The following is a 144179-nucleotide window of genomic DNA, read 5'->3' as shown; positions in this document are numbered from 1 at the left end:
TTACCCATTGATGAAACTTACAAATAAGGTAAAAGCAGACCATTTAATTCAAGGGACAAATCCTTAGGTTGTAATTGGATATGTGAAACCATTTCTGGGGATTTTTTGTACTTGCCTAAGCCACATACCTTATATGTAGATACCAGAGAACAATTTAAAATATTGTATCAATGCATGCTATGGCACCTTTAAACAGACGAGCAGGTCACTCCCCATATCTTCCACTTATAGTCTACAACTGTATTAAACAAACATACATTTTAGTGCGAAGATGATAATAGAAATGTACTTGCACCCTACAAATGACAGAAATAAAAAATAAATTAGTAAATAAAAAAAGTGAACTAAATAACTGATAAACATTAGTATATAAGCCTTGATTAAAAACATAAGCAAGTTGTTAAAAAGATGAAGAGATGTTGTTGATCTAAGAGAAAGAGAGAGATTGTTTCAGTCAGATGAAGCTTTGTATTGAAATGACCTGCGGCCAATTTCAGTAAAGATTCTAGGCACAAAGAAAAAAGGATGCTGCATATGTCACAGGAGATAGGAGGATGGAAACAGAACCAAAAATTGTTTTAAATAGGAGGCACAATTAAAATTTATGGATTTAAAAAGAAACTGTAACCAGTGATATTGCCTTCGGCATTTTGGTTGACATCTCAAACAAACATACATACATTTTATTTTCTATGACGTTTTCAATGAAAACATTTTCAGAATGATAAATACCGTTGTGGTAATTATTAATGAATCTGAGTTTTACTCTTTTCTTTCATTTATATCAGCACCTCTCCTCTGATGGCATCCTTCTTACAACAGCTAAGACTTCTTCTCTGGAAAAATGGCCTGAGTGTCATCCGGCAGCCAGTGAGTAAACCAGTAAACTTGTACCTGTACCTGTACACTTGAATAACAACAATAAAAACCCAATGCCCAGATTCTGTGGAGCTCTGTAGGTTCAGGATTCCTGCCTAAATGTAACCATACAGACTCCACATAACATATTTTCATACTGAATTTTAAAATGTAAAAACAACTACTGCATGTGCATATCTTACGATACATTTAGATTGTTTTACATAAATACATACAGTAATATCAAAAAATGTGAGCTATATATGTAACCATAATTTTATTAGTAACCCTTCCTATTTATACTAGGATTCATAACCATGTACAATATAACCAACAGGAAAACCTGACAGCAAATATTTGTTGATTTTTTTCAGGCATGGTCGCTGGCTCTCCTTGTCTGGCCACTTGTGATCTTTATTATCTTGGCGATCACCCGTTCCCAGTTTCCTCCAAAACTCACAGACACATGTATGTACCACTGTTACACATCATCCTATATTTAGACTGCATAAGGAAGTCATCTAAGTATCTAAGTTTGTTGTGATCCAAGTGGCGTGACACTGACTGAAGGCATTCTGCACTGGCTAGAGATGGTGTAAACATAAAGGTTGTGGCTTCAATCCTGAGAAGGTTTTAGTCAGAAGCTGTGGAGTTCACAATCCTGCACTATTACTGTTATGCTCATAAGCAAAACACTTATTTTCATGTACAACCTTTAGACTGTCATTACACTTAGACTGCTGTACAGTGAAATGTGTTTGCAAGGAACAGTAACATTGTTGATGGTCTGATTCATGTTTTGATGGAGATTCTTATGCAGCTGAACATATCTTACTTAATTTTCCTGGATTTCTTTAAAAGTATTTAAATGTGTGCAACAAGGTGCAGAGCTTAAGCAGGCTGATTATATATATATGTGTGTGTGTGTGTATATATATATATATATATATATATATATATACAGAGAGAGACGGGAATGTTGGGAATGTTCTAGACTAGTGTTTGCTATAGTACATAATGAAAGGCCAGTCACTAATCTCCTTTCTCGTTATTCTTGTTCAATGTTTTACATTATCTGTATGCCTCCAGTTTTCTTTAAATATGATATGGGATTAACTGGTAAAAAGACCTATTCTGTGATTTTTAAGCAATCTTTCTTCTTAAACTGACTGTCGTTTGGGAGTTTTCTGTTATTTCACATCTCTCTCTTGAGGATTGGTTTCTTAGGCCTGGTCTTTCCCATAAGTAGCTCCCTTATGCCTTGCACCATTCTGTGCAGGTAGACTGTTTGTCTAATTGTATATTTATTCATAAAATCTCAAAACTCATTTGATAATGTTAGAAAACAAATGCTAAAGCTTCCCAACTAACAAGGGACGTCCTTATAGCTTAATAATTACTAGTTTCAGATGGTTCAGAGAACATTTAAAAGTAACTTTCCCACAATGTTTGCAAAATGATAAAATTGAATGTACCTTTAATGTTTCCTCTTCACATATCCAAGAAAAAAAAATGCTTTTAAACGTTCCAAACATCAAGTTCAGTGAACATACAGAAACTTTTATAATTTAACAGGAATATTATCAAAATGTTTTTTTGATAATGTTGTTAGTGTGTTTTTCTTTGATATGAGAGAGATGCATATGAGTAATATTACACGAGTAGCAGTGTGATTTGGCTGTATTTCAGCACAACTGTGATTCAGCCATCAGTGTCATCAATGTCCCTTACTAATTTAAAAACTTCACTTTAGAACTAGTAATGAAGGAACATTGAGTTGCTTCATTGAAAGCTAATTGTATTACTGTATTTAAAGCTCACTGTATTATATTGAGTAGATTATTATGAGACAGAGATGGACTGAGTGAGTGTGATTACCTGCATTAGATACAAAATTCATTCTTCAGCTCAATCTCATATTCACAATAAAACATGAGTTTAAATGTCTGTTGAGGAAAGCAATATCTTTGTTGTACTATCCGTTCATCTGTTAAGGGATTTCCGATGACAGCGCTGCTCAGTGGATTTGTTGGCTTCTTCTTACAAGATGTTGTTGAAAGTAAAAATAACTTCCTTACAACCGTTTTTAGTCTCTTTCCATATGAAGTCTTTAATGGGGACACACGCATAAAAAACATCTCTTGTCGCCATCAATGGCAGAATAATGCATCTAAAATCACCATCACAAAACACAGTTTTACTAAATACTATTATTAAATACTACTTTTATTTATTAACTATTATTTACTCTTGGTGGGTTCATGAGTGATGAATCCCTGTTGACTCCAAGGAGCTCACATATCAGAAAACATGGAAGCAAATTTTCAAATAGACGTTATCCTTATTAACAAACCACATTTGTGAAGTCTAAACAATACATTCTCACCTAAAAAACTGTTAAAACTACATTCAGTGACACAAAAACATTATTATTTATAAAATATCTATCTATCTACCTACCTACCTACCTACCTACCTACCTACCTATCTATCTATCTATCTATCTATCTATCTATCTATCTATCTATCTATCTATCTATCTATCTATCTATCTATCTATCTATCTATCTATCTATCTATCTATCTATCTATCTATCTATCTATCTATCTATCTATCTATCTATCTATCTATCTATAGGTTTTCCCAAGGCTCCAGTGGTAGAGCATTGCGTTAGCAGCGCAAGGTTGTTGGTTCAATTCCCAGGGGACACATGTTAAGTTAAAAACTGTTAGCCTGAATGCACTGTAAGTCGCTTTGGATAAAAGCGTCTGATAAATGCATGAAAAAAAAAAAAAAAAAAAAAAAATATATATATATATAGGGGGTTTTGTTAAAAATAGGCAACGGAAGCAGTGCCTCCTCAAAAGTACAAAAAAACTAAACCAAAACCAATATTATAAATTATAACATTATCACTCTCTTTTCTAAATAAACATTGTCCAATAGCGACACCAGCAGGTAAAGTTACAGAGTAGATATCTTCAAAAATTGCCCACAAGATCCACTTTCCTGGAGAGTTTAGCTCTAACTCTAATGAATCCAGGGCAAAATTTGAGGAACCCTGCCCTAAAGTGTGTGGTGAGTTTGGTGGGGGGTAATTGTGGGGAAGTCATGTGAGAGCAGTCAATACCTCCTATATGATAGAATATGATGGATTATGTTCAGCTGTGATTGGCTCATGTGATCATTTCCACCTCTTGTGTTTGTGCGCATTCGCAAATCAGTGTGAATTAACAATATAATGGCATTAATGGGAAGACTATTTTAAAGGGGACCTATTATGCTCCTTTTCACAAGATGTAAAATAATTTTCTGATGTCCCCATAGTGTGTATGTGAAGTTTTAACTCAAAATACCTTACAGATTATTTTGCATAGCTTGTTAAAATTGCCACTTTTAGGCTATGAGCCAAAATGCGCCATTTTCATGTCTTTCTACTCAAATGCAAATGAGCTGGTGCTCCGGGGGAAGAAGGTGGAGCTTCAAGAGCTCAAGCTCCGACAATACTAGCGTTTGCAAATAAACACTAAACACACAACATGCAGTAAACTCGCTCAGGACGGTTCTATGTTAAAATGTCAGCGTCTGTCAACTTTCGTAGGTGGGGCCTGTGCTGAAAACAGTTTGTTGGGAGAAACTGCTTATTGTTTATAGGGATTAAAAAAAGGAGCGGGTGGATTTTTTTCATTATAAGGGTGGTTGTGTACACACACTGCCAACACGCATTTATGTCCAAACAACATGTGAAAGGGATATTTGCAATAGGTTCTCCTTAAAAAAGTAAGTAAACTCAAGTAAGTCAAATACTTAGATAACCACTTTGTTGTAAATTAGTCCCCACAGACTTTGTCCATGCAAGTATGTTCACGTAGAGGTTTTCAAGGGCCACTGTGAATAAATCCAGATTATTAGGGAGCGCTAAACATTCTCATGCAGTCAATGATTCATACATACTCAAAGCCGGAGAGAAATTTCAAAACCACCTCATAGAAGTAATAACTTATGGCGTGCCAGGATAGCCCTAATATGGACAAAAAAGGCACCTGGCTATTGCTGTAGCTAAGCTGAATAGAAAGCAGAAATGTTTTGTTGAAAATGTGAATAAACACGATTGCGACAATATATGGTTTATATGTGTTTTTTCAAGTCATCTTCAGGTAATAAATAAATACAATTTATGAATATTTTAGGAATTTAACCAGCTTGGTGAAATTGAAAGTAAATCTCTTTTTCTGTGACCAGTATTTAAAGAGCTTTGATGAATGGTGATCCGGAAAATTACAACTATTAAAAAGAATAGCTGAACATAAGTTCACAAATAAAATATATTGTTTCAATTGTTACTGCTTTGAGTAATTATTTTGGAATAAACGCAAAACGCTATATATATAGGTTAGAAGAAAAGCAACTTTAAAGGAATTAGTTTGCTTAAAAGTAATTTTTTTTTATCAATATGAGGAGAATATTTTTGGTTATGATGTAATCCCATCTGTTAATAAACTTAAACGTATTAATGGTTTGATATTTGCTTATGTTATTAATACTTTCTCTGTATATTTTAGGAAGTTGCTGATCAAATCATTTGATACTTGTCCATATGGTTTTGGTTCATTCAAACATTGTTTGCTGGACAAACATTGCATAAAATCAATAATCCTACAGTATGAAACCTTTTAGGTGGTCACGCTTAGTCTGAAGTAATGTACCTTTTAACTCAAAGCATTGTGCTTGTTTCAATGAAAGTCCTATAGCTTAAAACCAGACAGGAAAATCAAATATTCTCCCTCTCCGGGGAAAAAAAACCAACCCAGGTTGAGAAAACATGATTGAGATCTCAATTGTTTTTCCCCAGACAGCAAATAGAATAAGAACGAACAGAGGTATTTTCTGGTCTGATTCTCTGATTTTTCTCCGGAGAAAACGTATCTGCAGTATTAATGTGTCTCTTTTTAGAGTTTCAGAGGACAAAAAGTGCCACCAAGTCTGCTCAGTTTTGCCAAGAGACTATAGTCTGCAATCAGATATGAAAAAATTCATTATGTGGGATTTTCTGAACGAGCCTACTGCATTTTAAATGTGAGCCATTTCAGCAGATCCTTTTCAGTATTTAATGGAATGTTTCTGAAGCAGTGAAAAACAATATTTGTTATCGGTCAAAATGACAGAAATGACTATGAAATATCATACAATGTTCTAGTTAATGATGAAACATTTTCCTCTTGGAATCAGGCGCATCATGCATTTAAAGCAAGGGTTTATTTTTGAGCCTAAGGGAAGGGAAGATTTTTGAGCCTAATGGATTTAAATGCTGCTTCCAAAAGACAAAAAAGTAATAATATTTTAAAATTTTATAATTAACCCTTTGAAGTGTACAATCACAAGTGTGATTACAACGTTCAGTGTGTCACGTTATCAACAAGATAAAACTTTTAAAATAAATAAAATATATGTTTTGCTTTATTCTGTGATGATGATAATAATAATAATAATAATAATAATAATAATAATAATAATTCTGTCCCCCTTACATCTGAAATCCCCTCTGTGGGAGTTTTTAGTGAAATTTAAAGTAAATCTCTGTTTCTGTGACCAGTATTTAAAGATCTATTATTTTGGAATAAATGCAAAACATTAACTTAATGAGATTCATACTTGGCTTTAATAAATATATTGTGTATGTATATTTATTGGTTAGAAGAAAATAAACTTTAAAGGAATAGTTTGCCTAAAAGTTAATTTTCTTTATGAATATGAGTAGAATGTTTTTGGTTATGATGATAATCCCATCTGTTATTAAACTTAAATGTATTAATGACTAACTTAATGGAACAGTCCTAGTCAATATTTTATCATGTTAATAATACTTTCTCTGTATATTTTAGAAAGTTGCTGATCAGATCATGTGAATGCTTGTCACACCCTAAGTAGATTATGCCATGTTTACTTTTTATCGTTCTCCATAGTTTCTCTAGGGTTTTAGTTCATTCAAACACTGTTTGCTAGACAAACATTACATAATATCAATAATCCTACAGTATGAAACCTTTTAGGTGGTCACGCTTAGTCTGTAGTAATGTACAGTACCACTTAACTCAAAAGATTGTGTTTGTTCCTGTGAAAGTCCTATAATATACAACCAGACATTTTTAGCCTGTGAAAGTTACTTTTATTGATTGACCAAACCCATCGTGGTCTATGCTAGACTTAAAGGACATAAAAAAACAACCTCTGATTCACAAACTGCACTTTCAAACACTGAGATAAAGTGCAGTTTGCCTTACAGTGTCAGTGCTTATATACTTTAAATGTGTTTGCTTCTGTAAACTACAGAGTACAAGACTGAATTGATGCAGGATCTATAGGACTAATAATTTAATATTCTGGAATACCGACACTGTAGTAGTTATTACAGTGAAAGCTTTTATTTATTAATTATTTTTCATTTTTTACTTTCCTTTTGATGTTTGATGGTTAGGGAGTGAGTGAATAATGTACCTCACTGTACATCGTTCTTGCAGATGTTTATTTATATACCAAACCTTGCAAGGATGCTGCTTTTAGTCCATGACTATTGGATTTGTGGTCATCTGTATACTAGTGTACCTATACCAGTTGATTAATAAACTTTTACCACATATGTATGCATTTAAAATGTAGACTAGAGTCTTTCTCTTCCTAGAAAGCAGAACAAAATATTGATCTTTTTCTCATCTTACTCACATGGGCATATATACACATGTTTGTCCAACCAACTGTCTCTTTTTAGAACGAGAACATGAACTTATACCATCTGCCATTGACTAGCAAAGGCAAATCATGAATCGGATATATCCTGTTTAATGTCAAGAATGGTGTTCAACAATCCATCCCATGGGGTGTAAATGAAAATTTACTCACCAGATTTGGAAATTTAGCATTACATCACTTGCTCACCAATGGACCCACTGCAGTGAACTGGTGCCATCAGAATGAGATTTCAAACAGCTGATAAAAACATCACAATTTTCTCTAAGTAATCCACACGACTGTTTAAAGTCAAAATGCCTGGATGGATATGTTCTTACAAAAATAGAGCTTTTCACCTCACAGGACATTAATGGACTGGATGGACTGGATTTGTTTGGATTACTTGTGGATGATTGTGATGTTTTTATCAGTTGTTCAGACTCTCCTTCTAACACGTGGTGTAATGCTAAATTTCCCCAAATCTATTTAGATGAAGAAACAAACTCATGTACATCTTACATTCTACATCTGCAAATTTTAACTGAACTGTTCTTTTAACCCTAACAATTAAAACAACAACAACTTTGTACTGTTTCTTTCAGGCTATGTGGCACCTAGAAATCTTCCGAGTGCCGGGTTCTTCCCTTTCCTGCAGACACTCATGTGTAACACCGACAGTACATGCACCAACAAATCCTACCTAACAGAAGGACAGTCCAAATCGCACTGGTACACGCGTCATCGCCAACGAAGGGATGCTGAATCTCACAGGTAATGCACTGTGAACATTTTTTCAAAAATTTGTCATGTTGCACCATATTCTCAGAAAGTCTGAGGTCTTTTTATAAATTATTTCTCAATATTGGGTGTATTATGATGATCAGATGTGTACATTAATGGTGATATTTATGAGCTAGCACCCTGCTGTATGCTGTGCGATGTCTAATAATGATGTCTAAGTACAAAATGACAATGGCCACACCTGTAAGTTGATGCGTCACTGATGAGATGATAATGGACCTCATGGCAAAATACTGCACCTCTTGTGACATTGCTGAAACCTTTGGCTTAGTCATTATTCATCAAGCTAAGAATTCTCTTATTTGATCAGCTGATCAGCGTCTGGCTGTTGTATAGAGAAATGTTGACTAAACCTGTTTGTTCAAAAGTTCTTTTACTGCTGTGTGTATCATGTCTAGGTTGAGTCAACAATGGAACTTTCTGTATTCAAAACCTTTGCTGGGTCATTGCTGCTGAAGAATATTTGGTGAAGAAGCATGGATTTGTTTACATGCTGTTTTCCTTTACCACACAAAAAACACTGTATATGACTACTTATAAAGTGCTACTTAAAAATATTTTTGAAAATAAAGTGCATGATTATTGGTAAAAAAATGTTTTGTCTAAAGCACTGTGGTAGAAAATATTTAATAGTCTGATGTTCGATAAATAAGATAATTTGCTTTATATTGATCTTTGTCATGATCTACCCATAGTTTCTTCCTTGTAAACACAAAAGGGGACATTTTTTAAATATTTTCCCTTACATTTAGGTTAGCATTTTGTCCCCTTGCTTCCAAGTAAACTTTTAATAATAGACTAACATATAAATAAACTAAAAGTTTAAAAAAGTATTAATCACGTTTAAGAATAAAAAAAAAATGTGGTGGAATTGTCTTTATAAAGAAAAATAAAATAAAATAGATAACAGTGAAAGAGTAAATATTACATAAAATGTTGTTAATTTAGTTGGTTCATAGTTTAATGAAGTTTAAAGAAATGTAGAAAAGGCTTTAAGACACTATTTTGCTTTAACATACATCCAAGAAGATTTCACTGAGTGTTTGAAAAATTACATTCAGTTAAATAAGGGGGTGGCAGAAACTCCCAATGGCAGCATTGCTTCTTTTCTACTTCCTTTTATTAATTACATTTCTTTGTGTACTGTGAAGAAACTACCAGCTCATACTGTGTGGGAGGGTTTGAATTCACAGGAATTGTTTGTATAATCCTTCACCTAGTTATCATTAAATAATGCTCCATCCTTGACGTATGGTTAGGCTTGTGCAAAAATATCAGCATTTACATAATCATAAATTATATGTCTATGTTTGAACTGTTATATAATGTATTTTTAGACTATATAAACATATATTTTAGTAACAAAACTTTAGCTTGTCCTTTGACAAAAGTTTCATTATAGTTATAGTTATTATACTTCTTGCATTCCCATGGCCCTCTTTATATTTCAGTTTACCAACACTGCTTCATGGATTCCCTCCACTGGCCCATCTACAGAGGGGAGGACTGGTTCACTCAATCCTGAAAAGGGATGCATCAAATCCAGAGCTCCTAGAGCTATGGGATAGGATGCTCAGTATGTACATTTTCATCAGTCTTTTAAAACAAAGCTATTATCAGGGTTAAATAATTGATAAATGAATCAGTTTCTGTTCTTACATGTTATTTATCTTTTTTTTTAGACTCCAGCTTTCAAAACATGCCCAATGTGACTTCAGTCATGCACACTTTTAACAACACTGCACTTGTTGATCAGGTTAGTGATGAGTGTTTTCCATATTATTGACATATCCATGTTTTTGTGTATGTGTATGTATACACCAGATTGATTTTATTTTATTTTTAGGAGATAATATACAAAAGGTTATTATTATTTTTTTCAAAATATCTTCATGTAATTTTTTTGTTTTTGTTTTTTTGGTAATAGTCACTAGTCATTGTTTGTTGTGTATTTTTTGTAATGGTCCATTAAAAAATAATTATTATCATTTGAATGTATATTTTAAGCGATATGGCTACATAAAGGGATAGTTCATTCAAAACGATGTCGTCATTTACTCACCCGTATGTTGTTTGCAAACCTGTCACCAAACAGTTGCTAATAGTCATTGACTCTCACGGTATTTGTTTCCATACTATGTAAATCAGTGGCTACCAGTGACTGGTTCAATACCAAGATTCTTCAAAATATCAAAATTCTTCAATGTCCAGTTACTTACGTAATTATTTTTTTTCTTTATTGTAGACAATGGAGTCAGTTTGGGAATCTGTGAATGTCTTGAAAAAATCCATATGCAGCTTCTCCATGACTGCCATCAACACATCAGCCAGTTCACAGGATCTCTTTACAAAAGGCTCAATAAACTTCTGCAGCTCCAATGACACTGTTCTGGAAGCATCCTTACTCACCCTGAACCAGGTAGGATCAGACCACCCACACTGTTCATAATCTTTCAGTCTAGTTACATTATGCCCACAAATGTCGAGGACATCAAATAAATTATTAGACATCCCTATGATGTTCATCTGTTTACTTGTGTGGGTCGCCAGGTGCTGACAGAAATGCTGCTCAGTAACCCAACAGAAGTATTGGGATCGATTGGAGGCACTATGGTGGTCCTAGACATGCTTCAACAGGAGACTTCAGTGTGGGACTTCCTGCTTGGCCTGCCTGATCTCTTCTTGAAGCCCAAAGATGAAGATATATTAAATGTTGGAGCAGGGGAATTGGAAAATCTTAACAAGTGAGTGTTAAGAACTTGTTTAAAAAAAAATTGCTCACATACGCCGCCTTTGAAATATTTAGGGTCAGTTGATAATTTTGTTCAGCTAAGATGCATTAAATTGTTATAATAATTACATTTTAAAAAGTTAAAATAATAAGTAACACTTCTTAAGCACCAAATCAGCATATTAGAAGGATTTCTGAAGGATCATGTGAATGAAGTCTTCACTTTGTGTATCTACTTATTGTGCACTGGAAGGTTCAGCCAATTAATTGCCTATTTACTTCTTGTGCATGTTTTTTGGTTCTGGGAATTACATAACAACATTAATATGTGGATGCCTAGCTTGGTTTTCCAAATTCAGTCTGATGTGTATGTTCACAACAGTACACCTTCCCATTATGTGTGACTTACATATTTATATTGTATTATATTAGAATCTCAGCCTCTCTTATTTGCTTTTAGTACCTTGACCTTTCTTCAGAGGACTTTCCCTCAGGCCAACATCTCTACTGATGTCACAAACCCAGTCATCACTAAAGGCATTGGCTTTCTCAACTACATGAGTGGTTGGAAAGGGAGAGGTGTGTTGAAAATAAATGGTTTGACATGTTTTGTGAACTGCATGGTATTTCTGGCAACCTGACATTTTTTAAATTAGAAGACAATGCCTATTAATTAAAACTGAAAGTAGTTTCACATATTTATTTTTTGTATGGGCACTACTACTGAAATGTTCAGTATTTAGAGATCAGTAAATGTACATAAGGAAATTATGCGTCTGGACAGTTTCAGCCAGGGCAACGTGCTGTGATGACCCTTATGATGTTCCAAACCTTTATTTTTTCCCAGTATTAATTAATTTATTAATTTGCTTAAACTGTTTTGAAGACTATCTGCACCCATTTAAACAAAAGCATGCAGGGACTAGTTACTGCCAAGTTTCAACAAACTTACAGAAAAGTCACCCTTAAAGAAGTATAAAAGTGAGTCACACTATTTACAGTATGTATATATACAGTATATATATATATATATATATATATATATATATATACATATATATATATATATATAGAGAGAGAGAGAGAGAGAGAGAGAGAGAGAGAGAGTATATATATATATATGTCGCCGTGATTTTGCCAAGTAATACACGTTCCTAAATCAACATCATTTGATGATCCTGGATCAACATTATTTTCCAAAAATATAGATTTAGCCCAATCCCAGTCCCTACCCCTAAACCTAACCCTACCCATAATCCTAAAACCAGTGGGAAATGATAACGGATTAACAAGGGTGTAGAAGCACCTACCCGATTGTAAACCTAAAACAGATATTTCCTGAAAAGTTATATATCAATTCTGATTGGTTGATTGAAATGTTGTTCCAGGATCAACAACGATGTTGGTCCAGGAACATGTTGTACTTAGTGAAATCATGCTCGTCATATATGTATCGTATATATATATATATATATAATTTGGTTCATAAAAGTGAGTCACGCACATTTTTCATCTAACTGTGTAAAGTGACCTTGGGCTTTGGAAAGCCTAAATAAATATTTGTACCACATAGCACAATTTTGATGAAATGTCACTATAGTGCCTCTGGACATGCTGATTTTGTCAGATGAGATTTTTTTTTCCATTAGGTAAGGATAAATGTTTTATGGTTACTACCATTGCACTTGAGTAAGGTTTATAACCCCAGGTTGCTGGCTGCCAGGTTGCTTACTATCTTAGGAGAGATGTTGATTGTTATGGGTTTTAGAGTCTATTGTTAAAACCAGTCCAGACTACGTGTTCGATGTGCACCACACCCTGTCTTATAAAAGGTGAGGATCCTACTTGGTAAGGTGAAAAATTATGATCACATGTCATTTGCAGCCTATTCTTAGACAAAAGTGTATTTTATTATTTGATTAACTAAAACCGTAGGGTATAATTTTTTTCATTGTTAAAGTTCTTTTTTTGATCCCTGTTTAATATGTACCGATATGCATATGCAAGCCATTCATAGATTGCTTTCGTCTAGTTGTATGAGTTTAAGTCAGGGCTATCTGTTTTTTTTACAATTGGGAGGAAGGGGGAGTGTTCATGTAACCAGTTTGAAAAACAGTCATTTTTAAAAAACCTATTTGTGATGGTACTGACACAGAAATGATACACTTCAGATTTAACTAACACTGTGGTGTTTTGACCAGCATACTCCCCAAAATGTGCATGGATATTAAACTTTCAAGTGCTTTAGAATGCCGTCTGCCAGCCAACATAGTCACAGAAGAGGTCTGGTGATGGTCAAAAGTGCATTCATATTTTTCTCTTGTTTTAAATAGATGTGTATTTCAAACTGAGTGATGTCATGACCCCAAGTAGCATTGTTCTGTACAGCTCAGAAGTGAAGGACCTTATCAACCAAATAAAGATTCCTCTCGATCAGGTAGGCCTCTCATTGCTGCTCAGTGCAGGTTCCTTGTTCAAAATATGAGTATTTGTTAAACTATGTGTACAAAGCCAAAAGCTCCATAGACTTTGAGGAAACAAATTCCTTTGAAACACTTTTTCAACTTCTAATTGATATGTAATTCGTCTACAAACTAGATCAAATTGGGCATATGCATGCATCAAAAGAGACATATTATTATTCCTATTAGAATTTTTTTTCTGAATGTCATGAATCACCATGGAAATCACCAGTGCCACATTCACCACATCTTAAGTTATGTGTTGTTTAATATTATTCTGTGGTTGAAATTGCATCGTTTGAATGAACTAACAAATTTAGAAATACAATATGATTTGAAATGATCAAAAGTTGTATTTAGTAATTATTTATTAATTTTGTGTTAAAGCTGATTTCAGTAGAATTTTGTATTAGCGTGTTGCTAATTTAATGACACGATACTCTAATATGAAACTCTTGATTGATATGCTTAGTTAATGAATGACTTCAATTGCATAAATTGACAAAGTGACAGCTTAATTAGCAATGGCGAACAATAAAAATACTTTTCACCAAAGATATTTTGGAACATTTTTCACATGGGGATTGCCATATAATGCCTTAATGTTGCTTACGCAGGCTAGGTTTTCGGAGAACTAGCTCATTTGTTTTATATTGTTAGAAGATTAGGAGTTTATATAAACAAACACAATTCATGCACACACAATCTTTCAAACTCATGCATATTTTGACCTTCTCAGATTCAAGTGCTGTTCAGCGAGGCAAACTTTCGTACCTTTTTATGTGACCACAACATCAACGCCTCCTATTGTTGGAGTTGGGAAGCGAGCCAGATATTTGAAGGTGTAAATACATGGAAAGTTGTTGAACAGGTAAATTTTTCATATATTGGAATGTACAAATATCTGCTTCTCTATGTTTAGAAGTAAGCCATATTAAATAACACTTCCAAACTTTACTAACCTATTTTGTGGTTGAGAGGGTGAGAAACTCTCATTTACGGTTCCTCCTCTTTACTTGCTGCACGTTACCTTGGAAACAGCTCAGTCTAAACACAAGACAGCATGCTAGCTGCACTGACACTGATTGAAAAAAAAAGCATGTATATTCAGCAGCCCTCAGGGAACGTCAATTAGATATTCCCCTGACACAGAGGGAACTCCACAACAATATCCAATCACCATGATTTTGCATTTAGAAGCCATGCATCATGTGACAAATACAATTCAGAGTAATTGGTAGGACTGTCACAGTGACTACTACATACAAATATTACATGCTATATTTGGAACAAACCCACATGCATACGTCTTTTACTCCTCATTACATTTAAATAATGAATGCTGTTTTAATATTGTAAATGCACATTCCAGTAACATCTTCATGTTTCATCCTTACAGGTACTGTTGGCTTGGAGTCAGACTTCTGCCTCAGCTGACCTGGCCTTCACTAAAGAGGTGTTCGGCAGCTTCCTGGGCCTAGTGTCTCCATCGAGCCTGGATGCTGTTCTCAAACATAGCAGGTCCCAGCGCAGCAGTGATGCTCAGCCACAGAGCCTGGGGGAACAATTGTATGTCAACCCAGGCTACTTTGCATCTGTTTAGATGGAATTTGATGCAGTAATTAAATGTTAAATTGATCTGTATTTCTGTAACAATTACAGTTTTCGTTCAGGATCTGTATTTCACATCAAGTGATGACCCAACACAGTATCTAACCCCAATTTATTGTATTGTATGGGTTGGATTTTCACTTACCTTACATAGATTTGCTTGAGGTTTTTGAGGATGAGTGCATGTCATGCAATCTGGCTTTGATAGCATCAGCCAAATCTGGTTTGATTATTCCATGTGAAAGGTGACTCTGTGCCATAGATACCATAGAGTTTACTTCCAGGATGGAGTTTTTTTTTTTAACTTTGATAGGAGGATTTTTAAATTAATCAAACCAATGTTTATCAAATGAATTTGTCTAAGTTTAGTCCACTACCTTTTGAATGAAAATGGATTAATATATAAATATAAACCAGGTTGGTTCATTAGACATCTGCATGAACCAAAGAAACCTGTTATTAAATTTGTTAAACCTGAAATCCAACCTGTTTATCATTTCCCCCCTGTCAGAATCTTTGGATTAAGCAATTCAGCATTTGATTATCTACAAGGCATGCCTGGCTGGGAATACATTCAGACTTTTATGATGGCTGGCCATTCATCAATGCAGGTGGCAAGAGTTGCAATTGAAGTCCAGCTACGTATGTATCATCAGCATGTGCAGAGAATTACACTATGCACTATACTATGCTTCCAATGCTTGACACACTGATTACCTGAATCATCATTATCTGTTTCACAGCATTCATTGATGTGGTCCTGAAGGATGCCAAGTATGTCCAGGAGGCATTCCTTTCTCTAATGCAGAATGAGACCTTTGCTAATGCCTTGGCTGACCATGCCATGGACTCTATTGTGCAAACCGTGGCCAAGGTGGTTAAAAAAAATGTGTGCTTTTGTAGTTTTCATTAAAGTCTTCATCTGTCACACTGGATGTCCTATAATGTTTCATACAGGTTCTAGAGGGTCACACTAGCTGCAAAGACCTTTTTGCTCCCTGGGCTTGGATGTCAACCTACAGCTCTATAAACCCTCAGTTGTGGGGCACTCTAGTTTGCACTGGGAATGACACACGTCTTGAGGAAATGCTGTTAACATCACTTTTGCCAGTAAACGAGAAGGTAAGGGGGTATATTTAGAAGAGATGGCAAGAATATTTCAAACTTTGACAAAAAAAAAAGAAAAAAGAAGTTAATTAAATAAGTTAAATAAGTTAAAAATAAAGTTATATTACTACTGTCCCTAAACTAAATGTGTTTTCACAGGTTCAACAGTTGGTTGGTGTAGTGAATGGAACTGTAATGTACAATGTCACACCCTCAATACTAATGGCAGAGTGGCACAGTCTATACACAATCTCCCTTCAGTATGTCACTGCCCTCCAGAAATTGCAAACTGAGTTTAATGAGGACTATTTTGCAGCTTGGATCCCAGGGAACATTTCAGTTGGATTATCCCAGATTCTGTTGACCAGGTCAGAAACCTACTATTTGTCAATAACTACTATGTGACAAGGATGTCTCTTGTTGAGAATTATAACAGTCCCTGTAGAAACAGAGATTTACTTAGCTAAGTACCTTTATCAACTTTTAAACTCATTGTATATGTTTATTTGAATTTAAAATTCTTGTGAAAAAAGGGTTACTGGCATATTTGAGAACATGGGTTCTCCGCTAGAGAACAGCTCTCTGTGGCCCTCCATAGAACCATATTTCCATATGGCTTATTGGATTTTGTCCTACCAACCTAATGCCACTGCATCACCAAACTGTGAGTATAAAAAAAATAAATAAATTGTAAATCTTTCATAAATCATAAGGCTTTGGTTCTTAACATCTTATTATTGTTGTTAAGTTTGTAACAATGAGAAATCATTTTACATGGTTTTAAATCTAGAATGTTTTTATTGTTTATATATATTTATTATATATATATATATATATATATATATATATATATATATATATATATATATTAGGGCTGTCAAAATGGCTGAAAAAATTAATTCGAATTTGCAATTAAATATCAAAATTCGAATTATATTCGAATTTAAAATGCATAATTTCAGTTAGGGTGAAGAAAAGCTTTTGGCTCCTCTTCTGAGGCCACAACAGGGCGCATTGGGCAAAATATTACTAATGCACGTTTATTCAAAGCATAAGAAAATATTACTGTGCAAAAAAGTGCATAATATTTAAAATAATTTTTATAAACCAATTATAATTAAGTAGCTTAAAGAACTATAAACAAAACAGAATCACGTGTACATGCATAGTTTAATACAAAGGGGTGAAAGCCAATCACACAGAGTACATTTTTCATTTAAACATGAGATGCAGTGGGATGGGGAAAACCCACCATAAAGTCTCGAGATATGTTTTTGAAAAAAATTGAACTCACCTTAATTTTACATGGCTTTCTAAACATGCGGCTCTATTGTGTGAGACGCGAGTGCAATGGTGATAGAAGATGTCCCTCTCTAGAAAATGCGCGAAATATGCGATATGAAATATTATAAATTGAACATAGATTAATAAATGCTGAAAAATCAAAAAATGTTGAAAGAAATTATATAATTGTTCATGATACCTTATGCATTACCTAAAGTTATTGAATGATCAATATTTTATTTCAACCATACTATAAATAATATGCAGTAAATTGTGCACGTTTTTGCAGGCACTCTTACCCCCAATGCCTTCACCTGTCAGACAGGCTTTAGCTGGGAAACAGCTGTTCCTTTGATTCATTCTTTGATCTCTAAAGTGTCAAGAGAACCTGCCAGCCTGTTAAGGTAGTGATTTTTTACTGCAAAACATTTATTGATACCAAAGTAATTTTATTTTCAACTTCTGTACTACTCTGTGCATATTTTATTTTCAAAATGTATCAAATTACATAAAAGTCAAATTGTTGATACAATATAAATTATTTTATTATAGATAATGACTTTACATTCATTTGATTTTAGACCTCTCCAGGGGACAGTGGCTCTCCTCCAAAACAGTTACTTGGCACTTTTGCAGCAAGTCATTGCCAATGGCCTACCTGGTCAGCTACTTGGTAGTGAAATTTCACTAAAAGATTTGTCGCTGGACCTCATTAATACAGTCGATAAAGAAATTCAGCTCCTCTCAAACATTGATTCCACACAGCAGTTTGACACTCAGCTCTTAAACGACATTATGGCAGCTCTTGGACTGGGGCAGATAGAGAACCTGTTGTCAGGAGGTTCCCAGACAATCAGCATGCACCCAGTCATCATGGGAATCCTTCAAGTCTTGAACAATGGGTCCATCCAGATTCTAAACAAAGAAGAGGGTTTTGCAGTTCTTCAAGCAATTTTGAGCCAACTTGGAGCCATCTTACCTCCAGAGCAGCAGTATCAGTTAGAAGCAGGGCTAAATAAGACTCATGATCTCATTCGAGATCTAGAGATCTGTTCAGCTCTTGGCCAGGACTGTGTAGCTGATGTCCATAATGTCTTTAATAATCTTGGTGCAATGCTTGCATTTGGAAATAATGCCAACAACACCATGCCAACAACACATCTTTGGGGTAACATGACTCTCCCTGTTGCGCTTGATGTGCTCGCTCTGCTCCTGCCATGGAACATGTCCCGGCCAGTAGAAGCCTCAATGGAAATTTCCAGGAAGATTCAATATCTTCTTGAGCAGACTCATGCATCTCCTATTTTCAACATCAGTCAAAGTCTACAAGCCTCCAATCTCACTATTTCTGAATTAGAACAAGTCAATTCTGTATTTCATTCTAATTGGTCAGTATCCATTCTGGAAACTCTGAATATGGCCATTCAAATCCCACAGTGTGTGAACACTCAAACCACACAGTCTCCCCAGAAGCCTCCTGTTACTGGACAGGCCGAATGTGTCCTTCAGCTCATCCAGACTGCTTCTGGTTTACTTGGAGTAATACCTGTGGCAAAGAATGCTCAAATGACTCTTAAAAACTGGCTTAATATCACTGCGGTAGAATATCAGAAACTAAATAACATGTCCACCTCTGGATCTCGCCCACTTGCATTGACAGAAGAGGTGCTGATTACAACACTGACAGCCATCAGACAAAACCTGCAGGGTCTTGATGTGGAGAATATCACTGATATTACAAATGAGCTCAACATCCTGGAAGACCTCTTGAAAAATGTGTTCAGAGAACAATACACATACCACACCATTAATTCGACATTGATGGAGCACGGGCAGTATGCAAAGAAGGTGTATGGAGAAATCACACTGTGGTATTTAAACAAGCTTGGAAATGACACCAGTGGCAGTATGTTTGCAGAGATTCTCCATCAACTGAAACACATGACTGAAATGCAGGTGGCACTTATCATTGCAAAAGCAGATATGGTGATGCTAACAATGAATCAAATCCAGAACTTGACCCATGTGAGACTTCCTCTGAAAGGTGAAGATCTTGTACAAGTTTGCAGTACAATCATGACCATGCTGCAGGGTGAGATGGCATTGATTAAAGGAAATCTTGAGATCCAGCAGACGTACTACAATTTTCTAGGCTCCCTAATGAACATTAGTATTCCTGCTGAAATTGAAGGTCAGATCATGACCTACCTCAGCTTGACAAGGGAGTGGATCACAAACCCACAACTGATGACGGCACTTGCTAGAATTTTCCAGTGGGAAATTAGCTCTGTAGATATCACAACACCAGGAAATGATCTTGAGCAGCTCCTACAAGCCATGGCTCCCCTGCTCACCCCTGAGGACAGAGCCTTCATTGCTGTTGCTGAACAGTTTTCTCAAGCAGTAAACTATACTCTACAGTTGGCTAGCACTGATGGTGGTCTCCAAAGTGATAATTTTACAGAAGCTCTCATTAGCACAGTCAGAGTGGTTCTGAAGAGTATTTCTAATGAAACCGGAGCTCTACCTCAGGATGTGGTTAACAATATTCTTGGTGCTTTTAAAAGTTCCCTTCAGCTGATCCTAAACTCCAATATGAGCTATGCCCAAGCTAGTACCCTAACACAGGAGACTATCCAGATGGTAGAGACAGTGATTCATACTCTTTTACCAGCGGAGGCAGTTGTGGTGCTGATTTCCATTAAAAACAGCATTTTATCCTATCTGAATAACGTCTCCCAGCCTGCTGGATTTGATCAATGGAATGAACTGTGAGTGTAAAGTCCATGCTTTTATTGAGTAATGTTCTTTCTCTCTCTTTCATTCTCACTTTCTAATTATATTTTTATATATATACTGTATGTATTTTGTAGGAGAGATGACAGTTGTACTTGTGCTCTTTTTTCAGTATTATGAATGTGTTAACAGAGCTTCAGAATTCCCTGCCATCAAACAACACAGCTCAGCCCATCGTATCAACGATAATCAAGGTCACAGAAAATCTTCTAAACTCAAATGAAGGCAACTTGACCAGGGACTGGATCATTAACCAACAACTGACAATTGCACTTGACAGAATCTTCCATGGGAATGTTAGCTCCGTAGATCTTGCAGGGGCTGGGGTGAATCTTGACCAACTTTTGCAAGCCATGGCTCCTCTACTCTCCCCTGAGGACAGAGCCTTCCTGGATGTTGCTGAGCAGGTGTCTCGGGCACTTACCTATGCCTTGCATGTGGCTAGCACTGATGGTGGTCTCCAAAGTGAAAACTTTACAGAAGCTGTCATTAGCACAGTCAGAGTGGTTCTGGAGAGTATTTCTAATGAAACCGGAGCTTTACCTCAGGATGTGGTCAACAATGTTCTTGGTGCTTTCAATGGTTCCCTTCAGCTGATCCTAAACTCCAATATGAGCTATGACCAAGCTAGGACCCTAACACAGGAGACTATCCAGATGGTAGAGACAGTGATTCATACTCTTTTACCAGCGGAGGCAGTTGTGGTGCTGAATCCCATTAAAAACAGCATTTTATCCTATCTGAATAACGTCTCCCAGCCTGCTGGTTTTGATCAATGGAATGAACTGTGAGTGTAAAGTCTATGCTTTTATTGAGTATTGTTCTTTCTCTCTCTTTCATTCTCACTTTCTAATTATATTTTTATAATTATACTGTATGTATTTTGTAGGAGAGATGACAGTTGTATCTTTGCTCTTTTTTTCAGTATTATGAATGTGTTAACAGAGCTTCAGAAGTCCCTGCCATCAAACAACACAGCTCAGCCCATCATATCAATGATAATCAAGGTCACAGAAAATCTTCTGAGCTCAAATGAAGGCAACTTGACCAGGGACTGGATCATTAACCAACAACTGACAATTGCACTTGACAGAATCTTCCATGGGAATGTTAGCTCCGTAGATCTTGCAGGAGCTGGGGTGAATCTTGACCAACTTTTGCAAGCCATGGCTCCCCTACTCTCCCCTGAGAACAGAGCCTTCCTGGATGTTGCTGAGCAAGTGTCTCAGGCACTTACCTATGCCTTGCATGTGGCTAGCACTGATGGTGGTCTCCAAAGTGAAAACTTTACAGAAGCTGTCATTAGCACAGTCAGAGTGGTTCTGGAGAGTATTTCTAATGAAACCGGAGCTTTACCTCAGGATGTGGTCAACAATATTCTTGGTGCTTTCAACGGTTCCCTTCAGCTGATCCTAAACTCCAATATGAGCTATGACCAAGCTAGGACCCTAACACAGGAGACTATCCAGATGGTAGAGACAGTGATTCATACTCTTTTACCAGCGGAGGCAGTTGTGGTGCTGATTCCCATTAAAAACAGCATTTTATCCTATCTGAATAACGTCTCCCAGCCTGCTGGATTTGATCAATGGAATGAACTGTGAGTGTAAAGTCTATGCTTTTATTGAATATTGTTCTTTCTCTCTCTTTCATTCTCACTTTCTAATTATATTTTTATATATATACTGTATGCATTTTGTAGGAGAGATGACAGTTGTACCTGTACTCTTTTTTTCAGTATTATGAATGTGTTAACAGAGCTTCAGAATTCCCTGCCATCAAACAACACAGCTCAGCCCATCATATCAACGATAATCAAGGTCACAGAAAATCTTCTGAGCTCAAATGAAGGCAACTTGACCAGGGACTGGATCATTAACCAACAACTGACAATTGCACTTGACAGAATCTTCCATGGGAATGTTAGCTCCGTAGATCTTGCAGGAGCTGGGGTGAATCTTGACCAACTTTTGCAAGCCATGGCTCCTCTACTCTCCCCTGAGGACAGAGCCTTCCTGGATGTTGCTGAGCAGGTGTCTCAGGCACTTACCTATGCCTTGCATGTGGCTAGCACTGATGGTGGTCTCCAAAGTGAAAACTTTACAGAAGCTGTCATTAGCACAGTCAGAGTGGTTCTGGAGAGTATTTCTAATCAAACCAGAGCTCTACATCTGAATGCGGTTAACAATATTCTTGGTGCTTTCAATGGTTCCCTTCAGCTGATCCTAAACTCCAATATGAACTATGCCCAAGCTAGCAACCTCACACAGGGGACTATCCAGATGGTAGAGACAGTGATTCATTCTCTTTTACCAGCAGAGGCTGATGTTTTGCTGGTTCCCATTAAAAACAGCATTTTATCCTATCTGAATAACATCTCCCAGCCTGCTGGATTTGATCAATGGAATGAACTGTAAGTATAGATACTATGTATTTGTTGAATATTGTTCTTTCTCTCTGTTTCACTCTCACTTTCTAATTATATTTTTATATATATACTGGATGTATTTTGTAGGAGAGATGACAGCTGTACCTGTGCTCTTTTTGTTTTTCAGTGTTATGAATGTGTTAATAGAGCTTCAGAATTCTTTGCCATCAAACAACAAAGCTCAGCCCATCATATCATCGATAATCAAGGTCACAGAAAACCTTCTGAGCTCAAATGAAGGCAACTTGACCGGGGACTGGATCGTTAACCAACAACTGACAATTGCACTTGACAGAATATTCCAGGGGAATGTTAGCTCCGTAAATCTTGTAGGAGCTGGGGTGAATCTTGACCAACTTTTGCAAGCCATGGCTCCCCTACTCTCCCCTGAGAACAGAGCCTTCCTGGATGTTGCTGAGCAGGTGTCTCAGGCACTTACCTATGCCTTGCATGTGGCTAGCACTGATGGTGGTCTCCAAAGTGAAAACTTTACAGAAGCTGTCATTAGCACAGTCAGAGTGGTTCTGGAGAGTATTTCTAATGAAACCGGAGTTCTACCTCAGGATGTGGTCCAAAATATTCTTGGTGCTTTCAATGGTTCCCTTCAGCTGATCCTAAACTCCAATATGAGCTATGACCAAGCTAGGACCCTCACACAGGGGACTATCCAGATGGTAGATGCAATGATTCATTTTCTTTTACCAGCAGAGGTAGCTGAGGTGCTGACTCCCATTAAAAACAGTATTTTATCCTATCTGAATAACATCTCCCAGCCTGCTGGATTTGATCAATGGAATGAACTGTGAGTATACATACTATGTACTTGTTGAATATTGTTCTTTCTCTCTGTTTCACTCTCACTTTCTAAAGAAATGTATATATATATATATATATATATATACTGTATGTATTTTGTAAGAGAGATGACAGTTGTACTTGCACTCTTTTTGTTTTTCAGTATTATGTATGTCTTACCAGAGCTTCAGAATTTTCTACCATCAAACAACACAGCTCAGCCCATCATATCAATGATAATCAAGGTCACAGAAAACCTTCTGAGCTCAAATGAAGGCAACTTGACCAGGAACTGGATCATTAACCAACAACTGACAATTGCACTTGACAGAATTTTCCAGGGGAATGTTAGCGCCGTAGATCTTGCAGGAGCTGGGGTGAATCTTGACCAACTTTTGCAAGCCATGGTTCCTCTACTCTCCCCTGAGGACAGAGCCTTCCTGGATGTTGCTGAGCAGGTGTCTCAGGCACTTACCTATGCATTGCATGTGGCTAGCACTGATGGTGGTCTCCAAAGTGAAAACTTTACAGAAGCTGTCATTAGCACAGTCAGAGTGGTACTGGAGAGTATTTCTAATCAAACCAGAGCTCTACATCTGGATGCGGTTAACAATATTCTTGGTGCTTTCAATGGTTCCCTTCAGCTGATCCTAAACTCCAATATGAACTATGCCCAAGCTAGCAACCTCACACAGGGGACTATCCAGATGGTAGAGACAGTGATTCATACTCTTTTACCAGCGGAGGCTGATGTTTTGCTGGTTCCCATTAAAAACAGCATTTTATCCTATCTGAATAACATCTCCCAGCCTGCTGGATTTGATCAATGGAATGAACTGTAAGTATAGATACTATGTATTTGTTGAATATTGTTCTTTCTCTCTGTTTCACTCTCACTTTCTAATTATATTTTTATATATATACTGGATGTATTTTGTAGGAGAGATGACAGCTATACTTGTGCTCTTTTTGTTTTTCAGTATTATGGATGTGTTAATAGAGCTTCAGAATTCTCTGCCATCAAACAACACAGCTCAGCCCATCATATCATCGATAATCAAGGTCACAGAAAACCTTCTGAGCTCAAATGAAGGCAACTTGACCAGGAACTGGATCGTTAACCAACAACTGACAATTGCACTTGACAGAATATTCCAGGGGAATGTTAGCTCCGTAGATCTTGCAGGAGCTGGGGTAAATCTTGACCAACTTTTGCAAGCCATGGCTCCCCTACTCTCCCCTGAGGACAGAGTCTTTCTGGCTGTTGCTGAGCAGGTGTCTCAGGCACTAAACTATGCATCTCATGTGGCTAGCACTGATGGTGGTCTCCAAAGTGAAAACTTTACAGAAGCTGTCATTAGCACAGTCAGAGTGGTTCTAGAGAGTATTTCTAATGAAATTAGAGTTCTACCTCAGGATGTGGTCAACAATATTCTTGGTGCTTTCAACGGTTCCCTTCAGCTGATCCTAAACTCCAATATGAGCTATGCCCAAGCTAGCACTCTCACACAGGGGACTATCCAGATGGTAGAGACAGTGATTAATACTCTTTTACCAGCGGAGGCAGTTGTGGTGCTGATTCCCATTAAAAACAGCATTTTATCCTTTCTGAATAACGTCTCCCAGCCTGCTGGATTTGATCAATGGAATGAACTGTGAGTGTAAAGAATATGTATTTGTTGAATATCTCTCTGTTTCACTCTCACTCTCTAATTATATTGTAATATATATTCTGTATGTAACTTCTAGGAGAGATGACAATTGTACTTGTGTTCTTTTTGTTTTTCAGCATTATGAATGTGTTAACAGAGCTTCAGAATTCCCTGCCATCAAACAACACAGCTCAGCCCATCATATCAATGATAATCAAGGTCACAGAAAACCTTCTGAGCTCAAATGAAGGCAACTTGACCAGGAACTGGATCGTTAACCAACAACTGGCAATTGCACTTGACAGAATGTTCCATGGGAATGTTAGCTCTGTAGATCTTGCAGGAGCTGGGGTGAATCTTGACCAACTTTTGCAAGCCATGGCTCCTCTACTCTCCCCTGAGGACAGAGCCTTCCTGGATGTTGCTGAGCAGGTGTCTCAGGCACTTACCTATGCATTGCATGTGGCTAGCACTGATGGTGGTCTCCAAAGTGAAAACTTTACAGAAGCTGTCATTAGCACAGTCAGAGTGGTTCTGGAGAGTATTTCTAATGAAACTGGAGCCCTACCACAGGGTGAGGTTAACAATATTCTTGGTGCTTTCAATGGTTCCCTTCAGCTGATCCTAAACTCCAATATGAGCTATGCCCAAGCTAGCAACCTCACACAGGGGACTATCCAGATGGTAGAGACAGTGATTCATACTCTTTTACCAGCGGAGGCAGTTGTGGTGCTGATTCCCATTAAAAACAGCATTTTATCCTATCTGAATAACATCTCCCAGCCTGCTGGATTTTATCACTGGAATGAACTGTGAGTGTAGATACTATGTATTTGTTGAATATTGTTATTTCTCTCTGTTTCACTCTCACTTTCTAACTATATTTTTATAAACAGTATATATTGTATGTAACTTGTAGGAGAGATGACAATTGTACTTGTACTCTTTTTGTTTTTCAGCATTATGAATGTGTTAACAGAGCTTCAGAATTCTCTGCCATCAAACAACACAGCTCAGCCCATCATATCAATGATAATCAAGGTCACAGAAAACCTTCTGAGCTCAAATGAAGGCAACTTGACCAGGGACTGGATCATTAACCAACAACTGACAATTGCACTTGACAGAATCTTCCATGGGAATGTTAGCTCTGTAGATCTTATAGGAGCTGGAGTGAGTCTTGACCAACTTTTGCAAGCCATGGCTCCTCTACTCTCCCCTGAGGACAGAGCCTTCCTGGATGTTGCTGAGCAGGTGTCTCAGGCACTAACCTATGCATCGCATGTGGCTAGCACTGATGGTGGTCTCCAAAGTGAAAACTTTACAGAAGCTGTCATTAGCACAGTCAGAGTGGTTCTGGAGAGTATTTCTAATGAAACCGGAGCTCTACCTCAGGATGTGATTAACAAAATCCTTGGTGCTTTTAATAGCTCACTTCAGCTGATACGGAACCCCAATATATATTACATGCAAGCTAACCACCTCACACAGGAGACTGTCCAGATGCTAGGGGGAGCTATTCATGGCCATTTGCCAGCAGAGGTGGCTGAGGTGTTGGTTCTCATGAAAAACAGCATTTTAGCATATTTGCAGATCATCTCCCAGTCTTCTGGACCTAACAAATGGAATGAAGTGTAAGTATAGACTATGTATTGTTTCCAAAGTATTATGTCTATGTTTCTCTTTCACTCCTGCTTGCTATGGTGTGTGTGTGTGTGTGTGTGTATATATATATATATATATATATATATATATATATATATATATATATATATATATATATATATATATATATATATAGACAAGGATATCTGTAAATATGCAGTAGATAACAAAAACAAAGAGATCTGTTCTTTTATCTATTTATTCATCTATCCATCCCTCTACACTACCATTACAAAGTTTAGGCTCAGTAAGATTTTTAAAAAATTACTTTTATTCAGCAAGGATTCATTAAAATGATAAAAAAGAATGACAATAAAGTCATTTATTATGTTTCAAAAGATTTCTGTTTGAAAAAAATGCTATTGTTTTAAACTTTTTATTCATGAAAAATGCTGACAAAAATGTATGTATCACTGTTTACACAAAAAATATTAAGCAGCACTTCCAAATCTACATATGATTTATGAAGGATCATTTGACACCGATGACTGGAGCAACAGCTGCTGTACTCAGCTTTGCTATCACATAAATATATAATATTTCACAATTACAAAATATTAAAAAAGAGCAGCTATTATAAATTGTAAAACATTTTCACAGTATTACGGTTTTACTATTTTTTATCAAATAAATGCAGCATTGATAAGGCTTTCAAAAACTGACTGCAGTCTTTTGAATTTTAGTGTATATGCAGTACATGTATTTGTGTATGCACAGGTCATGACAGTTGGTGTTTCTTTTTCATTTTCAGCATTGTGAATATGATGAGAGAGCTTCAGAATTCACTGCCATCAAACAACACAGCTCAGCCCATCATATCTGTGATTCTTAAGGTCACGAAATATATTCTAAACTCAAATGAAGGCAAGTTTTCTGTATGGTGTTTGCTGGGGTTCATTGTCAAAACAGTTTGTTAGTGTGGCCATATATTATTAAAACATTTTTTTTTTATTCAGTCAAGTTGTCATAGATATATGTACTCTATATTTTTCGCAGGATATACAAACATGTGGCACAACCTAGGAAACCTCAGTCTTGGCAGCCTAAATGAAATAACAGAACAGGTAAATTGCTTTTATTTCTCAAAGGCCTGTTATTGACGCCCTTCATAACCAACAGATCTTTTGACAGTAAAATGTCACCATATTATGATATATGTTGATTTATTGCACAAATAAAAACATTATAACACACACACAAACATAAATGTGTTATTGTTAACTTCTTTTGTGATGTCAAAGCTTGCAGTCTTTCTGGGCTCTATGTCACCTTTCATGAATGAGTCTGCCCAGACTGTCACAGAATCTGTAGGCGTTCTGGTCCAGATCCTTTCAGGGAGTGCTGACCAGCTGACCTTTGACAAGTAAGGCTACCATCCCACTATTTGATTATTTTTTTTGCAAGCTTCATTTATATAGGCAAGAGAATCAGAGAGATGGCCATAAATCTCAGATTCTCTGACAACTTTGACCATGTTTGAATGTTTGAAATTAATTCTGATAGAGTAGTTGTTGGGCCGTTCTTGGCAGTCACTAAGAGTTTTTCTCACGATGAAGATCTGACAAGATTTTGATTTTTATTTATGATAATTCTATAGCTAAACATTTGGGAGTTTTCCACACTTAAATCACTTTTAAATTATGAAAGTAATTTAAAGGCATTCGATTAGTCTGTCACCTCACGATTTCTGCACATACAATTAGTAGGTGTGACAGTCCTTACTAAAATTAATTAGCATACCATCAAACCAATCAAACCAATGAGCATACATGTTAAAAATAGATTTATTCCTTGTTGACTCTTGGATTTAAATGTCAATTTTACTGTTTGTTAAACAACAGGTTGGAAGACATTTTGGCTGCTCTGTTTTCAACCTTCAAAGGTACTCCTATGTGGGATTCATTGCCGTCTGTCGTTTCCACAATTCAACAAGCCATTGTCAACAGTTCTCACAACATGCAGGCACAAACAGGTGAGAAAAGCAAAGCCTTACTGTTGAATACACCTCAAAAGAATAGCAAAGTAGGTGTTCATGCTTACAGACAATTTCTTTCATATCTGAACTGTATGCGTCTAATGCAAGTGCTTTATTTTCCTCAGAGCTCCTCTATGTCCTCCAGGAGCCATTGTCCAACCTTTTGTCTGACATTTTTCATATTATGAACACAAGCAATTTCACTTCTCAGTCCTTTGTTGGTGGATTGCCACAGGCCCTTGTGTCAACTGCAGAAGCTGCTCTGCAGGTTAGAACAACATTTCTATCTATTGATGTGGTGGACTTATACAGACCAGTGTTGCCAACTCTCAAAAGATAAATAAGCAACCGCAGCTTCAGAAACAAGCCCAAAAATAAGCCCACTATAATTGTATTATTTATTATTATCAATATTATTTATTAGTGATGGTTTATTATCAATAAATGAGCCTGCAACATAGTAAAAAACTCAAACCACTCTGAGATTGAAGAGCAAAAACAGAAGTTATTTAACAAACTGTAACAAAGCGGGAAGGCACACACTGTCCACTGATCACTTGTGAGCAGAATAGTTTTGAAGACAGATAAGGAGAGTAAGACAAGAGCACTAGGTGGAAGCTTTAATATAGTCACACATTTATTATGAAATAAACTCGAAGCATACCTGTATGTATCTACTGTTAGTATTAATACTTGTTTATCGATTTAATGATTAATGCATTATGAAAAATATTTTATGAATGGTCCTTTTCCTCCCCTGCATCATTCACATTATGTTTCCTCTCCATTTCTGTACATCTATGTTGGTGGCGTTGTTAGTCTATTTATTTGGTTAAGAAAATCTATTTTTCTTAGTAAAGACAAGATATCATAGTAACATACTATGTTTTTGATCAGGCATTGAAGAGACTGGATCTTGCATAGCCCTGGTGTTAGTTGTTAATTCGCTTTTTGTGTGTTTCTAAACAGGCACAGGCATCAACTAAATGTATTTGGCAAATGTTCTGACTTTTTTTTTTCTGAAACAATTTCAAAATCCTTGGCCCAAAAGGACCACTGCCAAGAAGTGTATTAATTACAGATAAACAGCTAACCTACATTAGCTAGCATGCATTGGGTGCTGCTTTTCATCCCTAGAGAGAATTGGTTTCCTTTTGCAACAGATGCTCAAATCCTGGCAGGAGTTATATATCGCTACATGTTCAGTGAATGCTTTATCTATGATAATATCAATTATCGCATCACTTGAATTCTCAAGGCATTAAACTAGATCACGAATGGGTGCCCCTCCCCTTCCCTTTTTGCCACCCTGACAAACTTAGGATATCTATTTGTGGTTTTTCTTGTGTCTCTATGAATGGGACAACATCTTATCTCTAGTCTTAAATAGTACAAAAAAAAAAGTTTCATTGCCATCCTGTTGCTCTTGCAATATCTCTGTTAGGCAGTAGTATGTTGGACTTCTGTGATAATTATAATTCTTTTCTGGTTCTCACCCCTCAGGCTGGTTTGGGGGGTCAGAGCCTGAACTGCAGCTACATGCAGCAAATATGGCAGGATGTCAGAGCTGGTGCTGGAAGTGAAGACACTGTTGCTTTGTGGTGTAACATCAGCCTACTGCCAGTCATAGCAGCCTTTGATAAACCAGCTCCAGCCTTTAATATGACGGTGAGAGGATAAGTTCCAGTTTTACAATAGCAGCCTTTTTAATGGCTCTCAAATGCAACTATCATATCTCACCACGAGGTGGTAGTGTGCACTAAAGACTGATTTAGACTGTCCCTCTGTGTTTCTGAACAGGAAATGGCAATGAACACTCTATGGATAAATGCCACTGCAGGAATGATGGCAGAGTCACTGGAGACTTTCTATGAAGTGATCCTGAACAGTACCTTTGCAAGCAATCACCTTACAGAAGTCCTGTTGCATTACACATCAATGCTATCCAACCTCTCAGTGCTAGAAATAACAAACCAGACTGACTGGAATGTCCAGCTCTTCCAGATGCAGCTCTACCAAAGGTATTAATGCTCTGGAGTCATTTTTACAGTAACATTTATTCTAACTATGTTACATGCCCCAAGTCATACTACATGACAGCAAACAATTGGCAGTCTTGTAACAGAGAACGCTCTTTTATAAAGATAAACGCTTTTCACCGTTATTTTATTAACTGTTTGACTAAATTGCCAACAAAGGTTTGCAACAATTTCACCCGTACTCACAATCCCATTATTCCTCGACATTATCACGAGCCTGATTATATTACTGAAATACTTTCTCAAATTTACTAAGAGATTCGCAGTTATTACCCATAAGGACCAGGGGTTGGAAAAATGCAAACAAACTAAGTAAGGGTAATTAAATTTGCATTAAGGTTGATTTATTCAGTTTGACTCCTTTGCTTCCAAACAGGATTGAGCAGATAAAGTAGTTTCTATTATTCTGATATCTCCTTGCTCTTAAATTGATTCTGCTTTATGTGCTCATCCCTGTAATGAACCGACTACTGATAGGAATCAAATTGTGCATTTGTGCATATCTGTGCAAATCAATCACGTAAGATTGCAGCATCATTTATGCACCCACTGTAGATCATTGATGATGAAACATAATGGAAATTGTCTATTATAAATAAAGTCTATTATAACTATTCAGTTATATTAATATAATATGAGTGCCCGCTGAAATTGAGAGCAAAATCAAGATGAAATATGGACTATTGTTCTGCAGTTTTTAAATATAAGTAATCTAATTCAAGAAATTGTCCCATCAACTCTACATTTAAGTATCTTGCACTGTAATGGTTCATAGTCTTTCACATAAATGAGTAACAGTACATTATTTAATTCAGCTATTAAGGGATCCTTAAAGAGTCATTTTTATTATTTTTTATCTTTTTTGTGCACATGCAATACTAATTTCTCTCTCATTCATCAGCCTCTCCTCAGTACAAATGGCTCTGGATCAAATTAAGAGAGAAGCTCCCTTGATGACGCCATACATCGAGGCAGCTGGAAAAACTATAGAGGTCATCCTCCAGAATGGCAATCTCCTCCAGAACTCAACTGCAAGCCCTCAGATCATCATGCAGGCTCTGGAGATCACGCTCACTGGAATGAATTTTACAAAGGAAACCATTAATTATATCCTGAGTGGAGACATATTTATGAATCCAAATGGAAGCACAGTTGACAGATTAATAAAAGAGGTTATCCAGCAAATCATTGGTACAGGAATACTGGGAGACTGGCCTACCCTTTATGGAGTAATGCAGCAAATTCTGTTTTTGGAAGATACAAGTGGCACCTTATGGAAAACTGTTGAATTTTTCAATTGGCTGTACACTACTCAAGACACTGGGCTAAATTTTGTCTTGGAGATCCTGCGCAAGTTATATGAGATAGTAAGAGATGCCCTAACCAAGATGCCACTGCCGTGCTTCTCAGAAACCTTTATTGACCTTTTTGGGAATGTTTTGTACATGCTGAAACAGATCAAACTAACCAGTGACCTCTTCGACCCTGTGGAACAATATCTAAGCCCACTTAAAATGGAAATTGTTCAGGGACATAACCTGCAAGGTCTTGTGTCCCACACAAGAAATGCCAGAAGAATTGCTAGAGAAGTACAGAGAGAGCCAGTGGATGACTTCCTTGATCTTCTTGACATTGACTACCAAGCCTTGCTTGAAGTTCTTTCCATACCACCCACCTCGACTGACATTATGGAGACTATCCATGTTTTCTTTGCAAATCCAGATTTGGGTGTCATCCTGAAGGGTTATCTGAAAGAAATGACTGGAGGCACAAGTCAGGAGGAAACCATTGACACAGCTCTGAATGTGCTGTCATACTTGACACTCCCTAGCAATGGGCAGCAGTTTTTGGAGATGTTCATGGACATCGGTAGTGAAGGATGGAGAGTGCAGGACCTTGATAAAGTAGAGAAACTTGCAGAGAGCCTAGGAAGAACAATTGACATGGCCATGGTGCTATCCGACCAGCCGCCTCTGAACATTCCTCAAAGAATCGAGCACATGGCCCAACAACTTCAAGCTTCGGTGTCAAATATCATCTTACAGGATGGAAATAGCACCAACACTGCGATCCAATTCCTTACGGTGCTCAACAGCATCCTTACCGAGAACTTTGACGAAAGCAAGGACATTAGCCCTCAGGTCACTGGCATTCTTCAAAACATAATTGGCTCGTTTTCCAGTCCAGGGTCGCAGATGAGCATAGAATCCTATTTGGCAGCCGTTGATCAAACTGCAGAAGCCTTCACCCCACTTCTCTCTGGAGAGGTAGCTGTTTATTTCAACATATCTGGACAAATGATGCAAGCCTTTACATTGCTCGAAGCATATCCCGGAGACATAGAAAAAGTCATGATGTCCACCAGCAAGATTTCTAACTCCCTAAACCATGTTCTTGCCCTCTTAAATATTACAACTCTTCCAAATGGACAATATGTTCAAGAGGTCACCCATCCCCTCATCCTTAGCAGTGCTATGGCCACACACATCCTATTCAACCTCTCCATGTCAAACTATAACCTGAGCAGCAATGCTGAGAGGGAGATGCTTTTGACCCAAACGTTCAATCAGATGGTTGTCGTTTTCCCCACGGAAACACACATGTACCTCTTTTCTATCAAATCGGCTCTATTCATTGCCCTCTCGAAAGTATCCAGCACTGCAGAAATCACATCCCAATTCCCTGAAATCTCCCAGCTGGTTACACAGTCTCTTCTTAACTCGCTAAACATTACTCATGATCCGACATCCACTCATATGACTCCAGATGGCCTTGTTTACATTTTGAAGACCATGTCCAATCAAGTGTCTATGAGTCTCTACAAGGGCCTTATGTTATCCGGTTCCCCTATCCAAATCTTACAAGCAGTGAACACTTTAAGTGAGGTTGCATCTTCCATATACTCGATAATGCCTGTTGATGGACAGCCATACATCAATAGCACACTCAACCTAATGGAGACAATATCTTTTGTTCTTAATGACACAAGCACCTTTGGGGATGTCAGTGGGGCTGTATCACAAGTAGTAAGTTCTGTCAACAGCCTTCTGGCCATGGTGCACCACATGAACACAAACTCCTCCAGCAGCATTATAAGTGACCTAGAGCAGACCCTTAAAACAATCCTAATGATCATCCAAACAGACCAAAGCCCTCTCACCCAAACAGCTGATATTACCCAGCAGCTACTGCACACCATCCAAAATTTCATCTCACTGGGCAATAGCAGCAGTGTTGAGTCTGAACTCCCCAAAATGGTGCTGGGGGCTTCTAGCATGAATATCGGCCATCTGCTGAGGATAAATGACACTAACTGGACTGACAAGTGAGTTTCTTTTAGGTTTTGCTCCCAAGGCTGGTTCCTGGTTATAAACTCATAACAAGGCCCAGTTTTCCTACTCTTTTGCTTGTTCATTACTTGGCATTTACCCTTTATATATGCTTACTACTTCTAATTTATGACTCTGAAAAGAACACATTCTTAGGTTCATGAAAATAAATGGATCCATAGTAGTACATTTTGATAAAGCAATCTCAGCAGAAAGAATTACGTGTTGTTAGTTAATAAAACTTTTCTGTTTACATAGGCTGCCTGTGCTGTTGACAAACCTCGCTAATAGCCTTCCAGAAGACCTGCAGTATTCTTCTCTTATTAAGTCCATCATGAGAAGTCTGGCCAACGAATCCCAAGGTACCTTGAGTCATCTCACAAGATCTACTGACCTATAACACCATTCATTCAGGGGTTTTATTTCCACAGTCTCCCACAGTTGCATATAGTGCTTATAAGTATTTAGCATTAAGCCGTGTGAATAGATAATAATTTTAATTTTAAAATAAATAAAATAATTTATTTGAATAATTTACATTTGTTTAGCACAAGACTAAGATGCATGATGTCCACAGAAAATGTTACAGACTTCAGGTTCTCCCTCTGAGTAAATTACTCTTAGTAAACCCCACAGACATTAAACAATGTATGTTGCGTTATGTTTATGACATTGCAAAGATTTGGTGGTTTTCATAGCAGTGCAGTAAATGGCAGGTTTGAAGTAAGCTTTCTGTGATATTCAGCCAGGAGGCATGTGACTAGACAGAGTTTGACAGAAAGAGCTCAACGCACTGCAAATAGAAACAAACACCTGGAAATTAAGAAAACAACTTCATCAATATGACAACACACTCGCTACAAATGCTCACAACACAACTAAATAAAGAAATGCGATGCAAATAGAAAAAAACACCTGCAAATTAAGAAAACAACTTCATCAATTTGACAACAAATGTGCTGCAAATGTTCACAACATAACCAAACAAAGAAACACGCTGCAAATAAACTTCTTTATTTGGTTGTTGTGAGCATTTGCAGCACCTGCTGTCAAACTGATGAAGATGTTTTCTTGATTTGCTAGTGCTTTTTCTATTTGCATGTGTTTTCTGAAGTTGCAGCACGTTGAGCTCTCTCGGCCACCGTAGTTTTTGTTTTAGGCATAGATTTAACTAAACTTGGTGATGTTTGTGTTTTACGCAAGAAAATAATTTAACATTAGGGTAAAAGAATAAACCTAATTAAGATACACTGTATGTTTTGAAAACAAGTGCCAAGTATTACATTTTGCTTCTGAAATGAATTTATCTTGTTTTACAGATATTATTATTATTATTATTTATTTATATTTTTTATCATATAACAAGACAAAAATACTGATTAAGTTCAAATGAATAATTTTCATTTTTACATGAACTATCCTATTCAAGAGTGCACGATTCCCCCCGGCCATCCACTTTCTGACTGCAGTACTCCCTCACTTTCATTGATAAGCTTCTTTTCAAGCCTCTCGGTTTGCTTTATATTTTTTTCTTTAATTAAACTGATGTCTTGTTGAGCATTTAATTTCCCTCATAAGTGTCTGGTATTTTATATTGCTTAAGGTGTTGCACATGTAAGTGCTGTCAGATATAAATCAGCACACGACACCTTTCAGCTTTCAATGTCTCTTTTCTAAGGGGAGATTCTTTGCTAGATCATTTGCTGCTTACTGCACTGTGAGGTTGGCCTGAAAGTGGAGTTAGGTGCAAGTAATGATGTCTGTAGGGAATTTAAGTTACTTTAGCTCTGCAAAAGCTTGATCTTTGTTTTTTTTTTCTCTTCCGTTTCTCTCGCCTCTCTGCAGAAAATCTGCATCTTCTACAGCAAGTGCTAAACACCACCTTTGAATTAGGCTCAGCCAACTGGGTGAATGAAAGTTCGGACAAAATACTAGACCACTTGTTAACTAAGGTGAGATTTTTGATGGTTCAGATGTAAAACTTTTTCAAAAGAATATGCCAGCAAAAATGACCATCTTGTCAGTATTTACTGATGCCATACCAATTTGCAAAAAGAATACAGAAAGAGAAATTGTTAGTCCATATGTCCTATATTTCAAGCATTCTGAAGCCAATGTCTTTCCTGATAATGTAGGTTTGTGCTCTGGAAAACATGGCCACTGTGCAGCTGATCACCAGTTTTCTTCCTCTGGGCCCCAGACTGCTATGCGACACTGTTGTTCCCACATTCCAGGCTTTCCATGTGCTCACAACCAACCTGGTGAACCAAAGCACCGACATCTATGATCTGATTTTCCAGACTTTTGTTGGAGACCTTAGCACCTACAACACTGAAGTGGACTGGTACTGTTTTCTATAATGACTTTCAACCTTGTTGTTGCAGCATACATTATGTATGTTGGGGAGTTACGTTTAGAAGGGTGAAAATATTTTAGTAGAGTGACCTGCAGCCTTTCCAGTTACAAGATACTTTTTCAATATGTGCTGCTAGTGTAACATTCTCTAGCATGCACAACTTCAAGCTGAGCAAACTGTGGTAGTGATTAAATTCACTCCACTTTTTTCCCACTTCTTCATATGAAACATTGGCAAGTCTGATTAATTGTAGTGAATCAGTTCAGACCCTAAATTCAAATGAATATGTTAAAAATATATTCACAGATTCATCAGATGTTTACCTGTCTTTAAAAAAAAATGAAAATACATTTACAAAATATAATGAAATAAGATGTTACTGTTCCTGTTATCACGTTTTTCATTTAATTTATTATTGCTATTCTATTTATGATTATTATATTGTTATAATGTGATTTTTTTCATATAACTATTTATATGAAAACATTTTATATAAACAATATATATGTAAAAATGTTGTATAATTATGTTACACATTTTGATCAGTTTGTGTCCAGGAATTCTACTCATAGTTTTTATCGCTTGCGCTCTCTCTCTCTCTCTCTCTCTCTCTTATAAAGGACATCCATTCTCTCTGAAATTGTGGGCTTCAACGTCTCAACTCTGAAAACTCTGAATATCAATATAACATCTCCGGGTACGTCACTTCAAGCAAAAGAACTGCGGAAACACAAGTGTTCCTTAGCTATCAGTTGGTGGTCCGATCAGTCTGTTTCAACCTTGCCATGAGTGCATTTCTGCTTTCTCATTTGTCTTTTGTCTTGTATTCTGACAGCTGAAGTAAAAGTTTTTGAGCTGCTGAAAAATGTCACACTGTTTGTTGAGGATGTCGAGCGGTATACCAGCTTTCCCCCTCGCATTCTTCAGGCCCTATTAGATAACCCTCTACCCAGAAGCAACATACAGGTACAACACAACTTATGCATACATCAGAGGGGATCAAGGGGATAAAGATGTGTCCGAAAGGATTTTTTCCCCATCCTACTGATCTTACCTAAACATTGAGTACTTTTACTGGCATGGTTGCCTTTTGCTTGCTCACAGAGGGTTGTATCGTGCTTTATTTGTGATGAAGCTGCTTAGGCACAATACATATACAGTTAGTAACATTTATCTCAGTCTCTCACCAGTGTGAAGTCTTGTAGAGTGCATGTTTATTATAATGTGTTGTGTTTGTCATCTCTCCCCTCTTCACAGATCTTGGCATGGTTAGCAAACCTGCACCAGTGCTCAAACCCCTCGTCTTTGCAACTGGACCCTACAGGGCAGGAGATCTTCAGCACCTTCTGTAATCTGTCACATGAATGGTACAGCATCACGGTTATCTTTCTTCGTCATGTGGACACGAAGGCGGCTTTATTCAGGGTAAAGAGCTGGGCAGAGAATGTATTGTATATATTGTACAGCCAATGAAACTGAAATACTGCATCTCTCTGTTGTAGTTAATTAAATGCAAGAAATGTTTTGCAAATAGTTGTTATGAAACGAAATAATAATGCTTGCTGTTTTATGCATTTATAATTATGGATTCTTCTCATGTATGGTTAGATTGGGAATTTGCTGAATTTGCTGTACCGGTTGTTTATTAAGAAAAGCCATGAATTATAAATAATCTTTATAAAGAGAGAAAATAATCAAATTATATATATTTTACTAGTTCATTCATAAGTTTTTAAGTGTTTAATTATTGAGACATAGACATTGCCACTTATTTTATGTTTAATATACGTATATAAACCTCTTTTTTTTCAGAAAAAATAACTATATCATGCAATATACCAATAATTTTACTAAAAACCCTATGATATTTTGTTGCAGCTGGTATTGTCCAAAGAAATTCAGGATTTGGTGGGAATCATGCTAGAGCTGGTGAAGTTTTTGATGGACATAATGCACAAACTGGTACCTGCCATTAATAAACTGCAGGAATACCTGACAAACATAGGAGAACTAAACCTGGTGGCCAACCAAGAGTTCCACAGTGTAAGATTTTTATTTTATTTTATTTTATATTTTATTTTATTTTATTTTATTTTATTTTATTTTATTTTATTTTATTTTATTTTATTTTATTTTATTTTATTTTATTTTATTTTATTTTATTTTATTTTATTTTATTTTATTTTATTTTATTTTATTTTATTTTATTTTATTTTATTTTATTTTGTGTCTTTGGATTCTCTCTCCCACAGCTGGTGAGGGGAAAGCGGTCCACCATGTCTAGCAGGGCCACCTTTAGTACCATCGCTCGTGCCTTGTGCAAAAACGGCATCCTGACACTGTTTGCCATCGCAAAAGTTCCTATAGTTACCGAGACTGATCCTTCCGTCCAGACGGACCACAAGAGAGAAGAGCTGATTAAGAAGTTCAAAATCCCTCAAGATGCTAGTATGAACGCATATTCTCAGCACACAGCTAAATTTGCAATAAAGCATTATGATAATGACCTGTCAAGAATCTGCTTACAGCATATTGAGTTTCAGTTTGATGAAGTGCTGTGGTCAGGCTTAATTAATATACTGCTTATGTCCAGGTCCCTTCTGTATGAACCTCTACTTGGATATGGTGAACACTACAGGCGGTGCGGTGGCCTGGGCATTCCTCAAACCCATGCTGTTAGGACAGGTCCTGTACTCACCAGACACACCAGTGACGAGAGAGATCATGAGAAAGGTGCTGATTTTACATCTCACAAATAAAAATTTGGCATCTAGGCCACATTTATGCTTTTCAGTGATTTAAGACACAGAGATAATTAAAATATTTTGAATGCATATAACAAGCAAAAATGTGAGATTTTAGATATGTGTTTTGTTCATATTTCAAAAGATTTCTGCCTGGAAAAAACCTTTGATTTCCAATTATAAAGTGCAACAAAAATGTAATTCATTGTGAAAGTATGACATCAAAAATGACAGCACCAAGGGAAAAGTGTAGTTTACTTGAAACAAACGAATTTTCCTATATTACATGATGCAGAGGCAGGTGTGAAAAACATGGTAAATGACCTTTTCTGTTGGTAATTGTACGGTTAGCATTGTACAATGTCATTTATTCTCCACAGTTGCTAGGAGACATATTTGCTGAGAATCAGATACCTGCAAAGATAAAATATATAGGAATATTCTATTTCTGACTTAGGATGGACAGCAGCATAAATCTATTCATATCGGATTGTTCTTTTAAGATATAGACGTGTAGTGTGGTCATGAAGAAAAATATAGTATTTTCTTGTAAAATGTGTTGTTTTTGTCTTCTGTCCTGCAGTCAAATTCTACACTGCACCAGTTTGGTGATCTAAAGCTTTATGCGTCCGAGTGGGTAGAGTCATCCTCATATGTGATGCAGTCTGCTGACATCCTGACAAAAACCTTGCCGATACTTCAGGTAGACTACGAGTTCAGAGAAAATCAAATAGACACTTTTTATTTGATTTATAATTTTTTTCCCCCTGTACTGCATTAACTAGTTCCTTATCAAACTACTCTTCACAGAATTCTCTGCGCAATCCCTTTGTCCAAAACTTCATTCAGACTCAGACCGGCATTGATGTTGCACAAATGAGCTCAACTCTCAGCCAGTTCTGTAAGTACTCAACAGTGCATGCAATGCTTGCATCATGGTGATGGAGTATTATTATTAGAAGAACGTTTATCATTATTATGAGATGTTATTATAAGGGGAAAGTTTCTAATATTTATGAGAAACAAAGTCATTATTATGAGAAAATTCTCATTATTACGAATTGCTGTGTCATTATCATGAGAAAGCTTTGCACTATAGTGAAATGTTATGTCATACTAACAAGGTGTTATTTCCCCCCCTAAATAACTGTAATGATAAAACCTTCATATTCATCCGGAAGAAGGAGGCGGGAACCGGCGGACAATCAACAACATTTTAATAAAGCAAAATAAACACAAAACAGCGCACCAGCCCCTCACGGACGACTGGTGCGCGCAAATAAAACCCAAAACACAACTAAAAGCCCAGGCCTGGTCCTCTCTCGTCCTTCACTGTCGTCGCTCCAGTTTTATATCCTTCCATCTCCTCCATGGGCCTCGAGACCGGTGGGTCGAACAGGTGTAGTTCATCTCCAATCACTCCCCCGGCCTCGCTCCCATGTCCCTCGGCCCCGCCCCACTCGTCACAATAACGTTAACCCATAATTATAATAAAGTTTGCCATTATTTTAAACTTTAAGAACTTAAAGAATTTTAACTTGAATCATAATTTTTTGCTTAATTGTGGCAGGAACCATAATACAAATGTTACATAATTGGATTACAAAAAAAAATGTAACTGTACAGTTACTGAGAACAAATGTGAAATGACATTAGTTACTTATGAAATTATATTATATATATATACATAGTTTTTACTATCAATTCTTTCTTGTAAATTCAGATTTACTAATTAAATAACCACAAGACCCTGGAGTTAGTCTATAAACTGTTACCAACGGGAAGAAAATCAGGCATTATCGGTTCACTTGGCAATTAATGTCTCCCTGATAAATAATTACACTTAGAATAGTCTGTGAGACACAAATTTACCTAATCTTCTCTGGGAAAACTATCCCTGTCTGAATAGAGTTTTACACTTGACCAATCATGACAATTGCCAAATATGCATTTGTAACACCTGTGTTGATTGACTGGCACTGACAATATATTAATATCAATAGGCCAATAGTTTATTATTTTAACACTCTTTAATTTATTCCTTATTTTATAATAATTTTAAATTATACAGGGTTACACATTGCTCCTATACACCCAAGTGTGTATTATTCTAAATCTGCAGTGGCTTGAACAGTTTTTCTAACTCTCTTTGCAGCAAACATGACAGTCCTTTTAGAGAAAAACAAATTTATCATGGAGCAGATCACCACCCTCTCCATGCTGATGTTGAACCTTTCCTCATGTGTCAACTTCGACCGCTACCGAGCTTTCAACTCCACAGATGAACTCGACAGGCAGGCAGAGAGACTGGCTCAAAACCGTGAGCTCTACGCCAGTGAGTTCACACACACATGCACACACACTCTTTCATCAGGAGATACCCCTTCAACTAACTACTTCACTCATGCGTTTGGTTATACTCTCGGTTGAGGACACCACAGGCGCTGAAGAGCCATCGGGCTGTAAAGTCTATAATTCAATGCAGCTTGAATTCAGTTCTATTGAGATATAGATTTCCACTGTTATCGAGGAGCAGCAGGTGTCTGAGGTTACTCTGACAACAGATCACTTCCCTTTTATACACATGAGCTCTGCTCATCTTCACAGGCATTATTTTCAAACTTCCTGAGGACACCTCCAGCAGCCTGCCCCCGAACATCGACTACACCATTCGAATGAACATTGAGAATGTGATGCGCACCGACCGGGCAAGGAATCCCTTCTGGGTGAAAGATTCCTTCATTTCGTCAACGAAGAACCAGCGGTACAACCGAGGCTTTGTGTACCTGCAGGAGAGCATCGAGAGAGCCATCATCGAAATGCAGACGGGTAAAGCTATGGATGGGCCCGCGGTCCAGATGCAGGCGTTCCCTTATCCCTGCTTCTACAAGGATGAGTGAGTGTCTGAAAAGCACAAACTGAGATGACTGAGATGTGGTATCTGAACAGATAATCAACAGTTTACACCGACACTGAACATCTGCTCCGTTTTGTACATCAGAAATTTCTCTAGTAGGGTGAACGTCTAGTATTTCATAACAAAATAATATATTTGCATTTGTTTAATGAAACAGCACTGCTTGCAAGGCAGCAAAACAATTTTAAGCTTAGGTTTAGCTTTGTTTCGGTGTAGATGAAGTGCTGGATCAGAGCTGTTGTCATGGCACTGAATTTTGTGTTGGCTGTGTATGAGAATCATCATTACTTAATAATAACATTACTTTAATTTTCTTGCTATGTAACAGTGGCTTTAGATGGTGGCTTTTAGATAGATTCCAGTGTTGTTATAAAAAAAGAAGAAAATTATTACAAGTAATAATCATTAGGTGAAGAAATATATAATTATTAGGAGAAGTCTTGTCTTGGCTTATAAAACTATAGTAAAAATAAATTAAAGCTAAACATAAATAATGAAAAACACAAAAATATAAATGGCAACATCACATAAAATGAAATTAACAATTAAAATGAAAACTGAAAATATAAATCCTATAACAGTACATTCATAATACTAAATTAACACTTAATGCTAGAATTAAAAGATGGATGCAATAAAGTGACAAGCTTATAGATTGCAAACCAAATAAATGTCTGAATTTGTTGCACAAAATCATTGCTGTGGGTCATCAATTTAGTATTTAAATTACAACATTAATCAAAGAGAAACTTGACTTAAGCTAGTAAGTTCATCAGTTCCTCTTTCTTCAACATTTGAAGTTATATAGATTGATGTGTATAACAAATATGCCCTTCACCTGCTAATCTCAAATCTTTCTACTCCCAAGGTATCTCAACAGCCTCTCTTTTGCCTTCCCAATGGCACTCATGACCTGCTGGGTGCTGTTTGTTGCCCACTTTGTGAAGAAACTCGTCCACGAGAGAGAACTGCGACTACATGAGGTATGTAACCAAAACATATTTTTTCTTTAATCTCTTCCCACAAACTTTAATTAGGTTTCTAATCTCTTTTCACTCTTCCCATAGTACATGAAAATGATGGGGGTCAATCCCATCAGCCACTTCTTTGCCTGGTTAATTGAAAGTGCTGTGTTCTTGCTGGTGACCGTCATCATCCTCACCATCATTTTGAAAGCTGGCGGCATTCTTCCTCACAGCGATGGCTTCGTTCTCTTCCTCTACCTTAGTGACTATGGCTTCAGCGTCCTTGCAATCAGCTTCCTGGTCAGCTCCTTCTTCGATAAGACCAACATTGCCGGGCTGAGTGGCAGCCTTATCTATGTCATCTGTTTCTTCCCCTTCATCGTGCTGATCCACTTGGAGGACAATCTTTCCTTCAGTCTGAAGAGCGCTCTGGTCTGTACTGCATTAAATCAGTTTGCATTTTAAAATCATTGCACAGTCACATTGTGAAATATTTAAAAAGGCCTATTAAAGTTCACATACCATATTAACAAATGAGAATAATTATATATGATTAATACAGTCAAAAAATGACATTCAGTTTGACATTATAACTTCTGTTTGACATTATAATTTCTAAAACTTCTGTTGTAGTGGGGACCTTTTTGCATTTTCTATTTTTATATTTAGAGATTATTTAGTATGTTTATTATTTCACTTCCCTCAATATAGGTTTCAGGTTGTACTGTTACTGCAGGGACAAAATATCCTCTCTCACACACAAAAAAACTCAAAAGTCCCAAGAACAGCACGTTTTCTCAGTAAATGCAGGAAGACATTCTTTATGGATAATTCATTTATAAATCAAAGCCAGGCGGGACATTTAACAAAAGTCATTTGTATTCTTTGTATGGTAAAATTTAATTGTCATGGCTGCTCCTCAAGTGAAATATCACCCACAAATGTGAAACCGCGTCATTCATAGAAATGTTAATGCGAACACCTGCAGAGAACTATGGCAAAAGTATCTTTACATGTAATATTACGTCCATGAAGAGTGGGGTCATAAAGTTGTTTTGTTGAATTATTGCAAACTTGCATTTCCATGTTGCAATTTTCTTTATTTTGTTCTGTTATCGTGCAAATAAGGTCAGCTAAAAGCACCATTGAAGGAATTTACCTGGTCAGAATTATTATATTGATATGGACATATATTCCACAGTAGTTTCATCCACACAAATTACAAAACCCAATAATACACAATATTTTGTAAATAATGAAACAAATTCATTAGCATATTAACTACATTATATGCACTAATAAAGGAAGCATTCACCCAAGAAAAAAATATTTATTTACTCACCTGTCATTCCAAACCTGTCTGACTTTATACATACATACACCTGTATATACATGTATGTATGTATGTATGTATATATATATATATATATATATATATATATATATATATATATATATATATATATATATATATATATATATATATATATATATATATATATATATATAACAACTCATCTTTTGTAAGAATGTAAGGTTTTGTAAGAAAGTAAGCTAAGTGACATGATGGTGAGTAAATTATGACAGAATTCGATTTTTTAAATCATCGTCTTTAAAATGATTTAATCGATTGACAGCTGTAAAATAAATCTCACTGCATTTATTTTTGGTCCACAGAGTCTCTTTTCTCCGACATGCTTCAGTTATGCCAGCCAGTATATCTCCCGCTATGAAAAACAGGAAGAAGGTAGGTTGACACAAACCTCTCATCTGTATTTAGTGTTTGTTTGGGATAATTACATTAACTGAATGTATTGTGTACTTACACCTCAGGCATCCAGTGGAGCAACATGTATATATCTCCTCTGGCTGGTGACACTTCCTCCTTCGGTTGGCTCTGCTGGCTGCTCCTCATTGACTCAGTAGTATATTTTATCATTGGGATTTACATCCGCATGGTCTTCCCAGGTATGTGTGAGCTGCTCATTTGTTTGCGTTGTTAGGTTAAAAGAATCATTATACATTTTTATAAGTTGAGTTTTAATATTATTGTTTAATCCATTTTTCTCTTAATCAGGAAAGTATGGCATTGGTCTTCCGTGGTACTTCCCAGTGACTCGGTCCTTCTGGACAGATATGTTCAGCTGCTGTAGCAGAACACCAAAGAAAATAGGCAGAGGCTTGCTCTTTACCAACATGATGCAGGAGCAAAACAGCACTAACAAGGGCAAAGGTACGTTACTACACAGTGCTTTGGAATACTTGATTCTGATTGGTCTTTTATCTGTATATTTGATAACTGTCTGTAGCAGTCTGTGGTGCTATGGAGATTTATTTGCCAAAATGCTTGCCAACAGATTTTAACTGTACGCTAAATTTGAATCCCTTGAATTTCAGTGTGATATTTTAACATCTTTGCTTCTCTTTATCTATTTTTTTTTTCCTGTAGGTAAAAGTAGCTTGGCGGAGAATGGAGAAGATGATTTCTCAGGATTGCCTGTTGGAGTCTCACTGTATGGCCTGACAAAGACCTATGACAACCGGCATGCTGTAGACAACCTGAACCTCTCTTTCTATGAGGGACATGTCACCTCTCTGCTGGGTCACAATGGAGCTGGAAAAACCACCACTATGTAAGAGCAGTAAAGCATACTTTAAAACATGGCATTGGTTTTTAATAGGCATAATATATATATTTATTTTGAATTGTTTTTTTATATATATATATATTTGTATATTCTTGTTTCAGGTCACTTCTGACTGGGTTGTTTGCACCAACCAGTGGCACCATCGAGGTGTATGGGATGGATATGCAGACATCCATAGATGATGTGCGTAAGGAGATGGGCGTGTGCATGCAGTATGATGTCCTGTTCGATCACCTTACCACAAAGGAACATCTGCTGCTATATGCTCAGATCAAAGCTCCCCACTTGACCAAACAGGAAGTGAATGAACAAGTGCGAAGGTAAGTTTCAGCACTCCTATTACAGTATGTTTTTATGTTCTTCTGTAACACTCCCTTAGATAAATTAACTTTTTACAGAAGCTATGTTATCTTAACTCGAATTGCATGCAGGTTTCCAATGTGCCCTTAATGGTGTTGGGGAAGCTACTTTAAACTACTTTAAAACTGAAGCTTCCCACACTACAACCTACTCATAATTTAAAGTAGTTCAACTGCAAAGTCAAGCTACACTGATGCTTATTATATAAAAAAACAGTGATTCTTCAGCAGCATTAAACAGAAAATTTAGATACAAAAAAGTCACAAAAAGAGAGCAACTTGCATGTACTTTTTACATGTATTACTTACAGTACCTATAAGGGCTGGTAAAAGTGTGTTGTTTCAAATCCCTCAATGGATGGTCCCTGAACACACTGTGGCCTTGTGCAAGGCATTTTACTTTAAATCACTATGGATACTGTTAGAGTAACAGCTAAATGAGAAATATGCATTAACATGGTTTCCTGTCTTAGAATCCTAATGGAGACAGACATGCATTCCCACCGGCACAAGCGTGTCGGCACCCTGTCAGGAGGTATGAAGAGGAAGCTATCCATCTCCATTGCCTTCATTGGAGGTTCGCGGCTGGTGGTGCTAGATGAGCCGACCACCGGGGTGGATCCCTGTTCCCGACGCAGCATCTGGGACATTGTCCTTCAGCACAAGCAAGGTGAAATCCCCTTGCAATTCAGACCAGAGTGAAAATAATCTCCTGACTTGTACCTGTAGCACACTTCCCGAAGGACTTTGTTGTTATCGGGTATCTGACACTTGGTTTCGAATTTAATTAGGCTTGAATGGATTTTCTCAAGGTGCGTGCAGTCAAATCCAGACAGGGAAAAATCCAGACGCAGATGTAGTAACGACTGATTGTTATCCGTCATGCTCCCTCTGATGTTTAATTAGCTTCCTCGGAGACAGTTAACGAATTTATCTCGAGCAAGGATTTAAGATTGTAAAAGAGGGTCATGTCAGATTCTCCTGTGTTATCTTTCTACATCAGCTCTTTGTTCAGAGCCTGTCTCTCTCTGTCTGCCTGTATAAGTGGATCTTTGATTTGACATGCCTCTGTGCTGGTTTTGTTTAATTGTCCAGAGCGTACCATCATTCTTTCCACCCATCACCTGGATGAGGCTGAAGTTCTCAGTGACCGCATCGCCTTCCTGGAGCGCGGAGGCCTCAAGTGCTGTGGTTCGCCCTTCTACCTCAAAGACAAGCTGGCTAAGGGCTACAACCTCACCCTCACAAAGAAGGTATATTCCATGGAGAATGTCATTCACTCCAGCTTGAGTTCAACCCTCATAAAAAGTACCATGGTAGTGCTGGAGTACAGTACAATGGTGTAACATCAATACTAAGATAAGCTAATATTCCAATACACAAATGTTCAAAAGTTTGGGGTTGGTTAGATTTTTACAACGTTTCCCTTTTTTTCCCATTTAAATATATTTTACTTTATGTCTTTTATTCATTACTTCAGTCTCCAGTGCACATTACTCCTCAGAAATCATTTTAAAGATGATTTGCTGCTCAAGTAACATTTATTATCAAAGTTGAAAACAGTTGTGCTGCTTTATTTATATCTATATTTAATTTTTATTTGCTATATTTTATCTGTATTTTGTGGAAACTTTGATCCAGTTTTTTCAGGATTCTTTGCTGAATATAACTTTCAAAAGAAAAGCATTTATTTGAAAGAGAAATCTTTTGTAGCATTATTAATGTCTTAACTGTCACTTTTGATCAGTTTACTATATTTGCTTGAGTATTAATTTCTTTCAAAAATAAAAAATAAAAATAAAAATCTTACTGATCCCAAACTTTTATACATTAGTGAATATATGCAATGGTATAAAATGAATATTGTTTTAGTATACTGTAATGATAAAAGACTTCCTAGTCATCGGGAAGAAGGAGGCGGGAACCGGCGGACAATCAAAATGAAACTTTAATTACAAAACAAACACAAAACAGCGCACCAGCCCCTCACGGACGACTGGTGCGCGCAAATAAAAACCAAAACACAACTAAAAGCCCAGGCCTGGTCCTCTCTCGTCCTTCACTGTCGTCGCTCCAGTTTTATATCCTTCCATCTCCTCCGTGGGCCTCGAGACCGGTGGGTCGAACAGGTGTAGCTCATCTCCAATCACTCCACCGGCCTCGCTCCCATGTCCCTCGGCCCCGTCCCACTCGTCACATACCCCCATCGCCCCTCGCAGGCCGGGGGGTCCTCCCGAGACTGCGCTCTACTCCCCCCCCCCTCCCTCCGGGGGGGACCGCTCACGGGGACCTGCGGGAACCTGGGGGTAGGACAGGCGAGGCGAGAGAAAAGGAGATGGAAGGAGGAGCGACAGAGACGAGAGAGGGGAGAGAAAAAAAAAAAAAAAAAAATCCGGTTCCCAGACGCACCGCTGCTCGGCCCTCCACCAGCTGGGCGATCTCCTCCGCGGTGCCTGGCGGTGGCACTGGACGGCCCTCGGCGGACGGCACGACACTCCTCCGCCGCCCGGTGGACGGCGACGGCTCCTCCGGTTTTGGGCAGCCGGCAGGAGTCCCCCGTTCCCTGCTCCTCCCCGTTCCGGCGGATGGCAGCAGGCTCCGGCCACCTGGCGAACGGCGCCGACTCCTCCGCTCCCTCACGGAGGCAGCCGCCCCTCCCTATCGTGGGCGGTCGGCAGCGAGCTCGCCCGTCCCCGGCAACTCGCTCCAGTCCGCCGCCTCGAGCGTCCATGGCGGCACACTCCTCGCCAGCTCGATGGCACCGCGGATTCACCACAGCGGCGAGGGATCTTCAGCAGCGCGTCCCTCCTTCTCCCGGGTTTCGGCACCACTGTAATGATAAAAGACTTCCTAGTCATCGGGAAGAAGGAGGCGGGAACCGGCGGACAATCAAAATGAAACTTTAATTACAAAACAAACACAAAACAGCGCACCAGCCCCTCACGGACGACTGGTGCGCGCAAATAAAAACAAAAACACAACTAAAAGCCCAGGCCTGGTCCTCTCTCGTCCTTCACTGTCGTCGCTCAAGTTTTATATCCTTCCATCTCCTCCGTGGGCCTCGAGACCGGTGGGTCGAACAGGTGTAGCTCATCTCCAATCACTCCACCGGCCTCGCTCCCATGTCCCTCGGCCCCGCCCCACTCGTCACATATACCATGAAATTATGGTGGTAATATGTGTCACCTTCGATATTACAGAATTTATATTTTATAACTTGTCGTATTATCAACATGCATTTCTGTGTTTTTGATTTAGGTTCAGACTCCTGATTCAAACGAAAAGTTGAACATTGAAGAACTCAGGGCTTTCATTCAATCCTACCTGCCTGATGCTCAGCAGAAGGAGGGAGAGGTAGGCGATTTGGTCTTCGCCCTCCCACCGTACACCCCCCAGAACGCAGCTGCGTACCACTCTCTGCTCACCGGTCTGGATCAGAACCTGGACAAGCTTCAGCTGGGCTGCTATGGCATTTCTGACACCACTCTAGAAGAGGTAATTATCAGATGAAGACCCAGCTGCAGGACTGCTGGGCTTCAGACTGTCGCCCAGCGACCTTTAAAGCCTCAAGCAGTGCAGCCCAAGACTGCCAAAGGAAGTTTAACCATACTACGTTCCCTGGGACTCTTGACTCATACAGTGTAATTTCACTCCAAAGATTCTAAGTAGAGCTGGGAGATATTTAATTATTGAAATGCTATTGAAAGTATTGAAGAAAAAAACTGTTTATAAAAAAAATATGTGTTGGCTATTTATTTTAATAATATAATGCAAGGTTTCCCAACCTGACAGTCATGGCTACCAGCTGGAGTTTCTGAGGCTTTTAGAGTTCTGTTTTCTCTATGAAAAAAAAATAATGTTTGCTTTTGTTCATCTTCGAAATGGAGATGTTTTGTAAATATTCTTTGATCATTTTTGTACAACGTGTGTATGTGCCTATTCACACCAAGAACAATAACTATAAAGATTATCTACATTGTTATAGTTATCATCTTTGATGTAAACAGGCTTTAAATTATGACCAAATTCCCATTTTTCATTGAACTTTGCCGTTAAGAAACTAATTGCATGCTGTTTGCAATATTCCCAATTCACAGATTGCCACTGGTTCCTACACATTCTACATGGTGTAGATTTTACAGTCTCCATTCAGAAATTGCTAGTAAATTGGGAACCTAATGCTTACCTAACAAAGCCATAGGAAAACATGATCCAACCCTGTCCAAGTGCATTTAAAAAGATATTGTGTTTTCCCTCAGGTGTTCTTGCAGTTGACTCGAGACAACATGGAGCCTACAGAAAGTGAAACCTGGTCTGTATCAGAGTCTGTGATTGCGAATGACATCTTTGCGTCAAGAGACAGCATTCCTGATGATCTCAACAACACGTATCTCGGAGACAAAGCCAGTAAGTGGACTTTTATGACTAGTTTCTTTCAGCAGTTTGCGGAATATTAGTTCCATGACCTGTACTTTCCCAATTACCCCTTGAAAGCTTTGAACTTTGAAAGCTCATCTTCAGATTTTCCATGGATTGAAGCAGTTGATATGATTGCCTCTGTCTCATGTGGCACACTCTCTTCTTCTCTCTTATAGGCCTCACTGGGACCTCAAACGTGCGTGGGCTTGCTTTGACTGCACAGCGGGTTAAGGCTATGTTGCTGAAACGCGTGCATCACTCCAGGAGGGACTGGAAGGGACTGTTCTCCCAGGTGCTGTTGCCTGTACTCTTTGTAATTGCTGCCATGGGCCTGGGCTCTATCAAGAGCGATCTTCAGCACTTTCCTAAGATTGTGCTCTCTCCTGCACTGTACCACATTGATGATCAGTATGCCTTCTTCAGGTTAGACTCACTTTGTTCTGTAACTTGCCTATGATTCCAAAAAAGTTAGGAGATATGGGTACTGCTGAAATACCCATATTTATTATTTGTTTTATTGTGTAATAATCTGTTAATGTACATTTATGCAGTTTGTAGACTCTTTTATCCAAAGTGACTGACAGTCCATTCACAGTATACATTTCATCAGTCAATGCATTCTCTGGGAATCAAACCCAAGAGCCTGCCATTGCTTACTGTTAATGAGCTTTATGACAGATGCTTTTAAAATACCTATCTTTATTATGGGTCACTGGCACACCAGTAGCTAATTTCCATATTTGCTGATGCAACTAATGGCCAAAGAAAAGCACATAGAAGCATTGCACTGTTTCTTATTGTTATTCTTTTTTCTCACCATCAAAGTAATATCAAAAATAGTGTAAATATTCAATATTTCACCCAGCCTTAAACATTGCCATTGCACGTTCTCTCCACAGCAATCAGAATCCCGCCGCCAGTGGTCTTGTAGATTCCATGATGTCCTATCCAGGCGTTGACCACGTCTGCATGAGATACCCCACAGATTCGTAAGTAATCATCCATATGTCTCAGTGACCAAGCACTCTGAACTCAGTAATCAGACTGCAGGCCACTCTAAGCCGTAAGTGATTACATATCATAGCATCAGCACACCTAGGCACTGCAAATGGCTTTCATTTTTGCCGGCTATGATTTCAGTCTCTCTGATCTTCGCAGGTCTGTTCCTAAGCTCTGGCCGCCATCTCTTTTGGCGAGCCCTGGGACTCCGATACTCTGTCTGCTTGTATCAGTGGGTCTTCTATCAGTTCCTGGTCAATTTCATCACACTAATGTGCCACTTTTAGATTTCCATCACTGTTTTTTGCCACCCTAATTTCCCATCTCTTTTTCCCCACAAACACTCTCTTGCTTTCTTGTTCTCTTCTTTTCTATTTCTCTCTTTCACCCACACATCTGAAAGCTCTGTCTTTTGTAATTCCACTGTAAGATCTTATAATAATGCTCCTGTATATGGGTGTAAATCTCACAGAAGAACCTCCCTGCACATATTTTTGTGAGATTTAGCTTGGGATCATTTGCATTTCTCATGCATTTCCTGTTTATAGGATCACATTGTTCCTCATAGAATTTTGTATTCTTCTACTTTTTGCTACAAGAAAATATAAATTTTTCTACAGGGTTTGCAAAGAGAGACCTACTATAGGAAGTGAGACCTGGATCTCCAGAGGCAACAGCTCTGCAACATTTACCACCTGCAAGTGTAGCAACCAAGTGCAGGTGGGTCAAACAGAGCATAACCATCATAACACAAACAACATTATTACATATCCTCAATAATGTGCTTCTCAGCACATTTAAATATTGATAAAGATCATTAGTGTTTTGATAGCGTGAAGGAGACACAGCAGGGTTGCACGCCCTTCAGAATTGATTTCAGAATGCCTTTTAAATTAAATTCCTGACTTTGAAACAATGCAGAATGAAAATTCTAATTTAAGAAGAAAAAAAACACAGAATGTTTAATAATTAATAATAAAAATAATATATATATATATATATATATATATATATATATATAAATTTCATATAATAATAAAATAATGAAATTAGAAAATAATGATTTAATTTTTCAGTTTAAATCACACATAAACAATATCATGAGAAAAACTTAACTTAATTTACTTAAAAATATATATTTTATTAATAATTCATGTTGACACATATAAAACTTGTATTTAATTTGACTTAATTATGTGCTTTCATTTTATGGAATGTGGTAGATAAGAGGTGTTGTGTTTCTCCATAAAATTTAAATCAGTTGTTGGCTGTTTTTTCACAGTATTCAACTTCAACTCCATATAATGGAGTAATTAGCCCTAATTAGTCAAGTTAATGATGTATGTAATTAAAAAAATGATTTTTCACCAAAATTGTGTTGGTGTGCCTGTTCTTCTTCCTGTCATTTCAATTTAACTTCCTGTCAACTCCCCTTCGAATCTGAGAGCAAATTGTTAAATTTTTCCCAGTACTGTATCATGGTGTCTATTCAGAATTTCACTCACTTTTCTTTCACTTTCAGTCATGTCCTGCATTAGTTTACGACCCACCTCACAAAAGAAATCCATCATCCCAGATTGTCTACAACCTGACAGGCATCAACACAGAGGACTACCTGCTGGCCACTGCCAATGACTTCATCAGAAACAGGTGAATTTTATCGCTCGTAGCACTTCACAGCATTAAACAAAGTTTGAGAGATAATTCCCTTGTTAGAAGTTCAAAATATGGCGAGGTGGAATATTAGGGAATTTATGAACCGCTGGTAGGCTGATTAATAATTAAACAGGAAGCACGGTTTAACCCGTCTTTACTGTGGCATTTCCGACCAGCTGACATTTTCCATCCTAGTCAAATACCACACAGCACTGGGGTGTGCTGCTGGCATGAAAATACTTTATTACACCTAAAATAGTAAGGCTAGCATTTATTATTCATACATTGCCCCCCCCCCCCCCCCCATAATAGCCAGCCCTGCCTCTGTGTGGTGGTGATAATAATAAAAAAGGCAAATCACAGCTCTTGTAATAAATCGAGTGAGAATTCAACAAAAGCATAAAACTATTAGTCAGGAAAAGGTCTTTAGTGTCTGAAAACACTAAATCTAATAGGAAAATTTGCATCCAGTAAATGTGTATGACATGTGAACAAAATGTTACACCAGCCTAGTGTTATGAGTTCTAATGTAAGTTGTTTTGTGCTTTGTTTCAGATATGGAGGCTGGGACTTTGGAAAGTCTCTTCCCATTGATCTTAAGATGGACATGTTAGATGTGCCAGAGAACAGAACCCTTAGTAAGGTAATGTGGATGAGTGATATTACATACCCACAATGGCAAAGTGGCTCATTGTCCCAACGTAGCAGTTTATGTAGACAATAAATGTTCCAAAACCAAGTTATCACATAGGCAGCATTTTAATGCATCTTAATCACCCTCCTGATGTGAAAGCTGTTCCAAAAGGTAGGCAGCATAATTATGTTGCCCTCTAAGATAAACTTTTAAGGCAATACCGCATGCATTGTTTGCGCAGAAAAAAAAATATTTTCAAGATGGTGAATGAAACAGAAGTAAAGTTCATTCAGTACCAAAAAACTGTTAAGTCTAAGTACGAATGTACAATTTATATTATATATTTTATATTTATATAATATTATTATTCAGCTATGTTTTAAAAAAAAAATGTATTCTTGTTAGAATATTGGGTTTCATGTCAAAGCAATGCAGCTAAGGACATTTTGGAACAGAGTCTTTAGAGTCTATTATGCATTGTATTAATATTTTTGTTCACACAGGTTTGGTATAATCCAGAAGGTCACCACACCATGCCTGCCTACCTCAACAGCCTTAACAACTTTATCCTGAGATCCAGTTTGCCACCAGAGAAACGACAAAAATATAGTTAGTTAAATCTCTCTCTAATACTGTAAGGTTTTGTTATAGATTCTAGTTTTCTCTTAGAATCTAAAAAAATGTATTCCGTTCAAAAGTTTGGGTTCAGTAATGCATATATATATATTTTTAAAGAAATTAAAATACTTTGATAAAAAAATGCATTAAATTAAGAATTAAATTGGTATTTATAATGTTACAAAAATATTTCCAATAAATGCTGTTCTTTTGAATTCTATAGTCATCAAAAAGAATCCTGGAAAAAAAAGAAAGAAAAAGGAAAATATATTGTAGTTTCCACAAAAATATCATGCAGGACAACTGTTTTCAGCATGGATAGTAAGGGTAAATGCTTCTTGAGCAACAAATCAAATACAAAAACATTTTTAAAAGTCTTACCAACCCCAAACTTTTGAATGGTACGGTATTGTATAAATAGTAATTTTCAAGTTGTGTAACAGTTTAAATGTGTTATGTCCTGAGCTAATGTGCACTTAGACTTGCATATCTAAAGTTTTGACTTGCCATGTAAGGTCTAATCCACTTATTCAGTTTATTCTGAGCGAGAGCCACCCACTTTCTGAGAGACTGAAGTTATTTTTGCTTTCACATATCAATAACTACTGGGTTAATCTGAAATATGCTTTTAGCAATTTCCTGAAATATAATCCTTTCCCTCTGAGGCTGAATAATGTAATTCCACTACCCTTAGATAGAGGGCAGTGTGTCTTTTCTGTCTCTCACCATGAGGCAGAGCGATCTGAATGCTAATTAGAGGTGCTGAGAACTGAAATGAAGGGATAGGGCTGGTCTTATTTCAACACTGCCAGACTGGCCCAGTGGCTGAGATTCACTGTCCGCCTTCAGGCAAGATTAATGCAATCCCACCAGTCAATAATGAAAAGGGGGAATGCATTCATTCAAATGTAGCTGGTGAAGTAATTCAGGGCAAAACAGAGCATAAATTCAGAAAAGGTTCATGGGAGGAGCAGATGGCTGGTCACGTGTTTGCCGGTCAAGTGTATATTTTCTCATGTGCTAAAATCTCTCTTTACAGCCATCTCCATATCCAGCCACCCTTACCCTGGCCAAGTGCAAGACGAGGATGTCATGTAAGAGCACACACATATGCACGCACGTCCTACTGTCTGGCAGCTAGATCAGATAAAGTACTCTGTGGGGCCAAATACAGACTGAGCGTATTAGTAGGGCCGGTACAAAATCACAGACCCAGTGGTGGAGAAAAGAAAGTAATCAGCCAAATGATGGGCTTTAGATAAAATATGCAAACATTGCTCTGACATTTTCATTCTAGTGGAGCACTTGAACTAATGCAATTTGACTTCTGTATTTACTCCTCTTTGATTTTTTGACTTGACTCTTTGACTTGGCTTATTGATTACTAACCCAATAAAATGTGTGTTTACTCTGAAGGTGGTTCGGAGGTTAATTGATTCAACGTTGCCACCCAAACATGCCTGTATTTTGAACACTGTGGGCAATTTCAACCATGCCTAAATCTGAAAGACACGCATTGTAAAATGAGCGCAGTTGTTTAATTCTCTCAGCTGGGATGAGTCTGGCTTGACGCCTGCTTCTTTGGCCTGAGAAAGGGATTTCTTGAGAGTGGAGAAAACATGCAGGGAAGGCAAGAAAATTAAGAAGAATAGGTTGGCTACTCAAGAAGGCCTCTGTGAGTGGCTGAAAAGAGCAGAAATACCAGACACTTATATCAAAAGCAAAGTCCCTTTAAGGCAAGTCAAGAACTTGGTGGCCATATTGGTAACAGCCTCAGGCAGCTGTTTCAAGTACAGATAGAGTGCTGCAGGAATGACTCCTATAACCCAGAATTGAGTTTGCATTCTTGAACTTCCAGTTAAATTTTTCAAGTTCAGTTAAATTTTTTGGGGTTAAATGGCTGAAATAAGTTTTAAGGTTAACACAAGCTCAGAATATTTTCATGTTCACAAAATGTATACATCAGTAAAACTATTCTAATGCAAACCTTTTCCCAACTTGTAGATTTTAAATAAAGATTTATTGTAAATGTAGTGGTAGTGACAGTGAAGTCATGCGACTGTGGTATACTGTGGTTTGTTTATAGCCTTCCTTTAACTTTTAACTTCTCTCAATTGTGTTTAGGCTTCAAAATTCCTTGTGTGCTCTTTTGTGAAGATGATATTAAAATGAGAACAATTACGTCATCCCTGCAGCACTTTATTGAATCTACTTCAAAATCTCAAAAACTGTCAAGATTATGTTTCAGTAAAATATTTTAATAAGTGATTGCTAACCCTGTCTCATAGCTGATGAAATCTGATTGTCTGATGGTAGCCATATTTTTTAATTATACATTTGTCATCTTAGTTGGGACCAAATTGATCTCAAGTGTTTCAAGCATTTTATCATGAGGTTTGTCATTTTTATAGTGCCACCAATTGCCTGGAAAAGTGAGAATGAATGTAATCAAAATGGCTTATTGTATTCAGGAATTATAGCTAAAATAGGCCATGTCCAACAGTCTTCATTGGCCTCAGATGGCCACGTTGGATTCAAAGAACAATCTAGTTCAATCTAGTAGTTTCTTATCCTTTGACTTCATAGATCAACCAACTGAGCCCTTCTTATCTGAATATAAAGTTATCCTCGCTTCTGCATTCAGGCTCAACTCTTTGTGTTACGGGTCTTCTGTCTTTCCTTGAGATGAGTTCATTCTTATTTGTCCTCCATTTTAGTTATTTTTTTGAAAGTGCAGTTGTTGAAGGCAAAGATGGGATGCAGAGGGGCAACATTAAAGGCAAAAGCTCAGCTGGTGTCTGGTAGAAGAAGTGTCCTGCCGAGACTGAACACTCGATCGTCTTTGACTCTGTCTTACCCAATTCTCACAGATAGAGAGGTCTTAATTCTTATGGGCTTTCATCTTTTCTCCTCACTGTGTCTGGTGCCGTTGTAAATGCATCAAGCTTGACTGAAGAGCAGTCATGTGAGAGACTGTAGGAAATATGAAGTGCAGTTTGTATTTTAAGGGTAAGACAAAATGACATGCATTTAAAAAGTCTCTCACTGCACTTGACCACTGTTGTAGAATATCTGGTGCTCTGATGGTGTGGGTATAAAGTGTCCAGATATATTGTAGGTCTTAGTGTGAACAATTCATTGTATTTTTGATAAAATAAATGCAAACTTGGTGAGCATAAAATACTACTTTCAACAATATATATATACAATTCACCAATGCATAATTTATTAAAAAAATTATAGTTCATATATATGGATACTTGAGGTCAGATACTCTCAACTCACATGTCTTCAAGTCCATGTCTTTAAGACTGAGATCTTTTTGTCTCCTCAAGGGTGGGTGGTTTGGTCAGCATCCTGGTTGCGCTCTGTGTCCTCACTGGATACTCTATCATGACTGCCAGCTTTGTCATCTATGAGGTTCACGAACATCACACAGGCTCCAAGAGACTCCAGCAGATCTCTGGCATCAGCGAACCTTTCTACTGGATCATCAACTTCTTCTATGATATGGTACTTTAGGATTAGTTGATAGATTTCAGCCTTTGAGATTTATTGCATTGATCTGAGAAAAAAAAAAAAAAAAAAAAAAAACATGAACAAGGAATTACAAACCAGACTACATGAAGTAGAGGTACAATAACCATTTCTGCCTGCACCATTTTTGAGTTACAATATTAATATTATATAATCAATTCTATAATTCATTTAATATTAATAATATACTAAATCCTTTATTTATTTCTCAGTAATAATATACTAGCCTTTATGTTGCTCAAACAGTATAGGATGGTGCTATCAATGCCAAGTTTTTGATTACCATGACCAAATGCATAAATATAAGTTAAAGAAAGTGTTTAATATGCATATTACATAAGACTGTTTGTATTTACAAAGTCTTTCCTATGTCTTTGCAGACTCTTTACATGATTCCCGTGGTCCTCTCGGTGGCGATGATGGCAGCGTTCCAGCTCCCAGCGTTCACAGAAAGGCAGAACCTCGGCGCGGTCACACTTCTGCTGGTGCTATTTGGGTCAGCATACATTAGAGTCCCTTTACCGCCAGAGATTACCCTGTCACAAGACAGATATCTCATTAGAACGTCTCAGAGCTGACAGGTCCTCAAGGCACTAGAGCTTCATGAATGTGTCATTCAGCAAATGCTACACGTCGCAGCACTGGCAGAAGGGGAGGTTTTAGTTAATGTGTTGTCTAACACTGGTCTCTCAGCTAGAAAGAGGAGAGCTGCTCGAAGCTTTCCTGCAAGGCCTGGGCTCTGAAGAAGTGATTTCACACACTCCGTCACCCAGTTAATTGCATTGTGGAGAGCAGTGAGGCCACTCACATTCAGTCTTTAGGCTTCAGAGCTCCAGGCTGCTTGGGATGCCCTTCATTGTGTGAAGTCTGCAGTCTGGCTCACATTCATCTGCCTGTGAGCTCACCGGCTCTCGGCCCATAAATAACCGCACATCACAGCAATCTGACCACTTTCCTTTCAACCTGCTTAATTGCTTTTGTTTAGCTGAGTGGTGTGGACTTTCCACCATACATGCAAACGGGCCAGGAAACGTGCACATATACACACACACGTGGTACCCCCTGATTTTAAACACATCCTCTTCCTTGACCCCACCACCCCAATCACCAAGAATAATGAATAAAAAAGTAGTTGAAGAGAAAAGAGAATTCTTCACAAAGAGGAAATAGATTAACCCATTTATCTTTACTCTTAGCTCAATGGTGGAATATATTATCTCTTTCTTTGCTAAACTCAAAACAGAAGACTTACTATTGCTCTTTTGTTTTCCTGCATGTTGTAATTCTTCTCTTTAGATCTGTCTTTGAAGCTTGCCACTTACCACATTGATTTCATGGTTTCTTTTCAGCTTCTCCACCTTCCCTTGGATGTACCTTCTGTCTGCGGTATTTAAGGATACAGAGATGGCCTTCATCGGTTATGTCTGCATCAATCTCTTCATCAGTGTCAACACCATCATCTCCACTTCCATTCTTTACTTCCTGGGTCAGCTCAACCAGAATGACCAGGTGAAAGAAGAGTCAGAGGGACTTTAATATAACTATGTCACAATTCAACCCCCCCCCCCCCCCCCAAAAAAAAATCAATTTAGAGCATCTTTGCTCACTAAAAGCTAAAATTTCATTAAAAAAATATTGCTAACCCCAAAACTTTGAACTGTATATAATATAATATAATATAATATAATATAATATAATATAATATAATATAATATAATATAATATAATATAATATAATATAATATAATATAATATAATATAATATAATATAATATAATATAATATAATTTTTCACCAAGGAAATATGATTAAATAGACCTGATTAACTTTGCACATGGTTTTTCCTTTTCTAACTTGCTTTCACTGTCCATTTCAGAGCATCCAGGATGTGTACCGTACCATGAGCAACATATTCCTAGTTTTCCCTCAGTTCAGCTTTGGCAATGGTTTGATGGAGTTGGCACGGGTTGACATGCAGGTGCAGATCTTGAGCGCTTTTGGAGTGGACGCCTACAAGAACCCCTTCAGCTTGGACGTTCTGGGCTGGATGTTCATCTCCATGTTTCTGCAGGGTTTCATCTTCTTCACGCTTCGCCTGCTACTTAACAAGACGCTCCTGCGCAAAGTCAGGTATACCTGAGGCTCTGGCACTGCGGATTCAAAATGACTGGCACAGTGTTACAGTTTTTACATTTGTTGTGCATTTGTGTATTTCTTCATAGATGCTGGAAGAAGAATGTTTTTCAGAGCTATAGCCCCAATGAGGATGAAGATGTGCTGGCTGAACGTTTGCGTGTGGACCGGGGGGATGCTAGTGCCGATATTCTGCAGGTCAATCGTCTGACTAAGGTGTACCAAAGCCTGAACAAGAGGGTACAGGCGGTGAAGAGACTGTCTGTGGGCATCCCAGCTGGCGAGGTCTGTGCTGTTTGTATTTTAATATTTATTATGCACAGGAATATTACAGTATTAAAAGCTAACATAAATTGGCATTTGCAACCAATTTTATTTGCTTAATGCAATATACACACTACCAGTCACAAGTTTGGAAAAGTTACGATTTCTTAATACTGAGTGAACACAAGTCTCATAAGTTTAATATTAAAAGCTTAAACATATTTAGGTGGAGACTGTGATATACTACCTTGCAAAAGTTTAGGGTATGCAAGATGTTTTATATATAAAAAAAAAACTTTTATTCAGCAAGGTTGCATTAAATTGATCAAATGTGACAGTTAGGGCATTTATAATATTACAAAAGATTTATATATAAAAAAAATGCTGTTCCTTTGAACTTTGTATTCATCAAAGAATCCTGAAAAAATTATTATGTTTGTCATATCAAAAAAAGTCTTCTTTGCTGCCTTTTTCCCTGTCACACTTTAGAAATCATCAGAAATTATAAATCACTTGAAAACTTAAAATCTCAAAATTCATCCTTTGAAAGCCATTTTAAATTCAAACATTGCATCACCATGAAAATGGTACTTCAAAATCATGTTTTCAGTCATGAATTATAAAAATTTAGGTTTGGATCATGCACTTTCAAGTCTATGTTCAAAAATGTGAGTGACAGTTAACAGGTTAAACAAAATTATAAAATCAATGATATTTTCTATAACAGAATATGTTATTTATCTGAGAATGTGCATGTAGATGTGGTCACAGACGGAAAATGCAACTATATATTCTCAGAGAATCTTTTTAAGGCACTTGGCATATGCTGTCCTTCATTACATTTTAGTTCTGAATGGTTTTTCATAGAAGATTTATTGAGCTGTTAAGAATAATCGATGACAGCAAAACATTCAATGTGAATGAATGGAAGGTCAATATCTTCCTTAGTGCTTTGGATTGCTGGGAGTCAATGGTGCAGGAAAGACGACTACCTTCAAGATGCTGACAGGAGACGTTAGCCCCACCGATGGATCAGCCAAGATCCGTGACATTGACGGGTACCGTTTTTTTTTTCTTTAAAATCTTGATCTGGTACTTTTACTGTTGCTCACCATCTTTTTCTGATGCACTCAGACTCTTTTACTATACATTTTTGTTTTGTTTCATTGCATGTTCATAAATCTCCTTGGCCTGTGTCCTCAGGAGAATGGTTGACATCATAGACTGCAGGAGAGAGGGCATTAACATTGGTTACTGCCCTCAGGTGGACGCACTGGATGACCTCCTGACTGGAGAAGAGCATCTCTATTTTTACGCCCGCATCAGGGGCATCTCCAAGAGGGAGATTGACCGGGTAAGGTCACAGCTATATCATTGTCTGTTTCTTTCTAGCAAAGGCCAGTTTCTTATCAAAGTGACCTACTCTGTACAAAAATTTATGTTTTCTGTTGTGATGATACCTGTACATGGTTGTCACCAAATTTACTTAAATTTCAGTATTTGATACTAGTCAAATGACCAGTTTCAAGAACTCAAAAGTTTGGGGGCAGTAAGCATTAAATGTATTTGATGGTTTGAAATGAGAGGCACGAGATGAGGTAAAACAGGCAGCTGTCTGTTAAATCATGTGACAACCCACTGGCATTTAACACTTTAAGAGAGACTTTGCATCTGTTTTTCGTCAAGTGGTACTCTACCCTGATTACAGCTTTCCTTACACGTAAAAACATGTCAGAAAATTGAGGTTTAGCAGTCATTTGGAAATGACCGGCATATATTTTGATTGAGATGCTGCTGTTGCCACCAGACTTTTCAACTCTTAATCATCGATCAACGTGGAAATCCCTGCTGGACTTCTCAGTAAGATGCGAACAGATCTTAGTTTGGTATAGTCCGAGTATTGCATTTGACAGGAAATGGTTGGCTCTCCTCCATATTGATTAATTAGGAAGCTAATTAATCTTGCATTCTCTCAGGATTATTGGTAAAAAGCACTTCTATAAAACTTGCCTTTGGCTGCAGATGTCAACTCTTGATCAGTTTTCCTAAAGACGAAAACACTGGTCTGAGGGAATATAGCCTGCGTAAAAAGTTGCAATGTCATTTTAGCAACTTATTATGAAAATTAGTTTAAATTGGAATAGAGATTTTTTTTTGTATGTGTTATTGTTGGCTGTGTGTAACAATGAATCATAGCTTTACTGCTTTTATAAAGCAGCAACAATGTCAATATGAAAAAAGACACCAATGTTCAACAAATAGGTAAATTAATTGAATAAATGAGCTTCTAGATTAAATATTTGAGTCAGACGCATCTATTTTTGTCATGCAGTACCAGCTGTGCTGAAGATACATAGGAGAACTGTTTAGAAGATAAATCACATTGGTTTATGACTAATTTCTCTGTATTGCATCCGCACGATATTTTGATCATGAAAGCTTATGTTCGAACTGAATATATCAACATTATGTTCAGAGACTGTGACATGCATTTATGACGTTATGAGCACATGACTGTAACACGCATATACCTCCCTGCCAAGCTCTTTCCCTCCTTTAAAGTAATTCAGGGTTGTCTCTACTGATATTTGGTTAGCCTGCAGAGAAAGAATCCGCAGGCTAACCAAATATATAATCTTATACAGTCTTAGAACTTTCTCCAAGGTGAGTTATCCACAGAAATTGTGAAAGGGGAGTCTCTTTGTAGATTAAAGTAAAAATAAAGATCTTTTCTTTGAAGCTTTCCAGCTACAGTAATGCATTATATTTGTTACATTTTATAAATCCATTGTTTACTCAACTTCATGTTGACTTTCGTTACTCAGAGGAAGTGCTTTGAAGAATGTCCATGCTGCTTTTTTTTTCTTAGTGAAAATGGATCATGACCAAGGGCAAGATTTTCAGGGAATGATTTATTCTGTGTCTCACACAAAGTTATCGACTGGCTTCAGAAAACTTATATTAATAGTAGTATACAATACTATATAGACTACTTTTGTGCTGCTTTTTTCCCTTCTGGAGCTTGACAGTTTCTGGTCACAATCCACTTTTATTGTAAGAAAGAGAGCTTCCTGAGCATACTACACAAGTTGTCCTTTTGTATTATGTTAATAGAAAGGAAGTCACACAGGTTTTAAATAACATAAGAGTGAGTAAATTATTGCAGAAAATTAATGTTTGCCTGAAGTAACCCTTTAAATCTTTAAGTAAAGTTGATATGAAGTGCAAGTTACCCTTCTTTATTAAGGGCAGAGAAGGAATTGACTTAACAATCAATGAATACCATCAGTCATCTTTTGGCTACCAAGGCTTTGTGTAAAAGCTGCTGAAACTTTGAAATGGCTTTTGTGTTTTGGCCCGTTAACTTGGATTAAAGGATTTAGTGGAAACGGCTGGTAAATTTTGATGTCCTGAGGGTAGCATGCAGTACAATGCCCGACCCAAAAGAATGATCTGTAGGTGTGTGTAACCGTTAGACAGAGAGTGTTTTATGGTTTCTTGCAGGTTTATGAGAAGCTATTAAAATTCATAGAATGTCTACTTGGATCCTTTGATGTATGAATCCAATTAGTTTAAATGAATGCAGAGCCCATGACATGCTCTGTGTGGGGTCAAATGTCAACAGGCATTTAATCAAAACATTATTCAAAGTGACTCCTTGTGATGTCAAGACCACACAGTTAATGTGTTAGAAAAACTTTTTAAGCCTTTTTAGGGAACAATTATTGCTTTGTTTATCAAAAATAAATTGCAGGGAAATTATGACAGAACTTTAAGTGTGGGATGGGTTTTAATATTAGGCTGCTTGATTTGGGGGGCGAATTCCAGTGCGATTTAAAAAAAAAAATTGCAATTTAAAATGACTTTGTTTGCTGTGCTTGTTTGTAGGGGTGCAAAATTTGGCTAAAACCCCCTGAAATTATATATAAGTTTGACTCCATAATAATAATAATTATTATTATTTAAAATAATTTATATTAATAATAATTATTATTATTCATTATATAATTAATTAATAATATTAATATATAATATATATAAAAATATATATAAAAAATAATATATTACTATTGTAATATAACACTGTAGAAAAAAATAGTAATAATGATAATTACTATTAAAAATATATGCTTTCTCATCTAACATGCCGTTATTATAAAACTCACTGTGATAATCTCATTATTTGATCTTTTTTCTTTAGGTTGTGAACTATCTGTTGAAAAAGTTGGAGCTGAATTACCACAGACACAACACAAGTGAGAGCTACAGTTGTGGAACACGCCGGAAGCTGTCGACAGCCTTGGCCCTGATCGGAAACCCTCAGATCCTTCTCCTGGTGAGCAATTGCACATTATGCTAAGCTGAGACTAGTTACTGTTGAGTAAGTCATACAGTTACACTATAAATCACTGTATTGCATGTTGTCTTGAGTGTTTGCTTAGAGGGGTTTGAATGGGTAAAATGTTGCACCCTTATTACAAACACTTCTGAAATGCATCTTTGTGCTGTTATTCTGACTTAAAAGTTTGGCACCGTGCATTGCAGGATTGCATTTGCCTTGAGAGTGTGTGGGTTTTGCATGAGGTTTTTCTTTTGTTCTGTAAGCGCAGAGAAACATCCCACATGCTTCTTACAGTACATGTCTCCTCTAACCTCTCAGGATGAACCCAGCTCTGGAATGGACCCACGTTCCAAACGTCATCTTTGGAAGATCATCTCTGAGCAAGTGATGGGCAAATGTGCTGTGGTCCTGACATCACACAGGTAATGATCGCCCCTGACTCAAACTGCATCACTTCCTCCAAACAAATAGGTGGTAGTAATGACACATCTAGCCAAAATAGACTCTATTAGAACAGGGGTTTTCAAGCTGTTTAGTGCTAAAGACATTAAAATATGAAGATCCTCTTTTAAATATGAGGGAAATCTTTTGTAAATTATAAAGGTAGCTACATATTATCATGTGTGTATACACACACACACACACACACACACATACATACACTTTTTTTCAGTGTTGCTGCACTTTGCCTTTATAGTGGGCTTCTGTATCTGTATTCAGTTATCAGTGGAAACTAGGTCAAATTAAAGTTTAAGACAAACTTTGACTATTGGCTTTACTAAGGATTGCCTGAAACTTTAAATTGATTTGAAAAAGCTTTGAAGTTTGAAGACAGTGATATATTATATAATAAGATACTATGTACTGTTTCTCTTATAATGTGTGTGATCATTACGTATGGTGCGTTTCTACAAAAGGTTTTTGTCAGTTTCGATGGGTTTGAGAGAGTTGAACAGAGAGTTTCAGGAATGTGTATTTGTGTCCTACAGCATGGAGGAGTGTGAGGCCCTTTGCACCCGTCTGGCTATAATGGTAAAAGGACAGTTCAGATGTCTCGGCTCCCTACAGCACATCAAGAACAGGTCAGTGGTTTATCTTTCGGTACCCTGTGTTTCTTCCTTCCAATTATTTTCCTTGGTTCTCTCACATATCCTTTTGTTTTCCACACTTACTGTTGCTCTGGAGCCTGATATCTCTTGCAGACACTACATAATTTTATCCCTAGTGATAAAATAATCTCTGTTCATCTGACAGGTTTGGCAAAGGATTCACAGTTAAGATGTACTTAGCTGGAGCCTCCTGTGATGTAGATATGATCAGTAACTTCATGCAGCAGAATTTCCCCAGCACGTTCCTGAAGGTGAGAAACAGAGCACGTCATAATGAACTTAAAGTTATTGAAAAGTTGAAGCTGAAGTAATTTAAAGGTACCGTTTATTGACTTGACAGCAATACGCAGTATATCATTTCAAATACTGTAGAAATAGGCCGTTTACATAGGTACAGCAGCAAAATAAAACAGCCGGTTCATGGGTCTGAAAGAGTGTGGAAATTGTCATAAAATTTTAATTATGCATGTTTCTGGACAAAACAAACATTACTAACATTATTAGTAAACCTAAGGGGAATAAAATCTTAAAAATCTATGATGTGACCCCTTAAAGTGTATTTTTGCTGTCTCTTCTAATAAATTTCTGTCTATGAAGGATCATCACTCAAATATGGTGGAGTACCATGTACCTGTTGCTCCCGGTGGTGTGGCTTCAATCTTTGGTCTGTTAGAGTCCAATAAAGCTGTACTGCAAATCAAACACTTCTCAGTCAGCCAGACCACTCTGGATGAGGTAAGATACAGTACATAAGATGACTGGGGTCATTATTTATTTACCCTCATGCTATTGTTCTGTGAAACACAAAGGTAGATCTTTTTCGTCTGAAGAATTTTCACACAGTTATTTTCAATACAACTACAGTTCGTAGTGATTTGTCAAGCTATAAGAGACCTATAAAAGTAATACTTACAATATATCGTATACCTTTTTGAAATCAACATGCGAGGAAAAGACCAAAATACAATGAAATGTGAATAAATAATGAGCAAATAATGACAAAATATTGCTTTTTTCTATGAATAGTGAATAAAGGATTTAAAGAGTAAACGAGTGAACAGTTCTTGAATGCTAAGTGGAGGAAGTGGAGAGACATGAAAAGAGACACAGAGGCGGTGGTGTGGAGACTAAACGATTGTCTTGATTTGTCTCCTTAGGTTTTCATTAACTTTGCCATGGCGAAGACAGACACAGACGACCAGGAAGTCTCTGAAGGAACGGACATTGACAGTCTAGACTCATACAATGCTTTGGACTGATGAAATATTTGCACATTATACCATTCAATGAACCTCAGAAAATATATATTAATTTAATATGTAAGAAATCTTTTATAGGCTATATCATATTTTAGTGTTGTGATTTTTATGAAAGTCAAAAAGTATCTATTTTGCCTTGAATAATGAAGTGACCAAATAAATTATGGATAATTATTGAGGATTTACACTAATAAAGTCATTTATTTACTAAATTGTTTTAAATTTTATTAGCTCTACCAGATATATATATATATATATATATATATATATATATATATATATATATATATATATATATATATATATATAGATGTATATATCATGTATCAAAAGATAAATAATTCACATAAACAATCAACAATGTGTTACTCAACACAGAATTAAATATGCATGCAGAGTGAAGAGTCCATCCTTTTAAATTGCTGGCTGCATCGATGCAGCTCCTTTCTTGGGTTGATATAAATCTTTTTGCCTTCAAGGTATAACTGATTCCTCAATGTCTGCACATCTTCACTCTCATTAATATTTTCTCTGAAGGCACATCTCTTGTGCAAGAATGTACTAAATATTTAATTGGCCTTTTCCTCTGTCTGCTTCAAGGCACAGTTCCTCTTTTAAAAATGTACCAAGCTTATTTTTACATTAAAGCTATTTTTCACATGCAGTTGTTGAGCGTTTGTCTTATTGAATGTAGTGCAATTGGTTCTTTATGTCATGAGTTGAGGTATGCAATTTCTTTGCATAGAAAATCGAGCACTGTGTAAATGATGAGCTATCCAATGTTCGGACTGCATTTCAGACATGTTCTGTTTTCCCTTTACAGAAAAGGGTTATCTCCACTACATTTTACAGATGGATCTTCCGGACTGAAATAGATAGGGTTAGGAAGTAAATAAAATGGAAATTATTAAATTCACTATTGTACATTTAAGAAAATCAATCAATCACAAACTACCCATGGTAGTTAACTCAATTTAAAATGATTAAAAAAAAACATATTTTGACTTTATTTGTTAATACATTTCCAATTTAATACAGTTTAGGAGCACTAATAGTAAAACGTATGCAATTTTGTATTAACGCACACATTCACTTAGCTGCAACATTGTGATAAAAAATAAACAAAGAATGGAAAGACCGCACTACTGAACTTCATAATTAAGCCCCCAGTTGACCAATCAGAGCGAGAGTTCGCTAAGCTCCTCCCCTTCGCTTCCCGTGCTGTTGGAGTGACTGTTCAAACCGGTCTGTAAGTTCAAATCAAGTCTGTAAGAAAAACTGTGATCGCTGTCTTGTTTTGTTATTATGGATCAAGAAAGATAATTCTGTCATAGAGTCAAACCCTGTGACATGAACCAGGGCTGTTTTTAAAATGACAGCTAAGCGTTACTTTCATAATGAAAGCAGCTCAGACGTCTGAACACGCCAAAATCTTTCTGCCCAGTCCAAGTGATTGTGGTTTAATTTTGCAGCTTTGCAGGTAAAGTCAATTAAAGATGTTTGTTGCTCCTTGTCTTTGATTTTATTGATTCGGATCATGATGATCTGAAACAACGGCAACTTATTTGTGGACTGCAGGTCTGTTGCTCAGGCTAGAGACTCTGAAGTTCTTGCATTCTGCAGTGTTGTGCATCTGGGCTGTCCACTTCACACTTTTTCCTTGTTAAATACAGTTTGCTTTCTTCTTTCAAGGCAGTGGTACATGCGATAGCCTTTATCAAATAAGCAAAATAGGCTACTTATGCACTTCTAGAGAAAGCTGTTTCTTTACAGCCCTTTTTGAAGCCAAAATGTGGCTTTAGAAATGCGAGTAACGTTATGTGCAAAACAAAGATGATGTGTTGCGGATTCTACACTTCACTGAGTAGCACAATCTTTTTAAAGTGCACTATGATAGTAAGAAAGGATTCTTCAGTAAAAAATTAAGGGACAAATGTATGCAGTGTTGTCTTAGACTGCACTATTGGATGCTCAAAATTGGTCTTTTCTTCACAAATAAAAATTGAATTACAAAATTAGTGTTTTAGATGGTAATATTTTGCACCTTTATTATGGTTTCACTATTTTTTTATCATTTAAAAGGTACCTTGGTTAGCATACATAGCATTTTTAAAAACCATATAGGGTCTTAAATATATTACACGTGTAATGTAATATATATATATATATATATATATATAATGAATGTTGTGTGTATGTGATAAATGTGGTATATATAATTTATACATTTATAATTGTTATAATTGTATTATTTAATTATGATGGGTTTGGTGCCGAGTTGACCCTGATTATAACTGTTAAGACATGTATATTAGAATTATGTCCATAATGTTCAGTATTTACACACAATTCCCCAACTGATCTTTTTAGGCTGGTAATGACTATAATTATGCAATGTATGTTTCCATAGTAGTCTTAGAAGTTTTCTCTGAGCTCGGGGTGCTGTTGCTGATGGCAGTAGATGTGCTGTCTGACAGACAGGTCTGTGCTCCAGGGGTCAGGGCGTTTAATGCTGCACAGGAGATTGAGTTAGTGGAGAGGTCATGCTGGTTCACTCATGCTGGTGCTGCTGTAGCATCAAATAAATTTTTTTAATATATACTTTCTGAATGAACATCCAATTTCTTTTTCAAGAGGTGTTTTTAAGTTATTGTGTCCTTTATTTAGTACTTGAATATGCACAACTTTGTAAGATGACTTTTATTTATTTTTATTTGCTGGTGCAGTGCGATTCTCTTTGTGATTCCCTTAGCCATGATCACCGATACCATACAGTCAGAAGAGAGGTCTATCCCGAAGAATAAGAACAACATCAAAATATGGTTTAGCCCAAATAGTCGTAAAGTACGCTGTTGCATTGAGAAACCTGTTGACTCAAACAAATCAAATGAAGTCCAGGGAAAGAAAGCCAATCCATCATCTTCTTCCAAAGACCTGTCCATCTTCAACTTCACCTCTTCCTCCCAGGAGTTTGGGCCATCCTCCCCTCCACAGGGGAAGGCAAATCAGAAAATAAAGAAAAAAAGGATCAGCCAAACCTCCAAACAAACTGGTTGTGGACAAAGGCCAAAAACATGGACTCAGACTATGCAGGAATGTAAGAGGCTGAAGCAAGAGGCTAGTAATCAGCAGTGCGCCTTTGGAAAAGAAGGTACTAAAGACAAGAAGGATGGAGAGGACGAGAAAGTGAGCTCTGTGGATGACAACAGAGGGTCCAGTAAGATAGTTTCTTTCCATTTCCCTCACAGCCAACCTGAGGAGACTCATAAGGCTGTCCATCAAGGACAGAATCAAATTCCCGGTCCCCAAAAAAGCATCCTAAGCAATTTGGAAATTGAAGACGCTGAGCAACAAAACTCTGCCACTTTGAGTTCACCATATTATGATGCACAGGATGAGCCTGTCACTGATATCCTACAAGAATCCAATGAAAACAGTCCAGGGCCTCCTCATCCTTCTCTTCCCAAAGTGCTTAAGATAACCAGAGAGGATCAGGACAGTGATGATCCACAGAGAATGCCAAAACAACCCAGAACAATTTCAAGATGGAAGAAGAGATCGTCTAGAGAAGAAACTGCTTCAACTGAAGACCACTCTCAGAGTCTGAGAATATCCAGACAGTCCAGTGAGAAGAACATTGTGAACCCAATCACACCAGCTACCCCTGACCTTGGGAGGAAGTCTTCAATTGTGAGACACAAACAGGCAAGTCCGGCTTACATGAAGAGGAACCACAACGGAGAGACGCCACTGCACTTAGCTGCCATAAAGGTTTGTGTTCACTTATATCCGCATGTTGCCAAAATGACATACATTTGTGCTAAAATAGGGTTTCAAAGTGACATAAAGTTGTGTTAAAATATAGTTTCAAGACAGCCTTTATCAAAACGTGGAAAATGTTTTCTTCTCCCATTTAAAAGTTGATAAGCACAGTAGGAAAACACTATATTGGTACTATGTTAGTCATTTTTTAAGTGGTATTTTGTATCGATCGACTGATATTTGATAATTGCATATGTGAATGCGTTATTTATGCTTGTTTTTCCTCTTTTTACATTTAGGTGACATTTTTATCATCTAAAGCTCACTTAAAATTTTAATTGAAAAACTTAAATAAAAAAAGAAAAATTTAATCAAGATGTTTTGTATAATCTAGTAAATTTCAAAGTAAAAATAAATTTTTCATACTACTAATTGTAATGTTGAAATGCCTAAATTAACTTGAAGCATTTAAAATGTTTAATTTTTCTTTATATATATATATATATATATATATATATATATTTTTTTTTTTTTTTTTTACAAAATAGTATAAATATATATATTTTTTAATATCTGCTATTTATCACTTCTAGGCCATGACTTGAAACTAATAATCGTCTCATAGGTGTTAACCATAATGTACATGTTGGTGGATCCCTATTTTTAGGTTGATCAATATCTGCTAACACAGACCTTTTGACCCTGGTCTTCTGAACAGGGTGATGTGGAAGAGGTCCGTAAGCTCCTTGCTCAGGGAGCCAACCCCAACCTGAAGGACAATGCAGGCTGGACACCACTGGTGAGCCAAGAGAAATCACACATAATTCTACATAAATCTTTTACACATAACATCCTTGTCTAATGTTTGAGGCTGTCTGGGCTGAAAATGGATGGAAAGCTTTTCCCTATATGTTATACTAGCATAATGCTATAGGTTCACTGAATACTATATTGTCTTAATGGTTATTGTAGATTCTACCTTTCTGTGTTTTTTCTATTTTTTTTCTATTTTTTTTTAGTTCCATTTAGCCGATGAAGTGTAATCAATGTAGCTTTTTGCATTTGAAAATGATCAAATGAAATATGAGCATTGGTAGTGCAAATTTTGTTTGTAGCTTGTACATTTACCATTACTGTAGTATTTAAGAAGTGACAAAATTCCACACATAGGTATAAAATAAATTCAGTGCACCAAGCATTAATGCTATGCTATGTTTTGTTTTATTTTATTGTTTGCTTTCTACAATATATTTTATTACATTAAGTATATTTTTGCAATATTGTCCTCTAAACTAAGGCATCATCACAATTAAAATGATCATGCTTTTGCAAGCTGTTTGGTCAAAACCACAGTATTTACTGAAAGGTTAAACTGTGTTGTTTGGGGCAAGTTGTCACATGTTAAAGGATATGAATTGATTTATATATTTTTAAGTTGCATTTATTTTTAAATCGTGACACTGTTTAAATTTTCAATGCTTTAATGTTTCAATAAACTGTTCAATAGCAGGTTTCATTGTGACAACTTACCCCATATAACATTATAGACAATGCTTACCCCATGTTTCAGTATATCTTTCTTTCCTTAACAGTACTGTACTTTTATAATAAAGTTTTTTTATAGCTTCTACGATTTGTGATTCTACAGAAATATACTTTAATAAGTGAACATACACTTAGAAATATTCAGTGACCCCTGCAAGTGTGACCCCTAGCTCAGGTTGCTTATGCTTGAAAATTTGTTACAGATGTACTTTACAGTTTTATTTAATGCATCATCATTTTTTCACATTATTGTAGACTGTTGAGAATTAGGAAATGGGATTCTTAACAGCTGAATCATAAATCTTCTATGCAAAACCTTTCAGAACTGAATAATAATGAACCACATCATGTTCTAAGTTTCTTAAAGAAAAATCTCTGTGAATATATAACTGCATTTCCCCTCAGTCATAAATCCCACAGGTTTATCTTAAAGGCTTTTGCCAAGTTGTAGATTCTAGGGAACTATTGGCTCCAAACTATTATTTTAATAATGCTATTGCTCTTTTAATCCTTCATAATAAGACAACATTGTTATATCTGCTACTAAGGCAATTATGTATTGTATTTGTGTTTGTGTTTTTGCAGCATGAGGCTTGTAATCTGGGTCACCTGGGAGTGGTGGAGGAACTGCTTCAGCAGGGGGCGCTGTTGAACACTCCAGCCTATCAGAACGACTCTCCACTGCATGATGCCGTAAAGAATGGGCAAATAGCAGTGGTCAAGCTCTTGGTTGAACGAGGCGCATCCCAAAATGTCCTGTGAGTACTTGACCTTACATTGCTTCTTAGTATTTTTGTGGAAGTTGGATATAATTGAAATGGTAATCTTTTGTAAAATCCAGTCAAAAGTTTTGAAGGAGATTGTGTTGTATGCCTTTATTCCTTTATTATTTTTATTATTATTGTTATCAATGTTCAAACCAGTTTTTGCTGTTTATATATAAATTTTTTTTATAAATTTTATTTTTTTTACATTTTTTTTAATGTGAACAAATATTAAGAGCACTTGTACAGAAATGAATATATCTCACTTGAAACTGTAACATTCACATAAAGTCTGACCTCATGGGTTTGACATACTCGGTCCACTTTGTCCAGATTTTATAAAAGATGTCCCTTTGAATCCTGAGAGAAAATGAGAGTTTTTCCATAGTGTAGATTTATTGAATTATGCTGATCCACTCATCGATGGTCGGAAGATCTTGTTTTAACCATTTCCTGGTTATGGCTTTCTTACTTGCTGCCAGTAGTATCCAAAGCAACCTCTTGTCCTTATTTCTCCAGTTACTAACATCCACATTGCCCAGATATACATTTTCCAAATCACAAGGCATTTTACTACCAAATATATGATTAATATGTTCACATATTTGTAACCAATAAGAGCTAAACAATGGACAGTCCCTGAAAATGTGGAAATGATTGGCTCCTGAGAATCCACAATACCACAGATCTCCGCTACCCTGGTGTCTCTTTTGAATAGGTGTGATGAAAAACCTGATTATATTCTTCCGACAAAACTCTTGCCAGGTGTTTGAACAAGTAGTGCACCATTGTGTTCTACATATATTCTCCCAACTTTCATTTGAAATTTGTATATTACCTTCAATTTCCCATCTCCTCTTAACATATTCTGTGTTAGATTTTTTACCATGTTGAATGGTTTTGTATAACTTGGAAACTAATTTATTTAGAGAAAATGATGAAAATAATGTTAAGAAAGTCTTTAGGAGCCCCAAGTTGTGTTTGTCCAATGTTACTTTTATATTTGGATCAAAATAATGCCTAACCTGTAAGTATCTATAGAAGTCGTCTTGGCTTAAACCATATTTGTTCTCTAAAGATTCAAAACTCATAAATGTTCCCTTGTGCATAAAAGAATAATAGGTTGTTATTCCTTTTGCAACCCCACTTTTTAATCTTCCATCAAGGGCATTTGGTCTGAAGTCAGAATCATACGCACACCACCTTAAAATTCTTGACAGTTTTTTTTAAGTTGCATATTTGCAATATTTTATTCCAGGAGTTCAGAAGAGACTCATAAATAACCTCTTCAGTTATATTGATATCTATTTGAAGTTTTTTGTCATTTAAAAGGGCCATAATTGGTATATCTTTCATAGTAGTCCCTTCAACATCTTTCCATCCCGCTGAATAAATGGGTGAACATAAACAGATTAAAGGTCTAATATGAGCAGCGTAATAATAATCCCTGAGGCATGGAAGGCCTAGCCCCCCTTTCTCCTTCATCAACTGCAATGTTTGGTATTTTATCCTATACCTTTTATTTTGCCAAATATATTTTGCCAATATATTATCCCATTCATCCAAATATTTTTGAGTTATCCAAATAGGAAGACATTGGAAAAGGTACAAAAAACGAGGTAGGATATTCATTCTAATTGAATCTGCCCGAGAGTGTAAGCTCAAAAATGGGATATTGTTCCACCTTTGTAAATCTGATTTTATTTTTGAGATTAGAGGCCAATAATTGGCATCAAACATTCTAGACGGATCTTTTGTCAGAACCGTTCCCAAATATTTAATGTTATCTGATTCCCATTTCCATTTATATGTTTTTTATCTTTATAGGCGGATTGTAATTCAACCGTAGAACCTGAGTTTTAGTAATATTGATTTTATAGCCCAAAAAGGAGCCATATTCCTCCAGTATTTTCATTAGTTTAGGAAGTGATTGAGTGGGATCCGTCAAAAATATTAATATGTCATCAGCGAATAGGGCTAACTTTTGTTCCCCTGATTTTAAAGTAACTCCTTGAATTTCTGTGCTCTGCCTAATCCACTGAGCTAAGGGTTCAATAAACAAAGAGAAAAGTAGTGCCGATGCCCCACAGCCTTGGCGGGTTCCTCTTTCTAGATTAATGGATTTGGATAAGTCCCCATTTATTTTGACTCAGTTTTTGCTGTTTAAAGTTTTTTGTTGAACTGTGATGCTTTTTTTCAGGATTGATACAATTATCATTGTATTTACTGTCACTTTTGATCAATTTACATAATCCTTGCAGAATACAAATATACATTTCTTTCTTTTTTTTCATTTTGTATTTTGTATATTGTTTTTTTTTTTTGGTGTGTTTTTTTTTTTAAGGTTTTTGCACCATCTACTGTAATGATAACTTTACAAATTAAAAGTTCCTAATCTTATTTAATTATTGATTTTAATTTAAGTTTTATGTACACAAACCAAAAAATAGGATTTGTCGTAAATGAATACATCTAGCATCAAACATTTATTGCAAATACTATTAAATGGATAAGTCAATTTACCTGCTTGTCACTGCACCTCAGCGCTACAAAATAAAAGATGTTGCAAAATCTCCACAGGTTGACACATTTCTACTGTTGAATGGTATACCATCACTTATACTTCTTAGCCCAGTTATGTGATGGTATTTTATTCATTCATTTTATAGGTAAATTTTTTGTAACTTGTGACTGCGCTGTGGTGTGTACCTGGTGTAGAAATGTTCGGGAACTTCTGCTCCGCTTCCTCCCACATGCCCTTTATCTTAATGAACTCTGTTTCCCCAAGATTGGCAGCGAAACCAGATGAACAAATGTTCATCCCAAGAGCTCACTGCATGCGTCTCTGCATCTCTTTTTGTCTGTCTGCCCTTTGTACATTGATTGACTAGTGCTGTGCTGTACTGGGAGTGCATAAAGCATCAGCAGATTTATGCTTCGTTAGTCAATGGTGAAGTGAAGCATCAGCTCTGTCATAGAAGCACTGCACAGAAGCAATCCACTCCTGTCACACATAATCAATCACTTTCACTCCTTGTGGTCTGGAATCGGAGCAGTAGGGCTACGGGTGGAACTGTTGTGGACAGAGCCTTCTCTGTAATGTGTTGTATGAATTGACTGGCACATCCCCGCAGTACCAGCAGTAATCTTTAATGCTTTTCAGATCTGAAAAGGCGCTCCTTGAGGGACCGGGAGGGTAGCAAGTACAAGCAAAACAGAGCCGGTAGCTTTAGTGAGCTACATAAGAAGCATCCTAACTGTCATCGAACCTCATGAGTGACTGATTTGGAATGCTCTACGTGGACAGATACTTTTTATTTTTTTTATGAAATGTTATTCACTAGCATGTAAAAGTTTGGGGTTGGTAAGATATTAAATGTCTTTCAGAGAAGTATCTTATGCTAACCAAGGCAGTATACAATTTAGTATAATTTATCCCTTCCTAATACTAAATTTTTCCAGATATAATAAATATATTTCTGATGTTTTTAAAGAAAATGTCTTATGCTCAACAAGGTTGCATTTATTTGATCAAAAATACAGTAAAAATGTAATATTGTGAGAAATTATTACAATTTAATATTATTTATCTTTTTAGTGCTAAATGGTTCTAAAGGTTCTTATACTCTTCAGTTAAATGCTTATTTACTAGGGTTCAAAAGTTTGGGGTTGGTATTTAATATTTTTATAGAAGTTTTATACTCCCCAAGGTTTCTTTCATTTGAGCAAAACACAGTAAAAGTACTTAAAATAACTTTTCTATTTTAATATATTCTGAAAAACAAGTCATGCTGGTTAAGGCAAAGCTGAATTTACAGCATTATTACTCCATTCTTCTGTGTCACGTGAGCCTTCAGAAATCATTCTAATATGCCAGTTTGGTGCTTTTCTTATTATTTCTAATGTTGAAAACATTTGTGCTTCTTAACATGTTTGTGGAAACCGTGATGTGTTTAATGAATATAACATTCAAAACAACAACGTTTATTAGAAATAGAAATCTGCCACTTTTGATCAATTGAGTGCATCCTTGTTAAATAAAAGTACTCTTTTACCCAAGATTTATTGGTAGTATATTTGTTCCTAGTTACCTGTATTTGTTAGTGTACATTTATGCTTCATCCCACTTTGATAGTAGCCTTATCTATCAACTTTTTGAATTAATAATGCCTGCTTGGCTGATTGTCAGCATCTGCAACAGCCATTGGAATATCAGTTTAGGCGACCACTAATCTTTTTTCAGCGTGTTGGTTTCCATTCTGACATTGCCTTCTCTCTGAAGGAAGTGTCCTAGGAGGCAACATAATTAAGATGACACCTAGTAAGGCAGTTTCCGTACTAGGCTGTACAATTCAATTTAATTCAAGTTTATTTGTATAGCGCTTTTTACGATACAAATCATTGCAAAGCAACTTTACTGAAAATTAAGTTCCTACAATATTTAGTAGTAGTTTATCAGTGGTGACTGTCAATTTATGTGCATATGACAGAAATTTTTAGAAAAAATTTATAGAACTTATAGAAGCAATTATTATATGATGTAATCACACTTGTAGCAATATTTGTTAGTTCTGTATGTTGTTTCAGGCTTGGCATCATCTGGCATCATCCAAATGCGAAAAAGCTCTACCTCCTTTAGTAGACTTTGCTATCCTAGGAACTATCAAAAGTCCAGCGTTTTGTGACCTTACGGAGTGTGATGGATTATAACGTGGTAGAAGACTAGTTAGCTACACAGGAGCTAAACCATTTAGGGCCATATAGGTAAGTAATAATAATTTGTTACTGATACGGAACTTAATAGGTAGCCAGTGCAGAGACTGTAAAATTGGGGTAATATGATCATATTTTCTTGACCTGGTAAGGACTCTAGCCACTGCAAAAACAGAAGAGCTGTGTACTAGTAGAAACATTTTAGATGGATTCGGCTTGCATAAGCTCGATTAGTTTTGTTGATGTAATCCGAGCTTTAATGCTTAGCGCCACCATTCTTGATTAGTTTGGTTATGTGGACAGGAACAGCTGGAGCACCTTCGAGGACTAATTTTCACATCTCCATTGATCTGTGATTTATTGGTCCTTTTACCGCTGGCATCTGTGTCTGATTTGTCAACTGCGAGATGGATGCTGTTGCTGAGAGGTTTTAGCTTACTAATATCTCTCTTTAACCGCATGGAGTGTTTCATTTTGCTGGAGGTGATGAATGCACACCTCCCCTTTATCAGTATGGGTAACACACACGCCTGTAGGTGGTGTCTGCGTATGAGACACTTTGGCATTATTGGATTTTCTCTTTTTGAGATTAGAAGCTGTGTGTCCCACCAAAACAAAATAATTTACATCCTATGGGAGTGAGAAGAGACTGTGGGCTTGTATGGGGGTGGCTCATGAATCCAAATGGAATTTTATGGACCAGTGGACCTCTTAATTGCCCCCCAGGTGTTATCTGTGCTGAAGCTTAATCTCAACATACAACCCTCTCCACTTTATTTTATTTCCACCTCTCTTTCCACTACCATCCAACAGGGACAAATGATCTAACGAGGGGCCGTCACACACTGCTTGCCAAACAGATCCTCTTCGGATTTGTCCTAGGCCTTAACCTCTCGCTTATCTGATAGTTTTGCATACTAAGTGAGTTGCACTGTGTAAACCAGGCTCTTTTTCACTCATGTGTGGAAGCTTGTTTCCGTGACTGAATAAAAAAGGTAATTGTGACTTCCCAAAATTCAGGATTTTCAGTAAACATCTCACAATGTAAAAAGTTTTCCCTCAGAATTTTGTGATAATTACAATTGCATGTTATAAAATCTGACTAATGATATATAAACTTGCAGTTCTAAGCAAATGTCATAATTGTAAGCTTACTTTTTTATGTGGAAACTTTTTTTTTTCTTTTTAGGATGCTTTTCTATTGTTTGAATAGAAAGTTTAAAAGAACAGTCCTTTTTTGTAATTGCAAACTTTCTTAACATTATAAACATCTTTGCTGTCACTTTTGATCAATTGAAAACCATCCTTGCTAAATAAAAGTATTAATTTTCCTATTAACTTTTACTAAAATTATAATTAACATAGGAAAATATTCTAGAGTAAAGCATGATTTTTCTTGCTTTTAAAAAACAAAACGTATTGTTATAAATATAAAAGTTCCCCAAGAAGAAAATTGCATCAAAATTAGAGTAATATAAATTCAGATATATATCTTTTGTTTCCCTCTGTTTCCTCTATGACTGTTTTAGACAAGACTTGTGAGCGTCCTTTTGAAACATAAAATGACAAAAGGGTCATCTTACATCTTTTAAATTTCACAGCCATGCAAAAACAAAAGCTAAAAGACAAATTGATATACGTCTTGTGAGTTTTTTTCGAGTTTGAGGCATTAGTAGGCTTAACAGAACACATCTAGAGGATACAATCCTTGAAAGTGTTTTTGTTTTTAAAAAAAAGAGTACTTTGCATAAATTATACATATGTCTGTGTTTTTCAGGAATATGTTTGGCCTACGGCCGGTGGATTATGCATTGACTCCAGAAATGCAGGAGGTCCTAAGAATGGCCCCGGAGGCACCTCATCCTATAACAAGCACCCCGAGCCCTCCCACCAGCCTCACTAAGGTGGATTACCCAAACCCGCCTCGCAACCAAACACACTCAAAACCAACAGATACAAAATGCTTGTGTTTTGTACATCATTTTGAAAGTTGCTTTGAGACGGCATATGTCAAGAACATAAATGCAAATGAAGTGTGCAGTAGAGTTTATTTGTATTCTTGCAGGCTGCAGGCTGTGTGCGAGAGACGGGTCCAGTGGTTGTGATTGGCAGTCACCTGATGCAATAATTAAAACTCCATAATCATCGGGAAGAAGGAGGCGGGAACCGGCGGACAATCAAACAAAGACTTTAATAACAAAATAAACACAAAACAGCGCATCAGCCCCTCACGGACGACTGATGCGCACAAATAAAAACCGAAACATAAAATAAAGCCCAGGCCTGGTCCTCTCTCGTCCTTCACTGTCGTCGCTCCAGTTTTATATCCTTCCATCTCCTCTGTGGGACTCGAGACCGGTGGTGGGTCGCAGGTGTCGCTCATTTCCCAATCACTCCACCGGCCTCGCTCGTTCCCACATCCCTCGGCCCCACCCCACTCTTCACAGTGCTCAAGAAACATTTCTTATTATTAGCAATGTTGAAAAAAAATCTTCATTTTACATACAGGTCTTAAAGGTTTTAAAGAACAGCATTTATTTGAAATATTTTGTAACCTTATGTCTTTATTGTCACTTTTGATGAAGTCATGGCTGAATTCATCATGCATCCTTGCTGAATAAGAGTATACATTTCTTTAAAAACAATAATATTCATGACAAATTAAGTCTGTGCAAAAACAGCTTTATGTTTTTCAACATAAGTTGCAAACTAAATATTTAAAACAGTAAAATTAATATTATAAAATGGAATGTTTTTGAAGAACCACATTTGTAGAAGTTGTAAAATGGCCAACAAACCATCTTTAACCCTCTGGAGTCGATTAACGCGTATACGCGTTTTGAGTCATTTTCTCCTGATAACCCCGAAAAGAACTTAAATTACACTTTCAGTTTTGATCTTACAGATAAGAGCAATACATCAATCGAATCTGTAAAGGGTCTACTTTTTTATGTATACACCCATAGTAACAACAAAACTTCACACATCAAATCTTAAAGGTGAGGATAAAAAAGCTGAGGATAAGATTATTTCAAAACCACGTGGATGGCTAAAAACAGCTCAAGAAAACAATGAAACATTTTCAGAGCAGTAAAATGAAGTGTCTCTTCTTTCTTTGCCTTTCTTCCATCACATAGAAGAGCATTGCAAGGCATCCAGCTGGAGCATAAGAAGGATATTTTGAAATCTTACATTATGAAATCAGCACTTTCAGTGACAAATCTAGCTCTCGCCGAGTCTTTCGACTCCTCCAGAAATCACAACAAAAGATAAACAATGTGGAGTGTCTCAAAGTTGGAACAGAGTAGAATTAAAGTAATTGAAGCAGTTTCCCATAGGCTGCACATAGCTGAACAAGGGCAAATGCAATTTTCTCGAAGAATGTATTCTGTGCATTTGTCACACAACAAAGTGAAGAGCTTTTGGGTTTTTTCCTTTTCTAGAATTAAAATAACTAGGAATCTAGGGATTTGTAGCGAACCACTTCTGTACTAGGAGCCTCAAAATAACGTGTCTTTGTTTTCCTGACATTCATTGAGCAGTGTTGTTAAAGTTAACAAAAAGTATTATAATTTGTTGTCAGTAACTAAAATGAAGATTAAATATAATATCAGTATTAGGTGAAAAAAAAAGAACTGAAAGAAAAATAGCGCTAAATATAAATTATATATATATATAAAAAATGATGAAAGCACATAACAAAATTACTAAAACTAAAACGAAAACTGAAAATATAACAGTAGAAGCTAATTCAAAATATGAATTAATGTTGCTTTCTATGGCATCATCCTAAATTTGATGATCTTAAATAAATTCAAATGAGCTTTAGACATAACCAAGTATTTTTTTTTAATGTTTACAATGCTTGTTTCTCAACAGAAGACAACATTACTACATGAATAGTAATTTATTTGTTTGTTTATAGTAATTAACTGCTTCCCTCTTTGATTAAACGTTTATTCCCATGTGGTTGTACCAGATGTTCCCATCATGCCCTCTACCCTGACCACACTGCAGGGCATACTCAACGGCTGCTGGATTCTCCGTTTCAGCTGTAAGTAATGAATCAAAGCATTAGATTGTTGTAAATGTTTATGCTTCGGTAAGTTTACATGAATATTAGTACAATTGGAATATTTCTGAATGCTGAGGTTTCTGGATGATGGAAATATACATATAAATATATAAATATAGTGTTCCTGTAGCTCAATTGATAGAGCATTGCGCTATCAAGCGCAAGGTTGGGGGTTCGATTCCCCAGGGAACACATGATATGTAAAAATGTATAGCCTGAATGCACTGTAAGTCACTTTGGATAAAAGCGTCTGATAAGTGCATAAATTTAATTTAATTTTTATTTAAATATACCGTAGTCCCCAAAGAAATAGATCCTTGCATCCAGATTTGCAAAGATATGTACAGGTGAGCAGTGTTTACTCTGTGTTGTTCTTGAACAATGGATATTCTGTGGAGCAAACCAATATAAAATAACTGTAAACCTATGAGAAAAATATTAATAATATTGTGACTTTGTAGTTTTTCTTAAATATGAAAATGGTTATAATTTTATTCTATTCTATTTGATGCAGCTATGAATTTAGCATGTGGTCCTTGTTCTGTGTTATTTAGCACTGCGTATTTCCATATGTAAGATTCAGATCAGTTTCATAGTGAAAATTAGTCTATGGCTGAAGTGCCGCCCACTCATTTTGCTCCAAATTAAAAAAAATCTCTAGCTTTTTTGAGTCTGCCTTCTTGCTACATTTATTTCTATCAACATCAGAAGTGAACGAGTGCAGCCTGAAGGAATCATTGCTGTTCTTCTGGTGTTTGTTCTCCAAAATATCTATTTTGATATAGGTTATTATTAACATATTTGTTATCCATCTTTAATATCCAGCCCATGGCAGACAACTCCTATTGAAGGCAGTTTAGTTAGCAGTTTAAAAAAATTACATTTTACATTTACATTTAGTCATTTTGCAGACGCTTTTATCCAAATCGACTTACAATTGGGGGATACATAAAGTGAATCTTCTTAAAGGGTTAGCTCAGCCAAAAATGAAAATTATGTCATTAATGACTCACCCTCATGTCGTTCCAAACCCGTAAGTCGTTCATCTTCAGAACACAGTTTAAGATATTTTAGATTTAGTCCGAGAGCTTTCTGTCCCTCCATTGAAAATGTATGTACGGCATGGGCGTAACTTTGTCTACACCATTGGGGGGGTTAAACTCACGTCATATTTATTAATTTATTTATTGAATAATTTTTTTGTGTTAAAGGTAACATGCTAATTTGCCGTTCCTGTATTAGAAATCCAATGTGATACTTTTACTGATTAAAAACTTAACATCAAATAAGAGCATTAAAAACTTTCATATGAAATGAAAGTGCAATTATATTATCACTTTGCATGAGATAAGACTCAAAAGTAGATAAAAAAAATTGTGTTTGCATTTAGCCTCTGATAACATCAAATTCAGAAACTGAGAAAATACAAGTGTGGACTAGTTGTGCTTTGATTCATTTTGTCACTTTGCAAACTCCATGCAAAAAGGACAAAAATAAAATAAAAGTAACAATAATCTCAAATTGAGCCGGAGGTGGTAAATTCCTAATAATGTAACTTTAATGTAAATTAACTAATGTATTTTTTTAGGTATTTTAATAAGATAGATACCTAAAATACGTTCAACTAACGCGATCGTTATAAAGGTTTTTGAACAACAAAACACATCCACTTACACATATTTGACAATTGGAATATCAGATATATCCTGCTATAGATAACAAGTTTGTGAAATTTTGAGTAAAAAAGGAAATAGAAGCAGATTATCAGTCAATCAGCGCTATTGTTGCTGCGGTGTGACAAGCAATGAATGACGCGTTTCCATGGGAACCATAAAGTAATATTACGATCAATAACGGTCGCCTTGAAAAACGTTTTAATGTGTGAAAAGGTTAAGTAAGGCTTACATTTAAATGTGTCTTTGTTTTGTTTGAGTTTGTCATGTCTCTATTGCCCACCAGAGGGCCGCGCCCGCACCCCACACTTTGCGAAACGCTGAGCTAACTTAACAGCTAACTTAGCAATAGGGATACCTCCTTTTGGTCAGGATTTTTCCTGGTATTTTTTTGCTGGTGTCGACCAACAATGAAAAATCATTGTCTGGCTGCCTTTCAGTGTCCTTTTCATCTTTCCGTCAGCTTTCTCCAACCATTCATCCCATCGACTGCACAAAATAGTGAACAAACTTGGTAGAGAAAGCGGGTTGGGTAATACCAAGTATTCGGTGCGGTGGGCGGGGATGTACATTACAGATTTTTTTAAATATGATACTATCTTTCTTGCTGGCAAATGAAATTAATAAAGAAAACAAACAAAAGTATTCATTCTGAATATTCCATATTTATTTTAATCTAAATAATGCGATGATATATGGTGGTGGGGGGTTATATTAGCTGGATCTGATTTTTGAGGGGGTCATGACCCCTGTAACCCCTGTGCAAATTACGTGCATGATGTACGGTATACTGTCCATGATCAGAAAGGTAATAAAAACATCATCAAAGTAGTCCATGTGACATCAGAGGATCAGTTAGAATTTGTTGAAGCATCAAAAATACATTTTGGTCCAAAAATAACAAAAATTACGACTTTATTCAGCATCGTCTTCTCTTCCGGGTCTAAGCAGGGACTGTAGGTGGGGGGAGTGAATGTACAGTGATATATTGTATAACTATGTTTAATTATATTGATGTTAAAATCGTAGTTGTTTTTTCAGATTAATCACAACGGAATTTTTGGGCCAAATTGTGCAGCAATAAATTAATGTCTCAAATGGAAGAATGAGTGCGTGAGTAAGTGAGTAGGTATCACGGTTCAGTTAAGTACTTTATACTCTTACTTGAGTAAATTTTGGGGGAAAAATCTGTACTTTTACTTCGTTACTGTGGGCGACGCTTCTCTCGTTACTTTATCTTAATGCAATAAATGTTATAAATGCTTCAGTTTATTCCAAACGCGCCGTCGACTTTTCTCTGGGCAATGAGCGATGCCCATTCGCGAATGATTCATTCTTTTGAGTCAATTCTGTTCAAAGGCTTGATCAAACCAATTGGCAAACGAGTGAGTTGGTTCATGAATCAGTTTGAATGAGTTGTTCAGTTCCCTGCCGCACGCGCTGAGCATCTGAAGCGGTTCACTCAGAGTTGTAGCGTGTCTGGAACTGCACTGAATTGAAAGCAAATCTGCAAAGGCTATTATTTGCTAGCGATTGAGATCATTATTAGATGAACACCGCGTGTGCTGTCTACTGTTTAACAGGTAATAACTTGGGCTACATTCGATTACAGTACACGATACCACTGTGACATTAGTTTGTTGTACGTGTGTGGCTTATAACAGAGGGGAGTCAAGTTGAATGCAGCTTCCAAAAGACAAAAAAAAAAGCCGATGAAGATTTTATTAATTTTAATACAATCACACCGGTGCACGTACGTTCAGCAAGTCATAGCAACAGCTGCTGAATTCAGATCTGTGATTGCTTGCTGGCGCTGAGCCAGAGATAGATGTGTTTTTACAGCAGTGCGCATTATAACCAATCACACATGATTCTTTTGGGCTTATTAAAGCATTGGCCAATCAGAGGATGTTCCGATGAGTCATCGCTGAAATGCCGGTGCTTCCTTCACTCGATCACTGACTGAATACCTCTTTCTGGCGAATTCTCTCGTCAGAAACAACAAAGTGCAGATGTGTGTACGAATCTTTAATTAAGATATTGATTTCACAGTGTTAACAGTTTCAGTGATTTTAATGGGAGTTTCTGAGAGTGATTGAAATCTAGACTGTCAGTGAAAATGATCTTTGATTATGTAAATGTTATTTGCTCTCTTTCTGAACAATGAAAGATTAGTAGCAATATTTATATCACATTAACTTTCAATGTTAAATTCACATTTAATATAAAGTCAGTCGTATTAAAAATATGTTAGGGCATAACACCTATATCTGTTACTTAAGTAAACAGACAGGGTTTTATAATAAATTACATAAATTGGAGTAAATGCTGATGAAATATATACATTTATACACGCACACATACATTACATACATTTTATCTATATATCTAAATAAAAATAGGCTCAGTATATATGACCCAAAGTAACTAGTAACTAACTACTTGAGTAGATTTTTTATCCGATACTCTTTTACTCTTACTCAAGTAACAATTCAAGACTAGTACTTTTACTTTTACTCGAGTAAATATTTCTAGAAGTACTTTTACTTGAGTACAGTTTTTGGGTTCTCTACTCACCTCTGCCGTGATGTAGCATTTTCACCGCCACCGCCCTCACGGGGTCACGGGAAATGAACACTCTAATTAAAGAGGCAGAGGAAGTGCAATTACAGCTCATGATTACTATGGAAGGTTCTGCGCTCCTATACTATAGGTGTTATCGGTGTTCTGTTACCATGGGCTGGGCTGGATATAAAGATACACAGTGACAATTTGAGTGCAGGAATACTAATCCTGCTAATGGCTCAGCATCCAAAACATTTTATATAAATTGGATTTTTCATTATGATAAGGGACTACGGAGGGAGGTGGACAGAAATGTTTGGTTACTCCTACAATTTGATTGTCATTCCAGGCCAGTTTGCACATGGTATTGTGATTATTTTATATTATATTACTTTTATTGTGTAATTAAAACACACACACACACACACACACACACACACACACACACACACACACACACATATATAATTAGCAATATTTTGGTAGACTAAAGTAAAATAAGTCAAGATATATTCTAATTTATATTTATTATATACAGCTTTTATTTTTATATGTAATACACATAAAACACACATTAATGTTTAAAGGGATCATAAGAAGCGATTTCATGTTTTTCTATGTTCTTTTTAGCAACGTCATATGACCCCTTTGGCATTTAGTCTGAAAGCTGTTTGCCGCCTTATGCTTACCAAGGCTGCATTTTATTTGATAAAAAATAATAATAATAAATAAATAAACAACAGAGCAATATTTCTTTGATGAATAGAAGGTTTAAAAGAACAGTAGTTGTTAAAGTTTTTTTTAGCATTATAAATGCCTTTACTGTCACTTTTAATACATTTTTAATCAGTTCCAAATTTACATGAAAATACAGCTTATTTTGTCAATTATATATAGTATAGAGTTCATCTTTTTTTTTTACAAGTACATTTGGAAATAGTATTAAAATAAAAACAGGTTTTCAAACTGCTCAATGTAAAGACACATAGGACAGCCTGTCAGTTGGAGAAGCAATGAGAGATCGAGCTAGAATCTTTGCTCTCCTCTTAAACGGCTTCTTATGTATTTTTAGACACTCTACAAGGTCCCCATTTATTCCCCTTGCCCTTTTTCTGTCGTCATTCTCATTGGAACAACAGACAATAGCTTCCTGCTCTTCCAGAGCTCTTCAGTCATGAAAGGGCTATTTTAACCAGACGTACAACTAGGGCAATCTGAGCAGAACACTATCAAATAGTTGTAAACAAGTTGAGCGGGCGAAGGTGGTTTGTAATGGAGGATTTATATATATATATATATATATATATATATATATATATATGTATGTGTGTGTGTGAAGCAGAAACTGTTTTTAAGACCACCTTGAGATCACTTGTAGTATATTGTGCTGAAGTCCTTGTGTGAAGAATTGTACCTCACAGAAATGAACAAAAAGATTGTTTTCACCCTTGTTGAGAGAGATCCACGATCCCCTCTAGCTTTGTATCTTCCTGCCCTCAAAATCTTGTCCTGCTGTGTTACTTTTCCCTAGTGAAAGTCATAAAATGCAGCATAAGACTTGCAGAATTTAAGTGTGCATTGCATCAGTGCTGTTGTACTTATTTGCTTTGAAACGGCATATTTCTTTTACACTTAAAAATAGTTAATTCTTTCATTTTCATTCCAATTTTTTTTTGTAAGAAAAAATAAGCAGCTAATAATATAATAAACGAATAATATAATAAAACTGCTAATATAATACTAAAATTATAAATATATTAACCGCTATATGTATAATTATGTAGCCATGATTTATCTTTGAAGGGGAATATTCTTTAAAATGTTTCCTTCTATATTCCACTGGAAAAAATAATAGCATACATGGTTTAAAATGGCATGAGGGTTTTCATTTAAAAAATGAAAATGAAAATTTTCAGGTTGTGTTCTCATGTCATTTTGTTTTAAATCTTTAATGATTTTTATATAGTAAGTGCAATAACATTTATATTGTTATTTTTCGAGATTAACATTTAATGGCTTGAAGTAACATATTTTTGTTCATTTTAAGCCTCTGAATAAAATTGAGTATTGGCATGGAAGTCTCGCACCCTTCTTCCCTCTAAGGCGTGTCGAGTCACGTCTAGCCTAGTTGGGAAATCCTACATGGCCGCTGGCCAGGCGGCTGCTTCGCTCCACTCTATGGCGGTCCTCCAGGCCTACCAAGCAGAGCTATTAAAGGAACTAGACGAAGGGGAGGGTATCACACCCTAGGCAGTAAAGGAACTACGGACGAGCAACGAATTTGGCGCTACGTGCTACCAAGCATACCGCTCGAGCAGTGGGCCGTTCCATGGCCGGTTTGATTACAGTTGAGCGCCACCTCTGGCTTAATCTCACCGACATTAAGGAAAAGGACAAATCTTTCCTCATGGATGCCCCTGTTTCCAAGGACGGTTTGTTTGGAGAGGCTGTAACTTCAGTGGTGGAAAAATTCAGGGCAGCGAAACAGCAATCAGCCGCTTTCCGCCAGCTGATTCCCCGCAGACCCAGGGAGGTTGAACGCCGACAGGCGCCCGCGCGTTCTCGCTCGACCTCCTCTCACCGCCAGCGAGTTGCCTCTCGGGAAGAGCCTTCACTTATGGCGCCCCCTCGCAAGGACTGGGGCCCTAAGGTTTTCCCATCGGCTCGCCAACATCAGCGCAAGAGGTTAAACCTGAGTTCGACGGCTAATGCCTCTCGTTCTCGGGCACCGAATAGCAGCTCCTGATCTTTTCGCTGCTTGCCAGGGACTGTGCCCTCTGCCAGAGAGCGCTCTTGGACCGCTTTCGCGCATCCAACACTCTCATTGCAGTCCCCATGCTCAAACTCTGTCTCGCCGCAAACAGCGCCTCGAGCAGCATTGGATCGAGCTGTAACGCCAAACGCTCCCTCAGACATTCTGCGCAATCCTGCTTTCAGAATTCGAGGGGCGATTCAAGGGTCCCGCACAGACGACCCGTTTATGACGGCTCGCACAGCCGCCGCTTTTTCGCTAGCGGCAGAGCCCGATGTTCAATCTGTTGGTCTAATTCCTGCCGTGGACACGTTTCAGGATTATACACAACGAGACGCAACGGCTTTTATGCATACACTTTCCCTGTGCACGAACGCCAAGAGCTTTTCGGGCCCGGACGTTTTAACGTGTATGACTCCGTTGCAGGAAACGAAAATTTTGAGACCGCTAATATTGTTTCGGGCTGCGTGGGAACGCTTGCCCGGGATTTCTCAATGGGTGTTACGCACAATTTGACACGGATACACCATTCAGTTTCGAAGAGGCCCGCCTCCTTTCCGCGGAATTCTTTCCACGGTGGTGAAACCGATGGAAATAGCGGTGCTGCGACAGGAGATCAACTCTGCTAAGCAAAGGGACTACAGAAGAAGTACACCCCTCTCAGATGGAGTCAGGGTTTTACAGCCATTATTTTGTGGTACCAAAAAAAGACAGCGGGTTGCGGCCCATTCTGGATTTACGCCGTCTGAATCTTGCACTCAGGCTGAGCAAATTCAAGATGTTGACGGTAAAGTCTATTTTGCCTCAAATTCAACCAAACGACTGGTTTGTCACGATCGATCTGAAGGATGCATACTTTCATATTCAGATCATCAAGAGACACAGGAAGTTCCTCAGATTCGCTTTAGAGGGCAAAGCGTATCAGTACCGCGTTCTTCCCTTTGGCTTAGCTCTGGCTCCCCGCACTTTCTCAAAATGCATGGACGCAGCTCTGGCCCCGTTGCGGCTCCAGGGCGTTTGTGTTTTAACTACTTGGATGATTGGCTGGTGTTAGCGCAATCGCAGACTCAAGCACACTCTCATCGGGATCTTGTGCTGGATCATTTAAGCAGCCTGGGCTTACGCACAAATTTCCAGAAAAGTGTTTTAATTCCCTCTCAACGGATAACCTTTCTGGGAATAGACTTGGACTCTCGCGCGATGACAGCAAAGCTTTCTCTCCCGCGCACTCAGTCGATTGTGTCATGCGTGAGGCGCTTCAAAGCTTTTAGGTCTAATGGCAGCAGCATTTCCCGTAATTCGTCTGGGATTACTTCACATGCGCCCTTTTCAGTGGTGGACAAAAAGACGAAATATTTCACCCCGTTGTCTTCCGCATCAGACAATTTCGGTGACACGGAGGTGTGTGATGTCGTTAAAACTATGGATGTCAACCGAGTTTCTCCTGACCGGAGTTCGGCTGGGGATTTGTGCTTCCCGAGAGACTGTCACGACGGATGCGTCTTTGACCGGCTGGGGAGCTGTTTGTCAAGGGCGCCCAGCCCACGGAGTGTGGACAGCGGCGCAACGCAGTTGGCACATAAACAGGTTGGAATTACTGGCTGTTTTTCTGGCTCTCCAGTATTTCTCGAACCTGCTGATCGGTCGTCATGTGCTGCTCAGGTCAGACAACACGGCGGTTGTGTCATACCTGAATCATCAAGGAGGATTGCGCTCTCGGCCCCTGTGCAGGCTGGCGAGGCATGTTCTTCTTTGGTCTCAGAACAAATTTCTGTCGATCCGAGCTATTCATGTCCACGGACAATTGAACTTCGGAGCGGATTTGCTATCCAGTCAGACTCTGGAGCAAGGGGAATGGAGATTGCACCCCCAAACGGTGAATCTCTTATGGCAGATTTTCGGAGAAGCGAGAGTGGATTTATTCGCGCCGGACATGACTACGCATTGCCCGCTATGGTTCTCCCTATGCCCTCCATCGCCCCTGGGCTTGGATGCGTTAGCTCACAGCTGGCCCAGGACCAGCTTGTATGCTTTTCCCCCTATTTGTTTGATCCCAGCGGTATTATGCAGAGTACGGCTGGACAAAGTGAAACAGCTGCTGCTGGTGGCTCCGCGGTGGCACACACAGCCGTGGTTTGCAGACCTGATCAATCTGTTAGCGGGCTCTCCATGGGAGATTCCCCTCAGACAGGATTTATTATCGCAAGCACAGGGACTGATTTGGCACCCGAGGCCAGATCTGTGGAAACTGTGGGCGTGGCCTCTGAGCGAAGTGAGTTAGTATGTCCCGGTCTTTCTGTTGATACTACCGAGACTATACTGAATTCCCGAGCAGCTTCTACGAGATGCTTGAACGCATTCAAGTGGAGACTGTTTACGACCTGGTGTGAAACTCATAATGTGGATCCAGTTTACTGCCCAGTGGCTTCAGTACTGGAGTTCTACCAGCCACTCTAAAGGTTTATGTGGCAGCCATTTCAGCTTACCACGAGTATATAGATGGTGCCTTGGTGGGCCGTCATCCACTGGTTTCTCGTTTCATACAGGCTGAGGCCTTTCCGCCCCGTGCGAGTTCCTTCATGGGATTTATCCATTGTGTTGCACGGTTTATCAGGGCATCCCTCTGAGCCCTTGGAAATTGTACCTGATAAAATTCTGACTCTGAAGACGATTCTTCTTATGGCTTTATCCTCCCTCAAGAGAGTTGGGGATTGACAGGCTCTCTCTGTTTCACCTTCATGCATGGAATTTGCACCAGGCTCTGTGTAGGTGTTGTTGCGACCGAGGCCTAATTATGTCCCTAAGGTCGCGTCTAATCCCTTTCGCTTTCAGCAGGTGGTCCTGGAGGCTTTATCCCCTGCTGAGGCGGGGTCTGGAGATCTAAGTCTTTGCCCTGTGAGAGCTTTAAAGACTTATGTGGATCGTACTGCCCCATGGCGTGAGTCTGACCAGCTGTTTGTCTGTTTTGGACATAAAAATAAAGGCCATGCGGTTACAAAACACGCATGTCACATTGGCTGGTGGAGGCAATATCTTTAGCCTATGAGGCGCGCGGGCTCGCTTCGCCCTTAGGAGTTAAAGCTCATTCCACGAGAGCAGTGGCTTCTTCTCGAGCTTTTCTCAGTGGATCTTCCTTGGATGATATCTGTGCTGCGGCAGGTCGGTCCTCACCGAGCACTTTTATCAAGTCTTGCAGTCTGGATGTGAGGATGGCTCCTGGCTCCCGGGTTCTCTCCGCTTGAGCAGATGCTTCCTTGGATCCCAGCTATCAGGTACGTCAGGCGTTATGGTATAGCGTTCCCATAGTGGTGACGTCACCGCAGCATCGAAGTGACCTATGAAAGGGATAATCTTGGTTACGTATGTAACCATGGTTCCCTGAATAGGGAACGAGATGCTGCGGTCCTGGCCGTGCCGTACCTTGATAGCATTCTTCTTTTTCAGTCATGAAATCTGAGTGAAATGGCGCGCGGCACCCAGGTATACGATACGTACGCATGCGTGGGGCAGTTCCAAGCGCTATTTGGCCAATAGGATTGGCGGGATGGTATAGGGCTTCAGACATTCGTCACACCGAAGGTGTTCCCATAGTGGTGACGTCACCGCAGCATCTCGTTCCCTATTCAGGGAACCATGGTTACATACGTAACCGAGATGATTCTCCACGTTTCGGAGATATCCTATTTATCTCATTTGGGTATTCAGAGGCGCCGTAATGCACGTGATTACGTCATCACATTTTGCCAACATTGATTCGTCAGAAGAAACCAATGCTTTAGTTCCTCTGAGCCAAACAGAAATGTTTGTAGACGCTTAGTCCCACCCCCGAGCCCAGATTGGTTCAAACTGTACCATGTTTAACCAATAAGTAGTCTTTTGAACTATTACTTAGCATATTGCTTTTGAAATATGAACGAACACAAAGTGAAAGTAAAGTCTGTCGCGAGTGCATGGATACAAACACAAACTAATACATTTGCATTAGAAAACTCTCCGAAAAAGAACAAACAAAAAAACACACGACAGAGAACTTTGACATAAAACAAATCAAAACCAAGGATGAAACAGTGGTACATAGCTGATAAAGCACTGGGATTTCTACATTGGATCGCTAGGTGATGTCTTGGTAAAATCGATTCTGACCCATTACTGGCAGCGGATTTCTCATGTATATGATGTCTGTTATGTTTAAATAATTATATAAATATATAGTTCATAAAGATAGTTTACGCATATTATTTCTGTTGCTCTCTGAATATTTCTCACTGATTTTGTGTAGTATGTGAATCATTTGCACTGTATTGTTGAAGACAATTTGTGCAATTGTTTTTATTATATGCTGCATAGTTTGTGTTTATTGTTCATACTCAGATTGAAAATATATTTCTCAGAAGAAGAAAAAAATTTTGTTTTGTTTGGTGTTGTTATCAAATAACACTCTTTCCATTTTCTTTACTCATTAAAATGATTTTGGACATCTCTAGTGTTAGTTAACGAAATAGGCCTGTTTTTTTACTTAAAAGTGCAGATAACAATATTGTAATAAATGGCTATAAATTGCTTGGGGAATGGTATATCTAAACAAAATTTTATTTTAAAGTGTTAAACACCCAGACACAACTTTCTAAAGAAAAATATCCAAACTTTAGGACTTTCTGTTTGAGTACAGAGTAAAAAACACCCAATTGTTGCTTGCATTTTTCTTAAAATTCTGTAATTTCATTCATTCTTTGAGAAAAACAATAGTAAAACTGAGACTTTAAATGAGTTAAACTTAAACTGTAAGTCCTCCTGTTTATTATGATATATGGGACTTGATGCTGACTGCTAGAATAGGTCTGAAAAACAAAGAAAAGTGCAGGTGTGTCAGGCGCCCAAAAAATGTTCTAGGTCTTTAAGGGTTAATATACTCTCAATATTAATATAAAATATTCTCAATGGTTTCAATAGTACAGCTTTTTCAGGATTGTGTAATGAGCTATTAGTAAAAAAAAAAAAAAAAAAATGTAATTTTGATCAGTCGCTTTTGATCAATACTAATACATCTTTCATGAATAAGGGTATTAATTTTGTTTTTTTTTTAATTCTTACTGATCCCAAACATTTCAATGGTGCTGCATATTAAGTTAAATGTGAATATTACTATAAATTGCTATGTTGCAATTATATTGCAATTAATAACTATATCCACCAATAAAACAATATGCGTATATTGTTTTATTGGTGGATGTAGTTATTAATTGCTCATTTAGTGAAAAACAGTTTTAAAATCATACTTTGTTTACTTTTTTAAAATAGTTTTTTGCTGTTTCACTAAAGTATTTTAATCAAAATTTGGTCAACAGTGCATAAATATGCATTGATTTTAAATATTGCCAAAAGCCTTAAAAGTATTAAGAATATTCCATATTGTGCTGATATTTATCAAAGATAACAAGCCTTATAAATGCTGTACTGTAAATACTGGTTACCTCTGCAACATCATTGGAATATAAAATTCACATTCCATAGTTGAATTCTGTATTTATTTGTGTAATATTGCAGCTATTTATTGTGAGGCTTAAATGGCCCAAGTCTAGCATGTTGACCTCTCAACAAGTGCCAGTTTCTCATATAGGTAGATCTTTGCTTTGGGCATCTTATGACTTCCCTGAGCTGGCATTGTTGCAGAGTTATCCAGAACAGAGCAAAAGCCTGTTACTTTAACCCCAAACATCCTGCAGCAGCTTTCATCAATGACACAGAAGTGGCTCAGACTTACCTCTTTCTTTACACTTATCTCTTTGTGGAAGGTTGTTAGTTGCTCTTAGTTGTGAAGGACTCTATTTAAATGTTTCTGTAGTCATGGAAAACCTGTATGGAATTATATTTGCTTAAAAAAAAAAAAATTAACGTAACTTTTTCAGAAACTATCAAAAATATGCCAGTGACGTCATTGTATTTTTTCATTGTATTTTTCTTCTTTTATACTGGCATATTTTTGATAGTTTCTGAAAAAGTTACGTTCAGTCTTATAAAGTTACGTTAATTTTTTTTTACCAAATGAACTCAGTCGCACAAATTTAACAGGCTCTTCAAATATGATTCATTCTTTGTTAATGTTTTTCAAAGATTCGTTTTCGTTAATTGTGGATTCTGAATGCATTGCCACAGATTTCGCTTACGGTGTTTTGACACAAACCTCTCGTGGGGGCGGGCTTAACAGTGATCTACTCTGATTGGATAGTGAGCTTTTGATGGACAGGTGCTCTCTGAGCTGCAAGTACAGACGTCACTCAGTGGCGCACATATTGGAAAGCTCTTGCGGTGATTTGTATACAATACGTCATGCTTTGTATTACTAAATATGAAAATAATATTTTATTGTCTGAGTCTGTAAAGATGAGCTCTCAGGAGAGACACGGAGCGGCATTATCTTCCTCCTCCGCTTGTCCTTCAATGCAACTTGAAGTAAGCTTGTGTTACTGAAGTAACCAATAACATCGATACAAGTTTTATTGATGTTACAGTGTGCAACAGTTCGTTGCGGTGTTATTATTGTCATTCACAAGGAGGAAGATGATGCCGCTCCGTGTCTCTCCTGAGAGCTCATCTTTCCAATATGCACGCCACTGAGTGACATCTGTACTTACAGGTCAGAGAGCACCTGTCCATCAAAAGCTCTCTATCCAATCAGAGTAGACCACGGTTAAGCCCGCCCCCACTGCGAAGCGTACGCGAAATCTGTGGCAATGCATTCAGAATCCACGATTAGCGAAAACGAATCTTTGAAAAACATTAACAAACAATCAAGCATATTTGAATAGTCTGTTAAATTTGTGCGACTGAGTTCATTTTTTTCCATTTTCAATGTGTTTTTCTTATTTTGTAATGGCATATATTTGATAGTTTCTGAAAAAGTTACGTTCAGTTTTATAAAGTTACGTTCATTTTTTTTTGAAAAAAATATAATTCCATAAACCTGGAATAATCCAGGAATTTTAAATGGAATTCCCTGGAAATGACCTTGAAATGGGTAAAAATATTAAAGTCATGTACATTTCTATGGCCAGTAGCTCAGCATTTCATCAGCTAGAAATGTCTCTATGAATGATTTAGAAATCCTGATTAAATAATCATGAAGGACTAGAAATGCCATGGAAATGTATTGGTCAAAAGGGTGACCAATATTTATGTATCACCTTGAAAAAGGCAAAAATTATTTCTCCACTGTGACTTGCAGCTAGCACACTTGTATGTTGAGCTTTGGTGCTCATGTGGGAATTGTGGGATCGAATCTGGCCTCTATTGTGACCCAGTCTGCTTTCTCCCTCTTTTCCCATTCAATTCCAGTCATCTCCACTATCAATATGGCAAACACAAACGAAATGCCAATAAACACAGTGCAGGTCATTACAGGATGCCATAAATTATATATTCAGGTACTTTATTAAAGCTTTGTGTACTAAATCACTCATTTTTCTCATACATCTTTAGCTGCCTCCCCTCTTTGATGGCTGCTTCTTCTTCATGCTGGGCTCCTTCTGCAAGCCACCTAAAGATGAGCTTGTAATCTTTAGTCTCAAGAATATCCATAAAAAAATAATAATTAACAATAATAATATGGCAAACACAAACGAAATGGCAATAAACACAGTGCAGGTCATTACAGGATGCCATAAATTATATATTCAGGTACTTTATTAAAGCTTTGTGTACTAAATCACTCATTTTTCTCATACATCTTTAGCTGCCTCCCCTCTTTGATGGCTGCTTCTTCTTCATGCTGGGCTCCTTCTGCAAGCCACCTAAAGATGAGCTTATTCAGTTAGTGAAAGAAGGAGGAGGACAACTTATGAATCGCCAGCCCAAACATGATAGTGATGTCACGCAAACCCTTAACGCGGCAGCATACCATGCCCAGCCTGGTTCAGACCAGGTTCTCTGCACCCAGTATATCTTGTATGATCCTCAGAGCTCCTACAAACCCCAGAAGGTCCGGGTAGGTAAGGTTTGGTCGGCTCCATCTACATGGCTTCTGGACTGCATAGGCTTCTGGACTTTCAACTCCTGCCAGTGCCTGAGCACTAGGGCAGGGGTTTTCAAACTGTGGGTCGCGACCCACTCGTGGGTCACGGAATGGAACAAGGTGGGTCGCACAAAGTCACTTGGCTGCAGCTAATTTTGCGTTTCAATGACACACAGACACTAACACAGTTCAGTCTAGGGCTGCACGAATGTGACGAGTGGGGCGGGGCCTAGTGCCATGGGAACAGAGCTAGGCCGGTGGAGTGATTGGGAAATGAGCAACACTCACCGGTCTCAAGAACCACGGAGGAGATCGGAAAGATACAAAAGAGGAGCGATGACAGTGAAGGACGAGAGAGGACCAGGCCTGGGTTTTATTTTGTGTTTGTTTTTTATTTGTGCACGGCAGTCATCCGAGAGGGGCTGTCGCGCTGTTTTGTGTTTATTTGGTTATTAAAACTTTGTTTGATTGTCCGCCGGTTCCCACCTCTTTCCACGAAGGAGTCATCGAGGCGGTGGGCTGGAGTGAGTTCGCCCCCCCCCCCCCCCCCGGCAACTCACTCCAGCCCACCACATCGAGCACCCTCGGCGGCAGACTCCTTCGCCCTGCTCGATGGCACTGCGGATTCACCCCAGCGGCGAAGGATCTTCGGCAGCGCGCCCCTCCTTCCTCCCTGGCTTCGGCACCAGTGTAAAACATTAAAATCTTCACAATCACAGGAAGAAGGAGGCGGGAACTGGGAACCCACTCATCACAACGATATAGCCCACCAACATTAATAATGAACTGCAATATCCTTAGTGTGATTTTCAAATTGCAATTAAGTCCATGTGCGTTGCGTGTTTTGAAGGTCTCAGAGCAATGTCATTAAAAGGTTCAATCGGTCTTTTTTTACCTATTTCACAATTATTTTAATCTCCAAACTGTTTTAGATAGTTCTGCTTTGCTTCTTATGCTTTTCTAAAAAAGTGTTGGATTGTGCTCCGTTCTCGCCGACACACACGGAAGGATCATGAATGCAACAAAACACAGCAGCGCAGATCACACTTCACTGGAGTGAGCCTGCTTCACGTTTTTATGGACACTACATATTTTAACGCCAGTAAACAAAAATTAAAACTTGTAAATTTGTAGTGAAATTTTCAGTTGTACTCTAAAATAAAATGGTTATTTTTCTTAAATACTTAATTTCTGTCATAAAAATTTTAAGTAAGATTAGGTTTAAAGTAATTTCACTCGTTGTTTTTTTTTTTTTTTTAATATTTTGGTGGGTCGTGAAATATATTACACTTGTCTAGGTGGGTCGTGGAATGGAAAAGTTTGGGAACCACTGCACTAGGGCATACAATTTCTGTATTATTATGTTTCAGCTTCATGACATCAAGTAAAATTCTTTTTCTTTTTCTGCATAAGAGAAAATAGTTTTTATCCTTATCGGAAGATAGAGACATCATAATTGCTGTTTTCATCATGCTTTATGTGAGGCAAAATAAAGGGTCTGAATATCCCCTGAAGATTCAAGGCACGTGGCAAGTCTTAGGAGATAGTATTTGCATGCTTTTTTAGAGTCTATTGTGCTTATTTTTTTTTTCTGAGACAAATTATGCTCTGTGAAAGCTAGCAAATTATGAAAACATTTGCCATTGTTAGGATACATGACCTATTTTGAGCAGACTCGCAACTTGCATGCAAACGATTCAGAGATCTTGTGGGAATTTGATTTATATTCACCTAGACAAAAATTACATCTTCATCAGACATTTAAATGCAATGCTAATTGCATATACAACTTTTGTTTTAAAAATCCAAATGGTGTTCATAAAGTCCATGATAGGATAATGGGATTCTGGCTTTGCCTCTATAGATGATGAGGTGGCATTTGATTAGATGGAAAAAAATACCCAAAGAGATGAATGAAGAGAATAAAGCACTTAAAAGTTGGCTCTTTCAAACGAATAGTTTTTTTTGGTTTTCTTTGCTCGTTGTTTCTGAAAGGGTTAAAAAAATAAAAGATTTGGCCATCTCCCAAGATTCAGCTTTCAATGGGATTAGTCAGGGATGCTCCTAATTGCTATTGATTGCTGTGAACCGCATTAAATTGCTTCGCCCTCATCCTGCAGGGACGTGGAGGGAGGCAATTAGTGGTGTGGACAGGGTTTCATGGGGTGATTAATTGGAGGGTATTGAGGGTCCTATGGGTAGAGGGAAACATGCACCCAACTCTTAACTCTTAACATACCTGAAGATGTCATTAATACAAATCCTGGCTTTTTTTATTCATCCAAAATCTTTTATCTAGAATTCATATTAAAAAGAAAGGCTGGAGATATATATTTCTAATTATTACCTAAACTCTACCCACTATCCAACAGAGGCTGATGAAAAATTGCACTGTATATCTCTGAACTACTGAATAATGATCTTCTAAATGGGTTCCAGCTTAAAAGTGCAATGTCTCAAGCCCCATTCGGACAAGACAAGACTATTTTTCCCTTCAGGAAGATTCAGACTTGCTTGTTTACCTTGCACATCTTGGTTAAAATAACCATTTTTTCCCTTTTTTTGGCCAGCTTAGACGTCCTTGATGACAAATGATGCCAGGAATATATAAACACCATATCACATAGCCAATTTTTTTAATCCATTACAATTTTTTTAATAATAATATATTAACTGTTAAATGTAATCTTTAGTCTCAAGAATATCCATAAAAAAGTAATAATTTTGCATTTAAGAATATTAATAGTTACATTTCTAGTCACAACATTTTGTAAGGGAAACAGGTCAATTTAGCTCAAAGGGAATCATTTAAGATTTTAAAGGGAATTTGAACAGAATCACTGTTTCACGGCTGATCACGGAGATGCCCTGCGATTCACTGAACAAGCCGTTTAACATCAAATCTGCGCTGGATATTAATATCCAAAGTATAGTGAAAACACTATCAATTAGCAACAGTAACAAGATCGGCAGTTTAAGACATTAACTTGTAAGCACAAAACACAAGATACTTCTCTTTTCAATATGAATAAGGCTTTATTAGATAAATCTAAGACATATAAACTAATCTAGCACATAAACGCACACATTCACACAAGTTGCAGGAAGATCGAAAGTTAGAGAAAAAGATGAGTTTATGAGAATAGAAATGTGGAATCCCAAGTTTACAGCAATACGTGAAATTGCATAGACATGAACAACCATCAATAACTTAATTAACTCTCAAGTTCCTCAATGAGGTTAAAATTATATTAGATACACCAGTACAAATGTCTGAAGGTACATTGCCTGTGTTCCCGTTGTTTTCGTTGAAAAGGGGTTTCCCGATGTCGCTGATTGGCTGGAAGTTCAGTAGTCGCTGAAGTGATGTCTTGGGAAGCCTGTGGTTGGGCATTGGCTGAAGACGCGTAGTTGTGTGGGCTGGTTGAAGTTGAACGGGCACTCGAGGTCAGACGTCGGAGACTCGACGTTACAAAACTTAACTCAGAACACGAAAGTCTCAAACGGAAAAGAAAAGAAGTAAAGTTTGACGAGACTAGGTGGTGTTTCTTCTCATCGTGGCTAAGTAGCAGCAGGCGTGCAGGCAGACGCACGCTGGAACCGCGCTCAAAGAACAGTGATGACTAAAAGCATGACTAGTAGCAAAGCTAAAAGCATACTAAAAGCATGGCATGACTGATAGCAAAAGCAAAACTAAAACTAAAAGCAAACTAAAAGCTTGCATGACTAATAGCAGAAGCTAGACGCAAGCTAGGAGCTAAAAGCGAAATTTTATGGTGTCCTAAGTATTTAAACTGGCCTGTTGGCCACACCTCAAATGTTGTCTTGACCAATCTGATATTGTCTTGGCTCGGGGGTATCATAAATCATATGTTATCTTATATACTCTTGCAGGATATAATTTTGGACATGATTCCTATAACTAAGAATATGATACATTTGACAAATAACTGACGGTCATGACTGTTTCAAGCTAACAGATTCGAACAAGTACACACTAAACATGAACATGTATCCTCAAGCTATCCAATAGTTATTAGAAAAAACATACACAATAAGTGATTAAACATGATAGTCAACTGTGTGGGTTACATATAAATTAATATGGAGTGAAGCGATGGACTGATATTCATTTACAAGTCTTTTTGAGTTCATTTTGGTCCATATATATGTAGAAAAGACAGTTTCTGCATCAGTATCTGACAAAGATTTCTGTGGAGACCAGAGGTTCAAAGGCCCCTCTTAGGAATTTCAGTCTGGTTCTGCTAGGTGGGGGAAGTGTTTAAGGATATGGTGTATAACTCTCATGGGTTTACATGTGATGTCCGGTGTTGCATCTTCAATTACGTGCCCCAAATTTGACAATCTCTTCTCCGAATTGAAATTTTCAATAATTGTTCTAGTGGTGTTAATGTTGAAAGCTGTTCTGTGAAAGAGTTGATTGGTTAACTTGTTTCGGACTTGTGGCACTAGGAAAGATTTATGACTTCCTGTTGTCTTTCTGAGGAATTTGGCTCATGTTTCAACCACAGTTCTGATCGACTCTTTAATTTGTCTGATTCGGGTCAGATTGGCTACAATTTTGTAATTTTTTTTTTTTGACTTGTTGAATATACAGTAGTAACTTCGCTAAATTACTTATTTGCTACCTAGTGCACTTCATCTGATTTTAACCTTTAGCATTGTTTGGGCTTCTGGCCAGTAAGCAGTTCAAATGCTTTCTGCTGATATCCTATCTGATGTTAAAATCTAATGAAATCGAAGATTTAAAGAGAGTAAAATAAAAGAAGTAAAGAAAATAAAGAGAGCCCCATTTCTCTGTGTCTGTATCTCATCATCCTTACCTCAGTTAATTTCTTCCCTTAATTATAAATGATCTTGTGGGCACATTTTATTTTAACAATCACAGACATCCAGTGTTAATAGCTGTAACTCAAAACATCTGAATAGTGCTTTCCCTGTATGTTGCAGTATTCCCGGACTGTATGTATGGAAGCAATTCAGTTCTGGCTACTGTTTCTGCTACTTATGATGAAAGTTGCAGTTCTTCAGTTGGTTTTTAGGGGGCTAGGATTTCTTTGTGCGACTTCTTCTTGTTGTATCAGCACTTTAATGCTCTCCTAGACAATGATGGATGAGTAAACCTGTGTTGGAGTTACAGTAATGGTCTGAGTTCCTCTCTTTCCTGTTGTCTGAAACTCAGTGTGGTGACTGTTTTCTTAGCAGTAGCAGAAGAAAGTGAACATGTGCTCGGCTTTCCCTGTGACAGAGGGAATGTGATGTTTGCACACTGTAAATGAATGGCTGGTTATAAAATACTGCTTTGTCAGCATTTAGGAACTGCTCATGTCTGCAGTATCAGATACCCTGTGCATCTAGCCGAAGATGAGCTAGTTGGATTTGCTTACAAAAGATGGGAAGGTAAATAAATAAAAAAAATTAAAATACACACACCGACTTTTTTTTAATTATTATTATTTTTTTACTGTATAACACCTTTTCGGTCTATTTAACAAAATAGTTTTGTCTTCATAAATAATACACGTTGTTAATCCTCTTTCTAACTCTGAATTCAGAATACACATTAAACGCTTCAAGATATTTACATGTTTATACATTAGAAAGGGCACCTGGGCTTTGTATTGTCCCATAAAAATAAATACAAATATTATAATGATAATATTAATAATTGCCACCTTAAATAATAGCACTGTTAAATAATACATATAAGTGAGTAAAATTAGTTTTAAATTAATAGTTCACACAAAATTTTAATTCTGTTATTTACTCACCCTAATGTTGTTTCAAACTTGTAAGACAAACTTGTTTCTTCTGTTTTTATTCACTTTCAGTGAGAGGTTTCCTGCTGCAAGCTAATCAAGAAATATTTTAACGTGACCAACTAATTAAAAAAACAGTTAAAAGATCCAAAATAAAAGAATAATTTGTTCACTAATTGGACACCTACTTCTCTCCTAAAACCTCTTGTATATATTTTGAGCTGTTTCTAGCTATTTATTGTATGGCTTCAAAAGACTGGGAATGTAACGCATGTTTTGGGTTCCTTTTGAAGCTTGACAGCTACAGTTCCTCCTTCATTGTAATAGCATGGCAATTCACATTTTGAAACTTAATACAATTCTTCAACATTTCTCCATTTATGTCCTATAGAAACAAGTCATTTGGCTATGCAACAACATGAGGGTGAGTAAATGATGCCAGAATTTTTGTTTTTGGGTGAACTGTCCCTTTAAGTGTACTGACCCTCAGCGCCCATCATTAAGAAAAGCTGATTGTTTAACAGTAATTTTTCCTCTTCCATTATAGATGTAGTTTGTTTGTTTTCAGGCACAAGTTCATATAACAGTTTTGATTAGAAAAAAGAACAATCTTTCACAGCTTCCAGCTACAGTTAGTCAGTGTCTCAAAAAAATAGCAATGGTTCACTTTTACAAAACTGACAGTGAATGGCAGAGACATTGACAGACATTGAAGGCCATTTGCACACAAAATTGGGTCTTTTTAGAAGCATGATGCAGAACACAATTCCTTCACAGATGAAGCCGATCCTTCTTTCAGTGGACGTACTGTAACTTGTTATGATTCAGGATGTTGTGGAAAAAGTACAAATAAGTTATATTCCACGTCTTCAGGCCTGGACATTGTGAATTCCATGTGATTGTCAAAAGAGAACAGTGGAGAACAAATCATACATGAGGACAGATGGGAGTTTTAAGTGCCACAGCTGACATTGTCAATAAATAATCAATAAATGACAGTTTTACTAATATCTCTCATCACGTCCAATGATGTGCAATATGCTGCCAAAACAATAAACAGCTGTCCAGTTTAATGAATATTTAGGATTAATATATAAAAATCAAACACTGTGTTTTATCCCATACAACAATACCAGGACACATTTTCTTTCGATACAGGCTGAGACTTTGATTACTTTTGGGGCGAAAATTGTGAAAAGAGCATGTCCAGGTCATGGTTCACCCCAAAATCAAGAGAAACATTTTGCTTTGAGAACATTAAACCTATTTTTAGCACCTTTTAGATGTTGTATTGTCATTATATATATATATATTTTTTTTTTGCCAGTTAAGCAAGTTCCTTTCCTAAACGTGAAAAGAAAATATTTAATATAAATATTTTTTCAGTATGATTATGAATAAAAAGTATATTTACTTTGTGTCATACATGAATTAAATTATGGGATCAGTTTTCTGCCAAAAGTATTGCAGTCATGGATAAAAAAAATAAATTACAAAATTTGCCTGAATCCAAACTGTAAAAACCCAAATAAGCATCAATAAAAACTTTAAGCACATTTAAAATCATAATGCAAAAATAAATCTGAAATATTATTGTAAAATTACCCGACTTGCACACAAAATCATGTTTTTTTTTTTTTTTTTGGTGCTCTCAGACATATTCTGCTCATATTTTAAAAAAATTATTCCATGTTAATCACCACCGTTATATTCACCCAATATCATGCACAGGGGGCTTGAGCCCTTGCCCCTTTAATCGCCGACCTTAAAGTGCCCTTTCGGTCTGTGATTTCAACCGAAGGGGACCCGTTAATCAATAGTCAAGTCTAGGCTATCAATGCAAAACCATTACATTCATTCATAATTAATTTACCAATTTTTTCTAATTTAATGGTTATGGATCACCAGGTAAGTGTACAGCAGTGACAGGCAGGCACATAACGGTCATGTATGGAAAGATTTTACCCCAGCTGACGGTTATCCATTATCACCTGTACAAGTGAACACTGAGCATCTGCAGCTAATGAGGCACATTGTAGTATCAATCTAGAACTAGTAGACCATTGATGATGCAAAACATTTGGAAAAGCAAACGCAGAACATGGAAAAAAGAGTGAAGGGAAAAAATAACAATATGAGCAGAAAATTTCTGAGAAATATAACCAAGAAAAACATGATTTTGTGTGCAAGTCAGATAATTTAGCAGTTTTGTGCAATATGATTTAAAATATTCTTATTCATATTTTTTTTTTATATGCATTATAAAATTTTTGATTTACGCTTATTTTCTGATCTGTGACAATTTTTTGCTATTCTTCAAACTTTGCTTTCATTTTTACATTTTGTGCAATTTATTTTTACTTGCGTTTTTAAATTTTGGTTTCACGTTTATAATTTTTTTTATCCAGTACTGCAATACTTTTGGGGTAAAATGTATCCCATATTTAAATCACTTAATTTACTGTTAAATGTATACATGTAAAATATTTTTTTGGAGTAAGGGTGAACTAAAGGAATTTTTAAAGTGTTTATAATGTTTCTAACCCTTTAGTCTTGACTACCAGTGTTTTACATTTATTTTTTAATGTAATAACAAAATGTGACTTATTTTCCACAAAAAAAACACACACACTAAAAAAACCTTATTATATATATTTTTTCAGTGGTTAACAGGATAATTTAATGTAAAATGTGCTTTAATTTTCATTAAAAATAATTCCACAATGCAAAAAAAATTAACTAAACAGAAAAACAAAAAACACACACTGATCACCAAAATAAGCATAATTGCCACTGTCCAATTTTTAATGTTTAGGTTGAAATGTGATCTAGACATTTTTTTTTTTTAGATTTACCCACTAATGTAATTTTGTTGTTGTTATTATGTTTAGTTTTTACAGCCATAAGCAATAAATCATTAATCTGAGATTGTATAGTAATTAAATGAATTAAATTAATTATTCAATATATTTATAATATTAAATTTATTATTATATTAAATGAGTTTCCCAAGTGCTTTGAAGCTTATGTTTTGGGTGCTACAGTAGATGTATAAATCTAGACTAGCAAAGAACAGATTAGCTCACAAATCCTCTTCTAGTCTGTAATTTTAGAAAGCCAAGAGCAAGGCACCCATTGGGATGGGCAGGTTAAGGACAAAAAGAGAAATAGAAGCAATGTAGAAAAAAAAGATCGCCCGCTCGCATAAGCCTGAGCTTTGCTTGTAGCTGTGGGTCATGTTTGGTGCTTAGTGCTGCACATTCTCGCTTGTCACAGCTTGTGTACTCATCTGCACGCTCTCTTCCTTTAGTGTCGCCCTGTCTTTGTGTTAGATGATGCTACACAACATCTGTTTTTTTTATATGCTCAGAGCTGTTATAAATGTCTGGTGTGAACAGGACTCTAGGGACTGTATAATAATCATTTGTCTTCTGCTATATGTCATTTATGGACTTTTACAGTTCATTATTTAAATCGAGACTTAATGATTTGTTGACTTATCTGACAAGCCGACCCTGAAGATGAAGTAAAGGCAGTGAGCAAATACGTATATATATATGTATATATATATGTTCTAGCACCTTTGCGGGTCATTGTCGTCTCATTATCAAATCTGCAGATCTGTTATTAAGTAGCTCATCCATCAGTGCTTAGAAACTTAGAAACTTAGAGTTCGAAAGGTTAAAGGGAATGAATGCTGCTTGATGGGAAAAAATACCTATGATAAATCACAGGTGCTTGGTGAGGTTCCCATTGAATTAATGACTGGTATTCATCATTGAGAGAGAGAGAGGGAAAAAAAAGCAAATCAGGCATGTGGGTGCCTATTTTAAAGAGGATCTATAAGCTCTGCATTAGTTAAAACTGAACGATGGTCATTGCTAACGTTGTGCTGTAATGAGTCTCTGCACAGATGTGTTGTGATACAGGAAAATCTTCTGCAAATTTAGGCTGAAAGTGGCTCTGATTTTGTTTAGAGGTTCTTATTGGTTTAAGTGCTTCTCAAAGTACATCGATCAACATCTTCCTTCTAAGCATGCAAGCGAAATTGCCATGAGCCAAGGTTACGGATGCACTGAAGATCAAAAGAAATGGTTTGAGCAGCGCTTTGAAGCGCCAGACTCTATACGGATTCCTTCCTTTGTTTTAGCCCTCTGCATGCTGGGCTGTGTGTCTGCCAGGCAGTAACACAGAGGGCAGAGGCGGATCATTTATCACTGCATATTGCCTGATTAAAGAAAATTAAAGTAGGTTGCTGTGGGCTAGCTAATTGCTTAGATAACAAGTTCAAGCTGCTAGACTTTAGGAAGGCATGTTTGTTTGTGCTTGGGAGAGAAAAACAAGGGTATTACAAACAGAAAACTCTGCACTAGGGTAGTGATTTATAGCATGCACAGGTTAAACATTCGGTGACACTTTCCATGAATATAAGGCATATATTGAACAATAAATGGAGGCCATACTAAATATTGATGGGCGATTTTATTTATTAATTTATTGGATTTTTTTTCTGTGAAATTTATTTGTAAATGTTTGCCATTTGGGATCTTAGTACACCAAATACATTTTCGAAGTTGTAAATATAACAATATTTTTTTACAAGAAAATTACGTTTGTCTTCTTAAAAATATCATGTTTGATTCAGTGTGTTAATTTGTACATTTCTTTGAAACAATTTTAATAACTGATTTTATTATATTAGATATACATTTTACAGTCTGTAATTCTTATATTGTTGTTTTTGAAAATAGTATCTCATGCTGACCGGGGCTGCATTTAATTGATAAAAAAACTGCTGTATTATTTTTGACAAAATATTATTAAAATGATTTCAATTTATTTTAATATATTTTAATATATTTTAACATTTAATTTATTCTTGTGCTGACAAAGGTAGATTTTCAGCATCATTACTCCCGTCTTCAGTGTCACATGATCCTTCAGAAATCATTCTAATATTCTGATTTGATGCTCTAGAAACATTTATTATTATCAATATTAAAAACAGTTATGCTTCTTAATATTGTTGTGGAAACCATAGTACAGTTTTTTAAGGATTCAAGTAGAAAATGTAAAACAGCAGTGCTCATTTGAAATTGAATATTTTTGTAATGTTATAAATGTCCATAATGTCACATTTGATCAATCTAATGCATCCTCGCTGAATCTTATTAAATAAAAAAAAAGTTTTGTTTTACTACTGTACCTTGTTCATGGAAAGTGTTTCCCACCTGTAATGCTGAATCCATCCTCATATGAGTTTTCTTACATGAGTGATGCAATAAAATCTTTTTCCAGAACAATCACTGAATCATCTTCCCTTCTCAGCTGTGTTTCTCTTGGGCCATTTTCCAATTATGTGATGTAGATCTACCTTATTCCCTGTTGTTCCACTAATTCAACCATTGAAGTCAAACTTGTCATTAATCATTTTTCTTAATGAACAAGTTCAAACCACCTAGCAATACTACCACTAAATATAATTCATCAATAATCAACAAATGTAGGAACACAGAGGTATATACAGGGCTAATGGAGGTGTGGTTTTGTGCACGTAATGTTGTAATGTGTGCTTTATTAAAATATCTCACTGTAAGCTCAGACTAAAATGATCAATGTTATCTTTAGAGAATTGAGGTGGTATTTTAGGTTAGGTTTAAATGTTCTCATTGAGCACTTATGGTCACGTGAAATATACATACACTGTTTAAGCAGCATAAGCAACTAATAAAACGAGTGGGTGCATCTCATGAAACCTATCAAGAACATGTACAGAATCAAACAAAATCAAACAAACAAAAGTAGTACAATTTTACCTAAAGACAATGAAGCCTGTTTTAGGACCATTAAGACATATTGACACTTATTCATCCTGAAATTATAATTTTATAACTTAATATTATAATAAAATAATTATATATTATTATAAAATTATAAAATTATTATATTATAGTATCAAGTTATTAAACTTACAATTTCAGGGTGAATAATATTGTATTATATTGTATTTAAATTCAGAGAATCTAACGAGAATCCCTGAGAACAGTGAACAATTCCAATTTTTGCCAAGAATTTGGGTTAATAATAATAAAAAAAAAGTCAAAATGCACCAAATTATAATGACTTGCTTTTGATTATGAAATAATAATAATAAAAAATTCAGTGTTGCAAAGTTTTTATAATGGTAGTATTTGTTGTGCTTTTATAATGATTACATTTATTTTTTATTATTCTTTTTAAATATATCATTAGTTTATTTTAATTTATAATAAATTATTTTGATATTTTAATAAATTGTTAATGTAATATTCTTGTATTTAATAAAGTAAAAATATTGTATTTCATTAGTGAGAATATAATGAGAAACCTTGGGAATAATTTGAGTTACCAAAAAAAAAAAAAAAAAAAACTCAATTTTGAGGCAAATGTAAAATGTGAATTTGGGTTAATTTTTATGAAAAGGCCAAAATAAGAATATGATATATAGACACACACACACACACACATATATATATATATATATATATATATATATATATATATATAATAGATTTATTTTAAATATAATTTCTAATTGCATTCTTTTGATTTTGGAGTGAAATGTTTTCATGATGTTCACCCAACTATGAACTCATCACAGGAGAAAAATGTGGCCTCAGTTAAAGACACTTGTTATGATTCTGCCAAGTACTTTTATGTGTGTTCGTGTTTGAGTTTACAGTATGTCCCATGTATCTCAGCACGTCCAGCCCATCTCAGTTTGCCAGAGGAATTGTGCTCCTGCCAATTAGTCCCTCTCTGTCATAAGGTGGGCCCTGCGCCGACAGTCGTGCCACACATCTCATTGTGTCCCTCCCTTCAACTCCGGAGGGTTTCTATGATGATGTCTGGCCATTGAGACACTCCCGGCGCAAGCACTGCGCAGGCTTCCACCAGTCCCCGCTGTGGCACCGACAGATGGTGCAGTCGTCCACCTTCACTTCAATGCCAGCTGGGATGATCGTCGTTCCAGCGAAGCAATTTGGCCCTGTCACATGGGGGAAAAGGAGGAGATTTTAAGGAAGCAGGAATGAGCAAGAGCTCACTGGAGCTTCTTTTGGGAGGGAAAGCCAGAGTGACTCGCGGGATTTCTGAAGGCAGAACAGACGTGTAGATGATTTTCACGGCCATGCACCGATGGGCTTGTTTTTGTAACACTAAAGCTCTTTTGCTCCTCTTTCTTCCTCTCTTTTTCTTTCTCTCTAATTTTTTCCCCTCACACACCCATCCTCTCACTGGGATACTTTGCATTCTAATGCACCACAGGCTGTAGGGACTGCTGAACAGTCATGCTGGCACTATGTGTGATCTGAGCACGCTCTACTCATTCTCTTCTATTGTGGCCTTGTAGCATTGTAGACCATAAGCTATGCAGAAAAACAGTCCATTAAAAATACATTGAACTTATTACATGGTATACTGATTTCAAAACCAAACCAATTTCAAATAATCACTTTTATCAATCACTCATATGTGCAGTTATTAATTAAGATCATCTCTTTCATTCAAAGCATGTTAAGGCCAGTTGTAGTCAGAAACGGTTCAAAACTTTGTGGTCAGTAAGTAGTATATTATAATATATTAAAATAGAAATGTATTTCACTGTATCACTGTATTTCAATCAAATAAATGCAGCCTCTGTAAGCATTAGAGACAAAAAATTTCTTTTAAAAAAAATCTTACAGAACCCAAACTTATTTAAGTCTGAAACCTGACTGCGTTTACATGATGTTAAAAACATAAATTATTTCTTTAGTCCGACTAAAATCAATCTTTATTTTGCACTTACTATTCACAGAGAAAGCCTGTTAATTAGTACTATGGACATCTTTGGCTGTAGCATCTTATGGTTTCTTCAGTCTCTGAAGTATTGAATGCCACTTTTTAAAGCTTGTATGCTAACACTGTAAATGCAATTCAGTTTTGAAAAATATGCTTTCTGTTCCATGGGCCCTATCAAGCCAAAACTGCTCTTTTTTTTTTTACTTATTTAGTTTGGTCTGGTTCGGTGAGATTGTCAAAGATACAGATTAGCAGTCATTAAACAATATTCGACCACATAATGCTGTTATTGATCAGTCAGAATTAAGAATTCCAAATAGCTGTGAAATGCGATTCTACAAAACTATGCAGATTTTCATTCAGTTAACAGCAGGTAACTTTTTTTTTTTTTAATTGTGACTAAACACACAGTGTTGTTCAATTACAAGGGTCTATTGTGATCATAATTTACAAGAACACTTATTTTTATGCAATTCCTCACTTCTTTGCCCCAATGAGCAGATATTAATGGCCTGCTGTGGATTAAACCCGAAGCGGTTGGTATAATTGCTTAGCAAATATCCATATTTACCCATGTAAAGTGGTAATGATCATTCCTAAATGACAGCAAATCAAAAAGTGGAGTAGGCTGACTATGTGTTGAATTAATTCCTGTGCTGAATTGGGCTGTAATGCCTTTTTTAACCATACAATTACAATTTCAACACAGCCACTATTGTCTAATGTTTTTCAAGATTATTGTATTTGTGCCTTGCAAGGAATTGACATGAAGGTATCAGGTTATTTATTTTTAAGGTATTGAATGCAACTATGCATAGTTTACTGTTATTACTAAAGTATGTATATGTAACATGTAATAAGGACAATAAAAACTTAGCAAAACCAACAATTATTTAAAGCAGTTAAAAAATTAATTAAGCTAAAAGCAGGGTGTGCATTTATAAAACACATTCTTAGATTTCTTAAAGGGGTCATATGATGATTCTCTTTGGAGTGTTACAAGCTGTTCGAACATAGATAAGATCCCTAAAGTTGCAAAGACTAAACTCTCAAACCTAAAGAGATATTCTATGTAAAAGTTAAGAGTCGTCCACGCCCTCCTAAAATGCCTCGTTTAACATGCCTCTACATATGTACGTCATTAGCTGGGTTTCCATCACCCTTTTTTTGTGCGCATTTTCAAGTATCTCATCAGAATTGAGTGATGGAAATGCTGAATTTTGAATAAAAATGCCTTAATTTGCAAAAAAGTTTTTATGCTCACTTGAGGTGGTTTTTGACTGGTGCGAAAAAGGGTTAATGCGAATAATGGGAAATGGAAATGCATTTGCTGAATAAATTCCTCCAAGTACATCGAAAAAGTCATGTGACTTTGTGCTATGGGATTGTAAACCCTGACTAACCAGCAGACCGATCTTGTTCCATAGCATCTGAAATGTTGTTATATGGTCATTCTGAAATGTCTGAGCAAAGTCTGTCTTCAAAGTATTTCTGTATAATTGCCTCCCAGAACTGTTAAACGACTGTGTTCCCAAACAGCAGCATCCATCTCTGAAAGCAATAAATGCATTCGTTGTTTCGTCTGCTCATTCCGAGATGCAAGTAATTTATCATATAGGAAAATTATTAGATCCAGTTGCTTCTAATATAATTTTCTTAGTGATGTACTGTATATTGGCAGTTTATCAGGAAGTGACGGTTTTGTTCTGTTTGACTCGTTGGATGGAAACTGTGCATGTTTGCAAATGTTTTGTTAAAAAGTTCGCAACTTTAGATGGAAACCCTGCTATTGTGTGGTAAGATTTGCACAACACCGCCTAAATGTTCACGTAAAGAAAGAAGGCGTTAACTTTTATTCTTGCTGTAGTATTGTTGCTGCTGGTGCCACCATGTCATGGAGACGCTGTCTGTTCGTTCTGAAAGCGAAACTACTTTGTTTGGTCTTCCAAATGAGGGCACAACTAGAAAAAAGTGGTTAAGTTGTATTTACAACCCTGTTCCAGAACAGTACAACCCAAATATTCATGTGTGTGCAACACATTTAACGGAAGACTGTTTCCTGAATGTACAATGCTGGCTGTTCTGACTCACAACCTGTAAGTATGTTTTCATATTTAAAGAATTTGCCACTGATGATTCAAACGTAAGTTTTGAGCAATGTAGAGTAACGCTTGTTATTTGTTGTTTCTCCGATCACAAATGAAGACAAATGGTTTTGTGTTTACACGGCGTGATACGCAACGCAATGTGTAAAAAGACTGTATAAGTCATTATAATCAGTAATTATGTCCCCACTGGATGCAAAAAATGCCTAGTTTGTAATGGATTTTATTGGTTTTATGTCATTGTGCCAGGACACGGCATCACAGTATGGTAATTACTGTAACATTTCCTTCACACGCTTGAGATATTCAGCCAATCACAATGCACTGGATAGCTAGCCAATCAGTGCACACGTTGCTTTTCAGAACGATGAGCATAAGAGCTGATTCAGATTGTTCAAGTTTACATATCAGCGTTACGAGTTTTTTATTGGCATATACTTTCACAGAAAATCAGTAACCCAGTTAACAGGAAATGTTCTTAGTACTTTGGCTAATATTATGGAAAGGCTCTCTCAAAGTTTTAAACAAATGTTCTTCCAGTAAAATTAATAGAAAATTATTTGTTTCAAAATGTTCATGGAAGCCCCCCTCCCCCAATTTTTCAGAACAGTCAAAGAACATTAACAACAAACATTCTCTTAATGTTAGAAAAATTATAAAACTGAATGTTCCCTTTATATTCGCATAACCCAGATTTTTTTTTTTTTTTTTTACATAACTTAAGTTTCATACCTTAAGGGGAACTTTAACAAAATGTTCTTAGAACATATTTTGTTTTTACCTTTAAGCAGAGAGGTTGTGACAAGGCAGGAGGTGGAGGATTTTAATGTGCCACTGTTAACAATTTCTTTGTAAACAGCAATTTCATCTGTGTATATGGGCCAGACATAATTTTAACATATGCACTTTTTATGATTATTTGATAATGGGATCTGAATAGGTTAACCATCAGCTCTGAAGAAGTGTATTCACCATACTCGGCCTGTTAAAAATCAGCATTTACAGAAGTAACGTTTCAGCATATATGTAAGGCCATTCTTGATGACAAGCAAGTCCTTGAAAGTACTTCTGGTTTGATGCGGCAGTATTACCTGAAATATAGTCTTCACTCTTTACTATGTCAGTAAAAGTCAGTGGTGCCGCACATTTCAAAAAGAGTTCAAGCCTCATGACCTCCCTTTTACTGTGGGGGAAAACAACTAGATTGCCTTTTAACCACATCACAGACATGTTAATAGACTTGCAACAGGGCAGCAGGGTTAGCGGTGCACAAATTGCTTTACTACCTACAATATTCTGCATGCTCCTAAGAGACCTCAAGGAGTCTTACATGTACTCAAATATTTGATTTCCATCAGTAAAAATTATGATCTGTTGGCAAAAGTGCAAAAGCGACCGTTCAAGGGGGGTGAAACACAGATGCGTAACTACTAGCCTAGCCAAGAGCAGTTATTCATCATCATATAGAAAAGAGTCACTATTGCAAGGACACCTTGGCCAGGTGGACGGGTACCAAACAGATAATGGATAAGATCGTGCTCAAAGCCATTGCTTATTGGCCCAGACATCTGTTTTAAGACTACTGGTTTATTAAGAAGATGAAGATCGAATCCTTGATTACAACATAATATCACATCGTGTAAGCAATAAGGTTGTAAGATGCATTTTTATTAATTCACAACTGCCAGTAAAAGGATTAGAATGAGAAAGCAATATTATGGTTAGAGGACTCATATTTTGGTTGCACATTATTTTACAGTACGTGTACTTACATGTACTTTTAGTGTACTTACAGTGTATTTATCTAAGAAAGTTTTGGTAATACAAGGTAACTACATGAAGTAGGGTTAGGTTTAGGAGTAGGTTCATGGTTAGTACCTAATTATTACATAGTTATTGTAATTACTATAATAAGTACATACATACATGTAGTATGTACATGAGGATCAGGACTGTAAAATAAAGTGCTTCCCATATTTTAGCCAGAAGCAACAAGTTGACGTTTAAAATGTCCTGAGGCATTTATCTAAAAATTTTAGTTTACAATAAAAAAACTGGTTCAATAACAGTACAGAATGTGGAAAACCTTGACTTCAATAATATGAACTTTCACTTTACATTCTCTCCGTTGCAGTCTGGATCTCTCCCAAAAATGTATTGGATTATTTTGACACACTTTTGAGTATTGAGATTTGAACAATATGATAAACATTTGATATCTTCTGCATCATCAATCTCAGACATCAAGGCTAAGAGAACAAAAGGAATGAAATTACTTTGAAACCAGAGATTTAATGTTGAATGGGGAGTGCTAAAACCACCAAAGTGATTACTTCCGTCTCTAAGCAAAGACACTTACGGGTCTTCGCAGAAGGTCCCAAAAGTGAACTGAGTGAAAAAGGCAAGTACTATTTGCAGTTGGCCTTGGTTCATTTAAGCTGTAATTGACAAATATATTTACTTTCACATTGCAATGCAGTCCAGTTAAACTCTTGAGTCTTTTTATAGTAACTAATATTGGCAAAAGTGTGAAAATAAAGTGAACCCGGAGTACTTTGCTTTGACAATGCAAAGAAGAATAGAACCAAACAATGGGCTTAAAGTGAATGAATCTCAGAGCTCTTACTGAAATTGATTCTGCATGGAGATTTATTAATTGCATGGTTTAGTATGTGAATACAGACATAACAGTGAACCGTACCGCCTTCATCCAGGCATGGGATGCATACAAACTGTATATGTACAGTAGTAAATATATTGTAGTTTATGCAATTTTGATTTTATTTTTATTAATTGTGCACCTTTACATAAACATATCATAGTCATCATCATAGGTGAAGTTACTCTGTTGCAGTGTAGGCCCACATCATTGCTCCTCAAATTAGCCTACAACCTACAAGTAAAAATTTACTATGGTAACCACTGAAGCTACTGAGAGATGGTTGCCCACGACTGGCTCACCTACATAGAAACATGGCTAGTTGTCTTTCCAGTAGTGCAGCTGAGCTTGGTATTGATGGACAAAGTTCTTGTTAAAATGGATTTTTAAAGGCTGCATCAAGTGCCAAGGTTTAGAAGCATAATTTGGTAATTAGCAATCAGTAGCAAGCCAGCACACTTTTCCTTGAGGCTATTTTGAGTTTTTGAGGTTCAAATTCACATCAGCAAAAAAGTACTGCATTCCTGCGAGGTTCATTAAGAGAGGATCCAAAACAAAGTGATACCTCACAGTCTTCTTTTGTTTTGACATGACATGGGACAGAGTCAGATGTGAGCTATATGTTTATGGATGTTGAGAATTGTGCTATAAAAAAACGATGCAGCCATGTCTGAATTTTGATTGACTGAGACTTGGCATTCCCAATGTCATTTTTGATCCTCTGCCAGCTCCGTCTGTGCTGGGATAAGTGTCTCTTGACATTTACAGTCTCAGTATGTCTATGTGGAACAATCTGAGAGAGATTACATGACAGACTGTTTAGAACAGCTCTTGACCAACGCTATTAGAATTGATTGAACTGAGATAAAGTCTCTCAAACTAATTATTTTCTTCCTCCTACAATTGCAACCAAATATAGCCAAGTGAGTTCTTAGATAATATATTATCTTTAAGATGTCATTTCAAACCAAAGCCTTGATTAAAATTAACAGGGATAGGAAGTTCTCTAATGAAGTTTGAGGACAGTCATAAACATAATGGTGCAAATACTGGTGAAAAGTTTTACTTTAAAGTGCTCGTATCGAATTTGTTATTGATGATATTATAAAAATTTTCTCCCTGAGGCCCACTTAAAACAATCACATTGAATTACATTATTTTGAGGTAGCAAACAGGTAAATTTAAAAAGAAATTCATTTAAAAGAACTGTCATTTCTAACTAGAAAAGTTTGCCAATGTTTGTATTTGATTTACATTACCATACAAAGTTTGGGATTGGTAAAACATTTTTAAATGTTTTTGAAAGTCTCTTATGCTCACTTAGGCTGAATTTATGTGATCCAGAAAACAGTAAAAAATAGTAATATTGTTAGTTTTATATACCTGTTTTCCTTGTTTATCATTTTAAAATGTAATGTAAAATGTAATCTATTCATGTGTAAAGCTGAGGTTTCAACAGGCATTATTCCTTAAGTGTCATTTGATCCTCCAGAATCATTCTAATATTATTATATAGTATATATACTAGTATATAAATATATATTTTTTATTAATTTAACAGACTTTTTATTTTATTTGTATCTTTTTAAATATATTTATTTGATACCTTTTAATGAATCTTTATGTGACCAGAATGCAAAAAATCTTTTTTTCCAGAATGCATTTATTTTATATTTCTTTGATTTACAATTGTCTAAATTTCTTTTTCTGTTATTCAATCTCAGCTTCCTGTTGTATGTGGCCAATTCAATTTAAATTCCAGCTTATAAATTGAACTGAAGCCAAGTCTTCAGTTCTTCATATTGCCTGACCCTGATATATACACTATATCTTTGAGTGAGAAGTCCATTACTTAAATACAGTACTAGGACAGAAAGTATATATATATATATATATATATATATATATATATATATATATATATATATATATATATACAGTACAGACCAAAAGTTTGGACACACCTTCTCATTCAAAGAGTTTTCTTTATTTTCATGACTATGAAAATTGTAGCTTCACACTGAAGGCATCAAAACTATGAATTAACACATGTGGAATTATATACAGAATTATATACATAACAAAAAAGTGTGAAACAACTGAAAATATGTCATATTCTAGGTTCTTCAAAGTAGCACCTTTTACTTTGATTACTGCTTTGCACACTCTTGGCTTCTCTTTATGAGCTTCAAGGTGTGTCCAAACTTTTGGTCTGTACTGTATATATATAAATACGTTGAACACTTTTATCTCAAAGTATCAAGTAAAATGTAATCCTCCTGATATGACCCCTTTAAAGATCCCGGAAGCGGAGTTAGTTATTTCCTCCAGGGGACGGGCTCCACCACAGCCTCCCTAAAATGCCAGCACCACAAGCTCGTCACCGTGCCATGTCTGCCTGGATTAGTTCTCTTCCAGGCTGTAGGCGAGGTTTGTGTATCCATGCGTGCATATCTCTGGCTGTCTTTCTGTACTAGTAAAGCAGAAAGTCACAGCCAGTCTCTATTTAGCAACTATACCTTACACCACATTTCTGATTGTAATGTGGATCCTGGAGAATGTAGGTCAATATGTGCCAGAAGGGAAAAAAAGAGGGAATTGCATAGATTTTAAAGTTGCACTTAGAAGATTAGATATGATTTTTCTTTACAAATGTATTTTCAAACATGTCTCCTGAGGCGCTCTACAGAGAAACTTTAAAACTGACGACTCTGAAACTTGATGTAGTTTTTTCTTGTTCAAATCTATTATTGTCAACAATGGCTGTCTGATATATATTTTTATATTTTTAAGTTCTAATAGTTTTTGTAAGTAAAATTAAATGTTCTTTTAAAACCAACCCTTAATTAAAGACAATATTTTATATAATATCAGTGTAGAAAAATAATGTTGACATTTTTAACGTTCACAAATTTACAGGTATTATTATTTTAGATCGTTGATTTGGCCCTCATGTTATAGATTTTCCTTTTCCAAAAAATCATAGTTAAGTTTATTGCATTGGACTAAAACCTTTTTTTTTTCATTATGCTCAGTTTTTAAGTAAATACTGGCAAAATGATCCAAACATAATATATATGTATATATATATATATATATATATATATATATACATATATATTATGTTTGGATCATTTTATATATATATATATATATATATTATTTTTTTTTTTTTTTTTTTTTTACTTTAAAAACTGAAGTACTGTACATAAGCTCATATCAGTGAGGCCTACAGTCAGTTTTGATACAAAATCTGTGCTAACTGAAAGAAAAGTTGACAAAAAGATTGAATCCGAGATTTGGCATAATGAGAAATTTACAAGTAATTTTAAAAAGGCTGGTAATTTTTGACCTGGTAAACCAAATTAAGTAAAGGATTTTTTTCAGCACAACACAAGGGTTAAATCTATGTCCTCTACATGTTGTTGATCAACATTGTATTAATCCCACTGATTCACTGAGCTTACACTTGTGTTACACTGTGTTTGTGCCTCTGTATCGGACTGACTCAGGGATATCTCTTGCCCTTGGCCATCCAGTGAGCCATTGGAATCCAATAATTGTAATTTTGGAATCGGGCCTTGCTGATGAGTGCATCAAGACACAGGAGATAGAGGAGTCCCCATTGGCCAATTAATCCTTCTTAGCATGGTCTTAATCAATGGGAGACTGTTTATCTGAACCAAATTTCACCTCTAATCGAGCAGAGGATTGGTAATCAGAACTCACTATCTGGTGATACTGAAATCTAATAGAAAGTTTTAGTGGGGTTTCAACAACCTGTGCATAGAGCTTTCTGTTTATATCACACTGTCACATCCACCTCACTGCTATTTCTTGAACCCTGATACATGCCAGTCAGCGGAACAATTCCCTTTCCTTTGGGATTGTGGAGAGAGTCCTCTGAGGAATGCTCTAAAGCACACCTTGGAGGTATTTTCGTCTTCTCCATAAAGCTATAATAGGAAATAGGCCGTTCTTACCGCTTTTACAGATGGGGCAGCACTGTTCTGGCTCATACACTGGGTTGACGCACTCCGGTACTGCACAGTCAGCGACCACACAATGCACCTCGTTATTTGGCTCACAGCGGCACCATTCACAGGGCGAAGGCTAGAGAGACCGAGAAATATGATACTGTGAGAGACTGTTACAGGTAAGACATCACAGTTAAAGTCAACATGAAATTCAAAATGACCCTATTTTTATATATATACTGTATAAATGAATGTTATTCCAAATAAAAACACTGTATGAAAGTACCTGCTCCATGTCTCCCTTTTCAAATCATCCCTCCAACCTTCTGGCTACTTTGTACACTACCGTTCAAAAGTTTGGGGTCGGTAAGAATTTTGCATGCTTTTGAAAGAGATCTCTTATGATCTAAGAAATCTCTTATGCCAAATTTACACTGCAAAGATGACACAAAAGTGCTTCTGAACTGGCATTTAGGTGCTGCACACAGACTGTTTAATGCTATTGAAGTGTGGCATAAATGCATTTACACAGCAATTGCACCTTTATAGAGTACTTTGATTCAGGGGACTGAAGTGAGTAGAGCAGGAATAATTTAGTCTGGCTTTTATGCAGCATTAGATCTTTACACAGAATTTTGAGCAGGCACAGAGTAGCCTTAACTTGGCTGTGTAAAGATTCCTCAATTACTCTCTTATACCAATTTATTTGATCAAAATACAGTAAAACTGTGAAATATTATTGCAATTTACCATTTTAAAATGTAATTTATGAATTTTCAGCAGCCAGTACTTCAGTCTTTAACGCCACGTGATTGTTCATATTCAGTGCTCAAGAAAATCCTCAATGTTGAAAACAGCTGTGCTGCTAAATATTTTTCAGGATTCTTTAATGAATAGAAAGTTCAAAAGAACAGCATTGTTTTGAAGTAGAAATATTTTGTGACATTAGAATGTCTGTCACTTTTGATAAGTTTAATGCACCCTTGCATTCTGCTCTAAATGTAATAATTTATCCAATTTTAAAATCTGATTTAAAAATAGTTGCAATATCTAACCAGTGAACAACAACAGATGTAAGCGGAGACCATCCTGTTTAGGGCATTCTTCTTGGTGAAGAAAGCCCAGATTAATATGTGATTAGTCCTATATTGGATGTCTGTAATAAAATACACTATTACACCTGCTGAATATTACATGTACCCCAAAAGGCCATAAAATATTAAATTTTAAACCCATATAGCCTACTGTGCCTTGTAAAACTATTTAGAACAGTTCTCTCTTGCAGAATTACAAATCCTAAAGTGAAGTGACATGCAGCCAAGTATGGTGACCGATACTCAGAATTCGTACTCTGCATTTAACCTATCCAAGGTGCACACATACAGCAGTAAACACACACCCGGAGCAGTGGGCAGCCATTTTTATGCTGCGGCGCCCAGGGAGCAGTTGGGGTTTCAGTGCCTTGCTCAAGGGCACCTCAGTCATGGTTTTGCCGGCCCGAGACTCAGACCCACAACCTTAAGGTTTGGAGTCAAGCTCCCTAACCATTAGGCCACGTCTTCTCACACTGATCCACAAATACTACACTGAAATTTGGTTTTATGTGATTATTTCAAAAACTCGACATGTATTACTTTTACAAACCCGATTCCAAAAAAGTTGGGACACTGTGCAAAATGTCAGTAAAAAAGGAATGGAATAATTTACCAATCTCATAAACTTATATTTTATTCACAATAGAATATAGATAACATATCAAATGTTGAAAGTGAGACATTTTGAAATGTCACCCCAAATATATTGGCTCATTTTGGATTTCATGAAAGCTAAACATTCCAAAAAAGTTGGGACAGGTAGCAATAATAGGCCGAAAAATATAAATGTACATATAAGGAACAGCTGGAGGACCAATTTGCAACTTATTAGGTCAAAAGGCAAAATGAGTGGGTATAAAAAGAGCCTCTCAGAGTGGCAGTGTCTCTCAGAAGTCAAGATGGGCAGAGGATCACCAATTTCCCCAATGCTGCGGCAAAAAATAGTGGAGCAATATCAGAAAGGACTTTCTCAGAGAAAAATTGCAAAGAGTTTGAAGTTATAATCATCTACAGTACATAATATCATCCAAAGATTCAGAGAACCCAAGTTGTTATCAGCGCTCAGTTCAGAAGCCTGCATTTCTGATGGTATTGGGTTGCACGAGTGCGTGTGGCATGGGCAGCTTACACATCTGGAAAGGCACCATCAGTGCCATCCAGATGTCATCTCTTTCAGGGAAGACCTTGCATTTTTCAACATGACAATGCCAGACCACATACTGCATCAATTACAACATCATGGCTGCGTAGAATAAGAATCCGGGTACTGAAATGGCCAGCCTGCAGTCCAGACCTTTCACCCATAGAAAACATTTGGCACATCATAAAGAGGAAGATGCGACAAAGAAGACCTAAGACAGTTGAGCAACTAGAAGCCTGCATTAGACAAGAATGGGACAACATTCCTATTCCTAAACTTGAGCAACTTGTCTCCTCAGTCCCCAGACGTTTTCAGACTGTTATAAAAAGAAGAGGGGATGCCACACAGTGGTAAACATGGCCTTGTCCTAACTTTTTTGAGATGTGTTGATGCCATGAAATTTAAAATCAACTTATTTTTCCCTTAAAATTATAAATTTTCTCAGTTTAAACATTTGATATGTCATCTATGTTGTATTTTTAATAAAATATTGAAATTTGAATCTTCCACATCATTGCATTCTGTTTTTATTCACAGTCTGTAGTGTCCCAACTTTTTTGGAATCGGGTTTGTACATTTCACAGATTTTAATATTCTGCAGAGGCATCTTTTGCAGCAGTACCAGCTTTAATTCTTTTGGAATAAGTATGTACCAGCTTCCCACACAGTTCAGGTATGTTTTTAGTCTTTTCTTTTTGGCTGCTGAGTCAAACGATGCTACTTCACAGTTTGTATGATAATGTTGGTGGTGGGCAGTGTTAAATTTGCATTTCCCAAATAGTTTTGAATTTGGCTGAAATCTTACCATAAAAAAATGTTTATTGTTTTAATGTTAAGAAAATATAAATTTTTGTGGGTGAGCTAATCTTTATTCATCCAAAAACTCTTTATTTTATTTATTTATTTTGCTTAATGGGTACTTGTTTCCCATTTGTGTCACAGTGAACACCAGTGTTGTGCCGATTTATTTGACTAATTCACCTTTACTCCATTCTCAGTTCCTGAACTCTGCAGCTTCTTCAAAGTGACTGATATGCTCTCTTTGGTTTCTCTCACCGGTCTCCTTTATGTTCGCAAAGAGAGTTTTGAGGTATGACCTTTTCAAGGAAGTGTCTAGGTGGTTTGATGTACTGTATCTTCCACATCCTGATAATTGAACCAGCAATGTCCACTGGGACATTCAAACTCTCAGCTATTATATTGCACAATTTTATTTTCATTTATGCACTTATTTCATCTCCAAAAAGTAGTATTTTTGAAATATTCTCTCGTCTTTATTTTCACAGCAGTCCTTTAGAATAATGGTTCCTTAACTGTGGGGTTCCTCTCCAGAGAGTGTGGAAGTTATTTTAATGATTCACAGGTAGGGGCCAATTGTGAGGCAACTTTGTCATCGTTATGCAAATGTAGAAATTATGCAGCATGGGGATTGAAAATTTATGCAAACAGCATATATATGGTTATGTATAACATAAAACATATCTAATTTAGTATTTCAGTAGTAAAAAAGAGAAAGTTCTAATAAAAAGGATATATATGCCTATGTCATAGTCCGCTTATCTGATATATATACAGTACTGTGCAAAAGTCTTAGGCCACTAGTATTTTTACCAACAAAAAATGGTATTAAGTCCGTTATTTATATCTTTGCTGTAGTGTGTCAGTAGTAAATATCAGTTTACATTTCCAAACATTATTTTTGCCATTAATTGTAATAATCCAGTGAGATATTTGTTTGCACAAGGAGTCTGACAGCTGCCAGTTCTCCACACAGAGATCTGATCTCATCATCATCAGTCCGTCTGGAATAACATGAAGAAACAGAACAAACTGTGGCAATGTCTCCAAGACACTTCAAGATGTAAATGTAAATGTAAAACATGTTGTTTTGAACTTTCTATTCATCAAATAATACATCGAATATCACTGTTTCTGCAAAAATATTAGGCAGCACAACAGTTTTCAACACTGATAATAGTAAGAAATGTTTCTTAAGCACCAAATCAGCATATTAAAATGATTTCTGAAGGATCATGTCACAATAAAGACTGGAGTAATGGCTGGAAAATTCAGCTTTGCCATCATAGGAATAAATTACATTTTACAATACATTATTGTAGAAAAGTGTTATTTTAAATTGTACTAATAAATTACAATATTATTGTTTTTGAAGTATTTTTGAATGAATAAATTCAGCACCGGTGAGCAAGAGACTTATTTCAAGAACATGTTACTAATTATTACATAATTATTACTATGAATACAATTAGGAATGTAATACTAAATTAAAATCTTCAATTATTGATCCTTGTATTTGAATGTACATATTGTGATATATTATATTGTTGCACTCTAGTGTTTCATTCATGAATTTCTTGTATTCACAGAGGTGACACTGACTGTAAATGCCAGCGTGGATCATGGCTGAAGGTCTCAAGGACAGACAAGAGATCAGGACCCCTGTCCTGGCAGCGGTCATGCCCTTCAGTCTCTGCACACTGTATAAGTGGCACGGACACTAATAATCCTCTGTTCTCCATTGATAACAGCATCTGGTCCATTGGGGCAGGAGCTTGTGAACTTGCCCATACAAATCATTTGTAATTGTGCCAAACTCCTCGTAGAGCCAACACATTGCAAAAAAGGATACAATGGGCAGCAGTGGGTATAAGGATCTAGTTTTCATAGCTTGTCTTGAATAGAATGCTGAGATTAACATTCTCACTCAAAAACTGACAATGAACTTGAACCTTTTACTTTAATAAAGACACTTGAGCAAAGGCTTAAATGGGTATTATGAGATTCAAAGTGTACATGCAGTACTACTGAAAAAACATCCTTACAATGTATTCATTGCATTCATTCAGTACAGGACAAGATGGTCACAAAAAAGACTGAAAAGACTCTTTGTGAAGCTAGGCCAAGATCACTCTAATTGTAAAGGCTTTACTCTTCTCAGAATTATCTACGTATAATATCATGTATTATTCTGCTACATGGATCCAACAAAAATGTAAGCAAAACAACTGAAAGGAAAATTGTATTTTCCTGCTGAAAAATACACATTAAGAAGAATAAGAAGGCTTGCTGGTCTTAGCAGGCTTGGCTGGGCTAGCTTGTCTCAAAGCCAGGCCAAGCAGATGTTCAGCTGGTGTACCTGCTAGATGTAGGTTTCTTAAGCTGATAAGCTGACACATGCCTAAAATCTCTCAAAAACCAGCAAACCAGACCAGGATCAGAATGGTTTTAGTTGTTTCTTCAAAAGGATTTCAAATGCACTAAACACAAAAGTCAAGCTTTAATACATTAATTAAAAATGAATGATTACTTTTGTGTGTAGAGTAGAATAGCTATTTTATATATTGCCTATAATATAATTGCATTGGACTAAAACTTACTGACGTGTCTCACACAGGGTATTTAACAACTTCCTCAAAAACATGCATGGTTTGCATGTTAAACTTCCTATTAACATGCAAACCAAAGCAAGCATATCCTGCACATGGTGATGAGGTCCCTGTTCTAGCGATTATAACATTGCTACTGTACATGCATCAGTCTAATAGATTATATACTGTGGGTGTGTGTATGTACAGCATATATACATAGAGCAGTTCACTTATAGGAAAAAGATATATGAGAAGTCATGCTTCCCATGTTGTCTTAAAGCAGTTGTTCCTGGTGTAGAAAGAGAATGATGTATTTGGCATTCTGCAGGTAGCAATCTCAGTCTGAACATTTATTGAATGGCAGTATGAGCACAATATTCTGTAACTGCACAGGGTTACACGTGTAAAAGGACGTAAGGACATTTTTGGTCCGTGTCCGATTACATTGATTACTTCATGGTTCATGTGATTAAAAAGATTCCATTTCTGAGGAAACGCCTCAAGTATTAGGATGAGTTAGCTCATTTTATACCTGACCAGTTACATTTAGATTCATCAATGCTGCATGAAACAGTTTAACACTGATGGTTTTATCTCGCCATGCTGCAGAGAATGAGGAAGCATAGGAAGCATGAGGAAGTTATTAACTGATAACACCAGTCACAAAAATCTATCATATGGCTTAAGAAGACAACTTACAAGTCATAAGAACAATCACTTTCTTGTTTTTTTATTTTGGGTCCTTATTGGACTTTGACAGATATGGTCACTTCTATTTTGTTCAGCAGAAATTCTCATTTTATGTCCCACAGACAAAATATCATCTGGGAAACATTCCAAACTATGGGTTTGGAACACCATGAGGGTGAGTAAATAATGACAGAATTTCCTCTATGGGGCCTCACCACAGAATTGTGTGGGCATACTGGCTCTGAAGTGTTAAAAAGATGTTAAAACCGTTTATATTCATTAATGGTGCCACTGATGGCTCATATGCACTAAGCTTGAGTCATCAGATCCTCATGAGTTTAAGCACAGCTGTTGAGCTGCATAGTTTTGACAGCATTCTGGGAAATCAAGTTCCAGACATAGGGGTGACTTAGAGGCTCATGCAAAATGCTTTCAGAAAATGTTAAAGATCATGGTGGGTTGCAAAGGTTGCATTCTTATAAGACTTTTTTAAAACAACACCAGGATCGGGGAATACAATATGGAGAGGATGGTGGGAAAATTAAGATACTGAAGTGACCACTGATTTCAATTTGAAGCAACTTGAAAATTAGATTAAACTTGCTGAAACAATTTCATAGTTCCAGTTTCTGCCGGCCTACTTGTTAGCTTTTAATCAGTTTTTTAAATTAAAACCATGCTGTTCCTCAGGCAGTTGGATCGGAAAATCAATTTAAGCTATTTATTTCAGGTGCTTTTTATAGCTATTTCCTCTCACAGGTGTCAGAGTTTGCGAGTACAGTCACTAATTACTGCTCACTGTAGTATATGCAGATTAGAGGGCAACTTTGTCTGTATGTATTTGCATCTGAGAGAGAAAAGAGAGATACATGTTATAGTTGAAATATTTCTAAGCAATAAACTATAGAAGCCTGTTTCCGCCACAGAATAAATAAATAAATAAGGGTAATTATGACTTTTTCTCACAATTTTCTCACAATTCAGACTTTTTCTTGCAATTCTGAATTAATTTATCAGAATTCGTACTATGTTTCTTGCAATTCTGAGGATAAAAAGTGAGAATTGTGAGACATAACAGAACTGTGAGAAAAAAAAGTTAGAATTGCAAGGTAAAAACTCTCACAATCCCAAGTTTATATCTCTCAATGTATTTCTTGCAATACTGACTTTTTGTTCACAAATTTTTTTTGTTTATTTATTTTTTGCAATGGAATAAAAACAAAAATAATTCAGACTTTTTATCTCAAAAATCTTTTTCTTGATATTTTGTGTTTGTATCTTACCGTTCTTCTCAGATTTGACAATTGTGTGAGGAAAATTCACAATTACCTTTTTCATTCTTCTGTCCTGTGGTGGAAACAAGCTTCCATACTAAACCGATTACTCTACATATCTGTTTTAATTAAGTTGCTGCCTCTCGACATTGATAGACACTGCCTTGTATTTGATGGAATTTAAATGGACATTTCCTCATTAAATATTCAGCATGAGAAATGCACCGCTGCCTTTTCTGAGATGCTGGTGCACTGTTGTTTTGTTGAAGCTTTGAGCGATATTTGTGACAAGACAATTCTAAACATTGAAGAGCCAAAAGTGTTATCTGATTCATTTACAAAAAAAATTTTTCTCGGAATGCTTGAGGATTCAGCATGAAAAATCCAATGAAAGTGTCCACATATGAGACCTTATAAAATTGTCTAATTTTATTTTGCGTATTTTATTATCTACAAGCCATTTCCTCAGATCTTAATTTATTCACCGTCTCTCAAAGGTTTTCCTCTTTCTGGTGATCCCAGGGACATAGATGGGATCGTTCAGAGCTCATATCCCAGCCCTAGTCTTTCTGCCTGGGATCTGAACTCACCCTATAGCTCCGGCCTCTTGCTTGCAGCGGTGAAGTGACTCCCTTCCACAGCTGCTGGGGAACCCTGTAGGTGAAACACCTACTAAGGATAAGTTTCAGAGCTCTTAGGGAATATAACACAACAGCAGAAAAGGAACCACTACAGTACCTCCAAGCACCCACTGCTCCAAAAAATTAGCTAAATTGACCACTAACCATATGTTTTATATGTTCTTACACTGCCAGTATAATACTGTATATGTTGTTCTTGTGTCAAGTGGCCCCAAAATGTATTTGGACACTTTTAGATTAAACTATAATCTGATTTCTTTAGATTAAACTATAAACCAAGTATTATCTGTAAACAATTTTTTTCAGAACTAACTACATTTTATGCAGTTATTAACCAACTGGTCCCACTACTGTGGTAAAAGGATCTTATGCTCACAGAGACTTCATTCAGTTGATCAAAAATACAACAAATCAGTAATATTGTGAAAAAAAGAACAGCATTTATCTGAAATATCGATATTTTGTAACCTTAATGGCTGGTTGCATAAACTGCTTAGACTAGCTTTAAAAAGTTAGTCATATATTTTTGTTTCTTGACTGGTCATAACTTTTTTTAAGTCAGTGACAAAAAGGTAGATTGGTCTAATTTTAGTCCAAAAAGTGAGACATCACCTCTTGGCTAACTAAAACTAGTAGACACAGTCACATCTTACTGACCCCACATTTTTTAACCATAATGAGTGTGTGCGCTTGTGCTTGCTTGTGTATTTTTCTTAACTTAATTTTTATTTTGCAATAATCTATTACAATTAATGCATATACACTTTTAAGTGATGCATAAATGTCCAAATACTTTTTGTAAGCACTGTGCTTGTATTTGATATATACATTTATTAAATTATTAAAACAATTCAAAAATTCCTTTTAATATAATCTAAAATAGTTGGTTTGGAATCCTAATGCACTTTTACTCCAGAAAGCACAGAGGTGCAGAAACAGAGCAGAGAAGTAATTGGCCATTATAGTTTATTCTCTCAAGGTTTCGATTGACAGGATTATACGAACATGCTCTTCCTGAGCTTTCATTGGAACATTGTAAAAATCAAGACGTATTGGTAAGAGCTATTGCCATGCTTTAGAAGTAATGTGATTTAACTCTGTTGTGTTGGTATAAATCCTATAGCTCTTTCAATCATACTCAGTCTGGAAATCGTGACTTTTAAAAAGCTACATAACTGTCTGGGTCAAGCTGGGTTACACATGGGTCAGTGTGCATGGCTTTGATAATGCACTTCAAGTCTTTCACTTCAAAATCTGTCACCTGGCTGTCATTTGCAGCAATTAGTAACAAAAAAAAAGGCTCTGCTGACTGATTGGTCTGCCTCGTTCTACAGTGAAAAGCTTTCTCGATGTGTAAGATTCATATCTCTGTGGGGCTCCTCCCACTCCTGCTGAGCCAAGTAAATACAGTCATAGCTAAAGAACGGCTGAGGAAATGCCAATGTAGCCCACACCAAAGGTTACCCTGTCAGCTTCTCTTAATTGGATCGGCTATCAAGCCCTGTGATGCCCTTTGATTCCCATTCGCAGCGGGACCTCAGTACTTGCTTTTTAATTCAAGGAGATCTCACTGGACACTATTGAGTGATTATGCCTCGTTTGCTTAATGCACACATCAAATTCAGAGCGGAAAACTGATCAAAAAGAGACTTCTACTAGTTAAGATTTACTTGGTTTTGTTTATGGGTTTTCAACCAGGGTCTCTCATGACGGGAGGTAATCAATAGAGCCAGAAAAAAAAAAAAAAACATTTTAGAGATAAAAGATCGTACGTTGTCCTTCCATTCAAAGTTGAGGAGAACAACCTGTATTGATGGACCTGATCTTTTGACTTACATGGGCAAATATGTCTAGCTGAAGTATGCGTTGGTCGGCTAATCGGGCACCTAACAAAGATGAATTTGATTTAAAAGTCTCTGAGACCCTAATGCCAATTATGTAATTTAACCTTCTTGTTAGTCACAAAAAGTTTCCTTAGATGTTGGTGCCTAAATGAAGTGCTCTAATCTTGCCAGCTTTAGATTCTAAATTGATTGGCATTAGCTGGGCTTCTAAAAAATTAAATACTCAAGTCTTTGTTTACTGAGAGACATGGCCAACTTATGTGGAACTGAATATGGCTTGACACCTCAAAGAAAACACTGTGCACTGCAATAAAATGCTGATTTTGTCTAAAAGCAGCTCTGAAGCTTGCCAGCCCCATGTTGATACAACAGAACTGGTGAGTGATAATGTAGCAGTTGTTGTTGGATGGAAAATTCGTCACTCAGAGTGATGAGAGTGAATTGCATAGACTTTCCACCCCACTGTAATCCTGATATTAAACATTGTTCTGGTTTTGATCTTCTGGTGAAATAGTTTAAGATAATAATCTTTGCAATACATTTAGTGTCGGGAGACAGGTTGCCTAAAATGGCCTGAATTTACATGATCTCAAGATCACAGTAAATGAATCAGATGTAAGAATGAGATGAATGCTAATGATATCTTGTTCTCTGGAGAGAGAAGTTTCAAGATACATGCTGTGCAAAGCCACGAAAAAGATCCAAAGCATTACAGATAAGATTAAATACATAATTACCAATGTGGCCAGTGAATAATAAAATATCAGAAACATCAAAGAACATTTCCTATGGTCTGTTCCTTTTCCTTAATGTTATTTTAATCTTAAAATATCTTTTTGAAAAGAGGATTTTGTTCAGTCATTGATCTTTACAACTAAATATTGCACTTTTAATACAAAAATATTAAATATTTATTTAAAAATGATTCATTAAAAAATATTAAACCACAATGGATTAATTGAATATGAATATATTTTAAACAATATTTATATTAAGATTTAAATTACTGTGACAAAATCTGAAAATGCCGAAGGGTACAGGATTTGAGTTCTCAAGAGATGAAATCCATAAATGGATAAGTGCAGGAAACAATCCTGCCCACTCCCAACTCACAAGGTGCACTTGTGAGGTGGAGTCCAAAGACTCATTTTGTGTGTGATGATTTATTGCTTTACCCTTTGTTGATACCTAAAACTTATTTTAGAGTTTGCACTTGCTGAAACAGCCCACTTTAATCCTGGAAATGAGCTTTGTGGGTGAAAGTAAAACATGTTTACTGTTATCTCATCAATCACTTTCCTGGTGTTGCATATTAAATTCTCTGACATTGTATCTTAAACTCATTACGTGTTTAGAGAATTAATACTTCTGAGAGTCTTTCCATTATGTGAAAATTAAATATGTATGACCTGCTATTTGCAACCCTGCCAGTGGAAATGGACCAAAGTAAACAAGGGTCCTGTTGATGTTAGTCAGGATTTATTTGCAGTATATTACATATTATTAGATGAATATCTAGTATTTGCAACTGCTTAATAGACTACTTATGTTAAATATGTGCTCTGCTGACATGAGGCATAACACCAAAGAGCCAACAACATGTTAGGTCTGATAAAGTGGTCATGAAATACCAAAAAAAAAAAAAATCATTTATTTTTCAGTCCAATGTCTTTTGAATCTCAAACTGGCCAAATGGTTAATCAAGCAGCACAACATTTATGTATCTATCTATGGCTGATGTGTCTTTTAAGAATGCTTCAGTGCTTTGTTGTATGATTGATGGGTTTACTGATCAATAAAAATAACTTGAACTAAAATCAAGAGAAAATGCACAGTAGTTTTAAATGGATTGCTTTGTCAAGTAGATTGTTTCTATAGCACAGCTCTAATCAAATTACAGTTGATAGTGATGGATAGGCCTTGTCATGATGAACCTCTAAAAGTAAAACAAGCACAAAACTATCCCACAATATCCAATACTCCACTCATGCAGGGACACACCCACACAAACACATAAAGCTGCCTAATTTTCTTGCATATATTTGAGGACATAGTGGTGCAATAGTGTATATGTGGTTTTACATGATTTTGATGTGATGTGAGAATTTCAATGATGTTGTCATGTCTTGAGGTTGATTTGTTTAACTTGCAGGCTTGATTATTAATTTCAAACAGTATAAAGTAAATTTCAGTTGGAGTGCAAGACACACTTATTAATTAACCACAGGCATGTGTGATACTCAATGCAATGCTAAATTCATAAAACAGCCTCATATTCTTTCATAGACTAATTATTTTGTTAATTGGGAGGCAGCATGATCCTACCTTGAACTCCTCCAGGATTTTAAAAGTCTTCCCTTTGTATTCACAAAAGTTTTTGACCTCCTTGCATTCGGGGCAACACCCGTTGTGTTCCACCTTGGTGCACTTGGGGTGTATTTTAGGGCACACGGGTTGGTCACAGACAGGTCCATCCTCCGTGCACACGCACGGGCAGTTCGAGTGGCCCGGGAAGAAGCGTTCCCCGAGCTTGTACACGAAACCACTGTCATCCACGCAACCTTTCCCTCGGTAGTCATCGAAAATGATGTCATTGTTGGTAGTTCTCTCGGCCTCGTCCGCGGCGGGATAGTCCTCATGGCCGACAGAGGCCGGCGAGACAGCGGCGTTCAGGGCGAGCAGCACGACGCAAATCGCCCGGAAAAAAGGGCCCATCCTTCGCCGCGGCAATCTGACGCATTCAAGGAGAGTGTCTCAGGTCCCTTAAGTTGTAAGTCTCCATGCTGCAAATATGATACTGAAAGAAATGTAAACAACCCGTAGCTTAATAATTAGACATGCATTTTCTTTACCTTAACTAATAAAAAGATCCTCACACTACACGTTAATGATCAAAGTACATTTTGCTGATAGAAGTAACCACGTATAGGGATGAATGTGGAGTTTTGTAAAAATGTTATTCTATATTTGTTTGTTAGTTTAGAAATATATGTCAAAACTACAGTAAACTGTATAAACAAGTGTCAATCTCACACTACTAGTGTGAGTTTTAAAGGTTCAAATTTACTTTTAGTCATAAGCATTTCTTTTGCAAATGTTAAGTATAGGAATTAGCCTACTTTAACATAACAATATTGGAATGCTAGCTTTACAAATAGAAATATTTTTATTTACAAATATAAAATACTAACATTTCTTAAAGATTAGAATGCTAGTGTGTGTGTGTATATATATATATATATATATATATATATATATATATATATATATATATATATATACAGTATATATATATATATATATATACACACACACACTGTGTTAAACATCTTGTCAGTCGCGATATGAACATGTAGAAAGCAAAATAGACATGTTGTATGTTAAATTAAATAATCTGAGTGAGCTGGTTCAGGGTTACAACAATCTGCAAATCAATTTGTAAACCAGAGAAGAAATTTTGCTTTCTAACTATTTTCCCCCTTGCTGTTGTCTTCTCGTGAGAATCGTGATAATGTATGTTAGTGATTTCATTCGTGTCGCTCATTTCTAGTTGGTTAAGCTGATGGTGTTAAAACGCACCCAGTGTAACAGCATTCCATACAAAATGATCTCTGGTATCTCTCCATACAATTTGATCTCTGCCATTTGTTTCCATACATAACACACTGAAGATACCCATAGACTGATGAAGAGTCAGTTCATATAAACGAGGTGTGTTTTCCACCTACAGTATGTAATGATTGGTATTAGTAAACTCTGGATCAGGAGGTGGTGAGGATATTACTACAAAAGAAAGGCGTGTGTACGGGAAAAGAATCACGTAGAACAAAGTCGGTAAATCAACACAAACAAAAACCCAGTTAATCACAGGCATCATAGACAGTGCTCAACAAAGTTAGCCAGGATATCTGTTTACCAAAAACAACAGGTCTCCACATTCTAATCCCTCATAGCACTGCAGAAAGGTGTGCAGTGACCATGTCCGTAGACTCCACATTCCTCCAAGAGTCCTTAAGAAACGACACGGTTTCTGTCATTAACAAGTGCGTAATGGGCTTTGATCCAAATTCTTCTTCACTCGTGAAAGCACGAGAAATTAACCATAAAACGGCATGAGATTCTGGTCTTGAAAAAAAAAAAAAAAACGGAGCTGCCAGAAGAAAGCCCTTTAAAGAAAGAGTTTCTTTTTACACTGAAAGATAGTCTAGTATTGAAAATACGTCTAGTCTATAATAAATTGACTGCTTCTGGCTTGCTGAATGCATCTGTGCAGCTTGCCTTAAATGTAGAGAGAAATGAATTTAAAGTAATTAACATTATCATGGTCATAATTATTATTGCATTGAAATATTGCAACGAGCACGAATGCATTTTAACCTAGTGGCTGGATAGACTTACCGCGTTGAAATGTCTGGTTCCACTTTGTTGGAATCGTAATCAAGCGAGCAAGTGCACCTTCGAGATGATAAGACCAGAAAAATCATTCCATTTCGAATTGGTGCAGAAATTTGCTTATTCCAACAGAAAAGATAATCCGAATGTCTATAATATTTACAAATGAAAGCTGATCATGCCCACTTCAGAAATGACATATCCAGAAACGCAGTTATCCTTCCCCGATCATTAAGTGACCTTTCAGAATATGCAAAAGGAAGGAAAAAAGATCCAAAACATCTGTACAAATGTACTTCCTTCTCGTGATCATTTAGTCATCCGCGGCATTTATATTAACTCCCATATACTGCAGGTGAAACAGTATAACGCCATTTGGTCTTCGGCACCTCCCCCGAGAAAACAATTTCATGTCAAGTTAATAAACGAGAATAGATTCGAATCATTACGTTTCCCCAGTGCGAAAGTAAGTTTATCTACATTGGAGATGCTCGCGCCGCCAGAGCAGAGAGAAAAGAGTCGTCAGAGACAGCGCTACTAAGTTGAGTGCGGAGAGGAATGAGAACAGAGGAGCGTTACATCTTCAGTAGGTCGCCTCAGTGAGTTCAGCACCGTCGAGCGGACAGCACCGGTTCCGCAGTTCAGCACCACGGACTGCACTTAATTATGCACACGTGTGCTGCAATCGTCTTTTTGCTTCTCTAATCATGAACGATTTTGCAAAACGTGCAACAGGACAGTTCCTCTGGACCGTAGGTTATGCAAGTGCTCCAATCGTCTTGTTGCTTCTCTAATTATGAACGATTTTGCAAAACGTGCAACAGGACAGTCCCTCTTGACCATAGGAAATATTTTACTACTCTTCTCAGCTTTTTTATTAGTAGATAGAAAGAAGTCATTGAATCGAGACCAGTCGCTAACAGTGGATCTCATGTAAACCGACAGCGTAGAAATATGCAAAATTGTTGTGCAGATGGTAACCTATAGGGGCCACTGCATTACTGTATTTGATAGCGAGCTGAGGGTGGACAAAGCAGGCATTGTTTATAGTGCCTTCTGTGTCCTTTGTGCACACGTGTAAATAATGAAAAGCTGATACTAACTTTTTACTGTGTGTTATCATAGACCAATTGTCTTTACACATAAATGCAGTGTATTTATTTATTTTTGTCTATCTATCTACACACACACACACACACACACACACACAAACAGACTTGAAATTGTGGTTCATGGTCAGGTAATGTGTCATAGCCCCCACAAATTAAGTTGATGTAAATTTTTACACATTTTCAGCATATAAACTCTTCAAGGACAAGAAAGTATCTACCTCATTTTTTATCACGTTATCATATACATAATTTTATTTTTCAGTAGGGGGCGATCTTAAAATATCAACTATGTTACCAGGACAGCAAAAGACTGACAAATGAAAACTGTATATTAGTAGAAATATCAGCATTAAATTGTCTTTCTAATAAACACCTCTTGTAGTTTCATTATCTAGCGATAGCTAAATGAACTGCCAAACTGTTAACCTTGTTGTTTTTTAAAAGGCACTAACTTATATTAAATTTGGCCAAAAATGACACAAGTGCAATTTATTATTATGCAATTTATTTCAAGACATTCTTTGTCTAATAGAACATTTGAAAATCTAAAAATACTTTAAAACTGTATTTTCAAAATAGAAGAAGGACACATTTTATGAAATGACCCATTAAGTGTATGTGCTCTGAACTAAAGCACAAATTATACAAGTAGATGTCGAACACAGAACTGCATAATACAAGCTATTTCAGTTTGTGTTTTTTTCTTTTCACTGTTTCATTACATTAGTGGTCTCCAGGACCAAAAAAAATGACAGCTTCTGCATTATCGTTGTTCTCATGGTAACATAGCAATCAAATGGTGACACTGGCAGCTATTATTGAATAATCACACTCAGTTTGTGTTTTCCTCCGACACTGAAACCACTAGGCACCGCGGTTCTGCAGTTAAATTCAGTCTGTTTCAAAAGTGCTCCCATGGGCAAGCTCAATCACCTATTTTCTTCATGAATGGAACATTCAATATAATTTCCAAGGCCAATAAAATGGGTCCAAACAAAAACAAACAATAACATTGCATAATTAGCTATTGACATATCCATAGAAACTGATAAAACAATACCAGTGGGTTATGTAATATCACATTGTAGATCAACAGGTGAACTTGGTGAGGTTGGGTTATGTGAGTTTCACCCTTGATTACAAACATCTAAACCCACAGATGGCAGCCCATCTTAGATACATGTTGTTCACATAGCAGAACAAATCAATAGAAAGGTATCTAAAAGAAAGGACACACGCTTTGCTTTTAAATGTGAAATTTCTGCTAGGTTATCTGCCCCTGAAGATACATTAGTCCTGTTTCGGGAGAGTATGTTTGGGCAAAGCCAAACATGAAAAACTATTGCTTAAAGTCTTCATCCCAGTGTGACTCTATTCAAATAAGCATACCTCAGGGGGAGACAGTCTAGTGTGCCTTTGACTTAACCTTCACTCTCTTTTCCTTTGCTAAATCCCTCTTTGGAGAAAATATAAGTTTGCTACACTGACGGCTAATGAATAAAGCTAAATACTTTATCCATATCTAAATATGAAATGCAATGTGGAAATCATTGGTCAGAGCCAGTGAATGAGTGTTGTGTCATGAAGCGTATGCCTCCTCCCTGTTCTGAACTTGCTAGGCATGTTTCTCACAGAAGCACCAGGTCTCTCAGCACACCCGTCACATCATGTAGGAATCAAGTGTGTCTGATCGCTAGTGATGACATCACTGGTAATTGGGGCATGTTTTCTCACTTTATTGTTCAGAGGGTGTCATCCCCTATAAACAATCTCACCCTAATTGGCCTCAGCCTTTCCTGCCTTATGAAGGGTTCACAGACAGGGTCAGATTAGGGTCATCAATCTCCTTACAGAAATCATAACACTAGTGCATGAGCTCTTATTAAACAGTCTGCCAGGAGCTGTTGAGATATTATGTGATTTTAATACAACTGATGTTTGTGAAACCAAGTGTGAGAATCTAATGTTTTCAAGCTTCAGTTGTGAGATAAAAGAAACCAGGTTTTCACAATTACACTTGTCACTGCAGAGGCTGTATGAGTTCACAGTTTGTAAGAGAGACTTTTTTTAAATATTATTGGATGCCACTGTTCCCACAAATCCTTGCACAAGTTAAGGTTACACATGATGACGATGATGACGAAAGCATGTTAGTGCGAGCCCTCCCGGAACTCATTGAGATTGCATTGCAGTGCCTGCAGTTAGAAAAAAATGATCTTTGAATGGAAGTCAATGAGAGCACTCAGGGCGATTCTCAGTCTGACAGAAATCGCCCAAAAAGTGGCGGAACAAACAGTCTAGAACAGTCTAATTTAGAGGCAGCACAAACAGTCTAGAATCACACTGTGGTTTAATGTGAAAGAGAAAAAATCCCTCCCTTTCGCGCTTTGGTGGTGCTTCGCCCAATCACCCTAATGGAGAAACCGCCCCTGGGAAAACATAGAAACCAACTCATAGCAGTGGGCCTTAGTCTCACTTAGCCAGACCTTCAGACCTAAGATCTGGAATTCATGGCAGCTTTCATTGGCCAAAGCCCGCCCATGAGGCCATTTGACTGACATGTCAAACAACCAATCAGTTCATTTCTTTCAAAGTCATGTTTTGAGGAGTAGAATTGTTGCCACAATAACAGACCAGTGTGTAAAACTCTCTGACATATTTTAAAGATTCTATGCCACAAACTTAAAACATTTCACTTACTTTTGAAAATCCAGCATTTAGTTTATCCTGATGGGCACTTGTCGTCACAGTTGTAAACACGACGGCTTTCTTCTTTCGTGAGGGGGTTTGGTGCCCCAATATCTTTGTTTCCAGGCAGAACATTAAAGAACAAGACACACACTTCTCGCGTCTGAGGCTGAGACTAGGCGGGCCTTTACTTCCGAGACTACAATCCGTGAAGCCTATTTAAACAGAGCGTTCAGATGAGGGGGTCAAAACGGGACAGAAAATAGCCTATTTCTTCTAAATTATTATAATTATTTTCTGTAAAAATCTTGATAACATTAAAAGTGGACCTCAGAGAACAGTACAAAATAATAAACAAGGCAGTTCATTACCCCTTTAAAGATGAAGATTGTAAGATTTTTTTTTAAGAAAACTAAAATAAAAAATACATTCTCTTAACCCAGTTAATTGTCCATTGACTGCTGTAAATAATCATTGAACCACCCAGATTCCATCAAATCATTTAGAGTGGTTCAATCAGATCCATCAGTCTCTTTCCATCTCAACCAATAGCGGGAGTTTGGGGCGTGGCTTCTGAAGCAGGCTGCGCCAGACGGTGATAAGCTGGTGTGGGATGATTTCTGACGTGTTGCCTGGAGAAAGGACATTCAGATTCGATTATAGAAGTGCAAGCCAAAATTCAAAAACGTCACAAAACACATGGAGACATACAATGGGGTAGAATAAGGGTAAACATTGAGCTGTGCTTCTACAGAGTTTCCTCTCAACAGGTAAGCTTACCTTAAGTTTTTGCCACACATGTTGGCTCTTTACTGTCAAAATTAATACAGCAAATGCTTCAGTTTTGTAATTACGCTTATAGCGCATATTGTAAATGGGGGCTTTCGAAGTACTTGTTTAACACTGGAAAGCTGCTTTGACAATCTGTATTGTATTAAGCACAATATAAATAATAGTGACTTGACTTGAAGCTTCGAAACCTTTGCGAATAATTTTGTCTATGGGTTCTTCTGACTGATCTCAGTTCGGTTTTAATAATTTGTAGACATTCTAAATGACACATTTGTATAATAAAAAGGAAGAGTTGTAGTTAATGGTCTCTTATTGGCCTGTTAAGCTCTCTAAACAAAACAAGCACTGGAAATTAATAAAAGAACACATACTATACAAACACTTTAAAATTAATAGTATTTTATGATTTGTTAATTGCATGCAAATAGTTTTTATGCATGTATGGCCTGAGTTTTTTGTTGCATTTACACAGTTCTGACTTGCAGGTGTCACCAGTGTGTGGTGTTTTGAAGCTTCGAAATAGTTAAACTTTTTAAAAAGTTTTGAAAAGGTTAATTTCTCCCATCACTATTGTATACTTCATGTGTAATCAACTTTATATTTGGCCTGATTCTAAATACATGACAAACTGTACATAAATGGCCATACTTTCTCCATGTCACCTGCATTCCACTCGCCAACTCGAAACAACTTGATTTTTCTAGGGTAAGTCACACATACTGTTTATACTGAGATCTTGCACAGCCTGAAAGGTCATCACACTCACCAATTAAGGATGGTAGAGGGGTGACAGACTAAAGGACTGCGACTGACATTTCACTTCAATTCCCTGTCATGTGCTGCAGTGGCCCATTTTGGTGGCAAATCAGTGTTGATAAAAATAAGGCAGAGAGAATACAAGCAGTTTTAAAAGAAAAAAATTAGTGGAGCAGCTTTACCTTGTGAATGTGTGTCTTTTCAAGCTTTAGAGTAACAAAAGGATAATCATGTACTGTAATTTTCTGTTGCTCTCCCACAACAATAGTAACATCACATCCATTTCAAACCACTATGACTCAGACTGATCCATTTGCTCTGCAACTATTCCTGACTGATCCATTAGCTTTGCTTCCAAACCCTAGAAAATTAGAAATGACTGTATTCACTATTCGATAGAAGTATTGGACTGTAATAGGTGAGGATTTATTATTTTCTAGCTTTCCTCAATGGGGTGTCGATCAGAACACAATGGATTCGATCAGTTCGATGCAAAGGAGGTTTATTGTTGACAGTTTTGGCTATGCACAGAACAGCAGTACACAGGTTGCTTAAAGTATTTAGATGTGTGTGTTTATGGTCTACAAAGGGAAAGAAATAAAGATATATATTAACAAATGTCTCTAGTATTATTATACAAACATTACTTCCAAAACTCTCAAATAAAGAATTATCAGGTTCGATTCTATATTAAATAAAGAAATCAATATGCAAGCAACGAGAATATGCAACACTGCCACCCGGTGGTCAGAAATGGCATAAACATACAAAACCGAAACTAAATCTGAGGTAATTTAAATGAACGGCACATAATCATAAAGATCGCGTCCTTAACTCGAAATAACAAGAGTTTCAAATACTAATGTAACGGTCACACATACATATGTACAAAACAAACACTGGGTGCAATATAAATATTATAAATTGCAAGTAATATCGAACATAAATAGGCACATTCACGAACTCTCAACCTCACGCGATTAACAGATTCATCTCTCTTGAACATGCATCACTTTATGAAAATATGACATCAAGGCTTTACAGCTCCTTAACAAATATCGATCACCAAACTAGGTGAACAGTCAACTTACATATATTTATTGACGCACTTTGCACACACAGTCTTGCTTGTACAGTCCCGCTCATACAGTCCCGCTCTCTGCTGACGATGACTGACAGTAAATAGCGCATGCGCACATGACTCGGCCTTTCCAACACAGCCGCCCCCAAATTTGGTTACAAATTTGCTCCATTGAAAGGCCGACACTATAGGGACTATCGTTAGTCACTAGTGTGGCTTTTATCCACTTCATCTCGGATCTCCGGAAGAACAATCAGTCGAGCGATGGGTCTTGTGTAGACTTTGTCCTTAATCTGCACCTCGACCGTTCGAACTCGATTATCAGCCCCCGGAAAGACATTAAGCACTCTCCCGATCTGCCACAATGAACGGGGTAACTGAGGGTCAACAAGCATGACAACTGTCCCGGGTTTGATGTCTACTGATGGATTCTGCCACTTTCCCCTGGCCTGCATGTCAGGTAAGTAATACTTTATGAAGGCCGTCCAGAATCTGTCAGACAATACTTGGGAATGCCTCCATCTCCGTCTTCTTAGGAGCTCAGACACTGGATATATGACTTGGGGTAGGGACCCATCCGGCCGCCCCATTAGAAGGCAGTTCGGGGTGATCGGATCTGCATCAGCAATGTCTGCTGAAACGTAACCAAGAGGTTTGGAGTTGAGGATGGCCTCAATCTCTATGAGGACAGTTTGAAGCACTTCTTCGGTTACTGATTCTGAGCCCAGGGTTGTATAAAGTGCAGCCTTTACTGAACGAATCTCACGTTCCCACACCCCTCCAAAGTGTGGAGCAGCTGGAGGATTGAAACGAAAGCTAATTTGTTGCTTCGCTAGCTGCTGTTGCAGATCACCACTGAGCTGACTGAATGCTTCTCTAAGCTCTCTCTCACCACCTCGGAAGTTGGTGCCTTGGTCCGAGTATAACTCTGCAGGTTTTCCACGGCGACCTATAAACCGACGTAGTGCCATGAGAAAGGCATCACTATCTATAGATGTCAGCACCTCAAGGTGCACCGCCCGGGTGGTCAAGCACTTAAATAAAAGTCCCCACCGCTTCTCCGTCCGACGACCTATTTTGACCAGAAGAGGTCCAAAGCAGTCCATTCCAGTCGAATGAAAAGCAGGCTTGAACAACCGAAGTCGTGGTGGAGGGAGATCAACCATCTTCTGGGAGGCTGGCTTCGACCTCCATTTACAGCATTCAAGACATGTTCGCTGGTGCTTTTTCACTGCTTCTCTCCCTTTCAGTATCCACACATTTCGACGGAGCTCCGCAAACACTCGCTCTGGTCCTGGATGGCAAAGGCGAGCATCATATTCCTTTATGAGTAGCTGAGTGTTAGGGTGACTGGAATCCAACACAATAGGGTGTACTGTGCTTGGGTCTAATCCTTCCACCCGCCTTAATCGTCCTCCAACCCGTATTACCTCACCGGCTCTGTCGAACTCTGGGGAGAGACAAAGTAAACGGCTGCTAGAACGAACAGGTTTACCACTCTTCAACAAATGGTAATCTTCATGAAAACTATCCATCTGGACCTGTCTCAGTGCGGTCAGTTCTGCCTTTTGGTAAGCACTGGCTGGAGGGGAGCCACTTTGTTCTGCCGCCCCTTGCAACTCCTGTGCTACTGCTTCGACCAAGTCTTTCCAGCTACTAAACTTGCTACCATCTGCTGTCACTGCTGCTGAGTTAACCACGCCACAGAAGGCACTTCGCTTTAATTCCGTAGCATCATCAGGCACTAAGCTGTGCACAACTGGTGGTGCTGGCCAAGTACTCTGAGGTTGGAGGAGGAATTTTGGCCCTTGGATCCAACGATTGGGTTCAATAAGGTCCTTAAGGCTCTTACCACGGGTAAGATCATCCGCAGGGTTCCTGACAGAATCAATGTAATTCCACCCTTTAAGGTCAGTCAATTCTTGAATCTCTGCCACCCTAGTGCCCACAAACACCTTGAAGCGGCAGGATTCGGAATGTAACCAGTGGAGGACAGTTGTTGAATCTGTCCAGAAAGTGACCTTCTGGATCTTCAAGGTGAGCTCATTTTCAGCCAGCTTGGCAATCTGTGCTCCTATTAGAGCAGCACACAGCTCCAGTCTAGGAATTGAGCACTGCTTACGTGGGGCAACACGTGATCGGGCCATGAGGAATGAAAGGTGTACCTTCCCGCATGGATCTTCTGAGCGAAGGTAAGCGACTGCCCCATAAGCCTTCTCAGAAGCATCGGTGAAGATATGGATTTCCCGAGTGACCTCTGAGTTGTCCATGCTGGATGGAATGTAGCACCTAGGGAGTACTACAAGAGGTAAGCACTGAAGCTCAGCTTCCCACACCCTCCATGCCTGCTGAAGATCATCAGGAAGTTGTGGATCATCCCAGTTCCTGTTCTTAATCCAGAGCTGTTGAACAATCACCTTGGCTCGTGTGGTGAAAGGAAGAATGACACCAAGGGGGTCATACTGACTTGCTAACACACGATATATGTTCCGCATCGTCAGAGCACTGTAAGTAACAGGTCTATGCTTAAATCCTAGGTGGTCCGACTCACAGAGCCAATTCAGTCCCAAGGTGGATTCACGTGGGTCTTCTTTATTCTGTGAAAGCCACAACTCTAGTTTGGGAGATCTGGCTTCTGGTGGCAAGTGACTGACGACTTCTTGCACGTTGCTGGCCCATTGACGGATATCAAACCCTCCGGACGCTAGCAGCTTACGAAGTTTGTCTAATAACTGCCGTGCCTCTTGAGCAGATGGGAAGCTCTGTAGACAGTTATCCACATAAAAGCAGCGTTCCACAGAATGTCTCACATCTTCATCCGCTGCGCTGTGCGATGAGACATGTCTTTGGAGGGCGAAGGATGCACAGCAGGGACTGCACGTGGTTCCGAACGGCAGCACCTGCCATTCATAGACGTCAGGGGGATCGCCGCGTCTCATGCCACGCCAGAGAAAGCGCAGGAGGGGTTTGTCCTCAGGTAAGAGCAGAACTTGGTGGAACATTCCACGTATATCACCGCTGATAGCAACACAATGCTCTCTGAAACGAAGTAGAACACCTAACAGAGAAGGGCTCAAGATTGGACCAGGCATCAAGGAATCATTGAGGTTCAGTCCTTTATATTGGAAAGAGCAATTGAACACAATACGGTCCTTATCATTGTGGCTGACTAAGTGGTGCGGGATATACCAGGTCTCCCCTGCCATAGTGCTTGCAGCAGCTGAGAGTTTGGTAACTGCTCCATTCAGTTCCAGCTTTTCAATTTCAGCATTGTACACGGCTGCTTTCTCTGGATTTTGGGTTAGTCGTCGTTCCATACTCCGGAGACTTGGAACCACAGCCTCTTTCGGAGCACTAAAGGAGGGTGAAGCCTTTCTGCGCAACAAGGGTGTCGCGTAACGTAATATTCCATTCACCTCCACGCGAGTTGTCCTGGTCTCTAAGAGGTTAATGGCATCCTGGTCATCCCTGGACCTTGTCACCTGCTTTTCACAACGGAAAGGCAAAACATCAAGTTGCCATAGCCTTTCAACATCTCTTTTGAGTTCTAGTTCCGCAGGGGTGAGAGACAGGAAAAGGCACTGCTGTGGCTGCAACTTGGTCTCCAAGATCTTGGCTGGTCCCTGCAGTGTCCATCCTAGCCTTGTCTTTATGGCGGCCGGACCACCAAGTGGACCAATTCGGACAGGTGCAATTGGTGTGATTAGATGGGTGTTATCAGCTCCGATGAGAAGTAAAGGACTCACTCTTTCAAAGGCCTGCAGGGGGAGATCTTTGAGATGCTTGTACTTCAACAAACTGACAGGATAGGAGTAATCGGCCAGACCAAGACGTTTCGCAGTGAATGCTGCATTGATCTTAAAGGTC

At 37.1% G+C, this 144179-nt stretch overlaps 3 protein-coding genes and 1 pseudogene across 3 annotated transcripts; 3 read left to right on the top strand and 1 right to left on the bottom strand.

Moving 5' to 3' along the window:
• Positions 1-24004: 24004 nt before the first annotated feature.
• On the top strand, positions 24005-27834 carry LOC132153286 (uncharacterized). Its single transcript, XM_059562664.1, has 6 exons — positions 24005-24157; positions 24245-24438; positions 24581-25255; positions 25390-26064; positions 26212-26886; positions 27669-27834. The coding sequence occupies exons 1-6, from the start codon at positions 24005-24007 to the stop codon at positions 27832-27834; spliced, it is 2538 nt and encodes an 845-aa protein (XP_059418647.1).
• Positions 27835-27917: 83 nt separating this feature from the next.
• On the top strand, positions 27918-67419 carry LOC132153116 (glucosylceramide transporter ABCA12-like). Its single transcript, XM_059562369.1, has 51 exons — positions 27918-27981; positions 28159-28280; positions 28759-28889; positions 29018-29160; positions 30396-30560; positions 30693-30913; positions 31833-34256; positions 34519-34622; positions 36106-36212; positions 36396-36604; positions 37237-37313; positions 37452-37582; positions 37874-38041; positions 38495-38659; positions 38869-39064; positions 39210-39349; positions 39944-40063; positions 40171-40261; positions 41516-41695; positions 41968-42256; positions 43146-43260; positions 43345-43674; positions 44920-44989; positions 45076-45210; positions 45320-45475; positions 45692-45875; positions 45992-46210; positions 46723-46919; positions 47345-47502; positions 49508-49744; positions 50509-50656; positions 50845-51091; positions 51568-51657; positions 52288-52387; positions 53190-53317; positions 53879-53966; positions 54461-54566; positions 55615-55669; positions 57911-58088; positions 58493-58608; positions 59462-59621; positions 59989-60242; positions 60335-60530; positions 61458-61567; positions 61713-61863; positions 64711-64845; positions 65170-65273; positions 65841-65933; positions 66106-66211; positions 66558-66695; positions 67118-67419. The coding sequence occupies exons 1-51, from the start codon at positions 27925-27927 to the stop codon at positions 67217-67219; spliced, it is 9846 nt and encodes a 3281-aa protein (XP_059418352.1). The 5' UTR covers positions 27918-27924; the 3' UTR covers positions 67220-67419.
• A 2554-nt stretch (positions 67420-69973) lies between these two features.
• Positions 69974-97138, top strand: LOC132153285 (BRCA1-associated RING domain protein 1-like; annotated as a pseudogene).
• Positions 97139-109461: 12323 nt separating this feature from the next.
• LOC132152516 (von Willebrand factor C domain-containing protein 2-like) lies at positions 109462-134396 on the bottom strand. The gene is made up of 4 exons (XM_059561275.1): positions 133890-134396; positions 131817-132288; positions 119425-119554; positions 109462-109883 (listed from the first exon to the last, which is right to left on the bottom strand). Exons 2-4 carry the CDS (start codon positions 132204-132206, stop codon positions 109732-109734), a joined length of 672 nt encoding a protein of 223 aa, XP_059417258.1. The 5' UTR covers positions 132207-132288; positions 133890-134396; the 3' UTR covers positions 109462-109731.
• Positions 134397-144179: the final 9783 nt, after the last annotated feature.

This window comes from Carassius carassius, chromosome 11, assembly GCF_963082965.1.
Source record: "Carassius carassius chromosome 11, fCarCar2.1, whole genome shotgun sequence".
Classification (NCBI taxonomy): domain Eukaryota; kingdom Metazoa; phylum Chordata; class Actinopteri; order Cypriniformes; family Cyprinidae; genus Carassius; species Carassius carassius.
This window is presented reverse-complemented; position numbering and strand designations above follow the sequence as displayed.

Bases quoted from the DNA above. Each gene is read 5' to 3' on its own strand.
- LOC132153286 (XM_059562664.1), top strand. From the start codon at position 24,005: ATGGTTCCTCTACTCTCCCCTGAGGACAGAGCCTTCCTGGATGTTGCT. The intron at 24,158-24,244 runs GTACTGGAGAGT...GGTTCCCTTCAG, and splicing joins TCATTAGCACAGTCAGAGTG to CTGATCCTAAACTCCAATAT. The intron at 26,887-27,668 runs GTAAGTATAGAC...TTTCATTTTCAG, and splicing joins CCTAACAAATGGAATGAAGT to CATTGTGAATATGATGAGAG.
- LOC132153116 (XM_059562369.1), top strand. From the start codon at position 27,925: ATGTGGCACAACCTAGGAAACCTCAGTCTTGGCAGCCTAAATGAAATA. The intron at 39,065-39,209 runs GTATGAACGCAT...GCTTATGTCCAG, and splicing joins CAAAATCCCTCAAGATGCTA to GTCCCTTCTGTATGAACCTC. The intron at 66,696-67,117 runs GTAAGATACAGT...TTGTCTCCTTAG, and splicing joins GCCAGACCACTCTGGATGAG to GTTTTCATTAACTTTGCCAT.
- LOC132152516 (XM_059561275.1), bottom strand. From the start codon at position 132,206: ATGGGCCCTTTTTTCCGGGCGATTTGCGTCGTGCTGCTCGCCCTGAAC. The intron at 119,555-131,816 runs GTAGGATCATGC...CGGTCTCTCTAG, and splicing joins AAATCCTGGAGGAGTTCAAG to CCTTCGCCCTGTGAATGGTG. The intron at 109,884-119,424 runs GTAAGAACGGCC...CCCATGTGACAG, and splicing joins CTGCCCCATCTGTAAAAGCG to GGCCAAATTGCTTCGCTGGA.